Source organism: Vulpes vulpes, chromosome 1, assembly GCF_048418805.1.
Source record: "Vulpes vulpes isolate BD-2025 chromosome 1, VulVul3, whole genome shotgun sequence".
Taxonomy (NCBI): Eukaryota; Metazoa; Chordata; class Mammalia; order Carnivora; family Canidae; genus Vulpes; species Vulpes vulpes.
This window is the reverse complement of record NC_132780.1, coordinates 24,580,035-24,696,366: the sequence shown is the minus strand read 5'-3', so window position 1 is coordinate 24,696,366 and position 116,332 is coordinate 24,580,035. Positions and strand designations below refer to the sequence as shown.

The following is a 116,332-nucleotide window of genomic DNA, read 5'->3' as shown; positions in this document are numbered from 1 at the left end:
GGGGGGGCCGTGGGGGAGGGGCGGGGGTGGGGGAGAGGGAGGGGTGAGGGGACCCGCTGGGGGAGAGATGGGGTGGGGGACTCCCTGAGGGAGAGGTGGGGAGGGGGGAACCCATGGGGGACCCCATGGGAGAGAGGTAGGAATGGGGGGAGCTTGTGGGGGGAGGGAGGAAGGGGGGACCCGTGGGAGAGGGGTGGGGTGGGGGAGGAGGGATGAAGGAAGCAGGACCGGCCTGGGAGGGGGAAGCAGGGCACAGGGGAGAGCCCCTGGTGTGGGGAGAGCCCTTGCACCATGTCCTTCCCACCAGGCGGCCAAGGAATAATGTGGCCGCGATCTTCGATCTTCGAGCAGAGGGACATGCCCATTGGTGTCTCCTGCATGTCCCCCCCATCCCTGTTCCCTGACCTAGGGTTCAGCTGCCCACACAGGACCCCTGTCAGAGTGCTCAGTCCCTGCAGAACGGTTGACATAGGCTCCCTGCCCTGGAGCCCAGCCACCCATCCATGTGGGCCCCCCCCCGCAACACCAGGGATCATGCTACAGGCCCCCGAGATGCTGCTGCCTGGCTCCCGGCCCTGCGGCCTCCTGGGTGGTCAGGCTCCTGTGAGGGTGCCCCATGCCCCTCTGGGGGTGCACTAGGGAGCCTGCCTATGCCCTGTGCCCTCCTCCTGAGGGTGCCAACCCCCCAACTCAGGGCCTCCTGTCCCACCTGTGGCGACTCAGCGAAGCCCTCCCTCCTCTGGGGCTAGCGCGCCTGACGTGGTCACCCACCATCCCCAGTGAGGAGGCCCTGGCTGCAGTCTGGCAGTGCCCCAGCTAGGGCGGTGGGTGGGGGGGAGAGTGGAGAAGACACTGAGGACTGAGCACCCATATCCCCCACCTGAGCTGCCGTGGCCACTCGGCCCTCCCATCCCTCCTGGACCAGGCGCACAGGGCCCCAGGAAGCACCTGCCATTGCCCTGTGTGAAGTAGTGCAGGTGGGGGAGCTGCAAGGAGGCTCGAGGGCCTGAGCGCAGCTGGGTGACGGTCCCCCCCACGGTGCTGACTCGCTCACAGCAGCGCTGTCCACCTCCACCCCCGCCATCCAGCAAGGCCAGAGACTCCTGGAGGCCCCTTGGGGCCAGGGAGGCCACCCCCACTGGGCAGCCCTGCCCGATTACAAATGGCAATGTCACCAGCGCTGGTCAGAGGCTTTCAGGGTGCTGTGCTTCGTCGTTTGTAGCACCCGGAGGCCAGGGAAGCACGGGAGCAGGCATACAGGTGGGTGTCACGGGGCCACTGAGGCCGGGAGCAGGAAAGCCCCCCCGGGGGGGGGAACCATTCCTGTCACCCAGCCCTGCCCATCCACTCACGTCGCAGCGTCTGGAAGGCTCTGCACATGTGCTCTTCTGCTCCTCGAAGGTCCTCGGAGGCTGCTAGCTGACTGCACATAAAGTAAGCACCACATGGGCCCCAAAGGCTCTGGGTGCTCACCCTCCAGAAAGCCCGCCTCCCCTCCCCATTCTCCTGTCTTTCCCTCATTTCCTCAGCTGTGCGTTGAGCACCTGCTGTATGCCCTGCCATGTTGCAGCGCCCGCATTCCTGCTGTAAAGGGCATGGTGACACATGTCCCACTGCCCTGGGGGGACCAGCATGGGGGGGGGGCCTGAATTGACCCAAGCTCACAGGCCACGCAGAGGGAGGACCCAGGAAGCAGGGGGCGGTGGCCTAGGGAGGCAGATGTCCCCTCCCACTGTGGCTCTTCCACATGGTCGGCTCTTGGCCTCTGCAGCCACCACAGCCACCACACTCCTGGGGGCACAGTCCACTTCCCTCCGCGCCCGGTACACGGGGGATGCATCTATGTAAGCATCAAGATCTCAGCATCCCCGAGGGGCCCCAGGAGGGTGGGCACCTGCAGCCAGCCTCGAGGGCAGGCCCTGCTGTCACCTCCTGGCCCAGGGGATCCCTCCCTGTCCACAGGGTAAGCAAAGGTGGGCTGGCCGCTCAGCACAGTGACACAGGCTGCAGCTCACTAGCTGGCCTTCTCCAGGGCATAGCCCTGTGGCAGGAAATGTGCCCTGTCATGCAGCCATCACCCCTGCAACTTCTGTCTTCCCACGGAAATCCCGGTCCAGGTAAACACTGCCCACCCACCCCACCCCCATCCCGCCCCGCTGCCCACCACCCTGCTCCCCGCGTCCGAGCACTTGACTGCTCTGGGGGCTGGTGGCGGTGGGGCCTGTGCAGACAGGCCCTGTGACGGGCTCACTCCACGGGCTCCAAGCCCTCTGGGGTCACCCAAGCCACAGCAACTATCAGGACTCCCTTCCTTCGTAAGACAGGGTGCTGGTCCCTCCTGTATCCAACCCATGCCTCACATGTGCACCACTGTTCAAGGACTCCCGGCATGTTCCCACTGTTTGGCTGTCGGGAATGATGCTGCTGTGAACGTGGGCATGCAAATACCTGTTTGTGTTCCTGCTTTTACGTGTGTGTATCTGGCAGTGGGCTTGGTCAATCATACAGTGTGTCTCTCTCACACTCTTTGAGGGGCCTCTGCACGGTTCTCCAGAATGGCTGCACTAGTTTGTGTGTCCACCAACGGCACGAGGGCTACCCTTTCTCTGCATCCTTGCCAACACCTGTTGTCTGGTTGTGTGCGTGTGTTGTGCTCACTACTGCTGTCCTGATGTGGCTGCAGTGCTATCTGTGGGGTTGGTTTTTTTTTTTCTGAAGTAAAAATTTTTATTTTGATTTTTCAATGTGCAGTTCAATGTAATGCTCCTTTGGGTGGCAAAATTTGAATCCTTGTGGTTTCGATGTGCATTTCCCTAATGAGTAATGATGTTGGGCATCTTTTCGTAGGCTTATTAGCCATCTCTATATTTTCTTTGGGGAAATGTCCACTTGAGTCCTTTACTCATTTTTTATTTGGGATGTGTTTTTTGGTTTAGTTGTAGGTGTTCTTTATATATTCTGGATATTAATCTCTTACCAGATGTTTTCTCAGTCAGTCATCTTTGCACATTGTTGATATATCATATCCTTTGATGCAGGAACTTTTTAATTTTGAGGAAATCCAGTTCAACTATTTTTTCTTCTTTGTTGCCTGCGCATTTTGACTACACATCCAAGAAATCATCACCAAATCCAGTGTCCTGAAGATCGATCCTGTGTTTTAGGTTTAGGCTTTTGATGCATTCTTCGTTAATTTTTGTACTGGTGTTAGTAAGAGTCAACATCCTGCTTTCACTTGCAGAGACACAGTTTTCACAGCACCATGTGTTGAAAGCGCTCTTCTTTTCCCATTAAACGATCATGGCACCCTTGTCAAAATCCATTGACCATTTACTTCCAGGCTTTTTGTTGTCATTCATTGGTCTGTATGTCCAGACTTAGGCCACACTGTGTTGATTTCTGTAGCTTTGTAGTAAGTTTTAGAATCAGGACGTATGGGCAGCCCTGGTGGTGCAGCGGTTTAGTGCTGCCTTCCGCCCAAGGTGTGATCCTGGAGACCCTGGATCGAGTCCCATGTCGGGTTCCCTGCAAGGAGCCTGCTTCTCCCTCTGCCTGTGTCTCTGCCTCTCTCTGTGTGTGTCTCTATGAATAAATAAATAAAATCTTTTTTTCTTTTTTTTTAAGATTTTTATTTTTATTTATTTATGATAGACATAGAGAGAGAGAGAGGCAGAGACACAGGCCGAGGGAGAAGCAGGCTCCATGCCAGGAGCCCGACACAGGACTCGATCCCGGGACTCCAGGATCACGCCCAGGGCCAAAGGCAGGCGCGAAACCACTGAGCCACCCAGGGATCCCCAAATAAATAAAATCTTTTAAAAAAATGTTTAGAATCAGGAAACATGAACCTCCAACTTTGCTCTTTTTCATTTCGCATCTTCTAGGATCCTTACATCTTCCTCTGAATTTGATGATTGACTTCTCCATTTCTGCAAAAAAGGGCTATTAAAATTTTGACAGGGACTGCATTGAATTGGCAGGTCATTTTGAGTAGTATTGCCATCTTAATAATGTTAGTACTCTGATCCATGGACGTGTGATGTGTTTCCATTTATTTGTGTCTTACTGCTTTCCATGATGTTTTATACTTTTCAGCACACAAATCTTTTGTCCCCTGGCTGAAGTGTATTTCTAGGTTGTTTCTGGGGTGGGGGTGGGGGTTCTTTGTTATTGTTGATTTATAAATGGAATTGTGCGCCTTGGTTTATTCTTAATGTATGGAAACAAAACTGATTTTTATGTGATTTAATTTCTGTGACTTTGCTGAATTTATTACTTCTAACAGTACTTTGTGGAGTCTTCTGAGTTCCTAAGGTTTGATGATTTTACATAAAATCATGTCCTTGGTGGACAAAGATAATTTTACTTCTTTTGTCTAATTTGGATGCTGTTTTTTATGCACACCCAATTGCTCTGCCTAGAACTTCCAATATTGTGTTGAACAGAAGTGGTAAAAGTGGCCTCTTTCTCATTTCTGATCTTAGGGGAAATACTTTTTTTTTTTTTTTTTTTTTTAGCTTTTTCACCATTGAGTATGATGTTTGCTTTGGGCTTTTTATATGTGGCCTTACTATGCTGAAAAAGTTTCTTTGTATTCCTTGTTTGTTGAGCATTTTTATCATGACAGTGTGTTGAATTTTGAAAAGTGCTTTTCCTGTGTTGGTTGAGCCAATCCTGTGGGCTTTACCCCTTTGTTCCATTAGCGTGGTGTCACAGGGAGTGAGCTGGAGACTGAACCATCCTTGCATTCCAGGAACCACTTCTACTTGGCTGGGGCGTACCATCTTTCTAATTCAGGAGTGCATGCAGTTTCCTGGTACTTGCTGAGAATTTTGCCTCAAGGTTCATGAGGGTTGTTTTCATAGCTCTCTTTACTTGTAGAGTCTTTGGCTTTGGTGTCAGGGCCATGCTGGCTTCAGGTAAAGTGTTAGGGAAGTGTTCCCTCCTCAACATTTGGGGAGAATTTAAGGACTGGTAGTCATTGGTTTCTAAATTAAATCCGTGGCAGCGTTCACCAGTGAAGCCAGGTGGTCCTGGGCTTTTGCTGGGAGGCTTTTGTTTTTGTGGGTTTTTTTTTTTTTAAGATTTTATTTATTCATGAGATACACACACAGAGAGATAGAGAGAGGCAGAGACACAGGCAGAGGGAGAAGCAGGCTCCATGCAGGGAACTCGATCCTTTGCCTCTGGGCTGAAGGCGGTGCTAAACCTCTGAGCCACCCAGGCTACCCCATGCTAGGAGGCTTTTGATCACTGATTCAGTCTCTGTAGTAATTACAGGACTATGAGGTGTCCTATTTCTTCACAATTCAGCTTGGGCAAGTTGTGCGTGTCGAGGGGTTTGCCCATCCATCTAGGTTGTCTGCTACAGTACACAGCAGGTGCAGGGTTTATAGCGGTGACCCACGCAGACACATCCCACCTCCGAGAAGCTCAGGTGCCAGAGCAGATGCCAGGCAGTAATGCTTTGGGGGTGGGAGATGTCAGAAAGGAGCTACTAGTTTGGGTTTGGATGTGTGCTTTTGTAACACAGGAAGCCACCCGGTGAATGCCAGGATAGTTGTCAGAGCAGGCCCTTGGGAGATGTGGCCCAAGCCTATCTGGTCCAGAACCCACTGAAATGAACATTGACCCATGGGGACTTTGGAAGCCTTGTGGGTTTTTCTGGTAGGTAATGAGTATGCTCTTCTTGTTGACCATCTCTGGGGTGGCCCTGTGATGTTTGGAATCAGGAAGTTTGTAGACAAAAGCCCCTCAGCCCAGCGACTCTATAATTTACCATCCAAAATGGTGCTGTTAATAAAACAGAACAGGGCAAACTGGTTACTCTGGGAAAACCGGCACCAGGGTGACACATAACCCACACGTGGGTCAGTCAGGGTGGAGAGATGGGTCTCTACAAACACCAGGAGTAAATTGGAGTGACAAAGTCTGGGTAGGTCTGCTGTGGTGCCACCAGGTCTTAGCACAGTGGGCCAGGGCCATCGCAGGCGGCGTCCTGAAGTAGCTAGCACTCTGCCTGGGGAATTTCCAGCCAGCCCCCAGTGGACTTCCCAACATGTCACTGTGCAGTCCAGTACACAGCACAGGGTGACATGCCTGGTGCAGAGTCTGGTTTGCCTTGTGTTCAGGTCCTGGCTGAGTGAGATGCTGGTGAGAGGGCGGAGGCCTAGTTGGCAGCAGCCAGGGGCCCTCCTGGTGACAGCAGAGCAGCCTCTGCAAGGTTCGCTCCACCAAGTGGGGAGGAAGGAGCAAAGACTGAAAGCCGTACATTAGGCATTGCCCAAAGGATCCACAGCAGAGTAAGATCGCTGGGAGAGAGCCACTCCGAGGGGACGACATCAGGAGAGCCAGGGTCCTGGGCCCGCCCACGCAGGGTGGTGAGAGGCCTCCTCAGGAGCCAGGAGGACACAGAGGGCGAGGACGTGTCTGCAGCTCCCCTTGTACTTGCAGGGGCTAACAGGCGAGGGTGGGAGCGGTGAATTAGTTCTTAAATGTCTGCCCCTGCATGGGTTTTGAAGGTCAAAAAAGCCAGGATATTAATCTGTTGACGACCCCCGGACCAACTGAGGGCACGTTAACATACAAGGGAAAACGTCGTCGTGGGAGCAGGTCCGGGAAACCCGAAGCCCGCTGTCCCATCCCACTGGCCAACCTGCGCCTCCCGCCCCGCGGCCAGCCTTCCAGGGAGGAGACAAGACGGCGCCCCACACCCCCGGGCAGCGGCTTCTCCCCTCGTCTGTGGGATGAGCTCATGGCTCTACACGCTCATGGCTGCCCTGGCCCTGAGCCCGACCTGGCTCTGCAGACCACCATCCTCCCCACCCCAGCAGCCCGTCAGCCTGTTGTTTCTGGTGTCCTTAGCTGATACAGCCTCATGTACACACACCTGCACTGCACCCCGAAAGGTAAGTGCCACGAAAGTGCGGCCTCTGCCGCCCTCCGAGTCTGGGGCCCTAGAGCCCGGCAGGCACCGCCACGTGCAGCCACACTGGGCAGGAACGCGCATGGCCACAGGGAGGGGCTAGGGTCACAGCGGAGTGCAGAGTGGTGGGGAGCCACCAAGGTGGTGCTGGGTGCGATGCCGGGCCGCAGTCCGCCGCCGAGGTCCCCAGGCGTCCGTGGGCAGCCTCCCCAGGGACCGCTCCCTGTCTGAGCGCACTCTGTGAAGTTACTGCAATAAACCTGTTACTTTTGCAACAAGATCTACGAGAGCTCATTTCTACGGAGGAAAACGAGAAACGGCGGCCACGGGTGTACGACCCGCTCGGGGGCAGCGGCCGGCAGGGCGGGGGACGGCGCGCGCGCGGGGTCCGCGCGGGCGGCAAGGGGCCGCCCCGCGCACAGACCGGAAGTGTTCGCGGCCCAGCCCCACGCACAGGCCGGAAGTGCTCGCCCCCTGACCCGCGCATAGGCCGGAAGCGCCCGCGATCCCGCCCTGCTCCGAGCACAAGCCGGAAGTGCACCTCGCCCCGCGCGCAAGACGAAAGCGCCCGCGGCCCCGCCCAGCCCGACGCAAAGGCCGGAAGCGCTTAAGGCCTCGCGCGGTCCAAATCACAGGCCGGAAGTGCTCGCAGCCCGGCCCCAGCACAGGCCGGAAGCGGCGCAGGCCCCGCCCCGCACACAGGCCGGAAGCGGCGCAGGCCACGCCTCGCGCACGGCCGGAAGCAGGCCAGTGCCCCGACCGCGAAGTCGGGGTGGTGTGGCCGGCGTTCTCCGAGCCGCCGGCAGGGTTTGTCGGCAACTCTGCGGGCTGTGCGGCCTTGGAGACGCCAGAGCGGCGGCGGGGCGGGGCGGGGCGGCAGGGAGCCCGGGTGAGGGCTGACGTGGGCAGCGGCGACCGCGGCACTCGGTGCGCTCTACTGGGTCTCCTGTGTGTCAGCGGGGCTCTCCCCACCCGCCCTCACCCCGCTCCCGAGCTCTAGGTGCCCCCGGAGCCCCGGGCGTCCTCCCGCGCTCCCCCCCCAGCCCTCCCCCGTGCACACTCCACAGTGCCCGCACTCGGCGCCATTCAGAAGCCACGCCGTGCTTATACTAAAAGAATAAAGATTTTTATTAAGCATTGTAAGTTGCATTCGATAGCCTCCGGAACAGCACGCCACGACCCACCTACAATCAGTCAGACCCAACAGCAGTTCATTCTTGCACAATCCATGAGTTAGGGCAGAACTCCCTTCAACTTACAGTAAGATCCTACTCAGGTCTCGCGGGCAGGGACTGGGGAATTACATCTCATTTCTGATCACTAATGTGTGATGAAGAGCATCAGGAGAATTATATGAAAACGAATAAGAAGTGATTCTGATTTCAAAGTACATTGTTTGGAAACAGTAACAAAAACATCAAAATGATATAAGTATACCTGCTTCTACTAAATTCTTGATGGGAAAGTTCTCAAGAACAAGCAATTTGTTTCCTGCTACAGAAGGGGGGGTTGTTTTTTTTTGTTTTTTTTTTTAAGATCAAAGGGATTTTTTTTGTTTTTCACAGAATTTCATATTTTGCTAATATGAAGGCATAAAACAGCAACAAAGAACAATAATGCATACAGCAGTGAGTACACCAGGGTAATGTTGATATCTGAAACAGCTAGATAATTTTGGGGGGGGTTTTAGAATAAATGCAACAGAGGTCAATAATCACAAAATTTTAAGGTTAGAGCAAGATCAGTCAATGACTAAACAGAGTTAACATCTTTTATAGGACTATTACTGATTATTAGCATTTTGTTTTGCAAATGGGCACATACTGGTAAGAATGGAAGGACAATAACATGCATAATATTAACTACACACTTTAAAAATTATGAACCATGCAGAAGGTTAGCTCAAGTAGTAGCACTAATGGTCTACGTCCGATTCAAAACCACATAGTTCATTGATCACAGATGCATGGTATTAAGTCACGAAAAGTTTCAGAACACATTGTGTTGATTTTGAAAGGTCATTTGCATCTTCTATGATTTCAACTTTATCTCCATTTAACTTGCTTGTAAAGTAAGTATGATGTACTGCATATTTAAAATCAGCAGAACGGCAATATTACTCTATAATTTTTTAGTTTTGATAGTTGCACTTTTTCTTTTAACACAAAAGAACCACATCAACAGTGATGAGATTTAAGTAAGAAAGAAAAACCGTGGTGTGCCTTATTTCTTTCATAATCATAAAATCAAAGCCTTAGACAAAGCTTTCTTGTGAACAGTAATGCAAAATCAAAGATAATGGCATACATATGGTGCCAAATGCTAAAAATGATATTTTAAGCTATATATAAAGACTGCCAAAATTTGTTTTCTTTATAGTTCAAGAAACACAACTATAGGCTTTTGTCATAACCAGTTTAAACTTTGTGTGTACTTCATTTTAAGTGTGGGAGTCAAATGCTCTTCATTTTCTTTCTCTCTTTTTGTTTTATTGTAGCATTTTGACTACAACTGGTTAAAACTAAAAATGTGTTGTTTAAATCTCTGATATCAAAGAGGGATCCGAATTTCCAAAGTCCTCATTTTTCTCTTACGGAAAGGAAAAAATGTACATAACTGTAGGCTCTCTTTCTCTCCAGATATTCCTGAATCCTACCCTTCCAGCATCCTTCACCCTCTATAAAAAATAAGTTTACTCTTCTTTCTTTAAGACAGCAGCCTCCAGAGCATCGGCTCTGCGGCAAGCACTGTCTGTACTTAGTGCATTTAAATGAGGATTTGTATTGCACATCTTAGAGTCATTGTTCAAGGCACTTTCCGAGTGGCTGGGGGCCCTGGCATCGCCCGCGCTCCCGTTCATCTGGGGAGCAGGCTTCTCCTCAGCCACCGCTCCGTTTTCGGCCAGGGACCCATCTGAAGACACGGCAGACGACTTGGATTCCCCGGATCTTGACTTCAGTTCTTTGGCCACTTCTTCTGCTGAAGCAGCATAAGGAGGCTTGCCCTGGTCAAAATCAAGGACAACACTCGATAAAGCAGCTGTGACCCAACAGTGGGGGTGGGGCGAGGGTGCCTACCGAGGCCTGATAATGCCTGTTTCACACTGGATAGCACAACACACTGCGTGGGTGTGTACTGAGCTCTCGGACCTCCTGCAGAGGGCACAGTCCCAAATCTCTACACTCTCCATGACTGTGCACTCCCCCACTCTTCTCTCCATACTCCCCTCCCTATCTATACTCTCCACAGTCTGCATATGCCATCATCCGTACACTGCATGTATTTATGGTCTGTGTGCTCTCTGTCCTCTGTGCTTCAGCAGGTGCATGTATTCTCTATATAAGCCCCATACGTCCTACGTACTCCTGGGTCTATCCTTCATGTAGTCTGCGTAATCTATACACTCAGTGTGTGCATTCTGTCGCTACAGTCTATACCGTCTACACTCCACACTCTCTGTAGCCTGTGGCCTCTAGAGTCTAGTCTGTACTATCCGTGGCCCACAGTCTCCATACTGTCTACACTCCACTTTCTGTACTCTGTGGCCTCTGTAGTCTACATTCTAATATACTCTGTCTTGCTCCTGACTGACCTGCAGCTGGCAGCAGCTTATCTCGGGAGATCTGTCCTGGGGCCCCTTCCCTATGTATCTCCTAGTCAGTATCCTGACCATGCAGGAGTCCCCCACTCAAAGAGCTCTAACCAGTCCTTCTGGATAGCATCAGTTCTATGCTAACACCACCCCAATAAATCCTCTCTGAAATGTCACATGATGACTCCCCCACGTATTCACACCTCACCATCCACCCATCAGTCTGTGGGAAGCCCACTCTACTAGGGAATGAAGCAAACGTAAGTCTTAACATCCCACTAAGAAACAAGTCTAAGCTGATAATTGCCACTTGTGTTTGTGACTTATCTCTTCGGGTCTCTCTGCTCCTTTTAACAGATTTAAAAGTACTTCTGGAAAAATAGAAACTTTTAGAGGATTTCAGCTCATGTCCTGGAAAAGACCTCTCAGTAAGACACAAGAAAAACAGCTCAAGATCCTAAACCAGGGGCGTCTCCCCCACCTGCACCGTGACAGCTGGGACCTGGAGAATTCCAGCATGGGCTGGGCATCGCTGGCCTCTGCCCATGAGAAGCCAGGAGTACCTGCCAGCCAAGCTGCGGTAATCAACAGTGTCCCCAAACAAAGCCAGGGGCCCTTGAGGGCAACATCACCAGGGCTGAGGACCAGTCAGAACAAACTCACTGCTGAAGAAAACCTTAATGGTCTTTGTACTTCTCAAGTGAAGAAACTGACCCAGAGCTGGGAAGCCACCTACAACCTTCCAGCTCTGCTGTCCTCCCCTGCAGCGGCCCGTCTTCCCCACCCCAACAGCCTGGAGCCTGCCTGAAAACCAGGGACTGAAGTGCCCCCTCACTTACGCCTCAGGGACGCCTGCCCTGCGTCCCCTTGGGGCTCAGTCCCAGGGCCTCCTCACTTCAGTGTCCCACCCCTGGGTTCGTAATATGAATGTGCTTTCCCACAAAGCAATACTACCAAAGGTCCTGTTGGAACCTTGAGAAAAATAATACAAAACTAGCAGAGGGCAAAGAGGAGAAGAAAACAGCACTGAAGATTTCACATGTGTGCTTCCAAATCTCCAGGCCCTTGTTCCCCGACAGAAAAGTCCACTTGTCATGAAACCACCCAGCAGCAGTGTGGCCACCTCCAGGGTGCGTGTAGTAGGGGGCATGGCCTGCTTACAGCGGAGCTCCCCAGTCCCCACCAGAGGTTGTGGGCACAGGAATACAGGACGCCAGGGGAGGGAGCATGTGTAGAAACACATTTCTTCCCATGAGCCCTGGACTCTAGGAGCACCCCCACATGAAGTGCACCCCCCAGGCCAGGGCAGCACTGCATCCTCTGCCCCACGAACACATACTCGACCTCCCAGACAGCAGCAACCCAGATGAGAGACGGGCCACAGACTCTGCAGGCCTGCACTGTCTGTGCTTCTCAAGGTGCAAGAACACTGACGTCACCCAGAAATGACCGACAGGAAGCACCAAGGAGGAGCCACACAGATGCTGATGTAAGAACACCCGGGAAGCAACCGCACCCCAACGGATGCAGAATACGCCAGACGGCGTGTCCACAAAAAACGGAGACTTTGTCTTCTGACTTCAGCACAGCACATGGCAGACCAAGGGAAGCCTGCAGGTGAGGTGGAAAACCAAGGGAAGACCCAAAACAGAAACAAAGACTGCTCTGGAAATGAAGGCCCAACCAGGAAAATACAATAGCAAGTGAACATCGTGATACATGAGATGGTGAAAAGGAAAAGAAGCTTAAAGTCAGGAAGAAACAAAGACAGGGAAACTCAAATCAAACCCCACCAAGGGACCCAGCCAGATGGCTAACCTCACAGGCAGGCAGGCAGGCAGGACAAGGAGCTGTGGCAAGGTCCCTCACTCACAGCTGGTGGGACCAGATGCCGTGCCACTGCCATGGAGAGGCCAGCAGTTCCTCAGGTGCAAGAATGCAGCATGATCACAGGCCCGGGAACTTAGTCCCATGATGACCTGAGAGCAGTGAAGACATGCATCTGCACGAACATGTGAACATAACGACTGTGGTTAACAATAACTCTATTGCATATCTGAAAGTTGCTCAGAGAGATCTTGTAAGTTCTTATGACAAGAAGATACATTTTTCTAACAATATGAGGCGCTGCACATTCACCATTCACTTAACTTACTTATGTGGGGACCACTATGCAATGTATCCAAGTATCAGATTGTTATGCTGTAGACCTGGAGCTAATACCAGGGCACAGGCTGATTACATCTCCATAAAGCTGGGGAACCCAAGCCTATACATACATGTTCACAGCAGCAATACTCATAACAGCCAAAGAGGTGGAAACAGCCCAAACGTCCATCAACCAATTAATGGATAAAGAAAACACTCCATTCCCACATGGAGCATCACGCAGCAAGTGAAGGGAATGATGAGTGGGTGTGTGCCACAACAGATGCACATATAGGACACACACGCAGGGCAAGTCCACAGACATGAAAGGCAGATCCAGGGCTGAGAGGTGTCTGCTCCTGAGGAAGGGGTTTCTCTTGGGGTGGTGAACGTTCTGGAATGAGCAGTGTTGCCGCATGTCCACAAGAACAGACTGCACTGTGTACCTGAAGCAAGTGAACTGCATAGTAGATGAGTTTTATCTCGAAAGAAAAGAAAACCTCGGAAGGAGGGGAGAACGTGCCAAACGCAGAGAACAAGCTCAAGAGGAGCGCCAGGGATGAGAACCAGGCAAGGAAAAACAACAGAAAGGAAAAACCAGTATTCCAAGAAAACTTTCCGATGCAAGACAAGATCTGAAACTGCGCTTAGAAAGAGCACGTTGTGTGCCGAGCACAGCAACCTGGAGCAGCCAGCACTGGGCGCATCATTAAACCTTGGCAGAGAAACAGTTTGGGCATTTAGGCCAAACCACAAATGACTTCTGAGAGAAAGACAATTCTCGTGTTATCAGTCTTTGATGCAAAGGGTTACGATAGAACAGAATGACAGAACACGGATGAGACAGCTGAGGGGGGATGAACCACCACTTTCGATTGTCAGGAAAGCAAAGTGCCTTCAAACACGCCCTCACTCCTCTCAGGTCTTCCCTGCGGTGTCTGCTAAGAGCCCGCGGGACAAACGCTGGCAGGTCACATGCCCAGGCTGTACACTGGGATGCCGCCACTTCCGTCACAAACTCAAGAGCTGAGGGACTGAGCCACGGTGCGGGCAGCTGGGACGAAGCCGATGACAGCCCAGGGCACTCTTACCTGCTCAGCCCCGGTTCTCAGGGTGGAACGGATGGACACAGGTACCCACAGTAAAGTCCAGGTCCAATTCTCAAAGTCTTAAATTTGAGTCAGAAGAGTCAATACAAAGTCTTGAGGTATTTCATTGAAAAAACAGCAGCGGCTTGCACACGTGTGTGTGTGTGTGTGTGTGTGTGTGTATGTGTGTACACAGGACATAAGAGTACATGGCAGCATGTGCATGACATACGCCAGCACATGTACTTTTTCTGGCTCTGTTCAAAGGAAAAGCCCAAAAACAGTGATTCGGCATGAGGGAAGGAAGAGATCCACACGCAAACATTATCACCAAAGAGATTCAACAGATGTTCCATAAGTAAAAGCCCTCGGTTTAAACTGGAAACATTAGTGTGAATCCATGAGGATTTTATCTTAAAAACATACAATAAAAAGCAGGCATGTCGTGTGTTTCTGCACAAAGAAACAGGAGTGTGTCCACTCATGTGCACACAGAGAGCAGGACAGTGACTGACCCCACGGCATTGGGGCCCGCAGGTGCTATGTGGTCTGGAAATGCTGTTTCCCACTGAAGAGCCCAAGAAAGTAAGTAATGTTGTGGTAGTTGTGGTTCTGCTGGGCCAGATGATGCCCGCAAAGGAGGCTGCCACAGACCCAAGGCCACATGAAGAGCCCATAGCCAGGGTGGGCAAGGCATCTGTCCCGCAAGGTCTGTGACACTCGGTACAAAACAGGAGGTGATGGGAGGGATCTCCTTATAAAAATACTCCAACAATGAAAACAGAAGTGATGGACCAAGAAGATCTTCCTTCTGCAATGTCCAGGGAATGAACAGACCCAGTCAGTAGCACGTGAGGACAGTAGATCCTAACAACATAAAAGCAGACACACAGACGCTTGTGCTCCTGACAAAAGCGTGCAGGTCATTTCAGCCTTGTCACAGGGACAGACCCAAGGCCAGCATAGCACCCAGACCCACCAGGAGGAGTGAGGAGGAGGAGGTCGGGTCATAGGGGCACAGTCTCGGCACGACGCAGAAAGTCCGTGGGTGGCATGCCGCCTTGGCGGGGTGGGGTGGGGGGGGCAGATCCAGGGACTCTGAAGACACAGCAAAGTGCAAGAGCCTGAGTACACATAGCACAGAGTCACGGAGAGGCTAAGCCATGCTTGCCTGGGCTCCATCTGGTGCCTGTGTTTTGTATCAAAGGCCCGTAACCTCTAGGGGTAACGGCACCATGAGGGCCGTGTGCACAGCATAGGTTCTGGGTTGGGGCACAGCAAGTGCCCCTCCCTCTCCCAAACCTGTTCAGCTGAGAAGTGTGTCTCTGAAGGCAGAAGCCAGTCAGGGTGGGCTGGCGGACCACAGTGAGCCGAGCACAGCCCCTAGCCCAAGTGGCGCTGCACTGCAGATGGGCTGTCAGGCCCTGCTTCTAGGGAGGGGGCTGCCTTTGCACCTCACTTATTAGGTGTATTTCATCAAAGCAAAGGTTTCCGGGGCACCTGGGGGTATAGCCGGTGGTGGAGTGTCCGTCCGACTCTGGGTTTCTGCTCAGGTCATGAACTCAGGGCTGTGGGGTCAAGCCCCATGTCGGGATCCCCTCTCCCTCTGCCCACCCTACCCCCCCCAACTCTCTCTCAAGTCAAATAAAATAAATCTTACAAACAAGTTTCTAAGATGCTGAGTTCAGCTTGGAGAGGCAGGCAGCTCAGTTTCTCCTGGCCAATTACATCTCCGTGTGTGGGTTATCAGTGTGTGAGACACAGAAGAGCCCTGATGTTTGCACAGTGGGGGTGGAAATGCAGACTGATTAAACGTCCTAACTGTAGAAGTGGACCGACTGGCATTCTTTCTCTCTTTTTTTTTTTAATTTGTGATAGTCACACAGAGAGAAAGAGAGAGGCAGAGACATAGGCAGAGGGAGAAGCAGGCTCCATGCACTGGGAGCCCGACGTGGGATTCGATCCTGGGTTTCCAGGATCGCGCCCTGGGCCAAAGGCAGGCGCTAAACCGCTGAGCCACCCAGGGATCCCCCGACTGGCATTCTTTAAAGATCCTTCTCAGGGGAAGTTCATCAGGCCCCAGGTCCTAACATGGTAGATCCAAAGGGGGAGGAAACTCTAGCTCTCCCATGCAGAAGGTACTCGACGCTGTCCCTATAGGCTGAGCCTTCGGGGAAGAGCTGGTCAAGATGGTCCAGGAGGAAAAAAAGATGGCACTTTTCTTCTTAAATCCTATTTCTCTAAATAATGTTTTGTAATATAAATACCACTAGCAGTCGTGGGCCCACCCCGTGCAGCTGTGACTAGACCACACTCTTTAGCACTGACGCCGCCGGTCCACCTGGGCTGAGGAGCTGGCCAGGACCTCAAGCCACCAGCCCCACAGACCAATCCCTCGGATGCGCGGCACTGCCCCACATTGCACGTTACCTGAATCACACCCTGGTTTTTATAGCCTCTGCCGTAGTACCGTCCACCTCTTCCAAACGTTCTGATCACTGGGGTAGAAATCACTCCCCTTGGACGCCTGAGTGGGGAGAAGGGGACAGGACACACAGGCTTGAATCTGCCCAGGCAGCTGAGACATTTAAAACCATATCGATCTCACACAGTAGCACTGGTCTATCAAATCAGTCACACGGGATTTATTCCAACATTCTGAGAAATCAATCTTATTTTGGGGCCCACATCCAGTCATTCAATTCTTAAGCCAATATGCTTCAAAAAATTGCTACTTTTTTTAAAGTATTGAAAAATGGTCAATTGAATAAAGTGTAGATAATTATTTAACAATGGTTGAAATAAATCATAATGCCACATATTATGGAATCCTATGTAACCACAAGAACATCAAAGAAATGTATCTAATGAGTCAGAATTGAAAGAACAAGGGGTGGTTTTCTTATTAACACAAGTACATTTTCAGAACGTACCCTCTTGCTGGTCCTCCAACAGAAACTACCTGTAGGGGGAAAGGCCCACGGCCCCCGCGGCCCCGTCTGCTCCCAGCCCAGTGGCCGACTACGGTGCCCGCGATTTCAAGCTTCCCTCCCTGAGAAGGTATAGGTTGGATTCCTGCACAAAAAACAGAACAAATTTTGACAATCACGGAATTAAAAATAGCAAAATGAAACAAGCAAGCCAATTTCTGCTCAATTGTGGCCTGTATTTCATATAAAGCCCCTCTCCCTGGTTTTGTGAAGACTCTTTATCACGTAAAGTATCTATGTGCACCTCATTTGATTTCAATGGTTTTAAGCGCTGTTAAAAGTACACCTGAGAGTGAAACAGTTGTGCTGGCTTCTCAAAGGACCTATAACGACTGAAACAACACATTACAAATGCACAGCTTTTAGGCCGAAAAAGGTTCCACAAGGTGTTGCCACCAGATGCTCGTGGTGAGCCGTCTCCAACATCACAGTGGACACTGGCAAACTCAGCACATTTTCTCCTTGGGGAACTGCTTCCAGGCCTCCTGCCTCCACCAAGCATCACACAAGTCAACCGGTCAACGTGGCTGGTATTTCTCCGTGTGCTGTTTAATTAACCCCTCTCGTGGGGTCACACATACCCACTGTATTCACTGACTTCTGCTAGCTATGGACCGCCTGCGTTTTCTAAGGTCTTCTGACTTAACGAAGAAAATTCTCAAATAATTAACTGCTAGGAATACTTCTGATAAAAACCAAACAGAAGAGAACCTCAAGTTTCTTATCTCTTGGCAGATGGGAGTGGATTATAATAAACTCTCCATCAGGACAGTTCACTGCCCAATGAGACCTATGACAAGCCTCACGTTCCTAAAAGCCACGCTGAAAACTACGAAAACAGATGAATTGATTTTTAGTTATATGTTTTATTTGAACCAACAGACCCAAAATAGTATCATTTCAACATAAGCTTAATATAAAAATTATTAGTTAGATACTTTGTGGTCTTTTTTTCCATGTTTGGTCTACAACTGGATGTGTGTTTTGTGTTTGGGGCTCAGCTCTGCTGAGGCAGGCACAGGCCGAGTGCTCCAGAGCTAAGCTAAGGTGGCTGCCGGTCAGTCCCCAGGACAGCTGAGCTTCAGACACAAGATGGGGGAAGTTATGGAGCAGGATCCTCTTTGCCATTTCAGTCTAAGAAACTACTTCTGCCCCACAGCGTCCAAAGCCACCAGCCCACCCAGAGCATCATCCCAAGGGCACGCTGATGTGAGCGTCCACACGGGTGCAGGGAGCTGAAGCCAACGGTGAAGCAGAGCGCGAACTGCACACTGTGTGGCATGGCAGGAAGGAAAGCACCAGTAGGAGGCAGGGAAGGGCATGCGGGGCTGGTGAGGGGAGACCTGGCCCCAGAGGCCCTGCAGCAGGGGCTGCACTGGCCCACGGGTCTTTCCTGCCCCCCAAGGAGCTGAGCTGCAAATACATTCCTGGGAAGGAGAGAAAGACTGTCCTGTCCTAATGTTGCTCACACATGTATGTGGAGAGCCCTGTACCTGGGCGGGTGGCCGGGTCTCACTCCGCAGCCCCAAAGTACGGGACATATGACAGGTTACAAATCACACCCTCTAATTACAGAAAATCACAAGACGTTATTTCAGAAGTAAACGTTAAGCCTTTTTTCTCCCTTGTGAGGCTAACACATACAAGAGGAGAAGCAAAAGAAGTTTAAAATAAACCCATTTATCTACATGGTATTAGAGCTTTCTTTAAAAATCTTTCCCATGAAGTGGTCTGTGGGCAGTTTCTGTGCCAGGAATCCTGCCACGGCCTCAGAACCTTCTATACCAGCTCATCCTCTCGTCGGGGAGCAGCCGCCCATGGGCACCGTCTGCAGCCTGTTCCACCACAGGAGGCAACGCTGGGGCTGGGCACATGGGGCCGCGTGGACACCCAGAGGCCCCCTGGAAGGCAGAGAGCTGGGGTGGGGGTGGGGGGACGGGGCCAGGAGCGGGCCTAGCAGCAAGGATGTGGTGCTGGGCTGGGACAGCGGAGGGGGGCCAGGCGGGGCAGCGAAGCTCTAGGAGGAGGCGTGGCATAATTACCGCCCTGCGACTTGCTAGTCCTGCTGCTGTCACCGCCAGAGAAGGCTCCGCAGTGTCCCGCTGCCGTGGCCACTCGGAAGGCACGGTACGCGCCTGTCGCTACAGTCTCCCCATAGGGGCCTCCAAAGCCACACATTCCTGTGGGACCCAGGTGGAGAGAGATGGAGAAGCCATGAGGAGCGGGGCCGGGGTGCCAGGGGGCCTATGAGCAGTGGCCTCGTCTCCTTCAGCTGCTGGGGAGGCATCTCCCAGCTCTCTCGCCAGTGCAGGGGTGACTCTCAAGTGTGTGCCTCGGGGGATCAGCAGCAGGCCCAGGGGGCGGCCCTGGCAGAGAGCACTCCCCAACCCCCCTCCATGACGTGAGCCGACCTGCTGTGAAGCCCAATCTCTGCAACAGCCTCTGTATTTGCCTCTCCCTTCCCCGTCAGGGCTTCCGGGGTCAAGTGTGCGCTTGTCTACTGTGAAGAGCTGGCGCTGCAATCGTCTCCGTCTGCCCGACTGACTACGCAGTCCCGACATGGCGGGCTGTGCCCCCCCACAGTGCCCGCACAACTCACCTGCAAAGCCCCGCCCTCGGCCCTGAGCCGGGGGTACGGGCCCGAAGTGCCGGGGGTACACGGAGGCAGGGTAGAAGGGCAACGCTGCGGGCGGCGGGAAGGGCAAGGGGTGGCTCTGCCGGGAGAGGCTCAGCCCTTCCAGGATGCTTTGCCGCATCTTCTCCACCTTGGCAGCTTGCTCCGCCTGCAAGTCAAGGGCCCACATGTGAAAACTTAGTTCAAGAGCTTCCCTCAAGCTGGAATGCCCGGAAGAGAAGGGACACACGCTGGCCAAGGACGTGTCACGGTCTGCGCAGCCACACTCTGTCCAGACGCCGGCAAGACCCCTCCCGCTCCCACAGCCCCAATCCCACAACCAGCAACAGAAACCCCGCCTTTCTCGGCCCCGGTGCTGTGGAGAACTGTTTACCACGGAAGGTCTTAAGTCAAAGTGTGGTTTTGGTTCTGGAACCCGCGGCTGAGCCCACAGGTGACATAGCTGCACAGACATGCCCACAAAGTGAGCACCCAGCCTGTGAAGCATGAGAGGGGCGGTGAGGCACTGCTGGGGGCCGCGTCATGGGCAGCAGCAGCACCCGCACAACACAGCTTGCGTGCATCTTGCCCACCATAGAGAACCACCTATGACGTCCACCTGGACCATCCTTGGCTAACAAACATGCACATACATGTAGCAATGACAATCTTCAGCCAGAACGTGTGAAAACCCGCCTACGCCAGGCATCCATCTCTAGCCTGTCCCTGACCTGCCACCATGGCGGACGAGGAAGACAGGTAATCAGGAGCCCACAGGAATGTGAGCCTCTTTGTGCAATGGCACAAGGTCACCTGACAGCTGTTCACTTTGCACTTATACCAGGATTTCAAACAGGCCCAGGCCCTGCTCCTTCCTGAGTCTGCTGATTCACCTACTTGCTGAAATGTATCTGCAGCCATGTGTCAGCACCCGTGCATTCTGGTGGCTGCGCACAGACCCAAGTGGAGCAGGTTGAGGTCTGAGCGGCTGCCGAGGCTCTGCCATCCTGATTCACGTTTTACAGTGTAAACAGGTCCTGTTCACTGTGGACTTGTTGCCACATTTTCGTTTTTCTGTGGGGGGTTCTGCTGCTTGAAACGGGCCCGAGCACAGTGCTGAGAGCTGTGCCAGGCTGACACATGCCTCGTGGACAAAGCGCGTGCATCACAGCACCACCAGCCATGGGGACAGTATGAGTTAACCATATAAATCCATCGACATGTCTTGTAACAGAAACATACACAGCACAAAGCAGCGCACTGAGTGGCTGACATAGATGTGGCCAGAGGGCTGCAGGGCCCCATGAGCAAGGTTCCATGTTTGGTGACTCCACATGCAGGTGGGTGCAGCGCAGCGTGGTTGTTCAGGGCTGAGTCCTCAGCCTGCCAGTGCTCCTCCCTCTCAGGTGGCTAGCCACTCTTCCCTGGCCCCTGCTGACCTCCCTGCAACTGACCTGACCATCACAGAGGTCGATGAGCGGGGTCTTCTCCCGGCTTGCTTTGAGGAGTTTGGACTGGAAGAGCTTCCCGTCGAAATACATCCACGGGCAGCAGTGCTCCCAGGGCACCGGCTGGCCGCACGCGTCGTTTGCAAACAGGGCCATGTCCACACCACTCATGAAGAGAGCTGACAGCTGAATGCCTCGGGGGTCGAGGTTCTCGATCTTTAAATGGAAAAGAGTGATTTCCGTGGGGTAAGCTGCTATAGCACCTGCTTCTTGCCACGTCTGACTACAGCTGTCCACACTGACCATGGACACCCCTCCACCAAAAGCCCCCTAAGCACACTTCCTGCTACCTCACAGTGACCCTGGACACTGGCTGTGTGAACGCAAGGGCTTTTAATGTTACTTAATACATTTAAATATCTGAGACTGTCTCATGAACATACTGGTTGTTTCAACGTGGAATCTGTAAAGCCGCACACACGTGTACAGCAACACGGTCACGGATGGCCTGCAGCACCTTCACCGTGCTCCCCGAGTCACTGCAAATTATATACGCTGCTCGTGTACCAACAGGAAGATTACGACAAGGCACGTGCTACTAAGACTTTGCATTTTTCAGGTCACTACATTAAAAATGTCCTCAGTATAATCTCATTCTAAAACCTGTACTTCATGTTCACATCATCCTGTATGTTCACGTGCTAGATAGCAACTCATTAATGGGACTGTCAAATGTTTCGGGAGAAATGGATAGCTTATAAATGGAGAACACAACAAAACACTGTGTCTGGACCATGCAGACTCCCTGTCCTGGCTCCCCACCCGCCCGTGCACACGTACGGCCTCTCTGCTCGCACCTGGTGCGCCGCGCAAGGAACACTGACCCATACAGTCAACTCTTGATTATCTGCGAAGGACCTGGTTTGTGGATTATCCAGAACCGAGTCTCCCCAGCCTGCCTGCACCCTTCCTCAGGCGACAGTGTCTCGAGAATGCAGTCTTTATGGGCACCAACCTAAGCGATGCCTAAGTGCAGCAGGTGCACTGGCTCTCCATTAAAAAGAAAAAATTCCCACACCAAATGCTGATGAACTTATGATTACCTGCTGTTTGTGCTCAGTGCCCACATCTCCACAACCAGCTAATACTGCTTCCCAACCTCTGCGTTTTGGATTTTCGGTCAACATACTTCAGAACTTTCTAAACCCGGAGAAGCCTGTCCATGCCCGCGGCCCAGCCCCACCAGCCCTGGCTCCGGCCCTTGCTCCTCAGGAGCCCTCAGCCCCGCCAGGAGGGACACCATGCTCCACTGAGGGCAGGGGGGACTAGGGGATGGGACCACATGCGTTTTTATATTTACGAGCAGAAAGTGGGGAGAGGATCAAAATGGAGGAAGAATTCACTCGAAGTGAAAAGTCCCTTCTCCTCCGAGAGTCTTAAAGCAAAAAGAGGGAGCTTCTTCCTGGAAAGCTGACGCTGGGAGCACGGCCTTGCAGCAAGTGGGCCAGGGAAGCTGGGGTGGCGCGGCTGCTGCTCGCCACCTAGCAGAGCTCAGGGAGCCAGGGCTGCTGCTGGGAGCCCACCATGTGCCCATGCCACCCTCACCTGCGGACACAGACCCCCTGCCCAGGACCAGCGCTCTCTGGAGAGTTGGCGGGAGGCGGGGGCAGGTCGGCCTCACCCACACACACCTACTTATTTAAGACGGACTCGCCATCTGTGAAGGAGCCGTCTGGATGGGTTTCCAAAATGATGATCGAGTCATTTGGCTTCAGTAATGACAACTATTATAACCTCACAGAAAAAAAATCTCAAATGCTGTTTCATGTAAATAAAATCTCAACTGCTGTGTAGATCTTGCCTCACCCAAAAAATACTCTAAATTACTTCATACAGTGTTTTATGTTTCTTCCCTACACGCTCATTATACAAACAAGACTACAACCCTCCAGGACCCATGACACAGGCCTTGGGGCCACTGTGTACATCTTCACATGCATGTCATTCTCGTCTCCACCACCGTGGCTCCCAGCACTCCACTTCACAGAGGAGGACGGGGACACGGACTCACAGGATGCACGAGGTCCTAACACTGCTCACCAGCGGCACAGGAGTCTGATCCCCTAGTTGCAGGAGTGGCTGCAATTGTCGTATACCAGCCTTACTCTCTCACCACCAGAAGACAAAACTATCAGCAGCGTCCAAAAAGTTCCTCAACTAGACACAGTGTCACGATTCTCTGACTATAAGAAATACAAATATGGAACTCCGTCCCTGGGCAATGGCAGTGGCTGCCCCACCCCATGGCTCACTCCTGGGCTGTAGACCCCTAATGGGCCATGTTCACCCGCACGCACCCAAACTCTTTCTAGAGCCACAGGGGCCCTGTACAGTCTTATAGCTCCTTCTCCATCTTTTGTATTCTGCACCAAGGAGTGAAACTGTTAATGTAAAGCAATTTCAGGGATGTCAAGAGTGAGGGAGAATGAAACTGGACCAACCCTGAGCCTATATAGAAATACTGGTCCTGACCCTTCCCCACCCCATCTCCAAACACAGGGCCAGTGCTGACCAACCTTCGCCTCTCCCTTCATGCGGGTAGCCTAGGAGAAGTGCTGGAAACAGCAGGAAACACAAGGGCCGCTGAGCCCCGTCACAGGTCTGCATGGACCATGCCGGACACACGCCTGCCCACAGCCATGGCGGGTAGATAGCACACGCGGGCCAGGTGGCACTCTGACAGAGTCATCCCACAGTAACACCTGCAACATCTTTCCCCAGCAAACCTCCCATCAGAAAAGCCAGCGAGAGGAGAGGTCAAACTGTCAGAATTCTTTTTCTTTTCCTCTCCTCTTTATTCTAAAAAGCATGTAATGGACAAAAATGGGAGAAGAAAAATACGGTCTGGGCAATCCACAAACTGGATAACGGCCCCCAAGACAACTACCAAAATCAAGAGTTGACTATATCCAAGACAGTGAAACAGCATTCCATGGAAAAGCATCGTCCTTGCTTTCAATGTATAAAAATTTCTAATGGTTAGATGAAAAAACAATTTAAAAATGTACTTTTCTACCCCTGAATGTTGGGACTCTCGGCTCTGCACAGGGGTTTACGTAGCATGTAAACAATGACTATTCCTATCAGTTCTCCAGCTGGCAGCTGAGAGAATCCTCCATCTAGTTCTGGGCTGCTGTGAAGGAAGCACCCGCAGTACGGGCCATCCTCCAGGGGAAGGTGGGCCTCCAGACCAGCAAGAGCTGGAGGGACAGGGCGGGCCGCAGGTCACCACACACAAACTAGGTCTTTCTAAACACAGCTCTAGAAACACCCGGCTTCAGATGAAGGATCAGGAGAAAACCATGAAAGCACTAAGGCCTCAAAAGAATCAAAATGCAAGCTGAGAGTGCGGCTGACTTTCCAAGGTTACACCCTGTGTGTTGATCCGAAATGAAAAGGGTATGGGAGAGAAGATGGACTCTGCGGAAAAGCAAGTTGATGGTGAGCAGGGCTCGGCGGGCGTACCTGATACCTGGCGGTCTGATTTTCAGAACTGGGATGTCAATACTGATGTAATAATCTAAATAAGAGAAACAGGAAGTAGAGGTAGAGGGATGGCAGTACACGCTAGTCAGAGTATTCACAACACCCCTGAGCACAGGACGGGACCTAGACCGCGCTGAGGGCGCCACCAGTCGGGGGCCCGGAGGGAGGGCCTGCACGGAAGGCTGGCCTTTTGGGGAACCCCAGCCAAATACTCTAGAACGAAAACTTAAGTTCAAAAACATTACAAATGAAAATAATCTCTGTCTAACAAATGGAAAAGCCTGATCTGGAATACAATTTGGGGTGAGTTCTGAGTTCTGTTGTCTTACTGGGCTTGTGTCGTCGAAGCATCAGAAGCCTACGGCGACCACACGTGACCTGGGCTCCGCACAGTCGAGAGCCGCTCAACACCAAATTACTGGGTTTAACTCAGTCATTCAGGGGAACCAGACACTGACTGGGCGCCCCCCGGGGAATACTGAAAATCTATAAAGTGAGCCTTGAATGCCCCTGCAGGGAAAGAACGCCTTCGTAAAGAATGGCAAAAAGATCTAAAAGTGAAGGCGATTTGTCAAAAGAGATTCTTTGATTACAAATCAAATATTGAAAAAAAAAAAAAGACAAAAACAAAACTAAACAAAAACACAACCTCAAAGAAAAAAACAAAACCCTGTACATTAAAAAGAAAAGGCAGCTCCACTGATTTGGCTAACTCTGGAAAGTCTTAAACTTTCTAAAGTTTAGTACAGACCTTACAGAAAGCGAGTACCGCCGTGCACACACAGCGACTAACCCAAGTGCACTGAAAAGATAAGCACCCCGAAAAATCAGGGGACCACTTGGAGAAAATTAACATCGCCAAAACAATTACAGAACAAAAAGACTTACTGGGAGGAAAAATTAAAAGGAATATGATGTTAAATGTTAAGTAAAACGGGCACAGGGATGATGGCGCAGCACCGTGCTTCAAGTGGTTTTTTAAAGGGGTTCACATTCAGGAGGGCCAAGACTATTTTTTAGAGAAAATGAATGCGGTCATTAGGAACAACAGAACGAAACGAGAAAAGAATCCTGGCCAGATGTGAGAAAATCCTGAAGACCAAGCCCTCCCCTGGGCTCGGGGTCCCCACCTGAAACAAAAGCAAGTTTACTGCTTGATGTGAAAACAAGAGAAAACACCCCCTGGTAACGAGGGAAAACCTGTCTCGGACACAAGGAGACTTGATTGTTTCAGTCACCGGGAAGGATGCCGCTCTTGCCCTGAAGGCTCCCAAGTCTGCGGCTGGGTTTCTAGTCTACGCTCTGGGCAGCTTGGCCCCGTGAGGTCACCCCATCACAGAACTCCGAGGCAGCACTTCCCGACACAGAGAATGAGGCTTGTCCATTACCTTGAGCTCCTGCAGCTGGTCGGGCTCATAGAGTTTGGGGGACAGCGCCTGAGCCAGGAAGGCGTCCAGCTCCTGGCGGCGCAGGATCCGCGCTCCGGGCCACTGCACCATATACCTGCGGGTGGACAGAGAAGGTCTGGCGTCAGCATCAGGATGGAGCCGTCACCAGTCACACACACAAGCCGCCGTCCAGTTTCTAAGGACACGTGGGTGACACGCATAGGGCAACCCCCGAGGACTCTCACCCAGCGTCTCTGTGTGCCCAGCAAGACACCAGCTACAAATGCGTGTGTCACCACCTGGGCTCAACAGTATTTGCTTTCAGAGGGATTAAAGTCGCACCCCACACCTACACATGCTACAAATCAGCTGCGCAGTGATTTCTGATACTTCACTCAGGTAAGGTATTCAAACCTGAAAATACATCTTAGGCACCAATTCACACAATTTATTTCAATTCAAGAATGTATACCTGGGAGGCAGATGCTAGGTCCAAATAAGAAAGACGCAGCTCCTGGTGAACAGTGAGTGTCGCGTGAGACATGTGCACAGAAGAGGCTCCAGTGCGGCAGGTGAGCACGGGGGGAAGGGCAGGAAGGGGCCTGAGGGACCCAAACTGACGCTGCGGCCTCCAAAACCGGTGCCCTCAACCCTCGGACACACAGACCTCCTGGGCAGCGGGGGCAGCCCTGGTGGGAGCAGCCGTGGGCAAAACTGATTTTTAAATCTGAAACATCCATCTGTGCCGTCTGCCTGGGAACTGCCAGGTATCTGCCTCTTCCCCTTACTCACCTTGCCATACGCACAGCCTTCATGACAGCCACAGGGAGCCCAGCCAAGGTGTGGCCACCACCCAGAACAGCCTGAGTCCTCCCGAGAGCCCAACAGCCCCGGCCCCACACTCAGCAAACCAGAAGGACCACCCAGTCAAGTTGCTGCTGATCACTAAAAATAACGTGGGTGTCAGAACCCTGTAACCTCTGGCGGGCAGCTCCAAGAGCAGACAGCCCTGACATCCCCACAAAGCTCCTTCCAGTCCCGTCTGTGAGAAGTTCTCCCAGAGCTGAGAATCTAAGTCAACAAGAGCAGGAGCAAGTTGGTGTGGAATGTGCAAGAATGTTCGTCCATGGGAATGTGCAAGAACCCGCAAAGAGGAGGTTCCATCCAGCAGATTTAGAGGTATTTTCAATGAAACCCCCAAGAGAACACAGTAAATGCTTGCTAGGTGCCAGGCACTGGTCTACACAGGCACATACTGCACTGCACCAAACCCCATGGCCCCAGGAACCCCAGGGGAGGGGCCACCCTGAAACACGGGGGACACATATTTTGCAGGAACATTACGTGGTTCCTGGTATGAGGAGGAAGTAAAAGTAATTTCAATGCAAATGAAGGGTAGACGACATCTCCATGATATGAAGATTAAGCTAGATGTACTTAACAGAAATGGTCGCCCTGTTGATGCCCACAGTGACCAAGGCAGCACCCCTGCAGCTGTGCAGGTACCGCACACCTGCGGTACAACGGCCTTGGTCTGAGTCTGGGCTCGTCGAGAGCCTGTGGTGTGCACAGTCCCCTTCATCTGACAACAGCAGCCGTGGGAAGCACCATGCACAGTGTACATCCTCGGCCTGCAAGTCTGGCTACTCTGTATTTATCTATCATTCCCTAAAGGTGGAGATGAAATCACAGAACACGAGATTTGCCATCTTGAGCATGTGCACGTAGACAGCGCCTGTGTGCAAGCCACTAGTCACCTGTGTGCCTGGGAGACAGACGCCTCCTCCAGGCCCCCCACATGCTCCTTCTAAGATGATGAATGAGGAAAACAGCCATCTAGGGGACAGGCTGCTTTTGTTGGCAACAAAGACACTGAACTGTGTTTTTGGTTAGGATGCCTGGTATCTGCTCCATTTGGTTTTCTATTCACGGTTTCCCAGAACCACCATCTACCTCTCTCCTGCATGCACAAGGATGTGAGGAACACATGGCAAGGTCAGACTAAACCACAGCCATGGGCCATGCCCACAGCATTATAGTCTTGAGTAGAAGTGACAGGAGCAGCGGCCTGGCCTGCTCCACCCCCCCCCCCCCAGCAGATGGTGGGTGGCTGTCTGTGGGGCTGGGCTGGGTCAGGACCCCTGCAAAGATCAGAGACACTGCCAACTGCCTGCATCTTGTGTGGGGACTCAGCCCTCCACCTCCTCAACTGTCTACACCTGGGTCCTGCCAGGTGTAAACCCAGCCTGCCACTCCGAGCCTGAGCCCTTTGGGAGGAGGGCCTGTCTGTCCTGGCTGTACTGCAGGAAGGACGCTTTCCGCCATACTCTGCACCTGTGCTCCACCCCACGCTGAACCCGAGCTCAAGTCTGCACCCCACCCTGCACCATGGTTCTAGGGACCTGGCTGCCCTCCTCCCATCCCCCAGGGCTGTCACCGTGTCGACTGCAGAGCACAAATGACAGAGACATGGAGATCACCACCAGCGTGCGGCCAGGGCAGTTGCCTCCAAGGCAGGAACAAACCTCACTGGAAAGAGACCCCGGCACACACGGATCGAGAAACCGTCTAGTCGGCAGCAGACGAGTGGAGCCAGGGTCTGGGGGCCTCGTCAAGGTTGCAGGAGATCTAGAGACGGACAGGCCAACATTCACCCCACATCAACCCAGAGGACCCCTCGAGAGGGGCCACCAGGGCTGGGGGAGACTCAATGGCCAGATCTGGCGGGAGCGGAGATCTGCTGCTGACCCAGAACGTCCCTGCAACAACCAGCAAATGTCAGAGATGTGTGCAGGAGCTTTGCTGGGAGGAGCTTTCTGATTTTGATGTCTTTGTTTTTAGAAACACATACCCAAGAGCTCAGGAGCAGAGGCGTAGCACCCACAACCTGCACCCAAGGGTCCAGGACACATGGACAGAACAGGACAAAGCCGTGGCCGTAAAACACGACCATGTGGGGGTGAAGATGAAAGATAGCCACAAACTCCTTGAATCCCTCCCCACAATTTGTTCAAGTCTGAAGTCACGCAAAACAAAGGGGGGCAGGGGAGGGGAGTGGGAAGAAAAGGAAAAGAAAAAGAGAGAAAACCCCAGCCCGGCACAGCCACCACAGCCAAGGGTGGCAGGGGCACTCCCGCAGCCCCACAGTGAGCCAGACCCTTGCACTCCTTCTCCCTGTCCCACATCCTTGTCCCTCAGTCTGCAGCACAACCGCCTTCCTTGGATTTGCAGACCATGGGCCTCAAGAGTGCAGGACCACACATTCCCAGGAAACAAGGCTGGACCACATCCGCAAACACCTGCCACAGATGCCAATGAATCTGTCGGGGTCCTGTAGATGTGGAGCCTGCTGCCTGGGCACCGACAGGGCCTCATCACCTCCCTCCCAGGGACCTAGGCCTGACCCCAGGGCCTCGAGAGGCACACATCGACCCCAACCCACCCTCCTGGCCTCTCCACACACCATCCCCTCCTCCTTAGCCCACCCCCTCACCTGAGATCATGCCAGAGCCCAAGGGAGGTGCAGTGCATTGGCCACCTGCCTTGGCCCAACTCCAAATGCAGAAGGTCAAACACACTCTCTCTGTGGATGTGGACCAGTCTGGTTCCTGGTGTCCTGGGGCTTGTCATGTGAGCCATGGTCCCTCACAGCTCCCGGACTTCCTCTCAATCAGCTCCACCTCCCTGGACCTGAAACTGTGAGCAGCTCTCCTACATCTGCCCATCTCCATAGCCAAGCAGGCCACCTGCCTCCCACAGGGGTGCTACAGCCCCCTGAGACATGGCCAGTCACACTAATCTTTCCAAGTTCTAAAACAAGTATATTTTCTACAAATAACCACACACATACATACAAATCAATCATAAAGACTTTCTTAAAAACAATCCTGAAATCTGAAAGACTCTACAAAGGCCGTCTGAGCAATGCTGGGGTGATGGCCAAGGAGGCACCACGAGGATGAGCACGGAGACCAGGTGAGGGTGCCGGCCTCCAGGTTGGTGGACAGATAGCCATCCATGGGGTAAAGGCCACAGGATGACTTAGATTTGGAAGAGACAAATATGATCAACCAATGTATTCTTGATAATTAAATCTTAGAGGATCCAAAACCTTTGTCTCTAATGTTTGGCTACTTTAGGTTTTTTTATTGACAAAAACAGCTCCATAAATGAATTTTCCATTCAAGGAAACCAGAAGATTCTAAACAAAAATCAATTTAAAGCAAAGATCTAGCTTCTCCCATGAGCCAATCCTCAACACACTCGAGTCAGTCAACCTCAATTCAGCAAAGAAGAGGCTTCTGCACAAGTCACTAACCATAAAGCCTGGGGTGAACGAAGAAAACGTGAGGAAATGAACACTCGCCTAAAGCCAAGGGGAAGAAACAGGGGAGCCGAGGGCCAAGGGTGAGGGACACCCAGGGCCGGGTCCCAGGCTCTGATGCCACTCAGAGGCCGTCCCGTGGGGAGGGTCCAGGGCCTGGGAGGCAGGGCCATCTCTGCCCCTAGGAAGCAGGGAGGTGCTGCCAGGGTGTCAGAGAACGACCCAGCAGGGACAATGGAGCACCAAGTTAGTGACAGCCATAGAAGATGGCAGAAGCTGTGAGTCCACGTAGGTCTAAGGGGAAGGAGAGTCCATGTAACAGGTACTCGTTGCCAAGGGGACCAAGAGGCCCCGCCGGAGCAGTGCTGTGGACACCTGCCTGGCCTGATGGTCAGGGTGCAGGTGCACAGCCCACGTGTGACCACGGCAGTGGGGAGGGGGGGCACACCTTCCAGCGTCTGGTGGAACAACCAATAGTACTTAACCTCCAAACACAAGACATGAACCCTCAAGTCTAGATGGAAGTAAGGCAGGATGCAGACTGATTCTGAGGATTGTTTGCCCCTGATTACAAAGGCTGTATCCTGCCCACCCTCCAGCACCCCGCCTGCAGCCCCGATTCTTCTCTGTAGGGTCTGTGGGGAGCACTGATCATGCACAGGGCTGCTGAGTCAGCAGGCTGTACACCTAATACTAACAGAACATAGGTTAATTATACTCCAATTAAAAAAAAATTAAAGTCTCTTTGTATTGCACTTGCAACTTTTCCCTATGTTGGAAACTGGTTCAAAAAACAAAAGAACCAAATCCACGTATGCACGCCAGCTTGCCTTACTGCCAACACCAAGTATCCCCCCAGCATCTGGGGCCCGGCAGTGGAGGGCAGGGCAGCACGCAGCGCCCAGACCTGGTCTCAATCCCTGTCCAGGGGCAGGAGAGGGGAGGGCCCAGGGTGAGCCTCAGCCTCTGGTGGTGCCAAAAAGCAATACGTGCTGGGGACAGAGGACACGAGAGCTCCCAAACAGGCCCTGAGGCCGAAGCTGGGACAATCTGAGCTACTGAATAAACAATGTCACCTGAGGTTATAACTCTAGGAATGAAACAGCCACGCATCCACATGGTCCACCCTAGGTTAAGTGCATGCAAGGAAAAAACAGATACATTTTCCCAAAAGAACTCCAAATGACACATAATAAAACACGTATAGCCTTTAAAATCCCTATTTTTTTTTTTTAAGATTTTATTTATTCAGAGAGAGAGAGAGAGAGAGGCAGAGTCACAGGCAGAGGGAGAAGCAGGCTCCATGCAGGGAGCCCGATATGGGACTCGATCCCAGGTCTCCAGGATCACACCCTGGGCTGCAGGCAGCGCTAAACCACTGCGCTACTGGGGCTGCCCCCAAATCCCTACTTTTTAAAGGATAAAGTATGTTTAAGATCATGACATTTCTATCAAACACACCACGTAGGATGCACTCCAATCCACACTGTGTTCCATCTTAGACATGAACATGGATGAGCACAGTGGCCCACGACCACAGGCACCCTCAGGCACAGCCGTGTGGTCACGTGGGAGGCCGCACCTACCGTAGGACGCAGCACAGCACCGTCAGGTGGGTGGGCACGCTGGCTGGGTTGAGCATGGCTGGTGTGTCCGACCTCATGCAGGCCAGGAAGGCCCTCATCCTGCGATTCTTGTCCTCCACGGCCTTGCCCAGCCACAGCCGCTTCAGGTTGGGGCACGTCCACTCCCTGAAGGCCAGGGCTTCCACCAGCTCCGGTGTCTGTGGAGATTTCCCTTTGTAGGCTGCCCACTCTTTAATGATGACAGGTGGAACTGGAGGAGGGAAAAGCAGAGGAGACCCATTTGTGCCCAGCTCAGCCACCGGAAGCCAAAACAAATCCAACCCTCCAATAAGCACAGCCTGAGGATGCCACCGCTCACACAGCAATGCATTCTCTCATCAGCAAGCCACCGGCCACCAGTCCTCAGGTCTAGAACGTCGTGTCCCCTGTGCACTGTGGTGGCTCAATCAGATTTCCATTCAGGCCACCAATAAGTTCTTCCTCAATCTACGGTTTCACTTCCCCATATAACTCATATGTATAAATCAAAGATGTCAGAAAACATTTATTAAGTCTGTTAAGTTTTAATAGTAACAACTAGTAAAATTTACAGAAGTACATGACTATCACAGAAATCTAAAGGAAATCCAATTTAGATATCTAATCTTTTTCTACAGACAGACACTTTGACTAATCAGATCCAAAAAGTAATCTACACTTGGTGCCACTTTGTTGAGAGTCCCCTTTAACAGACACACCTGTTAAACTGTGTTTTTAAAGATTGGTAAGAACAAGCTCCCTGCAGTGAGACCCCAAGAGCCCAGAAAGGCAGCAAACAGGCAATAAATAGTCCGTGTTTTAAAATCCCAGGTGATGTCAGCACATGGTAATTCTACTCAGGAAGACTGAAGACAAAGCATAAAACTCCCCATTTTACCTCCAAGGAGGCAAGCTCTAGCAAAACGGCCTCTTACCCGTCACTGTCCAACCATTACTGGAGTCCATTAATTCTTAAAGCACAAACAAGCACTTTTTCCCATATAATTTTGAATACAGCAAAGGAAAAGCGTGGCAGGCGATACAGCAATGGCACGGCACGCCACAGGGAGCTCGACCCAAGGTCTCCTCACTGCGCTGAGGGTACCAGCAGGTGCAGGGCTCTGGCTGTGCATTTCCTAGGCAACAAGAGCATGCCTGAGCCCAGGACCCAGCGAGCAGCCCTCATGACCCACCCAGAACCGTGATGGCATTGGGACCCCACCGCCACCTTCCACGGGGCCACCCATCCAAACAACAGCACCCAGGATGGGCTCACTTCCCCTGGTGCAGCACCCAAGGCAGACGGGGGAGACTCAAGGCCCAAACTCTGGTGGAGTGAGCTCTCCCCATCCTGCCTGCACAGGGTCCGGAAGAAGGTGGGCAGCCAGACACCCAGACACACAGGGCATCAGCCACAGGACAGCCTCACATGGGGCAGGGAAAGGTGTGCTGCCAAGGGGGCCTGGAACCCCTGCCCCCAGGAGCAGACTGCAGGTCAAGATAGCGCCCCAACATCCTCTGACAGAACAGCTACACTTTAGTCACTGGGAAAATCTCTTCCATTCCCATTTGAGTATCTTAGCATCTAAGTATTAAAGAAACATCTAGAACACATAAAATGCTTAAAGTCCAGAGTGCAGAGATACACACGAGTAGAGCATATAGCAGTACATGAACCTTTGTGTTCATCTGCATTCTGAGAGCCAGTCACGCACCCACATGGGTCCCGTCCTTGGACTCACAATCCAGCTGCACGCCTGCCAAGCCCTGGCACACAAGGCACACACACAGGGTGGCCGTCACTCCCACAACCCCCTCTGCCCAACTCGTATTGCAGGCTGGCAGTCGTCAGCCCCTAATACATGGGCCAAGGTTGGTCACAGAACAAGCCTTTAACCAACAGGCTGGGTGTCTACCAGTTAACCCACTAAGTTCAGTTCCACACCAAAAAAGCACAAAGACACTCAAATCTATTTGGTAACATTCATTCTGGTGGCAAAACTCAAAGGCACCAGTGAGGCTTTACCTCTGGTTATAGGGTTAGCTCCCCAGGCTCTCCATGTCCTCCCACCACATATGCAAGACACAGAAGTCTGTCCTACAGCAAAGCTGCTCCCGGAACTCACTCCATGCATCACAACTTACTGGTGGGGAGCCTGTGGCCCGTTGCCTCCCAGGTATTGACTGAGCACCCCCTATGGACCAGGAGAGGGTGGGCAGAGCGGAAGCTGTGGAGGCTGGGGCCCAACCCCTGCACTATGCAGACAGACGGTGTCCTTGACCCCTGAGGCCCAGCACTGGGAGCAGGCGCCACAGCAAGGGGTCAAGCAGTCAGTACCACAACCTCGAGGAGCACAGATGCCTCCCACCCGTGACGCGGCCACGAGCACGTGAGGTCAACCACAGTTAACGCCTAGAAGCCTCGAGGGTCAGTTTCCAGAGTGACATGCGGCAGCCCTGGTGACCCCACTCACAGGGACAAGCAGAAACAGAGGAGTGACCAGCAAGTCACATGGGCTCCCAGCAGGGAAGCTGGAGCATCACCCCTGGGCACACACGTCTGGCACTCAGACAAGAGCAGGGGTACAGGAGTGTGGCCACAACGGCCCACAAGGTGAAACATGACCTCGGGCCCAGGGCTCCAGGGACCCAGCCGAACCACCATCAGCCAACATTCACCGAGGCCTTTCCCCTCACAGAGAAATTCACCCATTCGGGCAGACCCGAAAACACTGGACGGGACACTGTCTTCCTTCCCTTGCGCTAAAGGGACACTGACATCAGCAAAAACAGCTCCTGCTGTGGGTTCCGGCACCACCTGAGACCTTGCTGGGGACACACCTTCTTTACACTAAGTGCAAGCCAGGACCTATGACGTGTACACTCAGACTGCAGCTGACAAACCAGCCTTTCCCTCAGACAGGAATCGTCGTCTTTGGTGGCGCAAAGGACACGGGGAGCCAGCGACCTTGCCAATCCATCATAACGCCGACGGGGATCCTCCCAGGCCAGAAGTAACGACGATGTTTGGTTTTCTAAGCTATTTTCAACCACCTGGCGGTGGCTGGGAGCTGGCCCACATGAGGAACACTTGTGAGCACGAGGTGGGCCTGCAGAGGACTGAGTGTGCAAGGGGGTGTGATGGCTCATGGGTATGGCTGCGGGAGAAGATGGGAGATAGGCCGCTCCCACGACCACGGCCTGCCGGGCTGTGGCCTGCATGCAGGGTGGACGACCGCTATGCCTGCCAACCTCAGGGTAGATAGTTGCTCTCTTGTGTGACCAGCGAGGCCCAGGACTAAGCACAGGTGAGACCCTAAAGCACACGGGACCAGAACAAGCGCACACTCCCCAGCTCTGCCTGAAGAGCTACAATGTGCACACTTTCATCTGCTGTGTCCACACCCCACATCTCCCCCACTCTGTGTCCCCCTCACCTCATGCTCCTCACCCCACACCCCCTCACCTCATATCCCTTAAGTCCTCCTCACCCCGCACCCCCCTCACCCTACACCCCTACGTCCCGTCCCCCTCACCACACGCTCCCCTCACCTTACACCCTTATATATCCTTGACCTTACATCCCCCCTCACCTCACACCCATTATGTCCTTATGTCCCCCTCACCTCACAGTCCCAATTCCACACCCCCTTGACCTTATGTCCCCCTCACCCCGCTCCCTTCACCCTGCACCCCTATGTCCCCACATCCCTCACACCACACGCCCCCCTCACCTCATGCTCCCCCACCTTATGTCCTTACGTCCCCCCACCTTACGTACCCTCACCTCATGCCCCCCCACCTTATGTCCCCCTCACCTTACGTCCCCACGTCCCCCTCACCTTAAACCCCCCTCACCTTACATCCCCTTCACGTTCTATAAGCCTGTTTCCTACTTTCTCTTGGGGTCCTGAGGAGTCTTGTTGAAGAAACAGAGGCCAGTTTTCCTAAGGGGACAGTAATTTGAACATGTGCACGTCACTCAGCTTTGCTTCCTGGATTTCTCCCTCTTGTACTGTGACTGAGGAGTCCCGTGACCCTGCAGTCCTCTGGGAACCAGGCCCCCTTCCATCCTCCCTCCCCTGACCTCCTGGCAGGGTGAGGGATGGCCTGTCCTTACCAAGCCACCAGCAGGTGGGCGTTCCTGTCCCCAGGCCCCAGTCGAGTGCCAGCAGCCACGCAGGCACCCTCCCTCCCCCCGCCCCGGGCAAAGACTCCTGCAGGGTCTGCAGGACGCTGGGAAGGGGCCGCAGCCCCACTGCCTCAGCCCCAAGCAGCTCCCTCTCCTAGTCAACGAGCCTCTGATGAATTTCCTAACAGCGAAACAGTGAAACCCAGGGGTGGACACAGGAAACAAGACGTGTGTCACTCGGTCTGACTTCCACAGGCCAGAATTTATAAGCATCTGAGGGTGGATATCCCTGTCGCCACCTAATGACTAAAAACAAAACCGTGCTAAGTCACTAGAGCGCTAGACCTCGCATTATAGATAATGAAACGCTTTATCCTGCGCCTTGATGCAGAGCCCACATCTCCGGGACGCCTGGGGGCTTGGTCAGTTCAGCGTCTGACTCGATCCCCTTCACCAGCTCAGGTCAGGATCTCAGGGTCGCAATGGGCTCGACGCTGGACACGGAGTCTGCTTTAAAAAAAAAAGAGACTACATTTCCTTACATGTGGCAAGAGTTCAGCATTTTTAAACAACCCTTTGGCTTTTGACGTGCCCCTGACTGGTTCTGACGACAAGGCCCTCGTAGGGACGCCCCGGCTGTCCCAGTGAGCTCCCTGAACTTGCGTCTGTACACACAGCCGGCTGATGCCGTGCTCCACCCGGAGCCTCCTCACCTGCTGCCAAAGGCGGGCTCACCTGGACCCACGGAGTGCACGGCGGGGCCAGTGGGCATCTGAGTTGGTGCTTTAGGAATCTCCCACAGAGTGGCCACACCTAAAGCCAGGTTTCAGCACTCAACTTTCAAACCTTACAGCCCGGGACTCCCAAGCAGCAGCTTCCAGCACAACTGGCATCCCCATGCTCCGTGCTCCCAGAGCCTCGAGGGCTTGCTTCCTCCCTAAGAACACCAAAGTGCGCAATCACCACACATCTCAGACAGGGAAACCCACAGTAGGGGCGTCACCACGTCAGGGTTGAGCATCAGCTGGGATGTCAGGGCAGGCCTCAGGGAGCGGGCCTCGGGGCAATTATGACGCACCGCTAACAGGAAGTGTGAGAGGAGTGGCACCATGTTCCTCTCTCGCTCCAGGCTGGCCTTCAGGAAGCTGCCCAAGGACAGAAGTCTTCCCTGCGGAGAGCCAGCCCTCCAGGTAGGGGGATAATCTGTGAGCAGTAGGACGTTACTGAGCTAAGAACCCTTCCAGAGGTGGTATCCCCTTGTTAACACAATGCATGAAACAAATTCAGGTTTATCAGGTCCCCAAAAAGACCAAAAAGACCTGAAGACCAAACAGACCTGAGTTCTAATGCCACTCATTTCAGAGCTAACGAAGGCCTCTTGACCTGTAAACGCAGTAGGGAAATGGGCACATCTCGCCCCCGGAGGCTTACGGTTCTCCAGAACACACACGAAGTGCACACTTCTCGAGGTTCCACAGCCACCCCGGGGCTGTTTCCGCTCTTGTCGCTGTCCCCACCCAGCCACCTTCCTGAACAGCACATTCCACCCCGACCCAGCTTTCAGTGGCTCCCAGAGACATCAGAACCCACTTGCTTTTGTTACCTGAACAGAAAGACTGGTGCACCGACCTGGCCCAGAAACCCAGCCGGGGCGCCCAGGGGCACATTCAATTAAGGTTTCAGCATCAGCTCCCTGTGCTCAGTGCAGTCTGCTCAGAGTCTCTCTCTCTTTGTGCCCCTCCTCCCTGTGCTTTCCCCCAAGACAAATAAATCTTTAAAAAAAACAAACCTCAGCCAGTCCACACATCCCCTGCACAAGGGCTTTAGACCTCACAGAGCTGTCTGTACCATGGCTCTTTCTTCACCGTACTGTCCCCCCATCTCTCATCAGGAACAGCGCCCCCTGCATGGTGGACGTACACACCGGGCCCTGCACCACCGTGCACTCTGTCCTCTGCTGCCCACTTCCCCCACAGCCACTCTTGGGGCAGCGGGACGCCTGCGCAGCCCAGGTCCAGGGCCCCAGGTCCAGGATGCAGCAGGGCAGGAACCAACTCGCCAGTCCCCGCACCCGCAGCTCCCCTGGCCTCGATGGGAGGGCGTGAACAGAGCACAGCAGCCCCACCTCGGAGCCTGTCCAAGGTCCCAGGCTGCAATCACTGAGAATTCCTGGGAGCGTGCTAAGTAAAGATAACTGTTTCTAAAATATAACCAAATGAGAAAAAGAACAGCTTTTACTCCAAAAGCCAAAATGGTGCTCGGGAGCCATGGACACGGCAGGAAGTGGGCTGTCCAGGGCTCCGCAGCACCCAGCAGTCTAGGCTACAGCCCCAGGACAGTTAGGGCTGCTGGGGAGCAGCGGGAGGCTGGGGTACAAGGCTCAGGCTGGCTGACCCCGTGTCCACCAGGAACACCCTGGCCTTCCAGGTCCCCTGATAGCACAGTTTCCCGTAGGGCCCCAGCCCTGGTAGTGGTGGCAGACGCATCAGCGACAGGTAGCTACAGAGCTCAAGTAACAACACCGACAGGTGCTTCATTTTAAGGCTCAGTGAACCACATTTTGGCAGAGTAACCAGACACAGAAAACCTCAGAACCTACAGAACAGGTGTTCAGAATCCAAAGGTTAGACCCACTGTCCCGTGCGTCCCCGAGCACAACTAAGCGGCAGCCTCCCCACACCCCCCTGCCAAAACGACCGGCTGTGCACCATGCCTTGGCCCTGTAGTCCCGAAGGAGGGGACCATCTACCAACCTACACTATCCACGGCTCAGGAGATTCTGATTCTGGAGTCTGGGTCTTAGGAAAATTTTCTGTGTCTCCTAATAAATATACGACGACTTTTACATTTCTTATGTTAGTAGATAAAGTGACCTAAGACAGCAAGACAAATTCACCCCAAATATTACACTTGCTCGTTGGAAGATGGAAACTGCATGCTCTGACCTCCGCCTCTGCCACATGTCCAACGGCAGCACCTTCTCTCTTTCCGTTTCCCCTCCACCCCAGGGTCTATCACCTGGAGTCCTCGAGGGGGATGGTGCCCAGGGCTCTGTCTGCTGCGGGCTGTGCACAGCGAGGGCCTCCCCGGGAACACAGACTCTGCGGCGCAGACCCGCTCATGGACACTGGAGCAGACACAGCTGTCGCCCTGCCTGGGATGCGCTTGACACAGGGAGAGCCTGTGGGCCATTTCCAGATCAACCTCCAGTGTAAAGTGTACATGTTTTACCAAATACACGATATGACTGGAATGTTACTAAGGAAAACAGCCCGTGGCTGGCCCTCCTGTCCTCAGGGCCCCATGAAGCCCACCGTCTCATGTGGGGACACTCAGGGCAGACTTAGTCACGATCCTCTAAGGCTTTGGAAAATGCACAAGAGGTTACGAGGTACTGAGGAAAACAAACAATGGATTTCACAGTACATACATTCTGGTGGAAGTCTGTTCTTTCTAAAAGCAAGTCTCTCAGTTTTCTTTCTGCTTTCTGCCAAGCTAAACAGCACTCCGTAAACATACTGGCGAACTGGCCTATAGAGCAGGGCGGCGGGAGGCAGGTCTTTGCTGGCTTCATCTTCAATAGAAACAGCAATTTTGATTTCACCCTTTGCATGGAAGAAAGCAGAATAATATTGCACATTTTTCATGTTGAATTTACAACAAACTCACAGAAATATACTGCATTATCTCCAGTTAACGACATTGCAATTCTATTCCAAATCAATTGCTAAACCACCTGAGTGCAGTGGGGTGTCAGGGAGAGTTCATTTAGCGGGTTGTCAAAATGTATGCTCAAAGAGTCAAAATAAAATCTACATGGTTTCATCTTTAATCTGGAACCCAGAGCATAAGGAAACCACATAGGCGACCCCGAAATCTTTCAAGCAACAGATAACAAATAGAATAGAAAATGCTGAGAACTTGCAAATTTTACTTATGAGTCAAGATGGTCATATGTAATGAAATTCATAATTTTTAATGACCTACATGAAATCCAAGAAATGAGTATCCTGAAAATAAAATGGTCAAAATGTCTTTACCAAGCTGTTCCATAAGTCATTACCACGTGCGAACATGGTCTCCCAGAGAGCACACCATGCGGCATCCCTCCCTCTGCAGGGGTCGGCAGGTGCCAGGCCTCCGCTTTGGCCCCGCGGGCCCTCGGGAGGCGTGCCTCCTGAATGAGGGGCATGCACAACTGCAGAGGCAGCCCTCAAAGGAAGGCCCGATCTGCTCACGCCCTGCAGCCAACATGGCACGAGGCGAGGTGCTGTGCATCTGCACCTAAGATGGCCCCATCTCGGACATTCTATGGCATCCAACTACATTTCAAGAGATTTTGCAGGGAACTTTATTTAGGAAAGTTCGTGACCTAGGAGTATACATATGACCTTCGATGTCTATTAAATTTATCACTACATACTCTGAATAATTCCATGGCATTTACTCTTTCTTCACAGAAATTTCATTTCAAAACTGGTCTCTCCCTTATCCACACAGACCCGGTACTTCTATGCGGTGGGCACTCTCTCTGGGTCCCTGGCTCGGCCGGCTGCCTGCATGAGTGTGAAGCCTCGCCTCACAGCAGACATGTCAGCCTGACAATTTATTACCAGAGCCACAGGGCTCACAGCAAACAGCACACCTGACACTCTAGGCTCTCCCTGACATGCAGAAAAATGGTAGGTGGCCTTTTAAAATCTGAAGAATCATTTACTTTTCTCAACCACAGTCACTTTATCAAGTCGGCCCTTGAGACGAGGGAGTGGTGGAGGATGGGCCGACTGTCACTCAGCCTGGCCCCGAGGAGACCACAGCGGGCAGGGCAGAAGCACAGGGGTCAGGACCTCACAGCCCACACGACCCCACAGGGAAGGGCGCACTCTCCCCCAAACCTGGGTCCCTTCAAACTCAGCAAATCCTTCTCCCACAACAGGAATCTTCCACTTACCCTTACAACATGCGTTGCCCCTGGAAAATAAAATGTTTACCTCACAACCGTAACCTGAACAGTGATACCGTGCGTGCAGACCGTACCACACAGGGCATGACACCTGCAGGCGACTTTAAACATAAATCATAGGAGCTGAGTGAGTCTTGGTGCTCGTGGACTGACACGAGGGAGCGGTCCTCGGCTTGGCCAGCTAACGGTCGCGGTCCGGCCCGGGGTGCCGTGGGGCTGGGGGCCTGTGCACTTACTGACCCCACCATACAAACCGCAGACGGATTGCGGAAAACAGGGAGAAAAATGTCTGATTATCTGTGGAGCTACAGACACTGACAAAAACATGTTAAAAATACATGATGGTAGTAAACCCATCCACGTGAGAAATCGGGTCACCGAGGTTACGTGTTAACTCGTGGGTCTGGGGTATGAACGCCAACAGAAAAACGGCAAGTCCCTGAGAAAATTTACATGGACACGTAGATCCATTTGAGACAAGATTCAAAAACGATGCCACACTGATGTCCAGCGAAGCACACATTTGGTCAGGGGACCCTGACACTGTGCAAACACAAAATCGCACTTTCTGACCTTTACCACGTCACACAGTCCTGGCTCTAAGGGCTGCGCCCACCATGTCCCAAAATACGCAGCTCAGTCCACCACCCTGCAGGGGACTCCAGGGCAGGGGACAGAGAAACAGGCCCTGCACAGGACCTCTCACTAAACCTGACATCATGGCATCAATGTGGTACGGGAAACTTTGAAATTAGAAATAAAAATAAAATCACAACTCAGAAAATAACATGATGTGCCATTAATTAGAAATCTCAAAAATACGTTCTATCAAACTGGAGGAGAAAATCAGACTCTGCCCCGTCCTGCTTACTGCATTTACAGTGCGCTTTTTCGCCTTTTCTCCCAAAGTGCAAGAAGGGGGAAATGCACTCCTTTCCCAGAGCTGGTAGGACAGAACGTGGCTGCCATACCTTCGTCAGGACGTGGAAGATGTAAGGGTACATCAGCCCCTTCTTGTGCCGGTGCTCCGCCACTCTCAGTACCTCAGGCGCCACCGGGGGCAAGGGCGGTGTGGTGATGTCCATGTGGTTTCGGGTGGGCATGGATAAGAGGCATGGGATCGGCTGCACAGTGCCCAACTGGCTTCCCTTCCCCTCAGCGAGCTGGCTGCCCGAGGAGGCAGTGGACGAGCCTTCTGTCTGCAGAGCACAGGCGAGAGGGGACAACAGGTCAGGTCATGAGGTCACAGCTCCCCTTCCACTGTGCCTCCCATACAGAGGACGCAGTGGCAGTGATGCCCGGAGCCTGTGTGGGGGTGGACGCAGCTTCTGCTGGTGGCCCCATCACAGCAACTCCTGGGGCCCCCAACAGTGGAAGCAGCACTCTGTGCTCCCTGACCCCCGGGTTACCACTGTATCACCCCTTGTGTGGGGGAACGGGAGGAGATGCTCAGAGAGGCTGTGTCACTCCCCAGACCTCACACCTACTCCTCACCACAACTGACATTTAGAAACAGACACCCAAACTCAGCCGTTCCCTCTGGTCATCAGTAACCCCAAACTAAGTACACAAAGGGAACAGCTTACCAAAAATTAAAGCAAAAAAACAGGCTAATTCCTTGTTTTAAACAAGGAATCATTAGAGCTGATGAGTCACATCTATATATAACGACATAAAAATATGTATGTAGGACAGTGTTAAGTGAAAAATACCCATCCTGTAACAGCCAATCTCCAAAACAGAACGTGTACAAGGCGCGCAGGGAAGAGCAGTGGGCACATAGGGGCCTCGGAGATGGGAGGCCGCAGGCAGCAGGCTAGGGAAGACAGGGAGACGCACCCCCTACACTTTCTCTCTACAAATTTCAGCAAAGTCCAAAGTGTTTCCTGAGATCAATTATTATTTGTACAATAAATGTTTTATTTTTTTCTCATGATAAAGGCTGGAAACAATAATTGCTTAATTTTGTGCCAATCTAAGGAACATACATTTCTGTTTGGAAACAAAATATATTCTTCACAGTGGTGAGTACTTCACTGCTCACTTCTACCCTTGAAAACAGAATTGCCAAATCTGTTCTTAGGACCTAAGTCGAGGATAATCCACAAGGGTCTTCTGTGCTCTCCCCCTACACACTGTGGACAAAACGGATGACAACTTCAGAAGGTGATTTGCTAACAGCAGGCATGCACAGAGCATTTCTGCTGCTTATGCACAGGACGACCCACAGCAGTGAGAGCATTCCAGAGTCTTAAATGAATTTTCGACAGAGTCGCATTGTGTACACATGAGGCCTCTCCAGCTAGAGATGGGCCATGTCCTGAGGGACCACGTGTTGGTGCAGGTGTGGCTCTGCCGCTGAAAGGTATTCCTGGGGTCGCCAGTAACAGGTAGGACTGGATAAAGGGAACGGAATATATGTGATTCCTATTTGTTGTGATTCTCGTTCAATCTCCATAAAACCCTGCAGATGAGGGCTCCTGACCAGAGCGTGCGTCAGCAGACAGGAGGCATTCCAGCAGGGCCACCCAGCCTGTGGAAGGTGTAAGCTGTGCCCTCCCCCTCCCCCACAGGTCTGGGGACCCCCCCTCCCCTGCACTGACATCTGAGATCCCCTCCTTCACACCAATGTCTGGGACCCCTTCCTCCCTGCCACTGACCCCCATTCCCTTCCCATACCCAAAGAGTGTGACACCCCACTGCCTTCCCGCCTTCCCAGCCAGTGTCTATTACTCATAACGTGGTTTTAAAAAGCAGAGCACTTTGCTTTAACCCACCACTAAAAGCACATGGTCAGAGACAAGATTGGAAGGAATAAAAGCCGCCCTACTACCTTTGTTTGGTCTCCTGGGTCTCCCCGTGCTTGCGGCTCTGAGTGGCTTCCTGTCTTCTCCCAGCCAATTTTGTTCCCACTGATATGGCTGAACATAAACAAAGGAACACGGTTACTGGTTACTGTCTGCCTAGCACCACACTAGCTGTGACAAGCTGACCATGCAGAGCTCAGGGCCTCAGTGGTACCAACCTCGCCTCCCCCAGCGGACCCCCTCCACACAGTCCTGCGCCAGGACCTCACCCTCTGGGAAGAGAAAACAGAGCACTGAATCCAGCAGAGGGCCAAAGAGGGCCAGGGACGGCCACAAAGGGACCCTCGCCGCCTAGCCTTGGAACTTAGGCGTCACCAAGACATGGGGTCCCACACCCCACCACCCAACAGCCAGCAGGCAGGGGAGGGTTCAGTGTTACATGGATGAGTGTTACTCCTTATTCACACAGAGATCGTACACAGGGGCTTGGCCTCTTCTCCGAGGGGCTGCGGGAGCACAGGCCAGGGTGACTCATCGGGGAAGGCAGAGTGGCCCTCAGGGTTCAGAGAGTGGATGGACGGCACAATCTTATTTGAGGAACATCTTCAAGTGACAAAGCAGGAACAACCAGGATGTGCAAAGGGACAGGGACAAGCAGGGACAAGTGGCTCACAGCCCAAAAGTGGCTATATCAGTCAACACCATGAAAACACTGTAGACTGTGACCCATTAGTAGCTTGGGAAAACATTTAGTGGGTTTAACCAGCATTTTTTTAAAAGATTTTATTTATTTATTTGTTTGTTTGTTTGTTTATTTATTTATTTATTTATTTGAGAGAGAGAGAGCGCGCGCGCACAAACCAAGGGAGGGGCAGAGGGAGAAACAGACCCCCGCTGAGCAGGGAGCCTGACACAGGGCTCGATCCTAGGACCCCGGGATCATGACCTGAGCCGAAGGCAGATGCTTCACTGGCTAAGCCACCCAGGCGCCCTTAAGCAGCATTTTTTAAACACCGAAATGGAACAGAATGCAATAAATGTGGGACACATGGCATCATCTCATAAATTTTTTGTTTCCTTGTTATCACAGACCACAACACACAAGGAAGTTTACTGTGGTCTCGGGGAAGACTCGTGAAAGCCACTATCCTGGAGGGAGCTGGGAACACAGCCCCGCAGAGGCAAGCCTTCCCTCATCCCTCCTGGAACCAAAGCCGGCTTCTAAAACCAGTGCTGGCCACAAGGTCTGCCAGGGAAGAGCACTTTTATTAGACTGGCCTTTTTAACTGACTCACGGGACAGATGGAGATGTCTTTAAGAACCACTAATTCTCCTGGGGCTCCTGGGTGGCTCAGCGGTATAGCGTCTGCCTTCAGCTCAGGGTGTGATCCCAGGGTCCTGGGATGGAGTCCCATATTAGGCTCCCCACAGGGAGCCTGCTTCTCTATGTCTCTCACGAATAAATAAAATCATAAAAAAAAAAAGACCCACTAATTTTCCTATCAACTGGCTCCGTTTTAGTTATTACCAAAACAAAACAAATGCCGAAAGAAGAGCTGAGGAGCAGGCTGCCCATGGTAAGCCAAGAGTCACACCCTACAGTGTGCCTCTCAGAGCCCATCGTGGATCCTCAGTCCCAGCCACAGGTTGGGGCACCCCAACAGCTGCCTAGCACCCAGGTCCCCAGTCAGCGAGGGCTCTGTTCATGTATGCTCCTCCTTTGAGCTCTCTCAGTCCACAGCTTTGCAAAACTGCAGGAAGCCTAGTGACAAGGAGGCATCACGATAAACATAAGTATCCCAAAAACACAATGACCATTCTGTTCAAATTCCAGAGAAAGAGGAGGCTGGAGTGGGACTCAGGACATGGCCGGTACACCAGGCACCTGATCGGAGGACAGAGGGCTTGGTCCCACCACACACATGTCTAGCACACATGCCAAGCACGGGAAGGAAAGGCTGGCGGCACCGAAGTGGTCTAGAATGTGGCACAAATAGAGCTGCTAACGTACTTTTTCACTAGAAAGTCGGTGACATAGTGACGTTTAGTGAAACTTTAGAATACTTGAATGCTTATGAGTTTTATAAAGAGACATAACATCTATTAATTACAATTTTAAACAGTTAAGTATAATGCACCTGTAACAAAAAATGCACGCACTACAAGGGAACAGCCTAAGGGATGCCTACAATCTGAGCATGCACGTGAGCAGCCAAACCAAGCGAGGGCTGGCAAGCCAGGCCTCACCCCTTTGCACACCTCCTCCCCAGGGGAACGGCTAACCAACTTCTAACAGCAAACGTGCTCTTTCCTTGGCTTCCGATGCCACATAAATGGAATGTGTACTTCCTGTGCCCAGGGTTTGGGATCTGCAATATCCCTGCCCACTGCGCTGGTTCAGCCTCAGTGCAGACATGTTGCAGGGGGCATGCCACCGCCGCATCTACTGTCTAGCCCGCCAGAGACTCGGGAGCTCCCGCCACTGACACGCAGCATCTTCTGTGGCACCCACATCAGCCTTTCCTGGGATGTGGTGAGCTCCAGGCTGTCCAAGTCTGTGCTTCCCTGATGACATCTGCAGCGTCTCCTCTTGGGGCTGCCTGTACAGGCCACACGCCTTCCCCTTCATCACAGGAGTGCACAGAGTGCTCTTATGGATGTCTAGCACGTCCTCTGCTCTGGACACAAGTCCTCAGTCAGGCAGAGGAATTCCGCACTCCAGGCCCACTTCGGGGTACATGGGTTCCTGGGTGACGCCTCACCCTGCAGGCTTCCAGCCCACCCCCAACTGCTATTCTCACAGCCGTGTCCTTTGTCGCATGCATTACGCTGGCACGGACTGTCTATTTCCATCATTCAGTTATATATTCTAGGAAGCTAAGTGCTCGCAGCCCCTGCCAAGCGGGAGCCCAACAGCTGAAGGAATGAACCACAGAACCACAGTCTCAAGGTATGTGGTGAAGATGGCAGAAACTGGAGTTCTCCACGTGACATAGAGCTCTATGTGGGGACTCGTTCCCTACACAGCCCCTTGAGCACGCGAGGGGCCCCAGGCCAGCACGCACAGGGCAGAGTGGCGGGAAAACTGCCCACCCGCCACTGAAGTGGGAAAACTCATCCCACCGGAGATCACACAGCACCTACATCTACAAACACCTGTTTTGTTGCATGTGGATCATTACCAAACTAACAGTAACATTATAATCTATGGGTGAGCACATGGCCTCCCAACAATCATACCGTAAAACCTGAAATTCTGTCTGAAAAGTGTCTTGAGAATAGCCAACTTCTCTCAGGTCCAGAGCATTTCATTTCACAATGACTATGTAACTTTACAACCTGAAACAAGCTTCCAGCACATGATAGATGCCTCCCCCTGGAGAACACGCAGTTAGTTGTTTCACTCTACAACAGCTCAGAACGGGCCCCGGTGCTGGCGATGCTCTGGAGCGACCTGTGGGGACCCACACAAGCCGCAGGAAGCCTGATGTTCCCGCTGCACCCTGTGGACAGGAGGCAGGCTCAGGGAGGTAGGCCCTGCACACGGCCAAGGGGCCATACAGATAGGCTGAGTGGCAGCAGGCCAGCATACCGCCATGCTCTGCGGGCCTCACTTTACAGCTGATACAAGGGCTCCCCTACACCAAAGCTGGTGAGAGACAGCAAACCACCCTCCACACAGCGTTCCTTCCCACATGTGGGCCTAGTCAAGGGGGGGCGGTGCTGGTGTCCATGCACACCGAGGGTGAGGGTGAGGGTAAGGCAAGGGTGAGGGTGAGGTGAGGGTGATGTGAGAGTGAGGGTGAAGGTGAGGGTCAGGTGAGGGCGTCCATGCACACCGAGGGTCAGGGTGAAGGTGAGGTGAGGGTGAGAGTGAGGTGAGGGCATCTGTGCGCATCGAGGATGAGGGTGAGGGTGAGGTGAGAGTGAGATGAGGGTGAGGGTGGGATGCTGACCACAAGCGGCTAACTGGTCAACAGCAAAGAAAGAGCAAAGGCAAATGAAACCAGGTAGGAAGCAACAAGACAGGAGAGCAGGGTAAAGGATCGAGTCCCCAGCAAGAGCATGCCATGTGTGGAAGGTCACCAGGTGAGCACAAGTGCAGCTGGCCTGCAACAAGCTGCATCTGTTATCATCAACCTGTGCTCCTCCATGGGGGGAAGGGCCTGGACCCACAGAGCTCTGAGGGCCTGAGGCCAGGGGCTCCCACTTCAGAGCCAGGGCACAGGGCCCCCACCACCACCACAGGTACTGTCCATCCACTCCGATGTGAGCCCGCACCACACGTCCTTTCATAAGAAGTCGGGAATGGAGTAAGTGGCGGCCTGGCTCCTACACAGCAGTCCGACGGGCCTGGCATCCGCGTGTGCCTCTCACGCTCTGCTGGGACGCCCCAATCTGGCCACGAAAGGGGACTCAACCACCTGGCACAGGCAGATAGGCCCCACACGAACACCCTCCTGGGTCTGTGCAGACCCCCTTCCCTGATGGCGGGAGGATTACAGCATTTTATTTTATTTTATTTTTAAAGATTATTTATTTATTTATTTATTTATTTATTTATTTATTCATTCATTCATTCATTCATTCATAGAGATGCAGAGAGAGGCAGAGACACAGGCAGAGGGAGAAGCAGGCACCATACAGAGAGCCTGACGTGGGACTCGATCCAGGGTCTCCAGGATCACACCCTGGGCTGCAGGCGGCGCTAAACCGCTACACTACCGGGGCTGCCCGGATTACAGCATTTTATTGAGAGAAGAGTCCCTCAAACTGTTTTTACAAAGGCAGTGAAGGCATGCTGCCCTGTGAAGCGGCTGCCTGTCTGGTTCCAGAAGGAAGAACCCATAGCCATAGCAGCCTGTGTAGGGCCAGGGCCAGAGCTCCAGGACAGACGGGGTTCTCGCTGTGAACCACATGTGTTCTTGGGGAAGGAGCCTGAGGGGACACAGCACAGAACAGCCCAATGGCACAACCACTTGAGGGCAGAAGGCGCACTGGAAGCACGTTCTTTAGTGTCTCACTGATGTGGGCACGGTGCTTTGACACCACAGGGACACCATCTACCACTCACTGCATTATGCATCGGCTGATCTACTTGAAGGACAGCCAGAAGCTTCCCATCCACGCTGGGCCTGGTGGGAAACAACCCCAAGGCTGCCAGAACCCACTGTGCGAGGCCGGGGCTAGAGTCCACACATGGTGCACAGGCCCTCAGGGACCGCCCAGATCTGGTCCCCCAGGGCCCTCAGCAGGCGGGCAGAGCATACCCCGACAGAGGCATTGCAACCCGGAGTAGGAAACGGCAATCCACATAAATGAGCCCACAAAATGCACAGGAATTACATCCACATTCTTTCCTGACAGACTTTCAGATGGCTGTGTGAGGACAGGCCCCGGGAGCACCGGGTGTTCAAACATCCACTGGTGCCCGCAGAGTGCTGTCCATCCAGCTGGCTCATGAGAGGCTTCTGCGACCATATTTCCTGACGTCTCAGTTCTCTGACTTTGTACTGACGTGGAAATTACAGAAACATATACGACAAAGAACTAAATAAATCAGCGAACTCAGACTGGATGCAGGATCAAAAACCTGATGCATCTATGAAAATAGTATGAGACTCACACCTCCACGAAGACTGTCTTACTTGTAAATCCAACCGAAACAGGACCACGAGGATCCGACAACGGCAAGAAGGAAGGGAAACAGTGCGGGACTTCCCTTAGAGATGTGCACCGAGAACACAGTGGAAGTACACGCTCACGGCACTCTGAGAACGCGGGAGACAAAGCACACTGATGGGAAGCAGTGTGTTTTCATTCCTCCGTCACCTGAAAATGACCGTCGGGTCTGGAAGACCTGCTGCAGGCCCCGGGCTCCATCCTCTGGCAGACGCAGGGCCAAGAGAGAACCAGCGGGAGAGCAAGCAGGAGGCCCAGGACAGCCTCGGCAGGGCCTCTGCCTCCGGGGCCAGACCACACCCAGACCCGTGGGAGTGACCACCCGGACTCACAGTCCTGCAGCGCTCCCCAGCTCCAGGGCCCAGGGGTCTCTATGGTATTAAAGCAGGGGCAGGGGAAGAGGGGGAGCAGGGATATGGGGTGGCCTGCCCGGCATCTGTCTTTCTCTCTCTCTCTCTCTCTCTCACACACACACACACACACACACACACACACACGGCACACGTGCCACCGTGTGAACCCGAGCGGCGGCCAAGAGGCACCCTCTGGCCTCCCTATACACCATCTTCTGTAACGCTGTGCACATTCAGGGCACTCACATGACACCCACCTCGTGGCAGGGAGCCGTGACCCCACACGCAACCCCCCTGCTTTGGGCCTTGCTCCCGGCTGTCTAGGAAGAGCGTCTTTTGCTAGACCGAACCTTCGTCATGCTGGCATGAGATGATTTTTAACAGAGAACACTCAGTGCCTCCGAATTTCAAAGGGGCAGGGCTTCAGAGACATGAGCAGCGGTTCTCATTTGCACACTCAACAGATCCTCACTATAGTCCCTTTCCAAAAGGTTCACATGGAAGCGTGAATGCAAAGGTACAACTTGTTATTCACCTTGGGATTTTAGAATTACAAGATCCTGGTACGTATTTACGTGCAGGGTCATGCTCTGCTGCTGTGCAGAGCACACAGTCCCTGCATGGCAGCAAACCCCACTGTGACTGCCGCCTGAGGTCAGTGGACACTCACGGCCCCTCCACAGATGAGGAGAGGGGAGGGCCAGCCTCAGGCTTCACACCCAGGGAGAACTTGCAGAGGATGAGAAACCATCTCCATTGACGGAGCGCCAAGGGTCCCTAGCCAGAGAGCACCGACGAGGAGCAGACCCAGAAGTATGGGAGGCCCTTGCTCTTCCCTGTTCCTTCTCTGTTGGTGAATCAGGTTTCTTAAAACGGAACAGTGCTTCAGAAGAGGAGGAAGACAGTGCATTTAAGACCTTCTTGATCAGATTCTAACAAATTACCTATTTCAAAATTCATTTACTCAAGGACACACATCTAAAATACTCCCCTCCAGCAGGAGTTCCAACCCAGATGGCAGCTTTCTCTGGTTGTGTCGGGTGAATGCCATGATTTCAGGAACAGTCTACAAGCTGCTGAGCTGAGATCTGAGTTCTAGATTCAATTCAGGAGAGAAGGAAATTCAGAGCTCCCCATGATCCAGAAGCCAAAACCGGAAGTCACCAGTGTCTAACATAAAATGCTTTCTGGGGGTGGGACTGGGTCTCACAGCCCAGGGGACAGAAGAGTCAGCAGCACTTGACCTGGTAACGTCACCATGTCTAAGGGCCACACAAACCAATTTTCCCAAAACTCCTCCCCAGCAGAGGAGCGGTCTGAGGCCACAGCTGGAATGGTGCTGAAACAGTCCCTCAGCCCAAGAAGCCCTGAGAAAGTGTCTAACCTCCGCTCCTTGTGATCAAGATGCCCTAGTCTGTGCAAAGGGATGTCACTTTCCTGCCACAAATGACATCTCTGCACACAACTCTGGGCCGTGGGAGGATGGAAGGCGGCTTCCCCAAGACTGGGCTACTGGCCAGGCCTCACACCCAGTACATGTCTGGCCTCACACCAGCTACACCTCACCCCACTCACTTTGCAGCTGCTCCACCGCCTTCATCGTTATCGGATGACGACGATGTAGAAGACCCTGGGAAGTATGCTGAGTCCACGTGGTTGGGGCTGCCGCCCGGAGCCGGATGAATCGGGGACGACCGTTCGTACAGCGGGGTATGCTTTCCTTCATGAGGAATGTTGCCGTAGGTGCTGTGCTCGGTCAGACTCTTCCCAGTTGTCTCCAAAGCAAGGGCCGGCTCAGCGAGGCTGTATGGGTGTGGGCCCTGACCCGCAGCACCTGGGCTGGGCACCTGTGGGGCCTGAAACACAGGGCAGAGGTCATGCACGCACGGGGGCTACAGGGCCTGGCCCCCGTTGGCCCCGCCTGGTCTCAGCTACGTTTTAATTCAAGGAACACTGGCACCTGCTGCACAGATAAGCCCAACAGCTCGGGAGATTATCTCAGCTCTCAGTAAAACCCGATGCGTGTGCAGCTGTCGGGGGCAGCACCCCCAGGCAGGCCAACCGGCTGCAGGGCGGAGGGTCTTACCACAGGCTTTGCTTGCAGAGGGGTCTGTGGAATGTTGAGCATCTGGGGGGGGACATACGGTGGCACGATCCCAGGCATTCCAAACGGATTTGGTCTGGCTGCTCCATCAACAGGGAAAGAAAGCACGACTGTTAGCAGAGGACACACCCTGGGACACCATGGTGGCCAACATGTGTCCCACCCGCCCTGTCCCTCCCCAGGTGACCACACACCACTGATCCTCCCCTTTAGAAATTCATGTTTCACATTAAATACTTCGCTTTATGGTGATCAACCCTACAGACTGGGGCTGAGATTTGAACATACAGGTGTCCAGCCCACCCACCCGCACCCCCCTCCCTGCCCTCCTTAAGCCCTAGGGCCTCCAGCACTAAGGACAAGGCAGGGATAGACACTTCCCTCTGGTAAGTGAGGCAATGAAATCTCCCTATTTAGACTAAAATTCAGGTCTCAGGTATTAAACAGTGAAGCATGGAAGCTGTTGCCGGTACTTTTCAGTTCTTCCCTGTTAAGCAAAACCATGATGAGGTTGCATGTAGCACGATGTGACAGGGCACGCTGAGTTCTCAGGACGGGACTATACACCTGCCCTAGTGTGCACTGCACTTACTTCCACCCATGCTGACGTATGCCAGCGCAGCCCAGAGCATAAGTGTGTGCAGAAGTGCTGTGGAAACACGTCAGGGCTGATCTAAGTGCTCACATGGAACTCGGGGCCATCAGCTCAGCCCACGGCCCTGCATACCTGCACACCCAAGACCTCAGTCTCCCAGAGTCTGAGGATAGGGTGCCTTGGCTGAACAACATAGTGACCGACACGCAGTGACGAGGACTTGGCCTCAACATCACACTTCCAAATACCACAAACTACTTACTAATGCAATAAAAATGGCAAGGACACCTTTTGGGGCTCTGTGCCTCCAGTAAACAGCCAGGCATGGGGTCCCTGTGAGGCCCAGCTGCAAGGAGCCCCAAGGGTCCCCACGTGGGAACACACAGCAGACACGGGGACCCTGAGCTACACGATCTCCTCCTCCCCTGTAGGCTTCTTTTAGGAACTGAACAAAAGCAAGCTTAGAGACCCCTGAATGCCAACATCCTTGACCAAGAAGGGCGTCCCTTCCACTTGAGAATCTGGGTGACACCAGGCCAAACAAGGATTCACAAACCACGACGACCTCTCATCTCACCAATGTGCCAAGATAAATAAACACATTTAAGTAAAAACAGTAACAAAGCACCCCACCCCAAAATCCAAACCCTCACTCCTCTCCCCTTCTGGCACCCAAGCTCCCAGAGCCACCCAGACCCTGCCTGTGGAGCCACCTCCCCCCACCCGACGACCCACGTGCTGGAAGCTGCGGCTCACTGTGAGAGCCTGGCACACAGCCTGCACTGAAAGAAAGCTCGAGACACGACTTCCACAACTGTGGGGGGCAGCTGGGAATGACAACGCTGGCACACGTGCACGCCCACCCACATGCTCACCCCAAATACACGTGCACGCTCACCACATACACATGCACTCACCCCACATACACGCAACATGCTCATTCACCACACACGTATGTGCACTCACCCAACATGTATACATGTGCCCATAATGCATGTTCACCAAATGTACACACTCAGGACACACAGACACACACACTCACCTACATACAAGCACACGCACCCATACATGCACAGGCACACACATGCTTACTACATGCACTCATCCCACATACACATGTGCACATTTAGTGCAAACATGTATATGCATTCACCCCACACATGCACATGCTTGTTCATGCACACTCTCCTCACATAAATGCACACATGTGTGCACACACAAACACATAGAGACACATTTCTGACCAAATAGTTCTGAGCCAGAGGTCAGAATCTCCGAGTCTGAGAGACAAGATGCAGTAACTGGTTAGGTTCCTTCTTAGGAGATTCTGGATTGTGGCCAGATTTTGGCCCAAAGAACACTATGGCCTCCATCCACTGAAGCTCCGCCACTTCAAATTAAGTCACCGTGATAAGTGTAGTTTATGAGCTCTTGTGGCTGACCTGTCCCACGTGAGTGGACAGGGTCGGCTACGCCAATCAGCTGCATTGGGACGGAAGGGGATCCTTTTGCTTCCCTCTACTGTGTCCACTACGTGCTACAAACTTCCTGAAAAGCACAAACTTTCCCTAAAAACAAAAATAAACTATATCTTAAAAGCAGAGATTTTCTAAGAAAGAATACTTTGTAAATCACCTTGTAATTGCTGACCTCAAATAAACCTTTGATAACCTACAAGGCTAGTTACTGAACTATCAGAACTTAGTCCAATAAGGGAATTAATATGTCTACACTTCTCTGAAAGCTGCCTCCCTTTGGGCACGGTGCCTCCAGGCGCCAGTGCTGCCTGTTGGTGCCCTCAAGTCACCAGCTGTGTGACAAAGTCATCTTTCTTGGGGCTGACCCCAACTGACCCCAGCTCATGCATGGAAGTGAGCACCACCAGCTCGTCCCCCACCCGCCCAGACACTCTGCTCAGAAAGACAGGCCAGGCCGCTGTCAGCAGACCATGCAGATGGACCCCAAAAGGTGGAAAACCTGTTTACTAGATGAAAAATATTTTCACAATTAAAAGAATTTTCAAAGACTTCTCTGTGAATGACAAGAAACGCACACGCACGGCAGCCTGACAGGTGCACAGAGTGCGCTGCACCGTGAGTGAGAGGGCCACCTGCTGCCCGTCATGGTGGTGCCCGCGTGGAGCTGCACAGCTGTTCTCCAAAGAGAAGGCGCATCCGGAGAAGGAACGGTGCTGACCACAAGCTCTGCTGAGAACCAGGTGGCCACACACGCCCCAGCCACCGCCCGGCATGTCACTGCAGGGACATCAGGACAGCCAAAACGAGGCTAACGCAGTAAGAATTCTTAGAATTTTCTGATGCCGACAGGGGTGTGATTTTCAAGTGTGGTACCAAAAACAGAGCTTTGACCATTCAGGCTCCAAGAGTAAGTCAGTATGTTCCATATCACCAATACTAATTTTCAATACCTATAAAAAGGGTCCCATTTTCCAACGACGTTAGACCATATGGAAATGGACATATTTTCTCAGTGTTCATATTCCACGGAAGCAAAGACACAGCCACATAGATAATGTTGTTGGACTTGTTTCCATCCTCTTCCAGGTGAGTAGCTTCTGGAAGGCAGGCCACGGGCCAAAGATCGTGAGGGCAGAGGCAGGAGGAGAGGAAGCGGCCAGCTCTGAGGGGCTGAATGCCGTAACCTTGCAGGGGCACTGGCTCCTGGGGGCTGAGCTGGACGGCGAGGGCCCCGACAGGAGTCAGAGGCGCCATGCACAGAGAAGCAAGTGCAAGGCCAAGTGCAAGGCTAAGGGTCAAGCGCAGAGGCCCCCAAGTGCCCCAGGGCCCCAGGGCAGCACACCGAGGCCAGTAGGAGGCAGAGCTCCAGAACTCGAGCAGCTCACCGGGCGGGACCAGGGCGTGGGGCTGTGGGCAGGCGCGTTCCACGGCCAGGAGCCAGCAGCGTGACCCCCACCCCCAGAATCTGGGCAGCGACGTGGACCTCGCAGCAGTGCTCAAGCCCACACTGTGTGTGAGTCTTCAGGAGCAGGAGTCTCACAAGCAATGGACGTGTCCCAAGTTGTGTCCCAAGTTGTATCCCAATCTGTGCAGCTCCCGGCTCACTCACTCCACAGCGGAGGACGTGTGCACATAGGCTGGCGGAGATGAGGAGTGGGAAAGGTTCCTACGCAGCCTCATGAGCCCCAAGCCGCTGCGGACCTCAGAAATGCACAGCCTGCATAAGAGTCCCCGCTAAGCCAAGTGGCTGCGCCCTCTGTCGCCGTCAGATGTGATGACGAGCTCGTCATCACGCAGGGACATACCCTGTGAATGGCTGCTGACAGCAGATGCAGTTTCAGTTCCCCACCGTGATGACTGATTTTTAGGTTTTCAAAAAAAAAATGACCTTTCAAAAAGCCGTGAGACCAGACAGATTATTTCACTTCAGGGCACAGGGACTTAAATAAACTCTCAAAAATCTGAATGAAAGGTCATGGGAACAGATGTCGGGCCTGAGGACAACACTCAAGAACCAAGAGGGAGAAAGATGAGGCCAATTTCTGCTCCATGGCTTCCCTCAGGTAGAGCCGACCCCATTAACCGGCGGAGCCAACCCTAGTACCACGCGCACCAGCCTGAGGTAAAAATGCCAACAGTTGGACACATGGACACGTCTCCAAAACCAGCAAGGACAGAATGACACACAATACAGCCTCTGGTGACATGTAGAAACACCTCCCACCCTTCCACACACAGAGGTAAAGAAACACAGAAACCCATTTGTGGGGACAGACGAGACCCTCAGGAAAGCCTCACGTGTTTCTTTCAAGAAAGACGGGAAACAAACACCATTTGCTGACCTTGCTGGTGGGCATGCCGCTGCTCGGGACATTGCCCTCATACAGACAGTGGCGTTTAAAGTTTTTCCACAATAAAAAAGCTTTAAAAAAAAACAAGAAAATGGTGGCTTGAGTGAGCAGAACTCTAAGGCCAAGTTTCAAAAACTTGCTAAAGTACACAGCAGTCTAACATGCAAAAAATGGTGACACCAGAAATTTAAAAGGCTGTCATCACAACAACAGCAAAACACCGGATGGTGAGCAGGGGCGGCAGCCGGGACAATGCAGCAGCTACATCGCAGCCCGGGCGGGCCTGGCCTCCCAGGGCAGGCAGAGCAATGGGCCCGAGCACATGCTGCCAGTGGGAGCGGACAGCCTGTCGGCAGCACGTGCAGCCATCCTGCTGCAGTCCCAAGGCGCAGAGCTAGGCAAGGGTCTGTGTTCGGGGCCGTGGCACACATGAACACGCTGTCCCTGTGCCGGGTCCTCGTGGTCCCGCCTGGGCAACCCTGCTTTCCTGGAGACACACCAGCCTCGTCAGCCAACAAAGCCCCGCAGGGCCTGCATCTTTCTTCCCCAACAGTGAACCCGTATCCAGGGTGATACCTGCTGAGCACGCCCTCAGGCTGGGGGCACATGGTGGAGATGCAAAGACTGCCCACCTGAAAACCCAGCCAGAGTCCATGGGACAGTGTGGTGATGCACGTGGCACAGCCACAACCCGGAAGCACGGCCACGGACAAACTCCACTTCTCTTCAGGATCACACAGGCCCGTCCCTGAGCCACAGCCCCAGGCTGGGGTCCCTCCTTGCAAGCAAGGCAGCCGTCAGGGGTGCCCTCCTGGGAGCCGGTCTGGGAGAAGGGGGCCTGTGAGGATGCAGCCACCAGGACCCCTGCCTGTGGCCATGGCCGCTCCAGTCTTGGCTTCCTGGAGCAGCCCCCATCCGATAGCGTCAGCCCGCATGTACGAAAGCCACAAAAGTTGGCCACTGTCACACCCCCACCCGGCCACCTGGGCCACGCCTGGCAGGGCAGCCTCAGGAACCATCTCTGCTGGGATGAGCCACACTTCACAAGGACCTGGCGGCCACATGGGCCACAGGAGCCCCCTCCTTACCCGAGGACAGATGCTCCTGCCACACGGCTGCTGGCGTCCCCTTGTCTCTTTGGGGAAGCCCCCGCACCCACTGAACCCCCAGGGAGCCCGTCTGCTTCCACATCCCCACTCAGCACTCGGGGTACATACATGATCAAAACTCAGGGAGCAGGTGGGCACGGGGGCCTGATGGAGCGACGGGGAGAGGCTCCAGGTCACGCCCCACAGCAATGGGGCACGCTCAACGCAGGAGCCCTTTGGCAAGCTCCTGCAGCCCCCAGACAATGTGGGGAGCCTCCAGCGGCCACTGCCCTAGGACCCACCAGCCCCCCTGGCCCCTTCCCTGTGTCCTGGGCTCTAACCACCCTCTGCCTCTCCTCACACACTGCCTCCACCTGGGGGTCACCTCCACATGGAACACACTTCCTCCTCCCAATCCCCCAGCGACACTCCTGCTCACAGTGGATGGGTGTCATCCGTGAACTGCCTGCTCACACACTACACAGGGGCCAGGACAACACACCCAGTCCCCACTGCCCAGCATCCAGCATGTGTCACCACAGGCCCAACACAGCCAGGAGGATCTTGGGGTCTTAATTAACAACTCTTTCTGGGACAGCTTTAGGTCCACCGAGAACCTAGGAGAAAGCGCCCTCTTGCGTTAGTGCAATACACGTGACAGCGAACACTCTAATTCTGACAGGCATCATTGTCAGGGTGCCTGTAGGTGTTCACTCTCTGGGTTTGGACAGATTAATAAGGATGCGTACCCACCACGACACTGTCTACAAAATGCTTTCATGGCCCTAAACTTCCTGCATGCTCTGCCTGCGTGCATCCCTCCCCTGCCTTTTCGATAACGTTGTATAGCCAGAATCGTACAAAATGGAGACTTTCACTCAGCGAACATATCCAAGGTCTTCGTGAGTTGAGAACCCATCCTATTTAGCACTGAATGTCAGTGCGTGGACGGACCTCCGTTTATTTGTCGGCACCCACGGAAGGACGTCCCAATGCTTCCCAGTTTCGGTGGTTATGAGTCACGCTGCGGTAAACATCATGTGCAGAGTTTGTGTGGACCTACGTCTTTAGTCCTCTGGGTCGACATGGAGGTGCATGGCTGCCAGGCCCCATGTAAGAGAGTCTTTAGTTTTCTGAGACATCATCACACAGTCTTCGAAGCAGCGGCACCAGTCAGCATCCCCTGCAGCCTGACTGTGTGCTCCCACGGCTCCACATCCTCGCCCGCATCTGTTCTTACTGGTGCTCCGGATGCTGACCGTCATAGCAGGTGTGCAGTGGGAGCTCACCTACCTTTCATGGAAGAGGCCAGGAAAGCAGCATGCACGTCTTCATACTCACCAGGCCCTGTTTTCACCCAGGTGAGCTCCAGCAGCCAGGGCACAGGAGCATGCTCCATCCAGGAACCACATACAGTGGACAACCCTGCAGTGTGACCAGTCCCATGGGCACCCACATTCACACCAGGGACCTGGTGGATGTGCAGGTGTTATGTGCTCATCATGAAAGCACAAAATCATACCACCCCGAAGTCACGGGTCCCCACACTGTTTCTGACACTCTCAATGCTTACAAAATGGATATTAATCTCACCTGTTAACTGATTCTGAAATCCCATGTAGAAACAGATCATTTCTGGGGTTCACTGTGCAAAGACAGTGCGGACTGGAGCCCATCTGCCACTGTGAGAAGGACCACGCCCCAAGCAGGGGAGGCCTTGCTACACTGTGGGGAGGGGGGTCATGGGGCCATGGCGCAGGTTTGTGCACCTGTCCGCCCATCACCTTCACACCCTCAGCATCTGTGTGCAGAGCAGAGGCCCACAGGCTTGGAAGATGCGGAAACACAGCAGCCCCACCAGCCCGCCCACCTGACCGGGGCCAGGCCAGGAAGCTGTCCCTCAGGAAGACTCAGATTCCCGAGGCATCACAGTTCTGGGCTGGAACGTCCACTCTAGCAGGGTTCAGAGAGCCCAGGTTACAGTCAACTCCCCATTGTCACTCCCAGTCACCTCCAAGGGGCTGGTGTGAGGCTTTGAATGTCGGCAAAATGACACACAGTCCAGTTTCTAACATGGCTCACACAGACGGGCTCTAATGGGCGAGAAAGTCACATCTCAACACTGGTCATCATGATTCTGAGAGTGTCATCCTAGGGAACATAATGGACCAAACCAGAAAAGACCACGCAGGACCTCCCCACTGCTCATAGAATGTTTTTACAGCAAATGTGTTGGGTTGTCACGAGGGACACCAACAGAGCCTCTCCCGACCCCACGCTGCTCCTCCTTGGCTCTGCTCCCCACTCAGCGCCACACATACATGCACAGGGGTGGCACCATCCCACATGACCTCGTTTCTTCATACTTATCAGGGAAACAAAGCCTTTTTACATGAATCCATCTGCTTGCTCCAAACTGTGTCTGTTACTTGAGACACACCTTCCTTCCCAGTCTTTCCCTGACCCCTGTCCTCGGTCACCCCACATTCCAGGCCACTCCCAGCCTGCACTCTTGGCTGCCCTGAACTCTGCACCCATGGCTTCAGTCTCGCCAGGAGACCCTGCGAGGAGGCTTTAACGTAACATGACAGGAGTTATCGCCCATATGGACCCACTTGAAAATACTGCCCCCAACACTGCAAATTCTTCCCCAACCCACCACCATTCCCCAAAACCCACTGAGAAGAAGTGAAACCAAATTCCAGGCATGTCCCCTCACCCATAGGACTTCCTTCACGTGTTGTTTGATGTAAGAACACAAAAGGACTTTGTACATTCTGAGTTTTTAAGCGGCTCCCATTTAAAAGCTAACTTAAAGCCCACCTTGTGGTTAGCAGCTCAGCCCAGCACAGACGCCGCTGGTGCCCGTGTCCATCCCGACCTGCCTGCCTCCTAAGGAAAGCTCCCAGACCCAGGGTACTGCAGTGACTGTTCAAGTCCCACATCACACGAGGACCAAGCATCAATATGCACACACGAGGGGCAGACGCCCTCTCGGGAGCTCCTCCCAGGCTATTGCTGCAGACGGTTCCTTGCCTTGTAGCCACTCTCCCTGAGAACGAGGACCACGTCTGGCCGGAGACGAGCCGTCCCAGAGCGTGTCACACACACCCCACTCCACGACCAGGAAGCCCGAGGCCGGAGGCAGTGGGATCAGGGCATCCACCCCTGGAACCAGGCCCTGCCTATCCCCGGGGGCCCTGCCACATTGCCCTCTGTCCGGCAGAGTGGTCCCAAATCACAATCCTCTCACTGTCCCAGATCAACAGCTTTTCCTAGATCTAGTCGGTCAGTCAAATCCTTTCCCACGGCGGCATGAGGGTGAAGGGGGAAAGCACTTGGCTGCCCCAGGCCCAACATTCCTAGGAGAGGGTGGCAGGCAGTGTACAGAGATGCAATGGCTGCTGGCCTCTGACAGGTGACAGTGAACCCAGGATCTGAGTGCCCAGCACAGGAGGTCAGGGAGACCTGGCTGCAGGACGCCGAGGCCCATCCCCTGCAGGAGCCAGCAGGACCAGGCCCCAGGACCGAGTCGGAGGCACAGCGGGGAGTCTGCCCCCAGCACGATGGGACAGTGCCAATCAGTGGCTGTAGGGCCCGGGGATGAGCTCTACCCCATTGAAAGCCCTGACCTCGGATCCAGGCAGAGGAGCCACCGTGCCTGCAGCCCCGCCCTCCTTGGGCACCAGGCACCCACAGGAACCCCCTCCAGCAGCCAGCACTCATCTGTGACCTGTGGCCCCCAGGCACATAGCCGCTCTATGCTGCAGTGAACTGGTGAACGTACCAGGAAAGGGACAATGGTGTAAGACATTTCAAACTGATGGCACTCTAACCACACCAGGAATGTGGGAGCAAATTTGACAGACATAGCAGCGCAGCACGATCTCTGAGAGCCTATGGCTCTGGACCCAGAGTGGGGCCCTGGGACTCGGGGGACCCTGGCACTTAGGCTCACGGCCTCACAGCCTCCCCAGAGGACACCACCAGGCAGGCTTCAGGAAAATAGCTCATAATCACTTTTATTCCCCAATTCCAAATCTCTGAGTTAAATCTAGTCTTTTGCAAAAAAAATTCAAAAACAAAAAAACAGGCAGCAAAAAGAAGAAAGACACCCATCCACTTTTCTGAAGGGATTTATGGAGGCATCTGCAGGCCGAGGCCTCCCAGCGCACCTCGTGGACGCCTCCTGCCTGCCCCCACGCCCGCCCCAACTCCCAGGAGGTCCATTTGTCCTGCTCAACCCTCCAGGGGCTACTGCGGTGTTTGCCCAGGAAGCACGGCTCTGTATGCTCATGCCAGCTGCGCAAACCTCACCTCGGGTGAATAAACCTACAACAACAGGGCCCATGCTTTAATCTCTGCTGACTGAACGGTCAGCGTCCATCTCAGAGGCTTGGATTTACTTACCTAAGTAATGTGCTGGGTGAAATGCCATAGGCTTACTAGTCGCTGAGTAATATCCAATTGCTCTCTTAAATCGAATAACTTTGTCATCTGTTCTAGACTGAAATAAACGCAGGAAAACCTTTGTAAATGGCATGCACTGGTCGTGTGCGTGAACACACTCACAACTCAGTACGGTGTCATCATCTACAGCTTCTGAAGTGAGAGCAGAGCTTAGACTGACAGTAAAACCCTGCAGGAGAATCCACAAGTCAAACACTAATCCTCCCAGAGTGACGTGGGTACCCAACTGGCACCCCGTCAAGAGACCCGGGCTTCTCGGGGCCATGTCCCTGGTGCTGCCTGGGGAGTATTTCCGTCTCGTGTCCAGCGAGTGGGACAGCAGTCTCAGCTTTCCAGAGTGACACAGAGCTCATACCCACCTCATGTCCTCTATTAACCCTGACCCACTCACATTCCCTCCTTTCCAAAAAAGGAAGAAGAAACACCTGACCATCACCTAAGGGATGGACAAGTCATTTCACAACTCCACTCGGCCCACACACTACTCTGTCTTCTCAGGAAATGCATGGATGGTGACAGAGCACGGAGCAGCAGCAGACCGCCCAGGCATCCACCTGGAGCCCTCCGGGCACAGGCTGCAGGAGAGGCTGGGAGCCGAGGGAGGGGCCTCACCACCCCCACCCCCATGTGCAGAGTGCTCGGAGCCTGCGCTGTACCTGAGAATGCTGGAACACATCTTTAGCTACGGCATCCAAGTCCGAGGGGTCCTGGATGTTGCGGACGTAGTCGGCCACAGCCTTGATCACCACATCGCATGGAGGCAGGACCAGCTGGTGGGCCCGGACCTGAGGAACAAGGGTACAGGTCAGTATGGGAGCCCCCAGTGCAGGACCTGGGAGCTGCAGGCCCTGTCACAATCCCTCTGTGAGCAGCATCCGGCTGCCCTCAGCTATTCAATACAACCTGGCCTCTTCCACCTATCTAGGTCACGGAGCACCTGGCAGGCCTGCGTTACTTCTGACACCTCTGCGACCTGCTCACCGTCGATCCTGAGCCCCAAACCCCGTGCCCCACAGCAGAGAACATGTCACGAGAAACCACAGGCTGCAGACACATCCATCCTTCCTACACCAGTCAACAGGTGGCCGTGCCAGGTGCACGCAGCTCAGGCTCGGAAGCACCCCAGAGAGCCAGGTCGGCTTCGAACAGAACAAAGATGGGCCCCTGACCCCTAATGCTGACGGTCACGTCTGGTGAAAGACATACAGGATAAGCGTTGGAATATTTCATTGTCCCAGAATACTGATTCCATGAAAAGTAAGTTAAAAAAAAAAAAAAAAAAAAGATTTTAGGCTCTTTCATAAAAACTAAATAAAACACTATGAAAAAAAGATATGACTTCAGCTATAATGATCGTCACATCCTTCTTTTAGGAACAAAGATGAATCAGGTACTGAGTTTGTTTCTGGCAATTAAAAAAAAAAAAATCAGATGATAGCACAAAATAATCTTTATCTCCCATCTGGGCATGAAGATCACAAAGATGAAAAACAGCACAGATCCCAAAAGGCTGTGAGCCTCCAGAGCCACCTGCTCCTGCCCTGAGCCTGTGACCGTCTGGGGTCAGCACAGGGTCCTCCAGGGTGGATGCCAACAGGGAACTGGCCTCAGAGCTGAGGAGCACGGTGGCTCCTAAACCTGGCAGAGCCTGCAAACCCCTTCCAGAGCTTCCAGAGCGACAGTGGCCGGCAGATACCTCGATTTTGGCCCAGTGAGACCTTCAGAACAGTAAGATGATAAATCTGAGTTGTTTTGAGATATCCACACACAGAGAGAAAACAGAAGAAAATCAAACAACCTGAGCCTGAGCGTGTGACTTGGAAGAACCCACCAGAAAAACTGACGTTTATCCTTTAAGTCACCATCAAGAAAACCTTCAGCTGCGTGGACAACACTCTGTTCTTCTAGAAGCAACAGGTTTCCTTGAGGCACCGGTCCCCATGTCTGAGTGGCATTCTCAGCCCCCCATGAAGGGACACTCCAGCACAAGGCCCCAGAGAGCCCCACGCACGTTGGTGCACCCATCACAGCCTCAGTCCTGGAAACTCAATTTCCCCACGAAGATGAGAGCCCACGGGTACACGTGTGTTCCTCAGGGACAAAGCCTGGCGAACAGCATGAGCCAGCCAGTCTGGGAGGAATGGAGATCCCATCTGTGCTCCCCCTTGTGGGGTGTCTGGTCCCACGGCCGGGCAGGAGCAGGGCCAGCTGGTGGCAGCCCAGCGGGGAGGAGCCAGGACAGAAACACTGTGCCATCCTTGTGGAACGCCTTCTCCTCCATGAACACAGCATGGGGATGGGGACAGCCATGCCCAAGGGCCCAGGGCCTTGACTCCCGGCCTCCCCAGGGTGGGCCTAGCACCCTGAAAGCCAGTAAGGCCCTCCCAGCTGGGCTGGCTGCCATACAAGGGTTTTACATACAGAACAGATGGATGACAACACAGTGAGAACAGAACCTATGGGATATAAAAATGGCAAAATCTGCAAAGGGGTGGGGGGCTCAAGGTGGCACAGGTCATCCCTCTTGGAGTACGTACCCAGACCCCGTGCCTCTGCAGACGATGGGGAGCCGCTCACAGTCCATCCCGCCTCAGGTGACAATGACTACCTGCCACTCTCCATCCTGCAGACATCCTGACACTTCCAGCAAGTCTCCTGAGCCCCCAATCCCCAACTCCGAGTAGCGCCCAAGTCCCCACAGCCCTGCAGCTGTCCAGAATCAAGCCTCTCAAACCAAGTTGGGGCACAACCCCCCAAACATTCAACCGAAGATTACACACAAGTCTCAAAACTATTTCCCACAGAATCCCTTTTAGAAGCATGATCCCTCATACGTTTAAATCCAGATATATCTGCAAATATTCAGCTTATTAAACTGCTGCTGCTCCTGACAACCAAGAATTTGTATCTTCTTGACAAACCCTGCAGGCGCACCTGGGAGAAGCCACACCTTCCCACAGGCTGAGGAACAGAGAGCTGAGGGCGCCAACCCGCCACAGGAACAGGAAGGAGGCTGTCCCTGGAGATCCCGGCCTGGAAGACGGCTCATGGATCTCCAGCCACATGCATGCCAACTCTCGGCCGATCTAGAATGCTGACTTGCTGTTCCAAAACGCTCTAAATCTTCAAGAAAATGCTCTGGGGGAGCATCTGGCTCCCCCACCCCGGCAGCATCTACAGGGGACTCACAGCAACCCATCCCTGTCAACTCGTAAAAACAAATTAACACCCGAACCACACAAATTAAGCGTTCGCTCCTTGGAGACAGGCTTCAAGATATTTTTACCAAAGCCCCACTTCTCCTTTTTTTCTTTTCTTTGAGCAGTTGTACTTTTATTTTAGCCCAAAGCTTAACATTAGGAAAGAAACAAAATTTAAATAAATTGCAATATACCTAAATTAAAGTTGGAAACATGTACTTTTTGTCTCCAAGGATAGAAAGTAAATTCTGTTTAATTAAAAGCAAAACGTTTATGATTATCTGCCTTTTACAGCACTGGTAGCAATCTTAGTAATTGTTAGTTACTGGCTTTACAAGCAAAAAACCCCAAAAACTCTGGAGCTGGAAAAGACCTCCCAGAGTATGCAGCTCCCCTGCTCACAGATAGACACCATGGAGGGTGCTGGCAGGCACGCCTGAGCAAGGCATCTGCATAGAGCCTCCTCTTTCTCCAGGGTCCCATTTCCCGCTTACACCCACATGCTGCTGTCCCCTGTGGGCCTCCCCCCCAAGACCCCTCTGATCTGCAAGCTGGCAGACACCCCCCGTTTTCCCAGCTGTGATAATCCCGACCTGGTCACCCCTCTTGACAACCTGCACCTTGTATTTTCTTCTGAATGCCGGCCCAGCGCTAGAGCTGTCATGAACTCAGGGGTGTAAGCACGGGGCACACCCACTCTGCCGGGATGCAGCCAGGTTCACGAAGCCCTCACCACACGCTCCCCAGCACAGCCAGCACCGGCTGCCAGGCAGCTAGGGGCACCGACTCTATTGGGCCCCAACACGAGTTACTGCCCAACACCCCGAAGAGACACTCTCCCCACCCAAAGGTGAGCTAATGAGGGTCCCACCACACTTGCAGCCGCCAGGTTCTAGCATTCCACCACTTACGTGATAATGTCACCTCTGGGTCTGGGTCACATTTCAAAAATCAAAGACTTTTCCACAAATTAATTTAAATGGCACGATGCAGTTACCATGTGACATTTCAACTCTTAAATCCATCAAGCCACAGAACAGAGGATTCCACTAAAACCCAAGATTCTCTCCCGGATGGCATGTAGATGACGTGCAAGACTCTTCTGAAGCATCCTGAAATGAGCCACAAGAAAGGATGATCTGACAGGGTCTTAACGTTCATCTGATGGAATAAAACCTCTCTGCTGAAATAACAACTCCCTCCTGGAGGCCCCAGCGCCTGGCGGGGAAGGGTCCAGCAGCCAGTGCATGGGCCTCCTGCAGACACAATACTGCATGGGCCTGGCAGTCCTGGGGCTCCCACATGGACCTGGTGTGCAGCCACGGGGACCAGGGGAGGCTGGCAGTGCAGCCATGCCTCTGGTGAGGGCAGAGCATGAGCTCACATTCCACGTCCAAATAGATCCGCTCCAGTTCAATCTCATCATTCACGATGCTTCTGTTGACTCAAGACAAAGAAAATGGGCGAACATTCTTCAATCCATAGATTGTATTTTTGTGTTGGTAATTTTTCTTCTCCTTTATAAAGAATGATCCTCTCCCAGAGGAGATGTCTTCACTTCAGTTCCCTCCTTCCCTAAACCTCACCCCATGCACGCGGCCACTGTGCTCCACACCTGCAGCCCTGTGAACAGCACCAGCAAGCCCATCTGTGTTGCATCTTTAGGGACAGTGTTCGCATTCTGACACGCGGTTTAGCTGAACATGTTTATACAGGCCAGCATCTTAACACCCAGGGAACCAGTCAAAAGCCAACTAAACCACGTTGAGATGTGTGCACACATGCAGTTTGAAGTCAGGCCACGTGGTGCCAGAAGCCTGGGGAAGGGGGCCCACGGTGAGGCTTCACATGCTGATAAGTCATCTCTCTCTCGTGTTTTCTTCACATAGAGTAGATGACCTGGGGCAACTTAATGTCTTTTTCTTCACGTTGATGGGGACCTGAAATCCTCAGATGGTCGGGAAACGGGAACACAGCCCAGGGCCCCTGCAGCACCATGTGGGGCTGCGGGGAAGCCACTAGGGGCACAGTCCGCCGCCCACCTCATCCCCACCTGCTTCCAGGAGCTACCACTGACAACAACATGAGAAAGCTGACGCTGGGAGAGGAGGTGGCTGCCGGTAGCCAGACAGTATTTGCGGCACAGCAGTTTACGGTAGACAAACATTTGGTAGACCAACATTTGTAACTTGAAGTATTTTCTTTATAAAGATACTTAGGAGACATGTTAGAAACCCAAGTGCTTTAAAATGAAACAAAATAAAAAATAAGATGCAAACTATAACGGATTCATGTCATACTGTAACTGCATTTTAATTTTGCTCCTAATTATGTCATAAGTATGTCAAAGTTCACTGGTATTTTGCTTTTGAAATCTTTTTTTTTTTTTTTAAGATTTTATTTAGTTATTCATGAAAGACAGAGAGAGAGAGAGGCAGAGACACAGGCAGAGGGGGAAGCAGGTGCCACGCAGGGAGCATGACGTGGGACTCAATCCTGGGTCTCCAGGATCATCCCCTGAGCTAAAGACAGATGCTCAACCACTGAGCCATCCAGGCGTCCCTGCTTCTGAAAATCTTATAGCGTGCTGCTAGGGATTAAAAAATAGCAGCATTTTCAGAAAGTTTTATATGAAGTGTTTACACAGGAGACTACAGCATTTCCCTTTTGGTTAGTCTGAAATAAATTTTGACTAAGTAAAAAAAAACAAGAACAAAAAAGAACAACACACCCTTCATGATCTCTCCCAGCTCATGTCTGAACTTCACATAAATGCTCTCCATCCGCCCTGCACGTCTCTGCAAGCCCACATTGTTCGTTCTTCATCCTCTGGTCTAAGTGCTCAGGCGAGGCTGTGAGCAAACCTCTCAGATCAACGATGGGGACCGCATGCCTGTCATAGCCGTTCAGTCCCCCGCAGGCCGTCAGAGCGCATCTGGCCTGAGCTCTGGGGCCCATGTGGACCCGCAAAACCAGGACTCTGGGGTTGGTGCTGCTCCCATGCAGCCTCCCGGATGCTCGCTGGGTCACAGGGGAGTAAAACACGATTCCACACTATGGCTGTGCAGAAGCAGAATCTGACCCCTGCATCGCCATGAGGAAAGCAGCACAGTGTGATGGCAGCAAATGTGAACCCTGGCGGTCAGGAAAAGAACCTGAAGGCTACTTTGCCAATGCTCATTCACTTGTGCGTGAAAACAGGAAGATGGAGCAGCGCCCTGAACACCCTGGCATCAGGCTCATGCTCTTGTTGGAGACAAACTGCTGCCAGGCCCCAGGAGGGCACCGTGGCACTCTACCCTCACATACCACTACATAGTGCACTGTGGATGTCCTCCAGCATAGAGAGCCCCCTAAGGTGCTGGTGGAAGCTGCCAGGTGAGCAGCGCGGCCACCACTCATGGCGGACCCAACAGCTCTCAGTGACGCCTCGAGGGCTGAGACATCCTCACGTCCTCTCTACCAACTGATAGCAGATGGCAAGCTCCTCTCCCCCTGTGCCATTTCCACTTGGACACCTGAGTTGGCAACACTATAGTAGCAGCCCCCCTGACCTTTTTTTTTTTCTTTTTAACAGATCCATGAAGCCCAAATCCATGCTGCTGACTAAGGGAGCCACGGGGGAAGGGCGGGGGTGGGGAGCATGAGGCTGGGCCCGGCTCTGTCAGACACAGTGAGGACAGGCGTGGGAGCCAAGGGCTCGGCACACCCCTCAGCACTGCCATCACGGGCAGGCAGGATGGGGTCAGGAAGGGTCAGACCAGATGCAGGAGAGGGGAAGACTCAGAGACACCCCGGAGCTGTAACCTGCGCGGTCACAGACAGCTGCCACCACGGGCTGACACAGAACACGGGGATAGACTCACTGAGGGAACAGGAACTCCGCGTTGGGCACACAGGTGGACGTCCCAGGGGAGGCACCTCAGCAGACAGGCTACACCCTTACATCAGGGAAGGGTCTCGTGGTGGAACCGCACTGCAGCGTGGTCAACACAGCGATGGCAGCTGAGACCCTAGGGGCACATGAGATGTTCCAGGAGGCTTGAGGCCACAGCAAGATGTGGATGGACCCCAGGGTCCAGGGAGGGGATGCACAGAACCAGGCTGGGATCCCGGAAGCAAGGCAGGGAGGGGTCTGCTTGCTGACGAGAACAGGCTGGCTAGTGCTGTGCTTCACACCCCGGGGAGATGAGAGTCATTCACCCATTCACAGACATCAAGCGAGTCCTCGGTGGCCTTGGACAAAGGCCCACGTGGCCGCCCAACGTCACTACAGGTTAAGCCTCAAACCCACCCCCCGGAGGTTTGGGGCAAGCAGAGGGGCTGGGAGGGGATGGGAGATGGGAGCAGGTTGACAGACCGAGGGCCACGAGGGCACAGGAGCCCCGGTCGCACACGGTGACAGCAGCTTGGCTCAAGAACACGGCACACACGTCTTGGACCAGAAAGGGCCCGGCACCGGGGTGAAGGCTGTGTGAGTGAGCAGTGTGGGGACCCACAGACCCTGGGACACACGTCCAGGAGGGGATTCTCCTCTGCAGATGCGGGCAGCCCAGGTTGGGATGGGCTCCCTGCTGCATAAACCTGCTGGACAAACGTGTTCCCTGAGCAGTAAAACCCATCCAGGTCTGCACACAGCCCACTGATTGTGTGGAAAGCATATGGCCATGCACCTGTGCCACCAGGGGGAAGACGGTCCCTGGCCCTTCCCAGCCAGCCCCACGCAACACCTGCCCGCGGCGCCCCCTCTCAAGTTCGGCGCTTTCTGGGGTCCACACCAAGGTGGTCTTCGAGGCATCCCTTGTGTCTGACCTCTCTGAAGACAACTTTGTTCCATCCCCGCTCCCAGGGCCTCCCTGTGACACTCCTCCCCCTGTCATCCACCAGGTGCCGCGGGCTGGATCTGAGGCCACATGCAGGGATGCCCAGGCATACGTATGTGACACGTGGCTTCATCTGGGACAGGTGCCACCCAGCAGGAATGCAAGTCACACAGGAGGTGTGTGTTCAGGGCTGTTAAGAGGCTGGCGCTGCTGTCCAGGTGGCCGCTCAGCCATGCCCTCTGGCAGCCTTCTGGACCGTGTCTGCCTGGGCTGGCCGTGACTGGCATTCCCTAATGACATGGACAGCCTCTACACACCTACTGAACGTTCCAGGGAATGCTTGTTCACACTGGTCTCCATCTTTTCTTGCTGGGCCATGTCTTCTTACTGTGCTGTCTCTTACCGGTTCTGGACACGGGTCCACTACCAGAGACACTCTGATCCTTTCCCTCGGCTGCTTGCTTTTCCTTCTTTCCACCAAGAAATCTCTGCCTCTGTCAAAGGCGTAAAGATTTCCTCTTACATTTCTCCTAGATCTGATTTTTATGTTCTCGTCATTTTTGCACATGGATATTCAGTTACTGTACAAACTGTCCCTGTCCCCTCCCATTACCTGGCCACCTATGCAGGCCCTTGCTGGACCCTGCTCTACTCCGCTGACCTAGAGGACCACCAGCATCGGGGCCGCACTCAGGCTCTCACTGCTTCGCTGTGAGACACGGGGCCTTCCAACTCTGTTCTTCTTTCTCAACATTTTGTTACTCTAGGTCCTTTGCCGTTCCACGTGAATCTTAAAATCAGTTTTCAATTACTTAGAAAAAAAAAAAAAGTCTTTTAATCCATGAATACAGCTCTTTCCATTTGTTCAGGACCCTCTCCAATCACAACTGCAAATTCACCATCTGCTTGGGTGTGCAGTTCTCTGGAGATGGTGCAGCACCATTGAGGAAGGAGGACGTGGGCAGCGCGGTGGACGTGGAGCCCGAGGCAGGTGGTGCCAAAACCAGTTCAAGAGGGCTCCTCGGGAAGGGAGACATGGAGAGGCCCGGGAGGCCCAGCCGCAGGTGTCCACACTGAGAACTACCACCAGCAGAAGGTGGTGCTGACCAAGGGTGAGGGTTGTGAAGATTACAAGTGGAGATGAAGCTCTTCTGGGAGGAGACCCAGGCCAGGCCTCTGGGCTGGGGAGGTCAGGGTCCAGCAGGGCCAACCACAGACCCAACAAGAGGCGAAGGAAGCGCATCTAAGCTGTCTGGCAGCCCCCAGGCATGGAGCTCCCCAGGGCTCTGGAAGGTAGAGCAGGAGACCAGCAAGGCCCCAGGCTTTCCCAGGTGACAAAAACTGACAGAGTATAGCCACCAGGACCAGTGAAAGGTGGTGTTCAGATGGCCTGAATTTCTAGAGTCACCAACAAGCCACATTAGGAAAGGAGCAGAACAGGCCACGGACCCTCTGTCTCTGACACAGGACCCACAATACAAAACAAAAACACAAAGAGCAAAAAAGGCTCTTACAACTCAATATTGAAGACAGATGACCCAACTTACAAATGGACAAAGGACTTGAACGGACATTCCTCCGAAAAAGATAAACAAACGGTCAGTGAGCACAGAGAACATGCTCGATGCCATTACCCATCAGAGAAAAGCCGACGAAAACTACCTCATCCCCACTGGATGGCTGAAAGTACAGCAGAGGATGGCAAGTGCTAGGCAGATGTGAGGAAGTCATGCCTGCCACTGGCGTAGTAAACAGGGCAGCCATGCAGGAAGGCGGGCAGAACCACAGAGTCTGGCTCCAGGCACACACCTGAGAGGATGGCAGCCAAACAGCAGGCACAACCTGAATGTCCACCAGCCGATGAGTCCACCCCCGTGAGGCAGGTCCTGCCAGAAACAGGAGTGAGCACGACAGCTGCCCCAGCATGACAATCCACAGAGTCACACTCAGTGAGAAAGACAGACACAAAAGGACACAGAGGTCTGCTCAGATCAAGTGTCCAGAAGAGGCTCGTCCGGAGACGGTAGGTCAGCAGTTGCCATGGGCTGGCAGGCAGACAAGCAGGAGTGACTGCCAACAGGCACTGGGATGCTTTTGGGGTGATGAAAATATTCCAAAATTAGACAGTGGTGATGCTCACACAACTCTGTGAAAGCCAAAAATCACTGAACTGTATACTCTGACAAGAGAGATTTTATGACATGTCAATTATAACTCAATAAGGCTGTTATAAAAAGAAAAACAAGCTTTCTAATCAAGTGGCAGTTTTGGAGTAATCACCAGGCAAACCCCAACTATGTCACGTAGCGTTCTGGTCCCACTCCTGGCTGGTCTCAAGAAGGGCAATGTCTCTGGTCAAGTCACTTTGGAATGCTTACTGTGCACAGCTCACTGTGTGTGTGTGTGTGTGTGTGTGTGTGTGTGTGGGCGCACACGCGCGCACACACGCACAGGTGGAGGTCATAGGGTACATGTGCAGGGTGTGGTGGCGCGGAGTTTATGTGTCCAAATGGAGGTCACAGGGTAGGTATGTATTTATGTACGTGGAGGTCACATGATATGTGTGCAGGGTGTGTGCATGGAGGGGTCTGTGCATGCAGAGGTCACAAGGTAGGTGTGCAGGGTATGTGCATGGAAGGGTGAGTGCACATGGATGTCAGGATAGGTGTGCATTTGTGCACGTGGAGGTCATAGGGTAGTTGTGCAGGCTTGTGTGTGTGCATGCACGCGGAGGTCACAGGGTAGGTGTGCAGGGTGTGTGTGTATGGAGGGGTGTGCATGTGGAGGTCACAGGGTACCTGTGCAGGGTGTGCATGGAGGGATGCGTGCATGCACATGGAGGTCACCGGGTAGGTGTGTGTGTGTGTGCGCGCACGTGGAGGTTACAGGGTAGGTGTGCGGGGTGTGCATGCATGGAGAGGTGTATGCACGTGGAGGTCACAGGGTAGGTGCATGCACACACTCATGGGTTCTGAGTGAAGACAGAAACAAGCAAACACCTCCTGAGTTCAGCCTGGCGTCTTCCCTTTAAGGATCCTCCACGCAGACTTGAACTGATCACAGCACAGACCTCCCTGCAGGTTTCAATGACCTACAGGTGTGGAGCCCAGGAGGGTGAATGTGCACACAAGCTCCACGTGGATTGCTGCACACGTGCAGCCCCTGTGCAGATGGCCATGGTGTGAACAGAAACATGCCTGCAGACCCTGGATGACCTGGAGTCAGGCTGCTGGGGTGGGTGTCTCTTGGGTGGGGCTGCATCAGCTCCCACCTCCATAGGGCACAATGGCTGACATCTCCAACCCTCCAGCTCCTGCTGTTATTTTCTCCAGAGCCAATGACGTGCTTCTCAGCCCTTGGGAATGCTAGGATGACTTCCAGGTGAGTTAACTTCAATTAGTGGAAAGGTGCAAGGGGATCTCCTCTGGAAGGCCTGCAGCACCCACACCACCACCCCCAGCAATGCCTTATGAGGTGGAATCCAGAGTAAACCAGCCCATCCTTCTCTTTATGTACAATTTATATCCAAATGACTTTCGAGAAGGATTTCAGAAAGAACCTGATCGCCAGCCTCGTTCAGTAAGGTTGCACGGTATGTCCACTACACCATAAAACCTCATCAGGCCCGAAATGCTGCTGCTCTGCGCATGGCATGAAACCCACAGGGGGCCAGGCACCACGGCCTGAGGACTCAGGCTGGCCGGACACCCAGCCTCATGCTGCCTCATCAAGGAAGCCAGGAGGGGGAGAATGGCCAAGCGTCAGGAGCACTGCAGTCGTGTGGGCTACACAGTGAGACAGGACAGCCCAACTGTCCACCCCGTGACCCTGAGGACCCTGCCAGGACACTGTTCCAGAACCTGACTCCCTCCTCCCCAGGGTCAACGGCTGCACCCTATCCTAAAGACCCTTATACAAAGGATTCCTCAGTGACTTCTGGTGGCAGACAATGACACATAAAAAAATACAAAGCCAGAGAAACTTTAGGGGAAATGCTTGGTAGAATTTTAAACTCCATGTTCCTGATGGGACCTGACGATCATCCTGGTGTCCAGCTTCGCCCGAGAAAGGTAAGCGGGTTACAAACACCGAACAACACTGGAACCAGGAAGGGAGCCAGGCACAGGCCAAGCTGGTGAGAGCTCCAAGAAGAGGCAGAGGCCAGGGAGCTTGGGGGCTGTTCCAACGGCCAAGAACTTGGGGGGCCCTGGCGTCTGCCTGCTACAGGTGATGCATGGTGGATGGGCAGAGACCCATCATCCACGCAGGACAGCAGCACGGGCAGGAAGCCCAGGGCGGCAAGACCACCACACACCTGCTGGGGGGGGCCCCTAAACAGCAGCGGATGGGGCTCCGTGCCAGACATACCTAGGGTTGTTTCTGAGAACACCACGATAATAAAATCTCCAAGTGCATGAACTAAACATGAACTTTCAGAACACAAAACCATTAAAATGATACAAAGACCTGTAACTATAACTAATGGTCCAAATTAAAAATATTTCTAAAATTAAAACTAAATGCTTACCCAAAATAAAAATCCTACCACTTACTAGGACTCAAAATCACGGAGCAAGAAAATCCCAAAGAAAGGGCACTCACTCAGCCAAGCTTACGGGTGGGAGGTGCTCCCACCAGGGCCGACCACAACCCCCAAAGGCCTCATCCTTAGTTCTAGAATTTTCCGTCACATAACATGGCTGTCTACTGTCCTGAGTACAAATGAAATCAAGTCTAAGAAATCTGATGTCACCTTACCAGCATCACTTCACAGGGAAACTGAACAACTGAAAAGCTCAGCACCTGCCCAGCCACCTCCTCCCCCTGCAATTTCTGCCACTCCCTGAGATTTTAGGTTCCGCATGTGTTCAGCACAGCCCTCCCACCCCAGTGACCACAACCCTAACTAGCAGCATGCCACACAGGGCCTGTCCCCTCCTAGCTGCCGTCTGCAGGTACCACCCCGCAACCTGGCTGTCTGTGCCCACAGGCCCAGCCCAGACACGCTGTTCTAGCAACCCAGAGCCGTGGGCAAGGAGGTCGCAGTGGGAGGGTGAAGACTGATGTTCCAGGCTCGCCAGGTGAGCAATTCACAGAACAGCCTCTTTGGAAACAGCAATCTGGTGGGAGTGACCCTGGCAAAATGCAGCACAGTGGGGCAGAGGGTCAGGAACATGCCTGTGGGGGCACGAGTCAGAGGCCTGTGAAAGCTGTATGGACCACAGATGGTTAAAAATCACTACAAAGTGTCACAACAACTAACCGAAGTCTCAAAATGTGTGGTTACTTCCGTAAGAGGGATGAAGCAGACAGGATATGAATGGTGCAGGGTGTTGGTGAGAAGGGACACCATCCCATCCAACTGCCCCATGTCCGCCACGAAGCCCAGATGGTGCTGCACACAGGACATGCACACAAGAGGCCAAAACATAAACACAGTGCAGCATGTGCACTGCAAGCCAGATGTGCCGGCGCTCAGGACGTGACCTGAGGGATCCTAACTTAGAAACAACACGCACACCATCCATGACTTGCAGGGACACTGGAGAAACATGAGCATGGACTTCACCCCACAGGATGTGAGGATCTACTGCTAACAGTCACATGAGCATGGAACAGATCAGCTTTATGATACAAACTGAGGTTTTCACAGATGACGTGTTAGGGTCTCTGCAACTTACTTCCAAATAGCAGAGCTAAAAAACAAGGATAGATGTAAACAGACTTTATGGCAGAACATTAACTGTAGGACCAAGTAGGTACATGGATGGACATCGTCTATTTCACCTTCTCACATACTTGGTATTTTTCTAAACACAAAGTTGGGAAAAGTACATGATAATGATGTTCATGACCTGTTGGAAGACTGAGCCTACTGCCCACTCACCCCACAAGCAGCGCTGCTGTATGACCTCTGACATGAGACCAAGGCCAGCTCAGCTGGGATGCACATGGGGCCTGGGATCCCGGGAGCCCTCCCACACCCCAAGGCTGCCCGAACCCTGGAAAAAGGTAGCCTTCTCCTCGTGCCCGGCAAACATGATGTGCACAGCACCTGCCTTCAGGCGGCAATGGAACCACCAGGGCCACAGCAATGATACTACGGCCAATGGCAGGAAAAAAGCTTCTCTCCTTCAAGGACAGAAAACATATAGAAAACAAGTGATTCTGGAGATGCCCAGGTAGCTCAGGGGTTGAGCATCTGCCTTCAGCTCAGGTTGTGACTCTGGGGTCCTGGGATGGACTCCCACATTGGGCTCCCTGCAGGGAGCCTGCTTCTCCCCTCTGCCTGTGTCTCTGCCTCTCTCTGGGTCTCTCATGAATAAATAAATAAAATCTTAAACAAAAAAGGAAAACAAGAGGAGAAAAACTAACTTTCAGACAGAAGCTGAAAACTCCTGGCCCGGGGAACCATTAGAACGACTGGGAAAGTATCCCGATGGCCAGCACACCAGCAGAGAGGGTCCAGGTGGCAAGAAGCCAGAGGAGGAGGCAGGAAAGAGATGCACCTGAACGACCAAGTTTCTCCAAAGTTCACTCCCAGTTAAAACACAAAACCAATTTGAAACCACCCACCACAGGAGACGGTTTACAGCAGGGCAGGGGGTGTTGCATCTGGCGGGAGACAGGATTTCACAGAAGTGCCTTTGGGAACCGTCCCAAGCTCCCCCTTCACTCAGGAAGCCAGGCCTGGGTGCCCTCTATAAGAGCAGCGGTGACCACAGCAAAGGGGACTCGGAGTCCCAGAGCTGCCAGCAATACGCCTATGGCATCCCCGTGGCCCTCCCACTTCAGAAAACCATATGTGTTCCTGACACGCCTTGCTTTCACAATGGGAAGGCAAGAAAGATAAAAACATAGAGTGTTAATGAAACATACAAAGGGAACATTTCTCTAATGAACCTGGTTAGGTCTCCTCTATCATCCAAACTCTGAAACCATAATTATTAACCAGACTTTTATAATTTTAGAAAATTACAGAAGGTATGAAATTTATCAAACTATGCTAAGACATGATCTAAGTGACAGCTGACTCTGTTACTCTATTGAAAACATTAATATGCATCAAACACAAAAAACCTTTAGCTAAAGATTTCCACCTACTTAGGAACACGGCCTGAATTCCTCTAAGGAAACTTTTAAGGACTTTCCTAAATCTCCCTAAAGCATAAGTGTTGGAAATGAGATAAAGCAGGTGGCGCACTTCCCGAGGCAGTGCTGGTCCCGAAGCGAGGGAAGCGTGGTATCACTAACTGTGCGGCCTATTTCCTTCTACAATGATGGAACATCATTCGCGCATCATTAAAGAGACAGCAACTCCACAGCTGGCGGCCACCAATGTTGGAGACGAAAGGAACGTGTACCTTCAGTGAGGCTAGTGGATGCTCTGGGCCAAGTAAGCTCCAGTGGAAGGAAGCCAGGTCTTCGTCAGGCAGAATGTGATTCCCTGCAACACAGACACGGCATGGTAAGAAACATCCCAGCAGTGACAGCTTTGCATGTCAGAACCCGAAGGTGACCTGGGGGCTCCCTCCACACCCTACAGTCACTGGGGTCGCCTCCTCGGTTGGACACAGCACATGTAACCTCTACAACACAACCGGAAGTACTTCATCGTCATTTCACACAGAGCCACACAGAGTGGGGACAGCTTGTGCAGCTGCCGCAGGACGACACGGATTTCCAGGACGGTTCCAACGGCTTTCCATCTCAACTGACTGCATAAAAACCGAAGTGACTTGGCTGGGCAGGGGTAAGGGCAGGCTGGCGAGGCCAGGGTACCAGGATATGAGCCTCCATCTGCTCATGAGACCCTAGGCTCCACGCTGCACCCTGTCAACCGGGTTCCACAGCAGGGGCAGACCACCCACTGCCAGGATCTCTCTAAGCAAGGTTACATGATATGGGTCACACCTCCTCCGTCACTCCTGCCACCACCCACAGACGATGAAGCATAGACCACACCAGTGTCAGGAATGCCACTCGGCTGCATGCCCTCTTACCAGGGCTGTGTCAGAAATCAGAACTGCGTTTGGTCAGGAGCTGTATTCTGGGGAACACTCTCCCGTCAGGTAGTGCATGGATGCCAGCACACCAACATCCTCCGTGTGTTCGTGCCCTCAGTGCCATTTAAAAGTGGCAACGTCCTGAATGACTGTGAGTTTTATATGATTTAGTCCCCTCCACACTGAGAAGGCAGATTCATTAACTAGCTACTAAAAGGAAGAACAAGCTGAATTCTTAGTAATTAACCAATTAATCCTAATATTCTAAACATGCCAGAACTCGACGCAGACGTCCAGAGGAGCAAAGGTATGTCCTCCCTGCCCTACTGAGCTTCGTACTGCCTTCCCAGGCTCACAGGCTGCACATAGCTTTACTGGGAAGCATGATGCAACTTGAGATTTTTTTTTTAAAAGCTTCTATCTGAAAAAATATGAAACCAATTCCAACATCAGTAGTCGTCTGTTAAAATTTGGGTCACAGACTTATTGAATATGTTACCCGCCCTCTCTAAAACAAAACAACTCCTCTGGCTACATTGCCCATCACAAAGAGGAAAAGGAAAATACTCCATCTCATTTGAGGACACTAAAACTTTTACACAAAATCTAAAAATGCTCACCCAATTAAGAGTTTACCTATAACTTGTCTAAATTTTTAAAAGAAATCCCGAGCCGTAAATTCGTTACTATTCAAAATGTTATTATTGTTTTTCATTCATTTTAAGACTTCACAGGATAGGGGATCCCTGGGTGGCGCAGCAGTTTGGCGCCTGCCTTTGGCCCAGGGCGCGATCCTGGAGACCCGGGATCGAATCCCACATCGGGCTCCCGGTGCATGGAGCCTGCTTCTCCCTCCGCCTGTGTCTCTGCCTCTCTCTCTCTCTCTATGACTATCATAAATAAATTAAAAAAAAATTTAAAAAAAAAAAAAAAAGACTTCACAGGATAATTTAGGTAGAAGAATACAGAGTTTGCACTATCTCCTAAGAAATACAGTCAAAAGGGACACCTGGGTGGCTCAGGGCTTAAATATCTGCCTTTGGCTCAGGGCGTGATCCCGGGGTCCTGGGATCAAGTCCTGCATGGGGCTCCCCACAGTGAGCCTGCTTCTCCCTCTGCCTGTGTCTCTGCCATTCTCTCTCTGTCTCATGAATAAAAATAAAATAAAAAATAATAAAAATCTAAGAAAAAAAGAAATACATTCAACATTTCTCAAACACAATAAACAAACACCCCCCCGGTATGTCACAGTAGCTGGGGAATCCCAATACGCTGCAAGCATCTGATTTTCCAGTCACTTAATCTGCCAAAGTCATTTTGTGTAACATTTAAATGAACAGGAAACTTTTCCGAATAGCCCTGCTTTAAAAAAATCACTTTTAACATCAGAGAATATGCTTTCTAGATTTTGATATTAGGAAATATGAAAGTATATTTAGAAAATTAGTTTTAATTCTCCAAATCCTGAGTCCTAAGAGTTCCCTGAGAAAATGGACAGAAAAAGCCATATGAACAACACCTATTAAAACGCCATCACCAAATACACAAGAATTCATGGCTACCTCAGTGTAATTTTTAACTGTGTAAAACTTTTTGGAATGTTTACAAGACCTGATCAGCCCACAGTAGGACTGCCATCCTACATACTCCAGAGAGAACACATGGGGAACATGTACAATCCCACTCATCTGGAGGCCCTGGGGCAGTCACATGGGGCCAGCATGTCCCAAGCGCCCCCTGCCCCTCACTGAAGCCCCAGGAGGGCCCGGCTTGCACGAGGCCCATCCATCCTGTGGGCACAATTCCTACAAAACCAGCCACTAGTGCTGGGTGTCCAAGCTACAAGTACAAGACCAGGATAGGACAGAAAAGGCAGAAAAAAACTGAAAAATGCAAACAAAAGTGATAGATGAATATATAACTACTGGGAAGTCATTTTTACATGAATGAATTAATATGTAAAACTTCCTCTTTTCTAGGTATCCAGCATGAAGAACTGCTCTGAGGGAGTTTCTACAGACATGTGAAATGCATGTGTTGGAGGCAAGGTACGCAGCTCAGGTCTGCTGTTTCCTTTCAAAGTGGTGAGTGTCCTCCACATGCTGAAACCTGCAGCAGCACTGAGCTCATAGCATTTTCCTCTCTAATGAACATGACTTATGCCAAAGGATTAAATGTCTAATTTTCATTGTGAAAATGTGCTTAACATTTGTGATTTTAAAATAGCACTTTCCCCAAAGCATTAGTGAATTTATTCACAAAATCAGTCTTCCACCCCAGACAGAACAACACGGAAACAAATACTTAAAAACAGAAGAAGCACATTATCAACGACACCAAAAACTAATACCAGGCAAGGAGCAGTACTAAGGAGCGGGACTCCCCACAGCGTCCCAGCGCTGACTCTAAAATTCCAGTGTGTTCCCGGCAAAGAATCCTACCAAACAAAGCCAATTCACACTGCCCACCTACCTAACAGAGCGGCAAAGATAGGGAAGCGGTTTGGGTTCAGGTCCAGCTGCTTGGCGACCTCGTGCATCAGATACTGGCTCGTGGTGAGACTTTTCCCGTTCCGGCTCAGCTTGAGGGCGTGGGCACTGAAGTAGTAAGGGATGTTGCACAGCGCGTAGTCGGAGTCATAAGCGACCAAGCCGTGGAAACCATTCTCTCTGCAGAAACCAATCACTTCCTGATGATGGTCCTCAATGCTCTGCGCCACCTGTGCAAACGAGAGAAGCATGTGGTCAAAGCCAGCCCGCCACAGTACCCACGTACACCCCTCTGTGCAGAATCTGCAAATCCTGGGCACAGAAACACCCGAAAGAGCCAAAGTGTCCAAGAACCATAATAAAGGGTGCGGCACACTGCGCACGTGAGCAATCTATGTAGGAGCCTCCCAGTTAGTGACAATAATCCCATCAAGACCGCCAGTTAACTGCCCATTTCTTGTCAAATTCAAAAATGGCCCTGCCAAAAAATACCCAATGTCCGCTGATCACCATAACTGTATTCTGAGGGAAATGAGGGACAGGAAACAGGGACACGGGGAAAACAAAGAAGTGTCAAAGCAGGAGACAGAAGCCAGCCACCCTGGTAAAACCAAGTAACTTCTTCAAAGTAGAAATATGCCAAATAGGTAAAATAATCAGAAGGATTTGTATTTATTTTTTTTTTTTTTACAGAAAAGCCAAGCATTACCCATCACCTACAGATCTACTAGTTACTACTCACACTAAAGCACTCTGCATATGGGGACAGTAGTCAGGGTGAACACTCGCCCTTTTAAACATCACTGTCACATGGTTAACCTGGGCAAAGGATCAGACCTGGTGCTGCAGCCGGAGACCCAGGGCAGACCGCAGGCCAGGCCAGAACTCACTGCCTGCTTAGTGCTCAAGACTATAAGCCGTGGGGACCCCTGGGTGGCTCAGCGGTTTAGCGCCCACCTTCAGCCCAGGGCGTGATCCTGGAGTCCCAGGATCGAGTCCCACATCAGGATCCCTGCATGGAGCCTGCGTCTTCCTCTGCCTGTGTCTCTGCCTCTCTCTCTCTGTGTCTCTCATGAATAAATAAATAAAATCTTAAAAAAAAAAAAAAACCTACAAGCCACAACTTCTCCCTTTGTCCTGCCTCTCCCAGGGTGAGTGGTCCGCCGCAGTGTTTCAGGGACCAGGGCACGATGGGACCAGAGCATCTCAAGGACCCAGTCATCCCAGGACCCAGGTGTCCCGAGGACAGTAGCACAGGAAGGGCAGGGGGCAACACACGTGGAAAGGTAAAAGGCCCTGGGAACCTCTCTACTCCCCAAAACTTACCAAAAGGCATTTGAAAAACACTTTCCTAAAATATATAAAGTCGAAGACAATCAATTCTTCTGCTGTTTCCCAAACTCATTTAACCAACTGAAATCTGGCAGATACTTTGTTTCTAACAATAGATAAGGTATCTGAGAACGTATAATTTCCATCTAAATCAGGTGACTTGCCTAACAGTGGAAAGAAGTTGGCTCTCCAAAGAGCCCTGAAGGCAGAAAACACATGACCTTAACCCTAAGTGTCTAGAACTATGCTGCCCAATGTGAAACTAAACCACATCCAAAAAGTACAAGTGTTCAAGGGTCATCTGCTGGGCACACCGTGGAGCGCTCCCGTTTCTCACCGAACTTCACAGGATGGGGACTGCCGTGTTTGGTTGGAAAGTCAGTTATAATGACATCTCATTTAGAAGCAAGGCAAACCCTTTAAAGATGCATATTTCAAGGAAAAGTAACTTACTGCATTCTCTTGATAATTTTTTTTTTTTTTTTTTTTTTTTTTTTTATGATAGTCACAGAGAGAGAGAGAGGCAGAGACACAGGCAGAGGGAGAAGCAGGCTCCATGCACCGGGAGCCCGATGTGGGATTCGATCCCGGGTCTCCAGGATCACGCCCTGGGCCGAAGGCAGGCGCCAAACCGCTGCGCCACCCAGGGATCCCGATAAATATTTTTATAAAAATGTTTTACTTCATAAGAAAAATATAAACATTTAGTCAATTTATTTCTATTTCTTAGAAGAACGCACTTTCATCCCTTAATCTAAAAACTCTGCGCCTTCACTAAAATAGAAAAGTATAATTTAAGAAAATTCTGAAATGAGGCCAGCTCCATCTCTCCCAGCCCAAGCCCTGGGCCTCCCACAACCTGGGCGTCCCACAACTTCGGGACACAGAACTTTGTAACAACAGCGACATCTTACAGCGTCTTACAGTGTTTCTGAATCACCAGCAATCCCTGGCTGTGGTCCAGGCACCCTGATCATAAATGTGCACAATCCACCCCCCTCCCCGAAGCCCTGAAATGAGAGGAGCTGTGAGTGACCCCTCTGCCCCCACCCCTCCAAGGAGTTCCAGAAGAGGCTACGTGGCCACTTGCTTCAGAGCCAGGCATCCCGGGGGCAGGGGGCAGAATTAAGTGCAGGACGGGCACACTATACGTATAGTGTGGTTTATTAAACCAGTGAGTGTCCCAGACGCTGGGGCCGGGGCCACTGTCCCCCTTAAGTGCCCCCATGCCAGTCACCGGGCTGCACGACCGCCCCAAGGAGAAGAGCAGGTGCACTGGCCTGAGGTGAGCGGCACGGAGGCAGGACGGGCTCCTGTGGCAGGTCTGAAGGGAGGCTTTGGAGACCTACAACATACAACAATCATCCCATCGGCAGCGCACTTCCACAGTGTAAATATTCGTGCTCTTTGACCCGGTGATCTCACTCCAGGAAATGGAGCCTAAGAAGCCAAGGCACTGCAGCAGTGCTGGGAGCATCAGAGGTCAGAGCAGGCACCCGGGGGAATGTGAGCAAACGCCGGGAGCTGGGTAGGCCCAGAGCCTGCAGGCTGTGCAGAAACACAGAGAGAGCTCTCGACAAAACCCTGTTTTGTTCATCTGTTCATGACCATTGCCCCGTACACAGAGCCACGCACAGCTGCTGCCAGGGACAAAGCAAACACCACAGTTGTATCAGGATGGTGCAGTTATGCTTCATGAGAACCTCCTTAAACAAAAAAAAATTAATAAAGAAGCTGAAGCAGCACCCACACTGGCCACCTCAGCATCCCCACACCGGGGACGGATGCTCTTCCTTCCTAAAGATGACAAGGCGTGCCCCTGCTATCGGCCAACCTAGGGCCTAACCTGGCATCAGGCCCGTGGCCAGCACCAAGCGGAAGGAGCCAGCCGGAGGCCCATTGAGGGACTGCCCGCACAGCCAGTGAGGTTCATGCACCCAACAGAAGCCAGCAGCCTGCGGGCCGGACACCAGGCCTGGGGCTCTCCCCTACAGCCTCCACCCACCGTCCCGCAGCTCCCAGTCCTTCAGAACATCTGGGTTCACTCGGCATTAAAAAGCAACATGAACAAGCTCTTATTAATTCATTACAACTCTGATTTACAAATGATTAACCACACCTTACCCCTCCGGCGGAGCACAGCCGGCTCGGGCAGCTGCCCACAAGAACTGACCAACTGACGTCCCTCCCAGGAGATGCAGGCCACAAGCACTGGCTCGGGCATCAGGCCTCAGGGCAAGGTGGGCTGGACTGTGCCTGTCCTGCTCACCTTTCCCGCCCTGAGTGCCAGCCAAGGGCACAGAAGTGGGACGCCAGGTCCAGGGTCTGGCTCGACACCTACCTGCCCACCAGAAACGTACAGTTCACAGACATCTAGTTTCCTTCAACATCAGATTTCCAGGACTCTCTCCCACAGGCCTTGACCCAAGGAAAGGCAACAAGGCCTTAAGATGATGAGGTAACAGATCCTCCTGACAGGCAGGTACCAAAAGTGGGGTGGGGCCGAGGCACAAAGCCCGAGACCCAGGTCAGGGCCAGAGGCCTGCTGGTGGACACACCTGACTGTGCGCTCTGGCCAAGCCCCTACATCCGAATGGCCCACACGGAGAATGAATCCTAATGTATACAAATCACAAACCAACCCGCCGGCATCAGGGGCCCAGGGTTCATGCAGACTGGCAAAGGTAGGGATCCAACTACAAGAGTCTGAACCGACCTCTCTGAGCTGGTGGGGGCACTGCCCTAGGGACCCCCAGAGCACAATATCTGCAGTGGAAGCTGGCTCCTGAGGGCAGGCACTGCACACATGCTGACCTCCTCTGGGGACGTGCATCTTGAGGGTACAGGGGTGAGGCGACAGTGTCGAGACCACCAGTGTCTCCCCATCCGTCAGACCCACCCTGTGGGGCTGGCTTAGCCATGAAGACATCCTGCCAACGGGCGTACAGGTGATCTCACAGACGGTCAGGCGTGCACACGCACACGTCCCTGCTGTCAAGAGGGCTGAGGAGCAGAAGACCCCAGAAGCAAGAACACCCACACCCAGACATGGTTTCTCAATTCCATTCTCCATGAAATGGAATCAGGGCCCTTAAGAAAAATGGGTGATGCTAGGGCAGGACCTCTGAGACGGCCCTGCAGCATGCACCTGTCATACTAGAAAGGAAGGGGTGCTCACAATATGAAGAAGGGGAGCGTGAGGACCCAGGAGCCCACCTGAGACTCCCAGCGCCAGAGCTGGAGCACCATATGCAACAACATCAGGAACATCACAGCAGGTCACCACCTGAAGTATAAAACAAACACAAAAGCCCATACTGGTCCAAACAAATAATCACATAAACATACTGTGCCCCGCACAAAAATTCCAACCATAATGTGAAATCCCTCCCAGGAACCAAAGCTCATCCCCACCGTCCCCCCAAACCAGGCCTGGCCGAAAGGAACGCTTCCCAAAAAGCAAACCAGCAAAGGGATGAAGTTGTGTCACAGAGCAGATGCCAACAGACTCCCGCATGGTACGGTGTGACAAAGGGCACTGCACCTCCGCGGCATTCTCCCTGAAACATGAGAAAACACCAGGCAGCCTAGAGAATACCTGCTCAGTAATCAAAGGTGCCAAGGTCACCAAAGAGGCAGAGGCAGAGGTGCTATCCGGGGCCAGACGGGCCCAGGGAGCTGACACCCAAAGGCCACAGGGCACCACAGAGCCTAGGAGGACCCAGGGGAAGGAGGGATGAGGCCTGAATGAAGAACACACGATACCACAGCAGGGCAAGCTTCTTGGTTTGGTGACTGCTCGCTCACAAGCTGTTACCATGCACGCAGGCAAGCAGAGGGAAGGGTATTTGGGAACCCTCTGTACCATCTTGGCAACTTTTCCATAAACCTAAAATTATTCCACAGTAAGAAGTTTATTTTAAAAAGAAAAAACTCAACAGTCTACAAGACACCAGCTGGAAAACTATTTTAAGCTACTTTACCAGGTGAACACAGCATTCACAGGCATGAACAGCACAGTCTCACAGCCTATTACATGAAAACACATCTCTCCGCAGATCGTGGGCTTCAGGCAGCAGGAGCCCACCCCTGGTGAAGCTGGGTCACCACGGATCTGCAAACCAAGGAACAAAGTCCACTGGCCGGAGGGCTGGGGACAAAGCCTCAAGACGCGCACCACGGAACCCATCAAAGAGCGGGTGCTGGGACTGGGTTGCTACAAGGTCCAGCTGTGACAGGAAAGGGGTCCAGGCTGTGTCAGAACAAGACTTGTAAGGCAAGTCTTTAATTAAAGATAAAATTCAACGTCACAGTTAAGCTTCAGGGAAGCAGGGTCTGACCCTCTTCTGAGCGTCTCCTCTGCTCTGGAGCCCACCTGCCATCTAACCTGCCCACAGACAGCACCCTGCTCCTCCTGGCCTCCAGCTCTGGGCACTAACTGGGTGCCATCTAATGAAATGGACACACCTAGTTCTTAGTTCTGATTTTGGAAGTGAGGAAAAACCATTACGTAGGATCCTGAGGTGGTTATTTCAAGCTAAAAGCATGAAGCCCTGAGACCTACTGTCCAATAAGCGGTAGTACAGGGGTTAAAACCTCTTTCCCCACAGTGAGCCAAACCTGGAAATCTGCACGGCCTTAGTGAGGAAAAGCCGAGAGCACAGCCACCAGAGAGGAGCTGGGCCTTCATGGATGCGCCATGGCTGCCACTGTTCAGCAGATGCAGGGGGCCCCCCAAGAGACCTCACCTCTGGCTCCCGGCAGAGGAGCCGCCATCAGCCCAGGAAGCACGGTGTGCCCCGCTGGCCTCCACACCCACCTGGTCCCAGAAACACAGGCCATGGGGGCAGAAGAGCCTCAGCAGCCAGGACGCCGTACTAAGCCTCAGGGACTTCACGCTGTGGGTTCCCACCCCCGACCCCAGGTCAGGCTTCTATCTCATTCGTGTGTTAGTGTCACTGAAAAGACAGGTGCATCAGAACTCAGTATTTTCACAAGGAACACTGCCCCAAAACTCCCTAAGCTTCCTGCGCAAGTATGGCCACTTATTTAATACTGACAACTGCTATGGGGACTGTCCCATCCGATGACAGCATCGCACTGTCACTCCTGATCTCTAGGACAAGGTACTAGCATGGAAGGCTCTGTCTCTGGAGGCAGGTGGGCGAACCCAATGCCCACTTTAACATGTTCTGCACTTCCACTTCTTCATCTGCAAAATAACACCATCCCCACCTCACAGGGCAGCTATGACAGCTAACGAGCTCAGTCATTCATCAATAATAAACACTGATAAAAGTCAGCTACCATTTGTCTTTAAGAAAGCTGCATAAGAAAGGATCTGCTTCTTCATACTTCTCCAACATATGGGACCTGAAACACTATGAGTTGTCATAAATAGATTTCCCGACATCAAGAAAAAAATACTGTGTGAGATTTTTCTTTAGAACGGTTTTACACCAGCTCAGAGAATAATGTGACACACCCTCAAGCCACCTATGAGATTTAAAAGATATAAGTTAACCTGAACACAAGAGGATATGAGTCAACCTAAATTCTTTTGTTTAAAATAATAATAATAATAATGCCTTGATCTTGAACTCCAGTGGCCAGGTCCTGGGTGGATGAGATTACTCAGCTCCCCACTCTCACTCAAGTCTAACAGAGGAAATAAACTCCAATTTGGTGGAAGATTTTTATTGTTGTTGTTGACTTAAAAGGGCAATTTAAAGTTATGACATATTTTAGTGATGTCTCTAAAAACGAACTCTCTCCCCCTCAAGAAAGAAGGAGAGCTGAACAGCTTCTTCCCTTATGCATCCCTTGCCTATTCTACAAGAACTGGCTGCAGTGGTCTTGAAAGCAAGGAAAAATAATTTCTTTTAAAATAAAGGAGAAGCACATGAAAAGATTCTCAACTTCATTAATCATAAAGGAAATGCAAATCAAAACCTCAATGAGATACCATTCAGCACCCATTAGGATGGCTACCATCAAAAAAATAAACAAATATAAGCAAGCAGATGTTGGTGAGGATGTGGAGAAAGCAAAGCCTCATACACTGCAGGTAGGAAGGTGACAAGGTGCGGATGCTGTGGATCCTCAAAGTCTCACACACAGACCTACCCTTTGAACCAGCAGTTCTACTTCCAGGTGCTGAGAGAATCGAAGGCAGGAACTAGACAGGTGTTTGCACACCCATTTTCATAGCAATGTTACAACAGCAAAAAGGTGGAAGCGGCCATTGACAGATGAATGGATAAAGAATGTGTGCTGTATGGACACAGTGGACCATTACTCAGCCTACTCCTGACACCTGCTACAACACGGACACACCCTGAGGACACTGAGCAAAGTCAAGTAAGCTGCTCACAAAAGGACAGATGCTGTGTAATTCCTCTTACATGAGGCCCTACGGCAGTGAAACTCTGACACAGAGTAAGCAGTGGGCGCCAGGGGCTGGGAGGGGCAGGGGACGGGGTCAGTGTTTAGGGGGGGACAGACCTGCAGCATGGGAAGACAAAAAAGTTCTGGAAATGGACAGTGGGGATGGCTGCACAACACTGTGTTATACTTAATGCCACTGTACCCTATGCCTGACAGTGGTTAAAACAGTAAAAATATTTAATTTACCCCAACTTAAATAATAAAATTAAGAAAATAATAAAAAGAGGGTTGTATCCCATCTCCCCATCTTCCTAAGAAGGAAGCCTAGGCGCTTGGCTCCAAGAGGTAACTTCCTACTTGTCAAAAGACAGAGGTTTAACTCTTCCTTTAGAGGATGATGTGAGTGTGCGTGACTGGCACAGACCGTGGCTGCCTGGCCATGTAACAGGCTGAGACGTCTTTTCTCTGTAATCTCTTTAATAGATCGCCTTAACGCCATTGCTTATTCAATAATAAAACCCATTTTCTTTCATTACTCAAATATAAATGAGAGGGGCACTTGGGGGGCGCAGTCATGAGTCCGACTCTTGGTCTCCACTCAGGTCACAATCTCAGGGTCGTGGGATCAAGCCCCAGGACAGGCTCCACAGTCAGCGCTGAGTCCACTTGAGATCCTTTCTCTCTCCCTTGGCCCCTCCCCACACGCATGCATCGTCTCTCTAAAATAAATAAATTTTTGAAAAAAAAAATGAGTAGATATAACAAAAATGCAAATTAAACTTTAAAAAAAATTTAGATGACAAAAATAGTGAAGCAAACACCCACATTATTTGCCCTCAGTGTCTAGTTAGCCTACTATACTAACCTCCTCATACTTCAGCTAATTCCGAGCAATTCTATCCTTGTCAGAAATCTAATTCCAAAACAACACGTCAAAATGTAAGTTTCCGACTTTGTAGAGTTGAATCTCAGATTGGTCTAGTCCATTTCAAGATGGCAGCATTTGCCAAGTCTTCAGTGAACGAGCCCCCTGCCCGCATTAAACAAGTGTTCCTTGGAAGATTCCATTCGCTCTTCTGTGCCTGGCTAATAACAGGCATACAACATTTGCTAAAGGAAGGATGAATCATCACTGGGAACCAGTCAGAAAAGATAGTATCGGGAATTTAAGGTGAGAAAATAAATCTTGCACAATGGCCATTGATCCAGGTGTTGAAATAAAACAATTAAATGCATCTGTCTATATACACTGAACAATGCAAATATATGATTAAAAAGTCCAGCGCCTATACTATACATCTGCAAGAGGAAACTGAGTCTCCGGCCTCAAGCAGCTTCAGTCAGCTGGGGATGCACTCAGGCAGCTATAACCAAGCCAAGCACAGGAAGCCTTGATGGCTGTGCGCACACGACCCCCAGCTCCACGCGGGGCGCCCAGGGCGCTCCGGTCATGATCCCGGGTCCTGGAATGGAGCCCCACATCAGGGAGCCCGCTTCTACTTCTCTCTGTGCCCCTGCTCCCACTCATGCACACGCTCGCTCTCAAATAAATCAATAAAATCTTCACATACACACCCCAAAAAAGGCTCCATGAAGGAAGCCAACTCCTGAGATGGACTTTAAAGTATGAGCGAAATTCTGACCAGGAGTGAGTGGCTGGACAAGGAGGGGCAACAGAGAGTGGGGAAGCTGTGCGTGGTACAGCTGAAGTGCTGAGAAGTCCTAAATGGGGTCCTGCCAGAAGCCATGCCAACAGGTGGAAGCAGCTGGGATCAGGAGGGTCTGAGCCTTGGTACAGAGCTTGGATTAATGGTTTTGTTCAAGGCGCTGCAGGAATGACTAACCCGAGGAGCCTGCAGGCGGCGCCGCCAACAAGGTGTGCATGCTGAGTCCCTGCAGTGGGGCGGCAGGCGCGGGGCCCAGTCAGATGGAGACACAAGTCTGCCCGCCTGCCCCCCCCCCCCCCCCGCTCCAACGCAGTGAAGGAAATGGGACCCTCAGTGTAAGTCTAGCAGTGTACCTTTTGCTCTATTTTATTATTCCAGATCATTTATTCTAAATGCGGGTAAATATCCAATAATCTGGTTTCATACCACCAACAGGTTTGTAGAAGCACTTGTGAGGCCTACTGGCTCCTTGGTGAATTCACAGGGTGGCGCACTGGAGTGAGGAAGGGCACGTGGGAGACAGCCCGGTTGGCAGAGGGCCCAACAGGCTGGGTCGTGAAATTCAGGGGAGGGGGCCTCTAGAGTAGCAGGGAGGGTGACCCTGAGGGAGGACGACCACAAGGCTCAAACCAGGGAACCTGACAAGCAGAATGAGAGCAGCCCCAGTGCAGAGGATGAAACAGAAACAGAATGAAGACTAGCTCAGAAGGGGTGGGGCTGCAGAGGGGACACGGCCTTACAAGTCCTAACAGTGACGTTTCCCACTGATCACAGGGGTCTGCTCTGGGGTGGATAAAGCACACACAGGGTTCACTCAGCGCAAGGGGGCACTGAGTGGTCAGCAGACATGGTGTCAAGTGCCCAACACCAGTGGCCCATCAGATCTCTGCAGGCAGGCGTGGGGCTGTCAGGTGCTGTGTGCCCAAGTAGACAGCACTATATCAAAGAGGTGATGCTAGGGTTTATGCGCAGAAAGAGCAGTAGCAGAGAACCATGGCATCGAGGAAAGTCTTATTTCAGGAGCTCCAGGAAACGGAAGCACTCTGATCATTGGAAAGGGTTTGACAAGGCAGACTAAGGAGAAAGGCTGGCTTTGATGAGTTGGACTTCAAGGACAGGGAAGAGATTTAGACAAGGTGATGAGTGTCAAAGAAATCAGTGCTGAAATCACAAATCGGGGTTCAAGAGCAAAATCCAGCCCACAGCCTATTTCATTTGGCTTAAACAGCATTTTTTAAATGGGTTAATGTCAAATACAAATCTGGATTTCTAGCTTACTTGAAAAATGTGAAGTCTGGTGATGCTGGCTGTATAGTCTTGTAAGGTTTTTAAAACACGCACACTTGAATCTACGTTATTTGTGTGTACACCATTTGCACGGGGCTAGATACACTATGGAGCACTATGCAGGCATCAAAAAGAATTAGAGTTATACAGACATAGAAAGATTTTTCACATCCTTATAAGAAAAGCAAACTGCTGAATAATGTATTGTGAGATCACAATAATGATAAAAATTAAAGCTATATTGAAGTAGTACATAATATATTATGTATTGTATAATACAAAACATATGGGGATGCCTGGCTGGCTCAGGGGTTGAGCATCTGCCTTCGGCTCAGGGCATGATCCCGGGATCCAGTCCCACATCAGGCTCCCTACAGGGAGCCTGCTTCTCCCTCTGCCTGTTTCTCTGTGTCTCTCATGAATAAATAATAACATCTTTTTTAAAAAATACAAAATATATGGAGGCAGCTGCCAAGGAAAACAGTATGGCAATTTCTCGAGAAATTAAACACGGAATTACCATGTGATCCACCAATTCCACTTCTGGGCGTATCTCCCAAAGAACCAAAGCGGCACTTGAACAGAGCACTCCCATTCACAGCAGCGGGATTCACTATTCACAACAGACAAAAGGGGGAGCAACCAAAGCATCCGTGGACAGACAGATAAGCCAGATGTGGTCAAATGGAATACTACACAATCTTAAAAAACGAGGGAACCAGACACAAAGTCACAGCATGGATGAATCTTGAAGACACCAGGCTGAGATCAGCCAGTCCAAAATGGGTACACTGCAAGAAAATAAATATCCTAAATAAGCATTTTGAACGGATAACTGGTTTTGGTGACGATGTCAATTTTGAACCTAAGTATTCCCTGGTCAATTTTGGGTCTTTGAGAACAGGTGTGACTACTAGTTTTTGCATCTCCTGGAGAGAAGCCAGCTACTCCCACGGTCCTGAGAACACTGAGAGGCACTGCCCTACGGGACCTGACCTGGGCATGAGTGCGGGGAGGCACACCCCCAGGCATCTTTACACAAAGCCACTGAACTTTGCCTTCAGTTCAGCATCAGCTCAGCATTTCCCTCCTGAGACGGTTACTAGTTGCTTATCCCCACATGTCGCCTACTCAGCAATCCTGTCTCTTCCCATACAAAACGGCACAAAACCGGGGCCAGCCAATGGCCCCGCGAGGGCAGGCAACCCAGAAGCTGCCAGCCCCTGCCCCATCAGGTATGCGGCCTCGTCCCAAGATCTCAAGCCACAGCCGCATCTCACAGACATCGGCAGACGTAAGGCAGGAGCGTGGCTCCACTTTGCAAGACTTAAATCGACCTGCCGGAGCACAGGCTAAAGTAAAATCTGAAGGTCTTCAGCAGAAACCCACACGCCGGCCCAAGTCTCATGGCAGGAACATTCAGGGAAGCTCCAGGGACTTAATGCCACAAAGATTTTTAAATACATATCAGTCCCTCCCTGAAGTTTCAAAGGTTGTGATGACTCAAAGCACACAAAGGGAGAAACTCCCAGCAACCGGCAGAGGCCAAGCTCAGGCCAGGCAGTTCAGTGACCTGAACAAAATTAGCCAATTCACTGGCCAACTTCTAATGGTTAAACAAACAGAATGACTACTGTACCCAAAAAATTACAATTATTCCTCTACCAAAGTCAAAGAAGATTCCTCTAAGCAAAGCTGACAGGAAAGCAAGCCTTCCTGCCAGTTTACAGAAGCCCAGAGAAGACCGACAAGATGGTAGATTTTTCTAAGACATGTGCCTCATGGACCCAACACGACACAGTGGCATTTCACATCAATTCCATCAATTCCTTTGTCAATTTTATATAATACTACAGGAAAAAAACTACTGATTATCATACAGTAAAATTAACTTTTATTTATTTCTGATGTGTAGATCTAAGGTTTTAAAATACATTCCTAGCACCACCATCAGAGCACCTAACAGTCCCAATACCCCAAAAAGCTCCATCCCCACGCCCTCCCCCAACCTCTGCCCTCTGGCAACCACTGACCTGGGGTCATGAGAACGTCACAGAAAGAGAGTCACACCTCTGAGCCTGGCTTCTTTCGCTCAACATAATGGGCCGCCTTGGAGATTCACCATCCCGTCAGATGCTGTACCCGTATACCCTCCCTTTCATGAGGAGTAGGACGGCACAGTACGGATGCACTCATTTGTTTACGTAGTCATCCACTGAAGGATATTTTGGCTACTTCCATTCTGGCTGTTACGAATACAACTGCTGTTAATGGTTCGGTTCCTGTGTGAACAAAAGCTTCACCAGGTAATCACCCAGGAGCAGCACGGGCCGGAGCACACAGTGAGCGCACACTTACCACTGCTTACCAGCCAGCATTGCCGCCAGCCACGTGACATGCTTCCAGCTGCTCAGCACTCTTGCTAGCACTTAGTGTTGTTGGTAGTGCTTGTTTTAGCCATTCTAACAGGTCTATGGTGACACATCACTGAGGTTTTAATAGACTTAACCGTTTTAATGGGCATCTTTTAAAAACAGTACATGCTGCTTCATTCCCTTAGAGAACACTGAACATAAATTTTTCTAACTCAAAACTCATCCTTGTAGAAGAAACACTGTGCCACCCTCAGGGGCTACTCAAGCACACAAGATTGTCTTCCTGATTCTTCCAGACAGGCCCTAGAATTATGTTTCATTTTTACAGCTGGGTTTTTTTTTGTTTTTAATCTCCCTTACAAGATGTCATTTCTTGCTTCTACTGGTGCTCCTGCCTCGGGCTGACTTTCCTCTGCACCCTTTTCTCACACTGCATTCAGAAGTACATGACCAAGCTTCTCAGAACTTAGGAGGAGAGGATTTGAGGAAAGCTTTTGTCTTCTTTTTCTTTTTGGGCCATGATACCAAAACTTCCTGCCCTCTTGTGTGGCTGCTGAGAAATTTCTAGTAGCTAGATTTCCTAGACATTTCTCAAAAAGCACTTAAACTGCCAGGTTAAGAGATCAGTAGGGAAGTAAGCTATTACCGTACTAACCTGTACCGCTAGCACCATACTACATGCTTCTACACCAGGAGTTAAAAGCTTATCTAAAGCAAAATAGCCATAGGAAAAAAAAAAAAATCATCTTGTGTCTGGAAACCTAAGTGTGAGAAATTATCCTAAATCTAGCTTCCAAACACATTGGTCAGAATTCTGGGTAAGCCACGCATTCACAGGGGCACAGATATCAACATAAAAGCACTTGTCTGCAGTTAAAAAAGAATTCAGCAGTTCTTTCCAAAGATACAGAGACCGTGTACACACTGAAGCTTAACCTCTGTAACATTTGCAGTGTTCCTTTGAAAGTCATCTGACCAGAAAGCTCATCCTGCCTTTTCAGAGCTAGTTTCCGTCTCTGAATACTTTCTCGACATCTTCTGGAGGTGGATAAGTACTTCCCTGGAGCCTGGGCTCTCACCCAAACTCCCAGGGGACTCTGGCTGCCACCGTGCCAGGCCCACAGGCCAATCCCCGAGCTCCCAGGCGCCACGACCTGCAGACTGGGAGGCCCTGTCACCAATTGCAACAGGACTGGGGTGGGACTTCCGCTATCACTTTAGGCTTACCCACCACCATCTCAGCTCCGGCAGGCAGGAAGAGTGAATTTCACAAACTTTGGGCTCAAGCAGTCTTTGGGCAGAAATAAAGGAAGGGCAAACAAGTTGGAAGCCACAGTGGCAGGCGCCAGAACACCCAAACAGCCCCCTCCCCCGAATTTTTAACAAAAAGCAAGGAACAGGGAAGCAATCACAACTCCAGTGGAGGGTCATTGATTTACATGTTATCTCTGCAGTGGCTGCTGGCTCCGGAAGCTGTCCTTGGCCCCCGTTCGGCCAGGAGCCTGGTGCCAAGGGGACGGAGGAGCGGCCGGAGGCGACGGCAGCTCTAATTACTCGGGTGCACGGCCCAAAGTGGCCGCGGCCTCCCCGTGCACAGTCGTGGCCCTCTGCCCTGACTCTGGGCGCCACCTTTCCCAGCAGACACACACACCCGGGCCTGAAGTCACAGAACCGACAAAATTCCATCGTGTCGAGTCCTGCAATCGCGCGAACTCTCGTGCACACACCGTCACGTCAGGGGGAAGCCGGACACAGCCCCGTGTCCTCGCCGGGGGCCACCGGGCAGGCCTCGGGCAGCCTGCGCCCGGCGGGGCGCGGTGACAGCGGCGCGCCCCTCCCGCCCCGCGCCCGGGACCGCGCCCCGGCGCCGCGCAGCCCCCTCGCCCGCGCGGAGACCTGTTGCTGCGCGAGCCCAGCCGCTCGGGGAGGGAGCGTCGGCTGCAAGTTGAGGCCGGCGACCCGGCCGCCTCGGGGAGGGAGGAGGGCGCGCGCCCGGCCGGGATGCGCTCCGAGGCGGGGGCCGCACCCCGCGCCCTCCCCGCGCGCCCGGCCCCGCGCCCCGCTGAGCCCCCTCCAGCCCGCCCCCCCGCCCGGCCGCACCTTGACGTGGAAGCGGATGAGCGCCAGGCGGATGCAGTGCGCCATGCACACGGGCGGCAGGAACCAGACCTTGGGCGGCGGGGTGCCCTTGTTCTGGACATGGCTGACGATCTGCTGCGCCGTCTGGCGCTCGTTGCCCTGCCGCTTGACCCACTCGTGCAGCCGCGCCTTCTCCAGCGCGCCGTTGAAGAACACGAAGAGCTCGATGTTGCCGCCGAAGCAGGCCTTGGCCAGCGCGGCCAGGTAGCCGAGCATGTGGTTCCACTGGCCCCCGCTCACCCAGTCGGTGTAGAAGCCGCCGTACAGGCGGTGCAGGCAGTTGTCGGCGTCCACCAGCAGGCGCAGCGGCGTGTGCGGGGGCCGCTGCCGCCCGCCGCCCACCAGGCTGCCCCGGGCCAGCTTCTGCAGCTCCACCGGCACCACGGCGCTCGGGCAGTGCTTCTCGATGTAGTCCTGGAAGCCCTGCACGCCCATGGCGGCGGCGGCGGCGGCGGCGGGCGCGGGGCGGCGGGGCGGCGGGGCCGGGGGCGGCGGGGCCGGGGGCGGCGGGGCCGTGGCGCGGCCGGGGCGGCGGCGGGCTCTAGGGGGGGCCGGGGCGGGCCGCGGGCGCGCTCATGGCCGCTGCGGCCGCCATGTGCTGCCGCCTCCCAGGGCCATGGCGGGAGGGACCTGCGCCGTGCGCCGCTCGAGGCCCGGGCCAGGCTGAGGCGGCCTCGCGCGGGCGGCGGCGGCGGGCGGGGCGGGGCGGCGCAGGCTGACGCACGCGGGCCGGCGGAGGGCGGAAGAGGCGGCGCCGCGGCCTGGGGCCCGCTCGCAGCCGGGATCCGGGCGGGCCGGGCCGGGCCGGGCGGGCCGGCGGGCAGGGGGCGCCGCGGGAGAGGGGCGCCGCGGGGGCTGAACGGGGGCGGGGGGTCCCTCACCCGGGGAGACCCCGCCCCGCCCTCGGTCCCGTCACCCCGGGGAGACCCCGGCCTTGTCCCTGAGGTCCCATCACCCTGGAGAGACCCCGTCCTCGTCCCCGGGTCCCGTCACTCCGAGAACACCGCCCGCCCCCCCCCCCCCCCCCCCCGTCCTCGGGTCCCGTTACCCCAAGATGACCCCTCCCCGCCCCCCTCCTCTGGTCCTGTCACCCAGAGAAGACCTCTCCCCGCCCCCCATCCGCGGGTCCTGTCACCCCGAGGAGACCCCGGCCTTGTCCCTGGGCTCCCGTCACCCTGGAGCGACCCGGTCCTCGTTCCCGGGTCACCGTCACCCCAAGGAGATCCTGTCCCCATCCCAGGCGTCCCATCACCCTGGGGAGACCCCATCCCTGGAGTCTCGTCCCCCCATCCCTGGGGTCCTGTCACCCCCGGGGAGATCCCGTCTCCCCGCCCCTGGTCCCTGAGGTCCCGTCACCCAAGGGAACCCCGCCCACCATCTCTGGGATGCTATAACCCTGAAGAGACCACATCCCTGGGGTCCCGACACCCCAAAAAGGCTGGGTCCAGTCCCCGAAGCCGCTCAGCCCGAGGTGGGACACGTGCCACGGCCCGGGCACCAGGGAGGGAGGAGCAGCCGAGGGCAGTGTCCGGGTGGAGAGAGGACTCAGGTGGTTGCACCGCTGCGTGTCCTCCGGGGTAGGTCCCGGGCCCCAGAGATGAGCATGTCGCTCCTGGTAGTGTTGGCGCCTCAGTGAGTGGGGAACACGGCCCCTCCGGACTCTAGTCCTCCCCAAGAGTGGGGTCCCCGCGGAGGAGGGCGGCCCCGGGCGGCGGCAGGGCCTACGCAGCCCCGCAAGGCCGCACCTGCCTGCACACGGAGACAGGTGCCGTGGCCCAGACACGCTGGAAGCCCGGGCCAGGGTGTCGGGGGTCAGTGCGCACTGGAAGGCGGGTCGCGCGTCCTGCCCTGCCTGGCTTTCCCGGGGCGCGCACCCGCTCCCCAGGCCATAGATTCCGGCCCTTGCTGCCTGGGTGGCATCGCCTCAGAGGCGATCTTTGCATGACTTCTGTGCCAGAGCTCTGCTGCAGTTGCGTTTAAAATGAGGTTAAGGCTGTAATATATTATGTTTCAATAAGACATTAAAAAAAAAAAAAAACAGATTAATGTCTTGCAGAATGAAGCATTTAGAAACTCAGAACTCTTAAGAGTTTGAAAGTGGCATTTTTACTTACCTCCAGCCCTCCCATCTGTTCTTTTTCTGAAGAAACCTCTCCGGAGGAGCAGGCCCAGACAGCAGGTGCAGAGCAGATGGAGCCCGCCCCATGCCGGCTTCAAGAAGCCCCCATACTCTCTGTCCCTGAAAAGGCAAGTTGAATTTTTTCATGTCTTTTCTTATAGCTTCACCTCAAATACAAGCCAGTGTGATACATACACAGGCGAAATGCTCTTGGTATTTTGATAAGTATGTTTAATTTTTTAAAAACAGACTGTAGCAAGTTAAGCCACTTACCCAGGCACAGAATTGGTAATGAAGCCAGGATTGTGTGTTACTTGGAGATGCAATTAACCATTTCAGGCTGCATTAAATTCTGACACCCCAGAAATATCCACATGTCCTCTCGCAGGGCTCAGTGGAAGGATAGTTTTAATCACGCGTATTTTAATTCATCGCATTGCATTTGGTGTATTTACCCTCACCATGTACTGTTTTTATTTTAAACACGATTGTTTTTTAATTTTGTAGATGCTTTCAGGCCAGTATCTGGGATTCAGAGAATACGTTTATCTCACCTTAAGATGGTGTGGAGCACTAAGTTTCTGAAGCCAGGTGCCAAATCCGTCTCCTCCCAACTCTGTGCCCTTGTGAAAATTACTCAGTCTTTTTATTTATTTATTTATTTACTTATTTATTTATTTATTCATTCATTCATTCATTCATTCATTCATTCATGAGACAGAGAAAGGCAGAGACATAGGCAGAGGGAGAAGCAGGCTCCCTGTGGGGAGCCCGATGTGGGACTCAATCCCAGGACCCCGGGATCATGACCTAAGCCAAAGGCAGACCCTCAACCACTGAGCCACCCCGTTGTGCCAAAAATTACTGTCTTTTCAGACCTCAGGTTTTATCACTTGTACGATGAGGACGTTAATAGTACTTCCCTCCCAGGCTGTTACAGAACTAAATGAGATAATTTGTGTGCTTACCACACAGCAAATGCTCAGTAAATGTTGGCTCTTAAGTCTATTACTTCCACATAACTATAATTATACTGACTTCATGCTTGAAAACATGGACAAGTTATTTTACTTTTTGAAACTTTAAAATTCATTTTCACAAGTAGAAAGCATAAAAATTCATTTATGCTTACTCACCCTATTTATGTTCATCATTTTTAAAAAGCTAATTCTTTTTCTTTTTTCTTTCATTTTTTTTAAACTAATATTATAAATGGCTGTCAAAATGTTTGGCTGACAAATGTTTGTGTAATTTGCATCCTTAGCTCAAATTCGTGGGTTGATTGAAGTTAAATTTTTTAAAATACCATTACTTTTACAGTACACATCTGTATTTAAAATTCATTAAAAAATTATAAATCAGGTTCATGGCACATGACAACTAATGATTGGGGACTTTCATTTCTAACCAGTTCATCTTTGGACAATTCACTGAGAGCATATGAATAAAACTTTTCATTTTGGGACGCCTGGGTGGCTCAGCGGTTGAGTGCCTGCCTTCAGCCCAGGACGTGATCCTGGAATCCCGGATCGAGTCCCACATCAGGCTCCCTGCATGGAGCCTGTTTCTCTCTCTCTCTGCCTATGTCTCTGCCCCTTCCCCCCGTGTGTCTCTCATGAATAAATAAACAAAATCTTTAAAAAAAAAAAAAAAAAAACTTTTCATTTCACCAAGAGAGTGCCACACAAGCGAGGAAAAAATTTTAAAAAATAAACAAAAGTGCTAAAAAGGACATGGTCCTATGCTTCACAAAAATTACAAAATGAAATCTCAGGAAAACTGTTGTGATTAACAGACAGAGAGAACCAGCCCATGGTGTGCAGAAATTATCAATACGTGGAAAACCAATGACAGAAATACTATTTTCAGCTCTTTTACATTTCAGCCAATCTGTTACTGATCAACTCATCTACAGCTCAAAGTAGAAATATATTGTCTTATTTAATGACTCTTTGAAAAGTGAAGTGCTTTATAGTAGAATAACACATCTAATTAATATTCTACTTAATTCGGGTTTCTATCCACTGGCAATAAAAGGTAAGTTTTCATTGCTTCAAGGAAGGTGAGCTGGAGCTCTGCTCTCACCCGTATAATCACTGGCATATTTTGGGAGAACAGCAGGTGGGCACAGCTAAGCACAGGATCTGAGACCTGGCCAGAGAACAGAGTAATCCCTTCTTGGGATTTGAACCTATAATGTTTACCTTGCACTAAGGCTCTAATCCCCTAATTGTCAACCGCAATGACCTGGAAGAGCACAGAGATACCTCTGCAGTCTTGAGGATTTCATTGTTGTTGTTGTTTTGGTATTCTACATAGAAAGTGCTTTTCGTTTTTAGTTATGTGGATTAAAAGTCCTTTTTTTCACAGGTGTGGATTTATTTTCTCTTTCAACCATAATTTTTATAAACAGGTATACAGTTATAAACTGTAAGTCACTGGAAAAGTGTGGGTAGCTTTCCATAAATTTACATTTCTGGCCCTCTCCAAGTGCAGCGGGAGTTCCCAAATGCACGGTGACACTGTCTGTAGGCAGTTGGTGACCACGTCCGCCGAAGCAGCCCTGTACTCCTTATCACCACGCTTGCCCTTCCCCATCTGCAGCAGCTGTTCCTGTCCATTCTTTGTGAAGTCTGCGAAGAACTGACTCCCTCTATCCCCACACCACCACTTGTGGGAATGCCCGGCGTCCTTCCCCGCAAGGCCTGGGCATCTAAGGCCTCTTCCTCCCAAGACCCATCCTGACCAACCAAGACACTCAGGCACCACACTGTCTTCACTCCCACCCTTACCGCTGCAAGCTGCTGAGGAAGAGAAAACAAATATCCAAGGGATGCAGTTGGCGTATAGTCTTTCTTAATTGAATAGAGGACCTTTGTAGTCATCCCTTAAATACTCCTGATGGAATCTTCAAAATTCTTTATTTTTTTAGCAAACTAAATTTTATTTCTCAATATGGTATATCCAATGAGAAATTTTTTTTAAACCAGCAAGTCCCATTCATAGCACAAAAACATGTTAAGATTTAATTATTTAGAGTCTAGTTATCACTGAGTGGTCTGTTACATTTGCACAAACCATTAAAAACCTTTCTAGAAGGAACACTTCCCTCACACCAGAATAGGAAGAGCACCCAGGCCTGAGCAGGTGGGAACATATGAACCTCACCTCCTCCGGGGACTCTGTAGCCTCAAACAGAGTAAAACACAGTAATTCTCTGGCACGTGGCCGAGGCTCCCTGCACAGATCTGCTGTCTAGGGAAGAAGTCAGAGCTGCCTGCAGAAATACAGGTGCCTTGGGAAGGCAGGGAGGAAGTCCTGCCTTAAATGCAGATGCCCTCAGGGTGGAGCAGTAGCCTGAGCCTGGGAAAGAGCTAAAAGCAAGGAATAGCTGCTCCTTCTCTGGTCACCACTGCCTCTTCACATCCCTCTCTGCAGCAGGTCTCAGATGGGGGTGTGAGCAGCACCAGCCCTGGCTGAGTGGCTAGGATGCCCATCTCCACGTCAATGTGACTGGGAGTAAGGATTAAAATAGAAAAGATTATAGACTCAGTAATCTTTTTAAGAGAGAATGTGCAAGCAGGAGGGGCAGAGAGAGAGAGAGACAGAGGATCTTAAGCCGGCCCCATGCCCAGGATGGAGCCCAACATGGGGCTTGATCTCATGATCCTGAGATCATGGCCTGAGCTGAAATCAAGACATGGACATCTAACCAACCGAGCCACTCAGGCGCCCCTGGGCCCAGTAATCTTATCCTAGCATTTACTTTTTCCTGAGATGTACTATCCAATAGAACTTTCTGTGATGGAGGAAAAATGAGCTGTACCATCCAGTATGGTAGCTCCTAGCTATATGTAACTATTGAGCACTTGAGGTATACAGCTGAGGAACTAAATTTTTAAATTTCATTTAGTTTTCATGAAGTAGCTACAGGTGGCTAGTGGCTACTATATCGAAAAAACTTAATTCCTAAAGAGCTGAGAAGTTGCATCAGCCTTGCCTCATACTGGCTTACATTTAAGGAAATGTATTCAGTAAATTATTTAGTAACACTTCAACCTAACATCACATTTGCACAGTGCTCTATAGTTTATAAATTGCCTTCTCTTAAAAAAAAAACTCCTTGGCTCTGATGGATGGTTAGCTACTTGCAGAAATACAGACATCATAAAATAAGGCTCCTATCCTGCATTTTTAATTTCCCAGCCCACACCATTTCTATCATATAGTTTGTTAGAGTTCCTACCATCTAGGACATCCCAAGAGATACCTTTCCAGTGTATCAGTAGTCTTAGGAATACTTTACTCACACCAGATGCCATACCCAACTTGTTGCCTGCTCAGCACAGTGTACATTAAGACCAGCTTCCTGGGGTCTGGGTAGGTCTACAAGTGCAGCCCAAGCCTATATTAACCATTGCAGCAGACCTGTCTCCCATGTTGCTCATGTTGACTTGTAGCCAACTGCATGGCCTGATCAACTAAAAAGACTGTCTAAAACCCCATGTCCAGACAGACAGGATAGCATATTATACTGTATGGGTTTGGGTTCTTATGTCACAAACAACAGGCACAGCTCCCTATAATATAAGCAAAATGGCATTTATTATAAGTATATTAGGAACTCATGAAGTTGAGGGACCAGGACTAGAAGTGGACAGAAGTGAAGAGGAGGGCAGGCACTAGTACATGTGAAAATACATCTGGGGTGCTGAGGATGACATAATGAACTGCAATTATTCCCGTGTCCTGTGGTCACTTGCTTAAGATTCAAAATTTTTTTCTAAGATTTTATTTATTTATTCATGAGAGACACACAGATCGAGAGGCAGAGACACAGGCAGAGGGAGAAGCAGGCTCCATGCAGGGAGCCCAGTGTGGGACTCGATCCTGGGTCTCCAGAATTATGCCCTGGGGTGAAGGCAGGCGCTAAGCCGCTGAGCCGCCCAGGCTGCCCAAGATGCAAAGTTATAGAATAAAAGAGTTGAATAGATCAAGCTTAAGTAAAATGCCTCCAACCTCACAGTGAAAAGAATATGGCTCCTTTGGTTTTAATATGAAGAAGCATGTACCTGGATTGACCATCTCACCAAAACGATATACAACTCTGAGAAAGATCTCTGTGTGCCTTTAGGAAAGGAAGAGGAAGCTGAATGTCCAAAATAGACGTGTTCATGACATATGTGATAAGACCCTTCCTATACCCTGTCCTTAAAAGACACAGATACTATAAAGTCACACCTTCTAAAATCTTAAGCCAGTGATTATACACTGAATCACTGCTGAGCCACATGTCTGAATAACTGGCCAGCTCTAATTTGATCCATCTGTCTTTTTTTTAATTTATTTAACTCACCACAGATTCACTTAATTAAGAAACTAAGACCTGTATTTTATCACAAAGGCTCTCCTAAGAAACGTCATGGAACTCCTTACAGCTATCAACACATGCTATATTTCCATGACACCTCCATGACCTATAAGTCTAGCAATCCTATGCTAAATAAGGTTAACCTTTATTACTTTAATAGATTAGGTAGATATATATTAAGCATTCATATTTTTCATTTTGTCAAGTACTTATTGTGACTCAGATTTGTATCTTCCTCTCCAGAAGCTCAGTCTACAAAGAAAATATGACTTCTATTAGCAAGAAAGATAGTGATTAGTACCATTAGTACATTCATTTGAGGAAGATACTAATTTTGAATTGGAGTTTCAGCCTCACTGTCAGCTATTATTACATCAGTAGGGACTGACCACCCTCCAACCTGAAACAACAAACTGAAACAAAATAAGTGAGACATGAAACTGAGCCCCACATCAGGCTCTGCACTGGGCATGGAGTCTGCTTAAGATTCTCTCTCCCTCTCCCCCTGCTCCTTCCCCTGCTCACTCTTGCTCTTACTCTCTAAAAACTTAGTTAATTAACATTTGGAAAGGATGGGAGGGGACAGTGCCTGTTCCCAACAGACTGGAAAATCACATCATTCAAAAGTCATCAGCTAGAGCACTATTCTCTCGATAGTGAGATAAAATTAACCCTAGACAGGACTCTGGAAGATGGTGGAGAAGGAAGCACCAGGAATCTGTCTCCCACATAGACAAAAATGGCACTTGCAGAATCTGTCTAATGCAACTATTTTGGAACTCTGGAATGTGTTGAAGCATTGAAACTTCCAGAGGAACACTTGGATGGTAAATTTTTGTTAATTTTCGTCAATTTTAGCTCTTAATACAGCAGCAGCTACCCATCTCCACCTCCAGCCACATGGCAGGCAGCTGTGCACATGTTCCTTGAGCAGCTTACATACAGGCTTTAGGAGCAAGGATGGACAAAAAGGGCACTGCCCTCCAAATATTGGTGATCTGTAGTCTCACTGCTGGTTGCTACTTCTGATCACAGAGGTGCAAAGATGTAGGTAGCCATTGTTGTTGCACCTCCCCCTCCCACTGCAAGCCCCTCTCCACACACACACCCAGGCTGAGCTGACTTCCAGGAAATGTAAAGGGAAGTGCCTTTTTCTCACCTTCATTTTTCACCTTTCCACTGTCATGAGCCAGACATTAAAGACTGGATATTCAAAAACAACTGCATGTACAAAGAAAATTTAAAAGTGACTGCATTTGCCCAGGAAAATCTCAGAAAATATCTAAGAAGACATTATGTTTATACCTCAGGCTGATCCCTGGTTGTTTGAGACACCCTGAAACAAACAAACAAAACAACAACAAACAACCAACACACCCTGGGTAATGGGGAGAACCTGATTGCCAGATTTACCACATTATTATCTTCAAAATTCCAGTGTTCAAACAAAAACCACACAAAGCATAGAAAGAACTGGGAAAGCATGGCCCATTCAAAAGAGAAACCATGGGATGCCTGAGTGGCTCAGTGGTTGAGTGCCTGCCTTCGGCCCAGCGTGTGATCCTGGAGTCCCAGGATCGAGTCCCACATCAGTCTTCCTGCATGGAGCTTGCTTCTCCCTCTGCCTATGTTTCTGCTGTCTCTCTCTCATGAATAAATAAATAAATAATCTTTAAAAAAAGAAAAACCATTTGACAGAATCTGTCCCTGAGATAATATAAGATATATTAAATAAATACTTTTTAAAAAACTGTCTTAATATGTTCAAAGAACTAAAGGAAGATGTAGGGAAAGTCAAGAAAACAAGGTGTAAACAAAATAGGGATATCAATAAAGAGAAAACCAATTAAAAAAGAAATTCTGAAGCTGAAAAGTACAATAACTGAAATTTTAAAGATCACTAGAGGTATTCAAAAGCAGATTTGAGCAGGCAAGAGAAATAATCAGTGAACTTGAAGAGAGAACAATGGAAATTACCAAAGCTGAAGAACAAAAAGAAAAACGATTGAAGAAAAGGAATGGAGCCCAAGGGAAATATGGGACAACACAAAATGTATCCACATACTCATCATGGGAGTACCAGAAAGGGAAGAGACAGAAGCAGAGAGAACATTTGAATAGTGGCTGAAAACTTCTTAAATTTGATGAAATACATAAATATAAACATCCAAGAAGCTCAACAAACTCCAAATAAGATGAAATCACAGACCCACACTGAAACACATACTCAAACTTTCAAAAAAAAACAAAGACAAAGAACAAATATGGAAAGCAGCAAGGGAGAAGCAAATAATCACATGAAGCGATCGTCAATAAGTTTATCTGCAAATTTCTCATCAGAAACCATAGAGGCCATATATATTCAAAATGCTTAAAGAAAAATAATATCAACCAGGAATCCTATATCCAGCAAAACTGTTCTTCAAAAATGAGAGAGAAATCAAGACGTTCCCAGATAAACAAAAGCTGAGGGGGTTCAAGACCTCTAGACCTGCCCTACAAGAACTGCTTAAAGGAGTCCTACAAAGTGAAAAAAAATGATATTAGACTGTAACTCAAAGCCATATGGAGAAATAAAGATCTCAATAAAAGTAAATACAAATGCATCTTTCAAAGGTAGTGTTATTGTAGGAATGGTTTGTAACTGTAATTTTTGTTTCTTCCATGAGTTAAGAGGTTAGTGTATTAAAAGAGAAAAACACTATTAATGTAAAAGCTAATGTTACTGTACTACTGATTTGTAACTCCAAATAATGTTTTCTACATGACTGAGGACAGTAACGCATTTTAAAAAATTATTATGTTTTGTGGCAGGCAATCTATAAAGATGCAATTTTGTGACAGCAACTACTAAAAGAGGCAGAATGAAATTCTAAAAGAGCAAAGATTTTTATTGGAGATAAGCTGTCATAAACTACAATTAGAAAGTCACGATTTTAGGATGGTGAATGTAATCTCCATGGCAACTGCACAAAAAGAAATACAGAATTCAAGAACTTTACAACAACAAAAACTCCAAACACAGAAGGCAGTAATGCAGAAAAATGACAAAAAAAAAAAAAACCCTACAGAGAATATACAAAACAAGTAGCATAATGAAAGAAGTTAAGTGCCTCTTTATCAGTAATTACTTTAAATGTAAATGGATTAAACTCTCCAAACAACATATAGAGATTAGAAAAATGATAAACACACATGCTCTAACTATATGGATCTTGAGATCCAAAGGCACAGCTTGAAGGATTGGAAAAGATATTACATGCAAATAGTAATCAAAAGAGAGCAGGGGTGGTTATACAAACAGCAAACAAAATAGGCTTTAGGTCAGAAGGTATACTTTCCTGCTTTGTCAAAGATTAGTTGACCATATAGTTGTGGGTCCAATTCTGGGTTCTGTATTCTGTTCCAATGATCTATGTGTCTATTTTTGTGCCACTGCCATACTGTCTTGATGACTATGGGTTTGTGATATAGCTTGAAATTCAGAATCATGATACCTCCAGTTTTGTTTTTCTTTTTCGGGATTGCATTGGCTATTTGGAGTCTTCAGTAGTTCCATATAAATTTTAGGATTGTTTGTTCTAGCTCTGTGAAAAAAACTGGTGTTATTTTTGTAGAGATTGCATTAAATGTGTTGATAGCTTTGGGTAGTATAGACATTTTAATGATGTTTGTTCTCCCAATCCATGAACATGGAATGCTTCTCCATTTTTCTCTGTCCTCTTCAATTTCTTTCATGAGTTCTATAGTTTTCAGAGTACAGATCTTTTACCTCTTTAGTTAGGCTTATTCCTAAGTATCTTATTGATTTTGGTGCAATTACAAATGGGATCAATTCCTTGATTTCTTTTTCTGCTGCTTCATTATTAGTATATAGAAAATGACAGTTTCTTCAACAAATGGTGTTGGGCAAACTGGACAGCAACATGCAAAAGAAAGAAACAGAACCACTTTGTTGTACTATAAACAAAAATAAATTCAAAATGGATGAAAGACCTAAATGTGAGACAGGAAACTATCAAAATCCTACAGGAGAACACAGGCAGGAACCTCTTTGACCTTGGCCACAGCAACTTCTTACTATACACATCATCAGAGGCAAAAGAAAGGCAAAAATAAACTATTTGGACTTCATCAAGATAAAATCTATGACACCTGGATGGCTCAGTGGTTGAGCATCTGCCTTTGGGTCAAATCATGATCCCAGAGTCCCTGGATTGAGTCCTGCATCAGGCTCCCTGCATGGAGCCTGCTTCTCCCTCTGCCTATATCTCTGCACCTCTGTCTGTGTCTCTCATGAATAGATTATATTTATTTATTCATGAGAGACGCACACACACACACACACACACACACAGAGGCAGAGACACAAAGGATATAAAAATACAGATTTGAAGAGGTACCTGCACCCTGATAATTATAGCAGCATTATCTACAATAGCCAAACTATGGAAACAGCCCAAGTGTCCAACAAGTGATGAATGGATAAAGATGTGGTGTATATATACAGTGGAATGAATATTCAGTAATCAAAAAGGATGAAATCTTGTCATTTGCAATGACATGGATGGAGCTAGAGAGTATTATGCTAAGTGAAATAAGTCAGTCAGAGAAAGAAAAATACCATATGATCTCACTCAAATGCGGAATTTAAGGAACAAAACAAAGAGCAAAGGAAAAAAGAGACAAACCAAGAAACAGACCATTAACTATAGAGAACACACTGATGATCACCAGAGGAGAGGTGGTTGGAAGAGTGGGGAAAATAGGTGATGGGGATTAAGGAGTGTACTGATCATGTGCACGGGGATGATGTATGGAAGTGTCAAATCACTATGCTGTACACCCAAAACTAATGTTACACTGTATGTGAATCAACTGGAATGTAAATAAAAACTAAACAAACAAATAAAAACCCAAACACAATTTAAAAGTGAAAGGATTTGAATACATTTTCTCCAAACAAGATGTACAAATGGAAAATAAGCATGAAAAGATATTCCACATCACTTGTCTTGATGGAAATGCAGTCTAAAACCACATTGCAATAAACATACTAGAATGATTACAATTTTGTAAAATGGAAAATATTACATGTTGATGTGAATGTAGGGAAATTAGAACTCATAATATACCTGGTGGATACATAAAATGTTGCAGCCACAGTGGAAAACAGTTTGTTGGTTCCTCAAAAAGGTAAAAAATAGGGACGCCTGGGTGGCTCAGTGGTTGGGCATCTGCCTTCGGCTCAGGGCGTGATCCTGGGGACCCAGGATTGAGTCCCGCATCGGGCTCCCTGCATGGAACCTGCTTCTCCCTCTTCCCGTGTCTCTGCCTCTGTGTGTGTGTGTGTGTGTGTGTGTGTGTGTGTCATGAATAAATAAATAAAATCTTTAAAAAAAAGGTAAAAAATAGAATTACCTTATGACTCAACATTCCACTCCTATGTATTTACCCAAAGGAATTCAAAGCACAAACTATGCCAATGTCCACAGCAGCATCATTCACAAGAGCTGAAAGGTGGGAACAACACAAATGTCCATCAACACATGAATGGATTGATGAAATGTGGTAAATAAATACAATGGAATACTATTATGCTATAAAAAGGAATGAAGCATGGAAATGCACAGCAGTACAGATGAACCTAGAAAACATTATGTTAAGTGAAAGTAGAAAGACAAAATGATATTTTAAATTCCCCTTATATGAAATGTGAAGAATGATCAATTTTATGGAGATAGACATTAGTTCAGAGGTTGCCAGGGGCTGGAGAGATGGAAGAATTGGAAGTTATTGCTTAGTGGTACAGTTTCTGTTTGGGGTGATAAAAGTTTTGGTGATGGCTGCATGCCATCATGAATGTAATTAAGGCTGAAAATAATTAAATGAAGAATATTTTATGATATGTATTTTACCATACCACAATTTTTTTAAGTTACTATTGTAATACACCAACACCATTAAATTCCAAGCTTTAAATGGATGAACCATCTGTGAATTATGTGTCAATAAAGCTTTTTAAAAACCACAATGAGGGATCCCTGGGTGGCGCAGCGGTTTGGCGCCTGCCTTTGGCCCAGGGCGCGATCCTGGAGATCCGGGATCGAATCCCACGTCGGGCTCCCGGTGCATGGAGCCTGCTTCTCCCTCTGCCTGTGTCTCTGCCTCTCTCTCTCTCTGTATGACTATCATAAATAAATTAAAAAATTAAAAAAAAACACAATGAGATCCTACTACACATCTGTTAGAATGGCTAAAATTAAGAGTGCTTATTGCCAAGTGCTGGTGAGGGTGTGGAGGAACTGGGACTCTCATACTGTTGTTAGAAAAACAGTCTGTAACTTTCTTTTAAAAGTCTGGTAATAGGACCCCTGTAAGTCAGAGAATGTGTCAGTAATCCTTGTTTTTTCCTGATTTCCCCCACCCCGAGACCTGAACTTTACCCTAGTCATGGAGAAGCTCTGCAGAGGCCAACTAGATAGCAATAAGCTCAACTCTGAGAAGAAACCTGTCTCATTAGCCTGGAGGCAGGAAGAAGTGACTTGTGGTCTGAAGAATGTGAAGGAAATGTATGCTTATTTTTTTTTCTGTTTTCTGTTATTTTTCCTGAGAGCAGTTCCTTTTGGCAAAATCATGGGACGTGTTGGCAGGTAATAATCAGAGAGAAACCCCACCTTTCTAGCCAGAGCACAAGGGAAAACGGTCCCTGGGAGCCAGAGAGTCTGGGGGACTTCCTGGAGAGAGGAGAAAGCTGGAAAGGAGGCTCCCCAGTTCTGTGTATGAAGACATGTGTCCATGCTCAGCCCAGAGCTGCACATCTGAGGCAACCACCACCAAGAGAGGGCAAGACAGGTTTGTGTGGTGTGAGGCTAACCCAGTGATGGCCTGCTGAGACAAAAACAGCCACCCCCTCCAGAGAATTGTCTAGACTTTTAGCACACAGAGACTCCCGACATGAAGCAGACAGTCTTTGCTTTGCACGTCAGTATGAACCTGTAAAAATGACCAGGCAGGCATACTAAACTGTGTTATGCAATCTTACTAACCAATGAGTAAAATTATGATTTTCTGTAATGTCTAGAAACCTTCATCAAAACATTAAAATATATAGTCAGTTGTAAATATATAAGGAAATGATTAAAATAGTAAAATTAATATTTATTTTGTACCCTCCCATTAGCAACACAGAATTAAAGTGCTTTTTGTCTTTTTTTGCAAAAAGTACATTGAGACTCTTTTGAGCAGTGCCCACCTTTTTCTTAAGTTGTATGACTTATTTGACAACTTGTCATAATCCTTACTAAGTCTGGATCAGCTTTCAACATGTTCTACTTTGAGCTTTTAATGTCATGAAATACCTCCATGTGCTTTGAATGTGTATTTGCTGATGCACTTCCTCTGTGACACCTTCACTCTTTTTGTCACAAGCACCTTCCTGACACGTTTGATCAACTCGCCTTGACTGGGTCCCTCTGGCTGCACATCCGAGCATCTGCAGTACAGCAGTGCTGGCCTGCCACAATCGGCTACCTCTTCAACAACCCTATTTATGTTGGATTTCAATTCCCGCTTTCATTGGTCCACTTGGTAAACTGTCATGTGGCTTTATCAACGGAGACAAGGAGGCAACACAACTACATACTTCGCTGTCTGTGCATAAACTGAGATATGCTGTGACCATCAGTCAACAGCAGGCTAGGCAAGAAGCAACATCACTGGTCATTGAGCATGATGCCATCTGCCCCCAGGGACTGGGGAACTGAGTGTCATCAAAAACCGACCTCCAGGGGATCCCTGGGTGGCTCAGCAGTTTGGCGCCTGCCTTTGGCCCAGGGCACGATTCTGGAGTCCCGGGATCAAGTCCTGTGTCGGGCTCCCGGCATGGAGCCTGCTTCGCCCTCTACCTGTGTCTCTGCCTCTCTCTCTCTCTCTCTCTCTCTCTCTCTGTCTATCATAAATAAATAAATGAATCTTAAAAAAAAAAAAAAAAGATCTCCATACTTTGGAGCCAAAATACAACACAAAGACAGAGTTTGGGATGAAGAGTAACAGTAGCTTTATTGCTTTGCCAGCCAAAGGAGGCTGCAGTAGGCTAAGGCCTTCAAAACAGCAAGCCTGCCTGGAGGAAGGGGTAGGGGATTTTATAGGGAAATACGGGGTCTAGATTGGTTTTAGGAATTGTGTACTTGTAGCCAACCTCATTCATCCTTCAGGGTGGTACCAGGTTCCCAAAACAAAAGGCTAGGAAGGAAGATGAGGAGGTTTGCAGAAGAGAGGGAAAGGGTTACTTAGTTAAAATGGAGCTTCACTGAAGCATTAGTGCAGCTATTTTGGGTTTTGTTCAACTTTACGCTTTTAAGTGGTTTCATGAGGAGCTAGAGCAGTTTGCAGCACTTGTACTTTATGAAATTACTTAGAAAACATGCTACTAACTAAAACTTGAACCATGACCTTGGGGTACTACTGCCAACGAAAGGGTGGTGCCTGACACTTCACAATCACAAAGCGTCACCTCCAGTATATAATATGCATGAGGTGTGAATCACTAGTACTGGATCACTCCCAAGGGGATTGGAAATTACGCTCCAAGTCAAGGGATCTGTGGATGCATTTTAGAACCACTACATTCCTAAAACACATTTTCACTGCATATAGAATTCTGGGTTGAGGATTCTTTTCTGCTAATACTCTAAAGATGTTGTTTCACTATGCTCTAGCCTGCATGATTTTTTATTAGATATTCCTGTATTGAATATGTTGTTTTGTCTTTCTGGTTGCATTCAAGATTTTTAATCTTTGGTTTTTATCAATTAGATTATGACATATTGGGAATTTTGTTGGATTTTTCTGAGTCTCTTGAACATGTACATTTATTTTGTTCACCAGATTTTAAGTTTTCAGCAATTATTTCTTCAAATATTTTTTTCTGCACCAATCCCCCCCCATCTTTCAGAGACTCAAATGACAAAAATAATAGACTTTTTTTTTCTTTCAAGATATTATTTAGGGGATCCCTGGGTTGCTCAGTGGTTTGGCACCTGCCTTCAGCCCAGGGCATGATCCTGGAATCCCAGGATTGAGTCCTGCATCAGGTTCCCTGCATGGAGCCTGCTTCTCCCTCTGCCTGTGTCTCTGCCTCTCTCTCTCTATGTCTCTCATGAATAAATAAATAAATAAAACCTTTAAAAATTATTTAAATTCCAGTTAGTTCAAAATATAATGTAGTATTAGTTTCAGGGGTAGAATTCAGTGATTCATCAGATGCGTATTACACCAGTGCTCATTACCTCAAGTGCCCTCCTTAATGCCCATCACCCAGTAACCCTGTACCCCTACTCCCTCCCCTCTGGGAACCCTCAGTTTGTTCTCTAGGGTTCAGTCTCTTATGACTTGACTCCCTCTCTGTCTTTAAATTATTTTTCCTTTCCTTCCCCTGTGTGTTCATCTGGGTTTTTTTTTCCTTAAATACTAGACTTTTTGATATTGTTTCACAGATTCCTGAAGCTCAGTTCATTTTGTCTGATTTTTTTTTTCTCAGTGTTTCTCAGATTGGTTAATGTGTATGGATCTGTCTTGAATTCATGACTCTTTGTGTTACATCCATTCTGCTATGAAAACCACCTATTACATGTTTTTTGATTAATTTCAGAAATTATATTTTTCAGTTCTAAAATTCCCACTTGAGATTTCCTTTTTTTTCTTTTTTTGATATTTTATTTATTCATGAGAGACTCAGAGAGAGAGGCAGAGACATAGGCAGAGGGAGAAGCAGTCTCTCCCGGGGGGCTGATGTGGGACTCGATCCTAGGACCGCAGGATCACAACCTGTGCCAAAGGCAGACACTCAACCGCTGAGCCACTCAGGCATCTCCCCAACTTGGGATTTCTACATCTCTGCCAAGAATTCTTCCTATTTATTTTAAGAGCTTATAATATTGAATTATAATAGCTGCTCTTAAGTTTTACCTGATAATCCAATATCCAGATCATTTTTGACTTGGCCTGTGTTGATTGTCTTTTCCCTTGTGAAATAAGGATATATCCCTGGTTCCTTGTGTGTCCAGGAATGTTGTATTATATCTTGGACATTTTTAATACTATGTTGTGAGACTCTGCAACCTATTATAATCCTCTGGAGAATATTGACTTTAAGTAGGCAATTAACCCAGCTAGACACAGGCTGAAAAATTAGGTCTCTCCTTCCACAGACAGTGGCTCCAACGGCTGTTCTGGTTTCAAAGCTTTTGCTCATGTCTTTGGGTCTGTCCACCTGTGTACAGCTTAGGTTTGAGCCCAGGACTCGAACATTTCTTGTGCAGCATCAAGGACTCCTCTCCCCTAGCTCTCTCGCCTATAGTTCCCCAACATACACTGTTTGAATCGCAGGAACTTTCTGGAGGTTTTATTGCCCATCCTGTCTTCTCATAGTTCCAGGACTGGGGCCCTCCTCAAGGAGGGCTGAGAAAGAAACAAAGCAAGAGATATCTCTATCTTTATCTCCATCTCTAATCTCATCTATACCTGTACCTGTATCTGTGTGTCTGTCTATCTACCTACCTACCTATTGGAGAGAGAGGGAGAACTTTCAGAGATTTCCCCCTAAAATCTCTTTGGCTCACAGAAAAACCCTTTTTCTGGTTCTCTGGCCAGAAAGACAGGGATTTTACTGGAGTTCTTGCAGCACGTGCCAACTGGGGGGAGTTCTGTGAGTGGGGCCATTTCCATGTCAAAGCTGGAAGAGTTAACAATATTGGGAAACTCACTCCTGTACAGGGTGTTCCTTGATTTTTGGCTTGTGCTCCCCAATTTTCCTGTCACTATTTACTTTTCAGAGTCCACAGGGAGTTGATATGTAATTTTGTCCAGAAATGTAATTGTAACAAGTGGGAGAAATAGGCTATAGTGTGGTTACGCTACTTTGATCAGCACAAGAAGTCCCAAAACTTTTAAAATCTTATAAAATTTAAGCTTGAGTTTGTTTTTTAAGATAATCAAGTATTTTTTTCTAAGTGGCTTCAGCATTCTTTTTTATGTCCTTCCCTAGCAACAAGGATTTTTAGAACAGTTTGTTTGGCAAGTGAGTCCTCAATGTTGTGATATTTTTTTACTAAATGAGAAAATACCAAACTTTCCCTTTGCTTCCTTTGCTCCTCAGTTCAGTAGAACTTAACTTTAGCATTTCCTAATGATGTTTCTGAAAAGTTTTGATTTTTCAAAGTATCATGTACTGTATTTCCAAATCCCAAGTTGGCTTCTGCTGTATATTTAAATTTGATAAAAGATAGATGAAGACTACTTTGCCACTACTCTGTTTATTCAAAATACTGTTTACATGAAGCAAACTTTGGTAAGAAAAGGTATCCTGGAAGCGTTTTTTGTAATCATCTTAAAATCATGTCTGTTTTCTTTAGTTTAAACACAGAGAGAAAAGATGTAGCTTATTTCAATGAAAAGGAATCTTTTTAAGCAAAAAGTTTGCTTTAAAATTGAGTCAAACAAGTTATGTAAAAGGAAACATTTGATTTTAAAACATACACTTTCTATCTTGCTGCAGTTTAAATATAGACAAAATTATACAATCCATCAGTAATACAGCATAAGAAACTGTATCTGTGGTCGTTTGATGAGTAAGTGTGTGGAGGTTCTGATCAGCTCTTTTGTAGTGTGCCATAGAAAAGAGGAGCTCGTTCACCTGTTGCTAAGCAACAATGCTTCCCAGACCAGAACTTGTGGAAACCAAAGACAGGGTAGGGTTATGAATTGTCCAAATTCACAAAGAGAAAGAGAGGGTGCAGTATACAAGTGAATAGAGATCCAGGAAACCACTTTTTGAAAACTAAGCAAAGGCAATTCAAGTGAATATTGGAGAAATAAACCAAAACCCCAGTTCTCTAGTTCTTCCAAGCATAAAACACACACTGAACCCTAAGGAGTTCTGCATGTGCAAGGGTCTAAATATTAACTCCCACATAGTTCAGTGAACTCAAAGTAAAAAATTATAATGAAGACAATTTTTATTAACACATTTAAGGCATTTTACTAAAAATGCTGCCTTTCATAGGTAGTAAAAGAAAGTAACACTATAGTTTTATTAATAGATTGCTAAATTTCAGATATGAAGCACAAAGAATTCAGCAAAATTGAATGGGAAGGTTAATATTGTTATAGATTTAAGAATTAAACGTTTTAAAGATTTTATTTATTTGAGAGAGAGTGAGAGCATGAGTGGGAAGAGGGGCAGAGGCAGAGAGAGGGGGAGGAGAAGGCGCCCTGTTGAGCCCACAGAGGAGAACTTGGGGCTTGATCCCAGGACTCTCAGATCATAACCTGAGCCAAAAGCAGATGCTTAACTGAATGAGCCACCCAGGTGGATTTTCCTTGAATTAAATTGCTAAGACTAGAAAAAGAAGTCTTTAAAGAAAAATAATCCTGTTTTATCTCAGTTGCAAAGAGATTAAAAGTTCTAACTCTCTTTAGAAAATCTTAGGGAGGGATCCCTGGGTGGCGCAGTGGTTTAGCGCCTGCCTTTGGCCCAGGGCGCGATCCTGGAGACCCGGGATCGAATCCCATGTCGGGCTCCCGGTGCATGGAGCTTGCTTCTCCCTCTGCCTATGTCTCTGCCTCTCTCTCTCTCTCTCTGTGACTATCATAAATAAATAAAAAAAAAAATTAAAAAAAAAAGAAAATCTTAGGGATATATATATAAATAAGTTTATATTTAATATAAACTTAAACCCTCTATTCTGTTTCATTGATCTATGCATCTGTTTTTATGAAAAAACAATACTATTTTGATTACTATAGCTTTGTAATATACTTTGAAATCAGGAAAAGTGATGCCTTTGGTTTTCCTCTTGCTCAAGATTACTTCAGATATTTGGGGTCTTTTCTGGTTCCATATGAATTTTAGATTTTTAAAAAAATTCCTATGGAAAATGCCATTGGAATTTTGATAGAGATTCCTTTGATAAGAATAGGAATCTATTTCTTTTCTTAGGGATTGTAGATTGCTTTGGAGGATATGGATATTTTAATCATGTTAATTCTTCCAATCCATAAATACAGGGTATCTTTCCATTTATTTGTGTCTTCAATTTCTTTCATCAGCATTATATAGTTTCAGTGTACTGAACTACAGTTTCAGATCTTTCACTTCCTTAGTTTAACTATTACATTGTTTTTGATATTATTGTTAATGGATTATTTTAATTTCTTTCTCTAATAGTTGATTTTTAGGGTATAGAAATACAACTGATTTTTGTATACTGATCTTGTATCTTGCAACTTATGAAATTTATTAGTTCTAAGTTTTTTGGTGGAGTCTTTAGAGATTTCTATATACAAAACCATGTCTTTTTTTTTTTCAAAACCATGTCTTTTGCAATCAAAGACAATTTTACTTCTTCTTTTTAGATTTGGATGCCTTTAATTTTCTCCCCTAGCT

General features: G+C 50.6%; 1 protein-coding gene and 1 long non-coding RNA gene across 2 annotated transcripts; one reads left to right on the top strand and one right to left on the bottom strand.

Annotated features, from left to right (window-relative positions):
• Nucleotides 1–8,029: 8,029 nt before the first annotated feature.
• Nucleotides 8,030–95,889, bottom strand: FAM120A (family with sequence similarity 120 member A). Its single transcript, XM_025984392.2, has 18 exons — nt 95,357–95,889; nt 80,192–80,438; nt 77,078–77,160; nt 62,347–62,475; nt 61,631–61,727; nt 51,691–51,788; nt 51,180–51,460; nt 43,596–43,683; nt 41,734–41,961; nt 39,230–39,404; nt 31,650–31,899; nt 25,740–25,854; nt 20,812–21,021; nt 19,343–19,526; nt 18,786–18,923; nt 16,687–16,828; nt 16,184–16,280; nt 8,030–9,929 (listed from the first exon to the last, which is right to left on the bottom strand). The coding sequence occupies exons 1-18, from the start codon at nt 95,828–95,830 to the stop codon at nt 9,618–9,620; spliced, it is 3,348 nt and encodes a 1,115-aa protein (XP_025840177.1). The 5' UTR covers nt 95,831–95,889; the 3' UTR covers nt 8,030–9,617.
• A 964-nt stretch (nt 95,890–96,853) lies between these two features.
• LOC140599298 (uncharacterized) lies at nt 96,854–98,957 on the top strand. The gene is made up of 3 exons (XR_012002010.1): nt 96,854–96,972; nt 97,542–97,642; nt 98,926–98,957. It is a non-coding gene; the product is annotated as an uncharacterized lncRNA (long non-coding RNA).
• The last annotated feature ends 17,375 nt before the right edge of the window (nt 98,958–116,332 follow it).

Coding starts and splice junctions, on each gene's coding strand:
- FAM120A (XM_025984392.2), bottom strand. CDS start 95,830: ATGGGCGTGCAGGGCTTCCAGGACTACATCGAGAAGCACTGCCCGAGC. Junction 51,461..51,690: donor CTCTGCAAGCAAAGCCTGTG/GTAAGACCCTCC, acceptor CCTGTGTTTCAG/GCCCCACAGGTGCCCAGCCC. Junction 43,684..51,179: donor GGCGGTGGAGCAGCTGCAAA/GTGAGTGGGGTG, acceptor GTTTATGTTCAG/CCATATCAGTGGGAACAAAA.